This window comes from Girardinichthys multiradiatus, chromosome 24 (genome assembly GCF_021462225.1).
Source record: "Girardinichthys multiradiatus isolate DD_20200921_A chromosome 24, DD_fGirMul_XY1, whole genome shotgun sequence".
Taxonomy (NCBI): domain Eukaryota; kingdom Metazoa; phylum Chordata; class Actinopteri; order Cyprinodontiformes; family Goodeidae; genus Girardinichthys; species Girardinichthys multiradiatus.
The window spans coordinates 6,493,552-6,637,730 of NC_061816.1; the positions used below are offsets into that span (position 1 = coordinate 6,493,552).

A 144,179-nucleotide genomic window follows, 5' to 3' on the forward strand; every position below is an offset into this window, starting at 1 on the left:
CCAATTACCTCCGAGTCTACGGACTCTCTGCATCTTTTAAATTGATGCTTGGCAGCGAGTCTTCCTTCTTCCCAGAGCCAATCTTCAACTTCTTTCAGAAGGTTGTTTGGATCTCTGAGACGGGCGGTAATCAGGAATCAGCTTTTTGTAAGAGAAAAAGAAGAAAAACACCCACACGGGTTCACATGGCTCTACCCTTCCCCCTGCCTTCCTGTGCAAACTTGGACACGATTACGAGTGAGAAAAGCCGAGGGGGGTCTGGCTTGACGGCGGAGATGGGAGATGCTGAGAGTATCCGTGTGTGTTTCTTTGCATGCACAGAACAGACAGTCCCAGAAATGTGAAATTCCAACAAGATTTAATATGCAGAGTTGCACAAATGGCATGACTCGGAAAGCCTCCAAAAGTCTCTTTTTGAGGTAAAAAAAACTGCTCTAAGTAGTCTAACAATGGCATTCTGCTGGTTTAACATACCAATTCTGATTGAATAATACTTTCTGCTGAGGCTTTGATGTGAAGAAACGCAAGGCCAACCTCAACTCTGTGCAGATTAAGAACTGTTCAAAGCTGGTTGTCTGTTTTTTCCACCTTCTAAGTTGCCTGAGTGGAGAATCATCATGCTTCAAAAAGTGCTGGCCCTCGCTGTAAAAGCCAGTCATTAAATAAATTACAAAAAGGGCAGAAATGCACCTAATTACAGAGCTCATAATTCTCAGAAATGCTTCAAAAATCCCCGTCGTCACCCGTTCGGGGGATTAAAGCGTGGAGCTGAAGCAGTTTTCCACCTCAGAGAGGAAAAATAACTCCAGCCAGGAGGCGTTCAGGGAAGTGTTTCTGCAACCCAGACGGAGGGACTGATCCTCCTCATGAATACGTGAATGTAGCAGCAACACGTCACAGAAGGTCCAAACCTCTAAAACGGAAGTGGGAAAAGTTCCCCAAGAATTATCCGTGATGGTTCCATACATTAACTGCTTTTGCTGCAGCTCTCCGTCTGAATATCACATTCCCAATTTTATCCACCATTACCCACAGAACCCCTAAAAGTTCCCGTTCAGCCATTACTCCTGTCCCACATGTTCATTTTCTTAAGATATTAGGCAATTTAATTACAGTTAAGAGCATTAAGGAGCAATTTTAAGTATAATTTGCAGTTCATGAACTGTTTTTGAAAATTACTCTTAATATAATTAACTTCTGTCATTAGGGCCTAATCCCTGCAGGCTACAGAGGGAAATGCTTCCTTTAAGAAATTACATACATTCAGTTCCCGTTTCTACGGGAAGGTTGGACTGCAGAGGTTCGCCTCCTCAGTGGAGTAATTATCTATTTCCAGTGGAACACAAGTCCATTTATAGCTCTGCAGAAGACCACAGAGAAGTTCTGAAAGAATAACATCGCAAGATTTTATTGATTGGAAATGGACTGATTAGAATCGAGCTCAGGTTCTTTGCATCTGGACCCATCTTTCCGTGGGTGCTTCTGAGTAAAATAGCAGATCATCCCAAAAGATCCCATTTACAGAAGCTTTTAGGTCAGAGTACTCAATCTGAGCATAATAGTGGAAAGTTTAGTGGAAGGAAAAGCTGAAAGAAAAAGAGGAAGATCAGACACCAGACCCAAGGAAACAGATGAGCTGAGGGTAGCTATTAAAGACTGCAGCAGCTCCACAGGCTGATCTCCTCCATGCCATGCTGCATTGAGCAGGAATTAGTGCACAAGGAGCCCAGACCAACTCCTTGTGCAGATACTGTACAGTACATGGACATATACTGTTATACAGGCCTACATCTCTATTTAAAAAATAATTTTTATTGCTCTTATGCATTATTCTGTTTTTTTTCATTAACTATAAGGCATACTATCCTAATTCTGTGTGGCATGGAACTGCATATTATATGGGTTTCACTTTCTAAGCTAAATTACTAAAATAAATGAACTATTTCCTGATATTCTAATTAACAGAGAAGCACATGTAAATAAATAAACTGAATTGGATCAAATTCCCAATATCCCTGTATATTTTAGATGATTTCAAATGTAAAAAATTTTAAACATTTAGTGAGGAGATCAAGTTTCAAAACATCCCTCTGACAAGGTTCCCAGTGTCTTTGGAAGGGAAACGGTCCCATAGCATCACAGATCCTCCACTATACTCAAAAATAGTTATGAGATGCTCGTCTACATCTTCATCTCTTGTTTCAGACCAAACCCTGAGGTAGAAATATGACGTCACACAGAGGTCCATTTCTCTTGGCTACTCTTCAAAATGGGGAAAGCAAGAGAACACGGCAAGGGGTCCAATTATAGAGAATCTAACTCATACCAATACAATCCAGTTATATACTGTAGATGTGTTCAGACTTAACAATCCAATTTGATTGTAATACATCACGGTCAGAAAAAGTCACAGTTGCTCCATCGTACTGAACAGTAGAATTGAGGTGCTTTTCCACATATTCAAACTTTGTTTGGCATCGGCTCCACCTGGAGTGGGTCTTGGTCTCATCCGACCAAAGCAAACGGGTCCTGTTAAAGTCTCATAACAGGCTCCACAAGCTCCACTTTTTTACGTTTGTGATGTTAGGACGGGAAAGGCTCTAAAGCAGCGGGAAGTCATAAATCACTTAAAAAAATTATTAAACATTTTTCAGTTCCATTTATTTTAAAGGAATAATTTAGGATTTAGTGTTTTTTATTCCTAAAGTTGGATTGTTTTCCCATCTGAATAAATATATTCAAACTAAAGGCCGGATTTTCTAGACTTTTCAGTCTAACATACTGATGCAGTAAAAGCTGAATTTGTGTCATTTTACAAGGACTACCAGGTGTTACCTGAAGGTGTGGAGACAATCTAGCTGCCGCGTGTTTCTTCAAACTTTCTGTCTTTGAGGAAGAATAAAAACTCATTTTAGTTTCTGACTTCAGAGGGATAAGAAAACGCCCTCAGAAGAGGGGCAAAGGGCAAGAAATCATGGATATTTTATGAGCACATTAAACCCAGCTTGCTCTTCCTCTGGTGAAGTATACCGCTTAATTAGAGCAGATATTTCCTTGTCGAAAATAGTGGGGGCCAACGTCTAATTAAATCAAGAGGACATTGGCAATATTAGTGATGGAAACGCCCAGGCAGCCATCCACCATCGGCCACCTTCATGAAACATGCATGCTGCAAGGCGAGAAGAAAGCTCTCATTTAGCAGGAAGGTTGGGGATACATCAGGGGGTTTGAGGGTCTCTGTGGGGTGTGCCACGCACCTTGACGGGTAAGCGATGGTTTGCTTAACGTCGGCTCTGATGAGGTTAAGGACGTGTCACTTTGTCTTTGGCCGGGCTTTAATCAGACTCCAGCCGGCCCTCTGGCACAAGCGGAGGCTTTGCTGCCATGTAACTGACCGCTGATTCAGAATGATATGATTACACCTACCACCGGCATGCTGAGCAGCACTGAATTAGCCCCCCTCTCCACTCTCTAGAAAACATGTAATGAGCGATGTTCCCTGCACCCAGCTGGGGCCTCGCAGATTCAGCCATGATCCAGCATCCTAATCAGCCGTCAGCCAAAAAACGCTGCTGCTGCTGCTGCATTAGGATCTGTGTTTGTGCATATCAAAAGACTTCCACAAACGCGTTGGCAAAACACATAATCACTCATCCCTTGAAGGGGGAGATGAGCGCCGGACAGACAGACAGAGATCATTTCCTTTAGGTGTTCAGGGACACGTGACCCGCCTGCAGCCAGTCCAGGAAGAAGCTTTAATTGAAGGAAGCGAGGCTACGAGCTGAAATGATTAGGAGCCCATCCAAGTATGGTGGAGAAACGTCTGGGAATCCGATAAAAGACACAAGACGTTTTGATTTAGCTGTCTGGTAAAGACTTTCAGAGGTCAGGCTGCAGGTCAAATCAACCCGATAAATGTCATCCAAACACATCTTCTAGGACTGACTTGGTGAAACTTCATCCTGAAAGCAGCTGTGAACAAAAATCTGCATTATTGCAGTGAAACACATCAGGAAGGAGCAGCAGTCCAATCCTTGGACCTTAATCCAACAGAACAAAGTGGCTGCAGGGTAGAGCAGCTGATAGCACTGTTGCCTTGCAGCAAGGTCCTGGGTTTGAAACCTGGCTTGGGGTCTCTCTGCATGTTCACCATGTGTTTTAGTGAGTTCTCTCAGGTTGTCCAGGGTGGACCTCTTGCCCCCCAACATATAGACAATGGATGGATGGATAGACGGACGGGGGTCGAATTCATGCCGCGCTGATGTGAAGCATCTTCAACCAGTTTGCAGTTCCTACAGTAAATATTTGAATTTGTAAAGAAAATTTGAGCCTAAAACTAATTTTTCCTGCTTTCTGTTGAATATCTGATGCATTTTCCATGTGTGCATGTGTGTAAAAAATAAAAGCTTTTATAAGTTTTATAAGCTGTTGTTTTTCTTACCAAGCGCTTCAGCTAGAATCTTAAATCTAAATTTTTGGGGATACCTACTTTCACAACACACCTGTCTGGAAAAGCAAGTAACAAAAACGGTCACAAAATGGGCCGAGTGGAGTGGAGCCGGCCAGAGAAGAGTTTATGGAAAAAGGGAAGCGTAAGGTTCCTAGAACAGCTTGAAGAAGAGCAAAGCCTCCTGACCTAATCTGTGTTAATCACCAGAACCAGGAGAAACTGTGTTTTTCATGGAGAAACTCAGACAGAACTGCTAAAATTCAACACCAGAACCCCAATATCCTTCTGTCATTAATTATATGTTCCTTTTACTCACATTAATTAAAGTTCCCGCTTGGATTGGACCACATGGAGGTGCTTCCAAGCCACCAGGTTCACAGTTTGAACAGGAAACCTTTATTGAGATGATCAGTGATGACAAACAGGAGGCTTCTTCTTCTTCTTCTCCATACCAGCTGTTAGCATTACCACCAACAACTGGTATGGAGTGTGCTTCATGTTGATTTAATATCTTTTAATCAGTTTAGTTTTTTTTAAATCAAATAATAATTTATGTCAAGAGGCTCCTTCTTCTTCTCCTTCCTTTTTATTGGAAACCACCTCAGTTAAAGGAAACTCAGCCTCTCTTTGACCTTTTTTTAGCTTTCTGTTTCTCATTTTTCTAAGCAAACAGATAAGCTTCCCTATGGGAGGATATTTACAGCAGCAGAGTCCCAGATCTCTGCAGGAGTCCAGTTGGCTGTTGCCAAACGGGGTGTTTCAGTGACAGCAAGCTCATAAAACCATAAATGCAAATTAATAAAAATCCACGCGGGGGTGCTTACAGAGCTGTCCAACACCACCAAGGTGTAGCAAGCCCCCCCTTCGACAGCGAGAGCATTGTTGTCTTTGTGGTGCTGTGTAGCTGCTGCATTCCTGAGGGAGACAGAGATGTTTCTCACTCTGTCTCACAAATTAAATTGATCTCCAGAAATCCTGCTTACAGAAAAATATGAAGCAGGCTTAAGCCATGTTAGTGAAGCAGTAGATACCTTCTTTAGAAACACTGTATCACCAAACGTATCCGCTCACCCATCCAAATAACAGAAATCAGGTGTTCTGATCACTTCCATGGCCACAGGTTTATAAATTCAGGCAGAGTTCGGACCTCAACCCGATAGAATACCTTTAGGATCAATTAGAGCGGAGCCTGAGAGTCAGGCCTCCTCGTCCAACATTAGTGTAAGACCTCCCAAAGGTCTAATTCAAAGGAGCACACTCCTAAACCTTGTGGACAGCCTTCCTAGAAGAGTTGAAGCTGTTATAGCTGCAAATGGTGGAGCAACATCATATTGAACCCTATGGATTAAAAATGGGATGTCACTGAAGTTCATATGTGAGTCAGGTGAGGTAATACTTCTGGCAATAAAGTGTATTTTAGAGATGCTTCCTGACACGGTTGACTGCAAAACGTTACAACCACAAACTTACAAAGTTTTAATTAGAGTTTTATGTGAGAGACAAACGCAAAGTGGCATGTAACTGAGGTTCAAGTTTAGTCAAATATATGTAAAAAGAGCATCTATAAAAGTCTTGCCAAAGATTTTCAATTGGATTTAGTTTTGAACTTTGACTAGATCATTCTAAAACATAAATATGCTTTGGTCTAAACTATCATATTGTATCTCTGGCTGTGGTTGTCCTGCTGGAAGGTGAACCTCCACCCCAGACTCAAGTTTTCTGCACCCTCTAACAGGTTTTCCCAGGATTGTCCTGGATTTAGCTAATGATCAGACCAATAATAAGACCAATAATTGCGCTGAAGACAGATTCTCCCACCTGAGTCTTGGAGCTCCTCCAGAGTTACTGCAGACCTCTTGGCTGCTTCTCTTATTAATCCTCTCTCCATGTTTAGATGTAAAGAGCTCTGTTCAAAGATTAGGGTATTTTAAAACCTAACTCTGCTTTAAACATCTCCACCACTTTCTCCTTGATCTTTCTGCTGTGCCTCTTGGTCTTCATGATGCTGTTTGTTCTCTAATGTTCTCTAACAAACCTCAGCACCCTTTACAGAACCCTAAGAGTAAATGACACTGGTTCTTTTTGTTCTTCTTCATAATCATGCACCACATTATGTTGATCCATCACATAAAATATGCTGAAATTTCCAGGTGCAACATTAAAAAATGTTTACATTTCTGCATATTTGAATCATCTTTGGGAAACAATGCTTGTGTTGCAGTAAACCACCCACATTAAGTCAGTTTTATCATCTTCTCCTTGCCCTCTGTAGCACTGCTGGCACCAGTCTGCACCACCTGCTCAGAGCCTCTTTTCAGTCCAGCCAGAATCAACAGCTGGCTGCTCTTCTGATGCTCTGATTGGCTAATCCCTGCTGGTCAGTTGCACTTTCTTCCTCCTTGCGTGTCATTGAACTTTCTACCAGCCGGTGCCAGGTCAGAGGAGAGCAATCTCTACCTCCTCTGGTCTTCACCCAGCCTCGTCCTTCACGAGCCCCCGCCAGTGGTCCGGGCGGCATATGGGGATATGTAAATAAGTTAATGAGGTCGAACGTGTGAGAGTCCTTATCCAGACCCATCAGAAGGATTGCTCTTGTCTGCTAAACAAAGATCCCATTTAAACCTCATCTTACCGTGAGTTCTGCACATTGTCCTAAAGCTACTGGATTAATCGCAATCAGCTACAGTCAGAAATTTAAATATCTGGATTGTTTTCCTGGTGGAGAACCAGTTTAAAAACAGCAAAATGTATGTTTTATGTTTTTAACACTTCTTCATCCAGTTAACAGACCCACAGTGCTGTAAATACTTACCCCATCAAAGTAGGGGACACAGCAAACACGTGGAAGAAAATGCTCTGGTCAGAGGAAACCAAAACCGAACTATTTGGACATGCCAAGCCAAGTGTGGTAGAAAACTAACACTACACATGATCCTGAGTGCTCTATTTGTGAAACACGGTGTTGGCAGCATCATGCTGTGGAGATACTTTTCTTCAGCTGGTACAGGGAGGGTGGATGGAGCTAAATCCAGGATAATCCTGGAAGAAAACTTGTTAGAGGCAGCAGAAGACTTGAGTCTAGCTTCACCTTTCATTGGGACCCACAGAATGGCCTAGTCAAAGTCCAGACCTGAATCTAATGGAGAATCTGTGGTAGGACTTTTATGTTCAATTATGTTCACAGACACTCTCCATCCAATCTGACTGGGTTTGAGCTGTTTTACAGAGAATAATGTGCGACATCTAAATCTGTCCACAGCCTGCAGAGACGTACCTCACAGGATAAAGTGGATCCATGGAGAGTCAACTCAGGTAGGGCAGGATAAAGATGCACAGCAAACTTTTCTGATCTTTATTTGTAAAAGAAATGTTGAAAACCATGTTTGATTTTCCTTCCACTTCGCAGTTCTGCAGCTCTTTGTGTTGGTCGTTGTGTGGCTGAAATAATAAATGAGTAGATGTCAGAGAACCATCTCAAACCGTTGGAGGGTTGATCCGTACCACATTTACTGGGTCTCTGAACACCTTTTTCGAAAAATATTTTCAGTTTGCTGAGGAAAAATGAGCTTTATTATTTGAAATGGCACCTGTTTTACCCGCCGCATCTGTTCCTTTCTTTGTTTTTCATTGCAGCCTGGTCCTTTCTTCATCTGATGCAGACCTCTAGTTTTATTTTAGTCACTAATCTGTTCTCCAGCAGAGCCCAGGCTGACTTTAAGATGGAAAAAACTGCTTCTTTCAACAAAACCTCAAACCTATTTTCATTTGCTGGCCTCTACTGCATTCTGTCATGCTCTATCACTCTTACTTGTCCTACTTTTTCTTTTACAGTTTTATTTTGTAGATGATGTTCCTCCCATTTTCCATACTGTAACACTTCTCCTTTTTCCTAATAAATAAATAGAAAGCGTGTTTTTCTATTTATGAGGATGAAGGGTGTAGGTAAAACACCAAAGCTGGAGAAGATGAGTAAGAAAATGACATCTGAGTGTTTTTAAAACGAGTCGATTTCACTGCTTAGATAATCAGTGGAGGCAGCAGAGTAGCCTGAGGCAAAACGTACACTTAGCTTTGGTCTAAGCAAGGCCTAGCAGTGAATCATCAGAGCTCAGCTGTCCAAAACACACCACCAATCTGGACTGGGCATATGGCTGCATGACACTGGTATGAATTACTACTACACGCCTGGGTTGTTGTTTTTCCCTGCGTTTTAAATGTTCTACGAGCTCCCGGAGGCATCTTACATCAGAGTAGATCAGGATCACCGAGGTCCAGACGGGCCTGTGAAGGTAGAGTCAGACGGAGGCGAGGTGTGTGGGAACTCAGCATCAGATCTTTAATTTGACTCGAAATGTCTCTTAAAAATGAAACGGAGTGGACAAAGGGAGATGTCAGTGGATCAGAGCAGGCAGCAGCAGCCAGCAGGATGTCCTGTCGTCCCCTGGGGGTTCTGTTGATACTGAACCCGGCACTGAAGAAAACCAGTCAAATGTAACCCAAAAACTAGGAAGCTTTTGCTGTTCTCCAGATGTTCTCACATTCAAATCACTGCAAGGTGCCAAAGTCCTGTAGCTGCTAAACAAGCCCACATCAAGACTCACCCACTACCGTGCTTCACAGCTAGTTGGAGGTTCCCCAAAGGACATTGTTCCCAGAGTCTGGTCCTCAATTTAGATGCAACTTTACAAATCTAAGACATGCTGCCATAATCTTTTCAGATCCAGCAAACAAGCCATGCTTGTTCTGTGTTCGTCTCCTTGTCCTGAACTTTATCATCTAACATGATAACTTTGGTCTGGAGACTCTCAGATGGAGCTCATGGGTTTTTTGATATTTCTGTGTTAACACTTGAATCGCATCAATAGTGAGGATGGACTTTCTCATGTTTGTATTGAGTTTCCGGGAGTGATGTAACACTATCATTACGACAGTTCATGTTTCTACTTTCCCTCTGCTGTGCCAGAACACTAGGATACTTGACCCCTCTCATCCTCCCAACCCGGACCACAGTTCCACCTTTTTCCATCTGAGAACCTTCAGAAATGTTTTGCATGAAATAGTCTCTTTCCTCCACACCTTTTTTTTTCCAGTTTTCCCTCTACGGAGTGCGATCTAATGAATGTAAATTTCCTCTCTTCGTTCCTTGCCCTCTTTCCTAATTCAGCCTCTTCACCACTCTGGGGTTGCAGGAATGTTTCATCACATCCATCTCCCACCTTTGACCTCCCTATTAGTTGCCTGTGAAGTCAAAGAGTCGGAAGTTAACAGATGTAAAATGTAAAAGCAGAGGAAGGTTGAAATTTCTCCCCTAATGATGGCGATGCACTCCAGAGGATTCCCTCTTTGCCCATCTCTACACGAACTCTCACTCTCTTTTTTCTTCTTTGCATTTGTAATTGTTCACAGCACATTATCAAATTCATCAGCTAATCATTTAAGACACCCCCTTCCCTTCTTCTATCTAAAGAAATGCTTCACAAATGAGCCAATGCTAGGCCGATCGATAGGAAAATCAGAATATGCAGAGCGTGTTCTGGTCTTTGGCATCGCTCAACCTTTAGCGCTTTCATCTCTGCCTTTTGAAGTTCCTTTTACTCTGCTCAGCGCAGCTCCAGTGGCGGATGGACACGGGCGCCTCCTCCACTGGAGAGGACCTCTCAGCTAAAATCCTAGTGTCAGGGCCAGGGGAATGTTTCAGGAGGAGATTCAGAAAATGAGGGACTCATCAGCGGAGGTAAAAGGAATCAGCTCCGGAGATGATCACCTCTGACCGTTTGGAACGAATTTTCGACAAAACATATTAAAAATGTCCTGTAAACTATGTCTTGAACACCTAGAGAGAAGTTTAAATGTCTTGTTTGGTCTGATTCACAACCTTAAAAGCTTAAAAGGTGTTCTGATTAGATTCATGTAAGACACAACTGAACCTCACATTTGTTGACTGCATTCACTAACCTGGAAAACTCGTCTACTTTTGATTCCAAATCCTGTTATTCTAAAAATGTCCTTCCTATCAAATTTCAAAAGATTAAAACAATTGAACTAGTTCCAAAAAACAATCAAGGGATAATCTTTGCAAATATCTGAGGGCATTTAATGATTGCTTAATAAGAAGGTGTTGCATTTTTCACCAAATTTAAATTCTTCCATATTCGGCTCCAACTTCCATTGTGACATAAAAATTATTTTTACCTAAAAATACGTCAATATTTTGACAAATTCTAAAAGAATTATTTGGTTTCTTTTTCATTTTTACTGAGGATTTTTATCAGAACCGAAGAAAGTTTCTGCACATATTTGCACGAATTTGGTTTTTAGGTTTGTGTGGAAATAAATAAAAAAAGTATTTCTTTATCTCTTTAAAGAACGACTAAGACATGTTTTTTAACATGTGTGTGTTAGCACAATGTCAGAGTGGTAAGATATCAGCAATGTCCTTTGAGAATTAGCTGTTTCTGCCCACCTTTATATGTCCTAGTCAGTGATTCAGGGGATAAATCTGTCTTTTTTGATTTGTTCTATATGAACCTAAAGAGCAAATCTTAGCAAGTATGTGCATAAATATCCTTTGGTTCTCATAATATCGTCAGTAAACTCTTCAAATAACTCAGTGTTAAAAGTTTCACCAACTACAAAGATTCTTGATTCTTAGCTTTGGAAGGAGCATTTCTTGTGTTGTGCCCCATACCAGGATGGGAAGACAACAGCAATGACCCTAAAGAGGTAACTGTTGCTGCCCATCAATATGTGTTAATCAGTATTTGAAAGGTGTAAATATAAAATTCCTTCCAAATAAAAGATTCACCAAAGTAAAAAATGTACTACATGTTATGTATAGTATTTAGATTTTTTTTTTGTTTTAAATTTTTAAACTTTTTCTTTATTCAGGACAAATAATGACTTTCACCAAATAAAAATAAAATTGAAGATAGAAAATTATGATAATCCTCTAGGCCAAAAACGACATTTTCACTAAATAAAGGCATTTTTAAAAACAAGCAACATTTTCTTTTAAGGTACTGGTTATTTTTATTACATAGGGAAAATTACGAATTTCCTATTGAAAACAAATTCTTAGCAACATTCTCCAATATAAATCCTCCATTGTTCCCATAAACATATGGACTGTAAGGTATTCAGGTTAATGTTGAGAACGTAAGGACGCAGAAGCTTTTAGAGGCACTATTTTCTTTGGCGAATTATTACTTGTTATGTGTTCATTGTGCCGCGGCGTCTCTGTAGGATCCTATTGACAGATTGAATAACATGAATTATTAAAAACTTGTTGATGCTTATTGTTTAAAGCATAAACAGGTGGAAAAATGTGGAATCTATGTTTAGCTTTATCTAAATGAGACGTAAGCAGCAGCACCGAGGTCAATTCGCTTTGATCCGCCTGAAAATGAGCACCGAAACTGTATCTAATTAGCATAGTAATGAGGAGTAGCTACTCCATCTACTGCAGATCTGGAATAACATGGATATGAGAGGAGGAAGATGAGCAGGAGCAGCTGGATGGGAAGAAAAACAAAGCGCTGAAGGGTTCCGTACTCTGTAATTTGGCTACTTTTTATTCGAGCAGGGTCATCTTCAAGAGAAAATTACAAATTAAGAATCCATAATACTTTTACAAAGACATTTCAGGAAAGATTTCTTCTTCAGTCATCATATCATACATAGTATTTAACAGTCCCTCTTCATTGTTTTTTTCAGCTTAAAAAAAGAAAACAAAGATGAAGAAAGTGGAATTTTTTTTCAGTCGAAAATACAGTGTTTTCACAATTGTATAAAAGTTCCCAAATTTTGGATTTTTTTCCAGTAACTGGAAAGTAAAAGAAAAAAAAAATAAGATTAAAACTTCACAATGTTTCAAAACACAATAAATGCTCTTTTTTACGTAAAATTTGCCCCTATGATCGACAACATGTTCCTTTTTACTAAAATATATCTATATATTGAAGAACTATAGTACTGTACACAACAGTATGAAATAAATAAAATTAGGAAATATAAAATGGGCCACATAAATAATCAAAAAAAAAAAGGAAAAACGGTTTGGTTGTAATACTGAGAGAGTTAAAAAGAAAAGAGCTGAGAAAACATTGCACAACATAATGTAAACTAAAGGAAAATGGCTGCCTATACGTCTTTAATACTGACACAGGTGCTTCGGAGAACAACGGTGAACCATCTCATCATAATACTGAAGCTGGTGAAGAAGAACAAAATAAAAAATAAAAAACCGAACCGTCCTTTTACACAATACGAGGGTGGCACTTGCAGAAAAACACACAGGTTAAAAGGTTTGCATATAAGGCTTCTTTTTTGTTATCAAAAAACACCTTACAAAGGCTTCGTCCTTCATTTTTTTTCTTCTTTTTATTCCCCCCAATGCTCCGTCCATAAACTGTAATTTTCCCTTAAAACGAAGGTCTCTTTAAAACTTCTTTAAAAAAACAAAACGAACACAGTTTCAATTCCTTCATTAGATTCAATTCAAGAGGCCTAAAACAGTGCGGCTGGAGATGTTTCAAGAAATAAAAACGACACCGAAAAACGCAGGTAGGTGGTAATACTGAAGGACTGCAGTGCAGGTAATACTGCTCTTTTCCAACACTGTATAAATATATACATAGGCAATACTTTTTATTATTTTTGTTCATGATTATAGAAGCGGAGTGCAATTTGTACAAGTCACTAGTTGTGCTATAAATACTATGGAACACAGGAGGTTAGCACCACACGTTGTTTTAGGCCTTAGTACTGTACATTTTTTTATTCATTTATTTGTTGTTCGGTTTGCATAATGCAGCTTATTTCACAAACCCGCGCCTCCCGTCCTTCGGATTGATTTTTGAGTCCCGTCCCTTTCGGTAGACGTCGTCCCAAAGAGAGCTTCCCAGAAGCTTCAGGCACGTGCAGCTTAAAACACGGCGTTTTAAACCGAGCAGGTGAGAATACTGAACCGAAAGAGACAAACTGAAAACTTTAATATGGGAAGCTTCGTAAAAAGTGTCCCCTGTCCTTCCTCATTCATTACATGCCGTCCTCCATCGCGTCCTCATGATCCGATTTGGTTTCCGTTTTGCCGTCCAGCGAGCTGTCGTCCATCGAGTGCTCCCCGTTCTCCTCCTCGTCCCTCAACGTGTCTGGGTCCGTGTCCATGCTCTTGCTCTCCTCCTCTTCCTCCTCCTCGAACTCGTCCCTCCGTCCTATCTTTGCGTACGATCCATCTACCTCCTTCCGTCCCTCTACCCTAATCCCTCCGTTCACGGCGTCATGCCTTAGGATGGCCTCGCGCTCCGCCAGTTCTGCTGGGTAGCCCTGAGGAGTCATGCCCTGCAAGTACGCCCTGCTCATGAGCAGCTCGGTGGGCTCCAGGTGGCCCTTTTCACGGGCCTCTCTCTCGGCCGCCTCCCGCTCTTCAGCCTCTCGCTTGCAGTAAGAGTAACGGTGGTTCATGTGCTGTGAGTAGGAGCCCGAGTGGGAGAAGCGCTTCCCGCACTTGTCGCACTGGTAAGGCTTCTCGCCAGAGTGCAGCCGTGAGTGCTCGATGAGATGGTGTTTGTGTTTGAAGGCTTTCTTGCAGATCTGGCATTGGTGCGGCCTCTTGCCTGTGGAGACAGAAGAACAGAAAGCGGAGCATGAGGTGAGTGGGTCATATCACTTGTCCGGCAGCAAACAACAAATCACACAAGTCATGGCAAAGCATAGAGACTTATTTATTTAAATTCCTTGCACTATGAGCCAGTACACTCCTCCCTCTTGTGGTAGAAGCAAACTTCTATTAGATGAGCAAGGGGTTCCCCTTGTCATCTCTAAACACAATTCAAGTTCAGTGTGTGATGGCTGGACCCTCTTTAAGGCAGAATGTTTTTCATTAAAACTTAAAATTAGGCAAGGCAAGGTTATTTGTAAAGTATCATGCATACAAAGTGAATCATCTGTATACATATGGCAAGAGATGTTCTGGTACTCCATAAACTAAATTTAGGCAGGCATACAAATATTGAAATAAAGTGTCTCGAGAATGGAGCCTTGAGGAATGCCACATGTAAAGCCACTTGCTTCAAAGTTCGAGTACCACAGCCACTGCATTTCTGGCTGCTAGTTCAACAGGAACCTAAAAAGAGGCAGCATTCAGAGCAAGAATTCGCCCTCCCTGCCTTTTTATGTCCGAGCAGATAACTAGACAGCTGCATAAAGCTTTGAGCACTCTGAGCTACCGATAGCGGATAAAAAAATGATGCAACCTAGTGAAAGAGGATCTCTGTATAATAACTATAATGAAAGACATCTTATCAGAACTCTGAAGCTCCCTTGGCTTGGCTGATATGATCTGCTGCCAATAATGGGGCCAATAAAGGCATTAAGACGTTTTTATCCCTACTTGCTTTATTTTTCTAGGGGAATTCATGTGTGTCTTTTAAGATAGCAAAATGTTTTAACAGGATATGATTAGAGAATAAAGAAATACAGCTCCCTCTTATTTGGCTACCTGCATTAATTACTTTTACTGCACGAAGTGACACAAAGCTTTAACGACATCACATAGCATCTTATCCCTGTCAATAAAGAAGCAAGTTAGGTGTTGGTTTACATATACAACTTAAGGATTGAACAGGGAAGGAAAAAGGGAGGAAAAGGGGAGATAAAACAAAATATATAAATATATTCTGGTAGGATTTGGAAACACAAACATTTAAAACATAAAATAAAAAAGCATGGGGTTTAAAATAAGGGTCTAGAACAGTATATACCTGTGTGTTCATATTTGTGTCTTAGAAGGGAACTGCTCTTCTGGAATGTTTTGTCGCACAAGTCACACGCGTACATACCACTTTCGGTCTTCTTAATCTTCTTCCGCGACAGACAGGAGTCGGGGTCTGTCATGTCGTCCAGCCCTGACAAGTAATCTGGTGTACCGTCAAGCAGGTCCCCCTTAGAGAACAAGAACAAAGAGACAGAAGGCAGAAAATAATAAGCAATGTGGCGTATCACAAATCTTTAGATGGTTAAAAAGAGAAGGTTTTAAACAAAAGTGAGAAAAGTGGAGTTTTCAGTTTTCCATTTAGTTTAGGAGCTGTAGCTAAAACACGCAAAAGTCCAAGGAGAGTTTCCCTCAGTTTTCATGCTAAATGTTAATCTACTGTTAATTTGTTCTGTCAAAAAACACTCAAAACACCTAAAAGTCCCAGAAAAGGAAAACATTTTCATTGAAAATATATTCTATTTTAATGTGTAGCTGAAAGGTAAATGTGCTAAAATTCAAGTTATCCAATGTAGGAGCTAAAGCTAAGCTTAAAAAGAAAACATACATGCTAATGGGCTAAGTGCTAAACAAGTATCCAGGCTACTGCTAATTTGGCAAAATAGCAAACAGTCAAAAATCACTCTTCAACAGTGTTAATGAAGCAAGTAAATGTAATAAAATTCAATGTGATGCTGAATATTTCATTGAAAAAAGTTAACTACTATTCATGCAAATCTGATCAGGGGTCAACCAGCCAAAACCCACATTATATAATGGAGAGTCTTAAGCTTTGAACAAAAGGTTATATTTTTTAAGTAAATATATCATAACTTATTGTGCTGCTGAATGTTGAATTTAATCTAATTTTCCATTTATTTTATGAACTGTAGCTTTCATAGGTTAAAAAAATATTTATGCTGACTGCCAATTGAGTCAAAAGGTCACACAAAAAACAAAACAAATTACGCTTTTAACAGTTTAAGGTTGGAGAAAACAGGAATTCTTGTGATGCTGGAAGTTAAATGAAAAGTTAAATTTAGGTAGTTTTCCTTGGGTATTAGAACTTGTAGCTTTGGCTCAACAAAGTACTCTTTGTTAATGTCCTAACTGCTACCTATGATAAATTAACAAAAGATCAACAAGCTGAAACCCACTTTAAACAATGTAAATGTTTAAATAGCAAAGTGTGATAAAGGAGTAAAGACACTATAATACGATGTACTACTAAATGTTAAATAGGAAGAAGTTGAAATTTGGCTCATTTTACATCTATTCCATCTAATAGATCTTCACTAATGTTAGCTAAATGCTACCCATGCTAATTTAAGGATTTAAATAAATTTAATTGTGAAGCTAATAAAATGCTGGCTTTTAAATATCTTCCTATTGTTCATCTGATAAAGCACAAAAAGGGCATAAAATACCTAATTATTGCATAACTTTAAAACAGTTCTTATTTATTTTATGACTAAATTCAGTATAATGCAATGCACAGAGAAATACTACTTTATCAGGATATTTTGGTTAGCTGTTTTACGATAATCTGACAACTTGTAAAAACATAAAAAACACTCAAAAGACTATGAAATACGTATTTTGTAATGCATGGCCATGTTTTAGAGGTATTTATATTTTATTGCACAGATGAGCTAAATATTAATCTATTTTAGCAGTTCATCGTTAAGGTAAACAAGAACACATCGTTGTCAATGTACTAATTGTTAAACATCATGATATAACTAATTTGCTAAAATGCAATCCTGGTAAAAGCTGATGGTGCAATGTCTTAACACAGCAATTAGATTCCATTAGTAAATATAGTAACACTTGATGTTCTGATTAATACTTCATGTCAGGAAGTTTACTTTGACTTAAGTTTAACTTGAACCAGAAGACAAATTGCAAAATAGACAGAAAAACACTAAAAACCTGTCCAAGAAAACAAAGACATTTTTTACAAATGAATGTGCTGAATATTACAAGGAAAATATTAGAGTTTTCATTACATTTTGGGAGCAGTAGTCTTGACCAGTTGATAAAATTACATCTTTGTCAAAGTTCTGGCTGCTTAACATCTAGCTTTAATTAAACACAAAAAAAAAAACTTCAAAGCATGGAAATTCTGTTTTTTCCTATTTATGCATATATTTTAGGGGCTAGTTCATTTAAGTCGAACATAAAGTTTTTTGTGACAATACTCGACTCTTGTAACTCATAAAACAACCAAAACATTGTAAAGTGTTTTATTTAAAAACATTTTATTCTATAAAAGAATAGTTTTAATACAGTAAGCATATTCTAGTAGCAATATGTATAATATTTTGCAACATACTGCTCAATAGTTGCTTTGAGAAGTTAAACAAAAACACATCTTTGCTAACATGCTAACTGCTAAATTTCTTCTAGTTGCTAATTTCATAAATCTACTTAAAATAGTCTGTCGTCTTGATACAGCATACATATAGTCTATGAACAACATAGTATGATGCAATGTACAGTACAGACCAAAAGTTTGGATACACCTTCTCATTCAAAGAGTTGTCTTTATTTTCATGACTATGAATATTGTAGCTTCACACTGAAGGCATCATAACTATGAATTAACACATGTGGAATTATATACTGAACAAAAAAGTGTGAAACAACTGAAATATATCTTATATTCTAGGTTCTTCAAAGTAGCCACCTTTTGCTTTGATTACTGCTCTTCACACTCTTGGCATTCTGTTGATGAGCTTCAAGAGGTAGTCACCTGAAATGGTTTTCACTTCACAGGTGTGCCCTGTCATGTTTAATAAGTGGGATTTCAAGCCTTATAAATGGGGTTGGGACCATCAGTTGTGTTTTGCAGGAGGTGGATACAGTACACAGCTGATAGTCCTACTGAATAGACTGTTAGAATTTGTATTATGGCAAGAAAAAAGCAGCTAAGTAAAGAAAAACGAGTGGCCATCATGACTTTAAGAAATGAAGGTCAGTCAGTCCGAACAATTGGGAAAACTTTGAAAGTGTCCCCAAGTGCAGTTGCAAAAACAATCAAGCGCTACAAAGAAACTGGCTCACATGAGGACCGCCCCAGGAAAGGAAGACCAAGAGTCACCTCTGCTGCGGACGATAAGTTCATCCGAGTCACCAGCCTCAGAAATCGCAGGTTAACAGCAGCTCAGATTAGAGAACAGGTCAATGCCACACAGAGTTCTAGCAGCAGACACATCTCTAGAACAACTGTTAAGAGGAGACTGTGTGAATCAGGCCTTCATGGTAAAATAGCTGCTAGGAAACCACTGCTGAGGACAGGCAACAAGCAGAAGAGACTTGTTTGGGCTAAAGAACACAAGGAATGGACATTAGACCAGTGGAAATCTGTGCTTTGGTCTGATGAGTCCAAGTTTGAGATCTTTGGTTCCAGCCACTGTGTCTTTGTGCGGCTCAGAAGAGGTGAACGGATGGACTCTACATGCCTGGTTCCCACCGTGAAGCATGGAGGAGGAGGTGTGATGGTGTGGGGGTGCTTTGCTGGTGACACTGTTGGGGATTTATTCAAAATTGAAGGCATACTGAACCAGCATGGCTACCACAGCATCTTGCAGTGGCATGCTATTCCATCCGGTTTGCGTTTAGTTGGACCATCATTTATTTTTCAACAGGACAATGACCCCAAACACACCTCCAGGCTGTGTAAGGGCTATTTGACCAAGAAGGAGAGTGATGGGGTGCTGCGCCAGATGACCTGGCCTCCACAGTCACCGGACCTGAACCCAATCGAGATGGTTTGGGGTGAGCTGGACCACAGAGTGAAGGCAAAAGGGCCAACAAGTGCTAAACATCTCTGGGAACTCCTTCAAGACTGTTGGAAAACCATTTCAGGTGACTACCTCTTGAAGCTCATCAACAGAATGCCAAGAGTATGCGGAGCAGTAATCAAAGCAAAAGGTGGCTACTTTGAAGAACCTAGAATATAAGTCATACTTTCAGTTGTTTCTCACTTTTTTATTCAGTATATAATTCCACATGTGTTAATTCATAGTTTTGATGCTTTCAGTGTGAAACTACAATATTCATAGTCATGAAAATAAAGACAACTCTTTGAATGAGAAGGTGTGTCCAAACTTTTGGTCTGTAATGTATTGCTTAACACTAAAATAAAAATAAATAAATTATAAAAATAGGGCACCTGTTTGATTTAAACAAAAATAGATTTGTGCCAGCATGCTAATTGCTAAACATGTACCTAGTTGCAACAAAGCAACACCACTGGAAACAGGAAACATATTAAAAATAAAAAAACATTTTAGATATAAACCTATTTTATTGCATCAAAGTGCTAAATTTTAAATCTAAGGAAAGTTGAGGTCTCCTTTCAGCAGCTTTTGCTTTGTTAATTTGAACAAGAAGACATCTGTGCCAATATACACACTGGGCTAAACCTGATGCTAAATTTTGAGAGTGCCAAGGAAGCAAAAAAAAAAACAAACAACAGTCTTAAAAAGCTAAAGAAAGCAGAGATATTTTAGAGGTAAATACTTTATTGTGCGATCTCCTGCTGAATCGCAATAAAAAATCATCTGTGACACCATTTATAAAGCCCTAAACTCAACACAAAGCTGCAAGTTCTCATGCATTTTTGATTACCAGCACCCACCAGCGTTTATTTCTTATAAAACTTTCAGCTCTGGAATAATATCTGCCATTTATAACCGACGCCCTCCTCCTTATGAAACACAGCTAGCCCAGGCTAATTTTGAACTTGTGTTAATTCTGCACATTCCTTTAAAACCTTCCCCTTTTATGATGAAGATTACTCTTAAATTTAAATTGATGGAGAACAATATTACAACATTAGAGGAGACACAGTGAACCATTCTTGAAATTGCAAACTCATATAATGATTATAATCAGAAGGTGCACCTTAATGGCCAATATTGAGTCACCAAAGCCTGCTTTAATGAATATGTGTGTGATAATGTGAGGACATCACTGCGCCGGGTTTTAAGAACGGACCACTATCACTCTGCAATCAATTTGAACTAAACGCCTGTAGCTGTATTTTTAAAATCTAATTTAATAACTTAGAATAGGAAACATTATTAATACTTTTTTTCATCAAAATGGTTCCCTCTATGTTAAACAGCCTTCAGCATTCACTAGTAATGAACATGGAGACTGTGCATTATTAATCCACATGTAGTGAAGAAGCTCATTTTGGCTTTGGCTCTCTTTAAAATGCAGGCAAAACCTGCAATAGGAAATTTTAGAGAAGTGCACTGCTCCGGGCTTCACCTTTGTCATTTTTACAAAGGCCTTTCACCCATATTTAATGACAAATATCTGAGCTCTGGCCAGCTATGGACGGGGGATGGGAGCGGATAAAATTTGATGATGTTTTCACTAAGATCTAGTTATTTGGAGAAGAAGCTCAATGAACAAGCTCCTAGATAGTTGCCTGCTAGTATCATTATCATAAACCTTTTTACTGCTAATGACATCTCGGTTTTTCCCACCTCAGGGTGGTGTCCCAGCTGTTTATCTCTGTTGCCTTTGCCAGTTCATCCTACTTCAGGTGAGCGTTTCTCTCTCATGACTCTTTTAATTAGCACAAAAATTAGTTCAGCACATTTTAGAGAATCTAAGAGAGCCTGGGGCTTTTCATGAAAATCACAGGTGGCTCATTTACCTGGAAACCTGGTTTTCGTTGGTACTTTCTCCTCTGCTGCATCTCTGCAAAGGTAGCTGCCCCTGCTGCGTATGTGTAGGCCATGTGCGGTAGGAAGCCCATTTGATCCATGCCCGGGTAGGGCCTTAGACCTGGTATGCTGGCCTGCATGGGGGGCATAAATGTGGCAGGGGGGAAAGCGCTCTGGGGTGGAAGTGATGTATATAAGGGTTTGGCAGCAAACGGGTTAATGCCAAAGATGGGGCTAGTGCTTTTTTCAAGGTTCCCATTGTTGATTGAGCCTGAGAAATCCCTCTTGAGATAGGCCAAGTTCAGAGGCTCTTCGAAGTGCTCTCGGGGAGAAGGGATGCTGTTGTGGTCGATTGTAATGCTATTGACTTTTGGCCTGCTTTTGACAGTCAGTGCATGTTTGGGTTCCTTCATGAGTCTCGGCAGAGAGAGGTCGAGCGGCTCAGCCTGCAGGTCTTCCGAAGTCAAGCTGTTTGGAGTGTAGGAGCTGCTGTGGGAGTTTTTGGAAGATGTGGAGGACAGGTTTAGAGGTGACGGGGTGTTGCTGCGGGAGTGGTCCAATTTTTCACCTGCCGACTTGGCGTTACCACCGAACTGGTGGTTCTTCAAATGTCTGAGTGAGTTATCACAGTTGTTGACGTTGTGATGGAGCTCCGCGATGGAGGGGGACGTGATGCGGTCGGCAGGTTTGATAAGAGACACAGGCGACCTAGCTGCCAAAGAGTCTTTTGGTGGAGTTTGGTGGTTATTTGTTCCGACAACCATATCTATGTTGTTCCTGTGCTCAAGTGGTGGGGTCCTGGAAGTGCTATACTCATACATCTTTCGCTGCTCAAACCATTCCTTGACAAATTCCTGAGGAAGGCCGACTGCTATGGAAATTTTGAGCAGCTCCTCCGAGTTGGGCTCCATGTTCATGGCAAAATAAGCTTTCAGCACAGACATGTGGTCCCTGTAAGGGTTAAGAGGGGCAGTGAGTCCCTTCTCAGCCAAAATGGAGGAGTGGGAGTTCTTCTCCATGAATATCCCTGGTTTGTTAGCCATCAGATTCTCACTGGGCTGCAGCACAGCTTTGATCTCCTCGTTCATTTTGCACAGGTAGCGTTCATGTTGATGCAAAGGTATTGGCCCTGGGAAGGTTTCTTTGCAATACTGACAAGTGTAGGGTGTAAACATGCTTTCCGGCACCTTGTCGTCCATACCTCCATCGAGCATGTGGTTGGATTTCTCTCGTTTGATATTGCTAATCTGTCTCTTTGAGTCTGTTGTCAAGCTCTGGAGGCAGGCTTTGGCTTCATTCACTTTTTCTAACGTGTAGTCGATGATGCTTTTGGTGGCGCCATTGTGATTGACCAATGGAAGACCAACCTGAGGTCCCCCTGAAGATGTTAAGCCCTGTTTCTGCTCCTCCATCTGGTTTCCCAGCTCCTTCATGTAGGCCTTGAGTTTGGAGAGCTCCTCCGGCTTGCAGTCCATTTTCTGCCTGCAAACAGTGTTATCCACAATCTGGAGAACCTTCTGCACCTCACTAAGGTTGTTCCCCAATGGACCTGGGTAGCCCGCAAACTGCGATTCAAGTCCGGCCATGCTCAGATGCTGCAAAGGGCTCTGAGCCGTCGAGTTGTGGTTGACCCCTAGTGGACTGTTCCCTCCCAACCCTCCATTCATAAACGGAACAGGAGCACCAAATCCATGGGAGGCCATCATCAACTTATAATCGTTGAAATCAAGCGGCTCCGTTTTGATGCTCATGTGGTTCCCATGATCAGCAAGGCCAAGCGACTTGCCGTTCTCGATCTTCTGACGCAGCTGGGTGATGGCAGTGTTGGTGGGTGAGGCAGAGGCAGAGGTGGGGGAGGAGCCCGGCTTCAAGTTGGTGCGCATGCGGCCGTTGACGGCGATCAGACCGATGCACTTCTTGCTGCTTATGTGGGAGCTGTAGGAGCCTGAGTGGGAGAAGCGCTTCTTGCAGTTAGGACACTCATAGGGTTTCTCACCTGAAATGACAAACGGGTCAATTTAAAGGCAACTGTTTTCAAAATGTGTTTCTTAAAGTCTTCACTAAGCCATTTCAGAACATCAGACTGCTCTTGCTCAATAGTTTTCTGGATTACTTAAGGTCTTTCCAAAATCTGCTTTGTACCTGACCAAAAAATCATCTAGGTCTAATCTGCATTCTTTGTGTTTTCCTTATTTATGTTATGACCAGCAGAATATTCCTGCACACTTTTGGAGCTCTGTATGGGGGCAGCATTCCAGGTGTAACTCACCGCTGTGAATCCGGAGGTGCTCCTTCAGGTGGTGCTTGTACTTGAAGGCCTTGCCACACTCAGTGCATTTGAACTTGCGGTTGCTGGCCGCTTGGTTGAGCAGTTGGTGCTGCGGAGGAAACACAGATAAAGGAATGAGATTAAACACAATATTTAAAAAAAGAACATCCACAAACATGGCGAGGGTGAGAGTTCAGTAAATATTCACAATTGGTCGGCATGACAACACGCGCCGAGCGGCCACCAAGGCGTCTTGGCTTCCTGTTCACCTCGGTGATAACAGAGAATCACATACCTTTTAATTTCCTGGATGCTCGGCCAAAAGGAGGGCTGCCTTTACAACCAGGCAGCCCAGAAAACAGAATAGATGAAAATAGGCTGTTTTAGAGCCTTCATTAGGAGCTCAGATCTGATCTACTTTTTCATTAATTTTTCCCTAATCAGCTCAGAAAGTATCACCACGCATACCTGTATGCACCCTCATCTTCAGCGCTGGCATACAATAATTGGGTCGCCTTCTAAAAACCCCTAATAGTCTTGATTTGCAGTTCAAAAGTAAACATCAGTGGAAATCCAATCAAACACAGCTTTTTCTTGTAAAAATAAATGAAATAAAGCACAAAAACGTGGCTTAGCAGAAGAATTAATCCTGAGTGGGAGGTGTGGGATGAAGTGCACCTCGGCCCCGACAAATGCCGGGGTGTGTTGCTGACTCTGCCCACATTCCTGGGGAGACAGATGGCAGCGTGCAGGACACTGGGAGGACTTGGAGGAATTGTTCAAACAGCCCCAACCTTCAGAGATCAAACTGAGGGAAGAATGGAGGGGGTGAGGGAGGGAGGGTTGAGGGGGCCCCGTCGCTTGCATGTTGCTGAGTTGCATAAACAAACAGCAACAGCTGCTTCGTTGCCCCCCCTTCAACCCGCCTCCCCCATGAGGACCCCTGCCCGGTAAAGTTTCGTCTGCTGCTAATAGGACCCAATTGTACTGTCAGGCTGCTCTCCTCCATGGCTTGTGGGCGGAGACTGCGCCGGATGGGATGTTTGCATATGTATAAGCTCTAATTAGTCATATTCTAGCTAATTGGTTAAGAGAAGGAGGAGTATTAACGCTTGTAAACACACAAAAAAGAGCGTTGCAGCACATGTTTACCTATCAGGATGTAATTCTTTATGTTAATCTGACTCACTCCTCCTCAGTTTTGCTGTTGATTACCAAATGTACATTTAATACACATGCGTGTTGCTTCTGTCTTCACTAATCAGCCGGTAATTAAAACGAGCAGCAGAAGGAAAGAAAGGACCTAAAGAAGACATCATTTTGATCTCATCTGGTGGATTAATGGTTAAACTGTCTAGGTCTAAACGGCTTTGTGGGGCCTCTGACCGGAACCTGATGCGGCACAGCAGCATTGTAACACGAAGCTCGCTCGGCCCGGCCCCATCTGCTCATGTTCACACCCAGCTGGTAGATCAGGTGAAAGCGCTGGCTGCTGACATCTGATCAAATCAGCCGCAGCCTGAACCTGTCATCCTCGCTTCAGAGAGCACAACACGACAAAACACTCACAACATGGAACTGCACACTGCAACGGACCAGGATACACGATATGATCTGGTACTGGCACCGCAGCTCCAGTGTTCCATTGCTGGCAAAATGAAGCCTGCCTGGCAGACCATGTACAGGGGGAAATTAGCCCTCAAAACTGTTGTTTATGCACAGGGTTCTGGATGGATGTTTAGATGAATGAATGGATGGATGGTTGGTTGAATAAATGGATGGATGGACAGATGTATATAAGGATTAACTGATGGATGGATGGATGGATGGATGGATGGGTAAACTTGTAACTCATTTAAATAAAAATCCAGACTGTTCCAGACTGTGAATAAACTGGTCAACACTGTATCCAAAACAGATAATTTCCAGACTTCATCTGCTCTGAAATTTACGGCTCCAATTTCAAAACTTATAATTAGTCTGAAGGTGCAGAAAGTTGAGTTAAACAGCCGTAGCTGCTGGATGCGGGACTTTAAGGTGATTCATGCTAACTTCCAGCCGATCCGTGTCACATCCCGGGCATGCACGAGATAAATCGCGAGAGAAAGTCTGAGCGTACACAGATGTTTATGCAGTGCATGAAATTAGAAGTGGAGGGAGGGGGCAGGGTGATGGAGTGCTACCACTGCAGGCCCGCAGCAGATCAACATTAAAGGCCGGGAGTGAAGCAAAGTTAAGGAGCTGATAAAAATTTCCAAATTGGAAATTAACACAATCATTCGATCGTGAACACGAGGCTGGAAAATCATATCAGAGAGGGCCATCAAAAAACCATTTAGGGCCTCAATTAAAGTTATTACCATTAAAGGATCTGCATCTTCAAAATGCCATGAAAAATTAATAATGATTGCCAATCAGAAAAAATGATCTCCCTTCTCCAAGGGATCGGAGCGCATTAGGGATGAAATGAAACAAGCGAGGGGAAAAGAAGGCGAAGAGATGAGGAAAACCAAAGAAAATCCCCCTCACCTGATCCCTGGCAGGCTTGTGTGTGGCCATGTGCCGCTCAAGTTGAGTGCGGTAGGCGAACGTGTAGTTGCACAGGGGGCAGGCGAAGTTCTCCTCGTTCTTCTCATGGCGGTACTTGATGTGCTCCTTGAGCGATGTCAAACGCTTGTAGCCCCGGTCGCAGTAGGGGCAGGTCAACAGTTGGGCGAAAGCATCTGGCGTTCCAGGTGGCAGGTCTGTACGGGAGACAGCAGGAGGAATGGGGGAGGGGAGGGGGGGGGAGGAGAAGGAAAAGCAGGCCAAAAGGTCAGAGAATCAATGGCAGCTAGCGGGCAGGTTGCCCAGAGTGGTATGGGAGTTATCCATGCAATCTGCTCCAAGGCTGGCATCCGCTGGACTACAACCTCCTTCCAGCTCCTCACCGTCACTTTCCTTTATGATTTCCCCACACCAACCCGTCCATAAACCTACATACTCAATCTACCCCTCCTCCTTCAGGCTCTTCATGTCTACTGCATGAATCACCAAGGCGTTCAAATTGAGCCTCGGAGGTGCAGCTATCTGATTTCAAGAGGCTGCCCAGCTGTTGCTGTGAGGCTGTAGGTAAACACCCAGGCATCCGGCAAATCTGTGGGACCAACAGCTGCCCGCTTGTGTCAGCGGGAAGAGCCGCTGCTCGCTTTTCCAAAGATTCCAGCCGGACGATCCGTTACTGGAGGATTCACGCTCCAACATGAGCCCACAAGTGCTTTCTCACGGATTTCCGAATCCCTTCGTTTTGGGAAGTTTTGAACAATATGATGCAAGTTTTTGGGTTGTGCAGCTGCAGCCTTTCAAAGCAAAGTCAAGTCAAAATAGAAATGCTGACACTTAAAAGACTTTTATGTACTTTTTGATGCATTCTCCAACTTACAATTGTCATATCAACCCAAATTAAAACTAATTAACTATAAGTAAACAGACTAAAACATCATGATTCACAAGTGAAGCCAATTTTCTAGCAAATAGAACCAAAAGTTTGAATTTTCTCAAAGCCAACGAGTTCACATTTTACATTTCACAAAAAAACAATCGAATCTTTTTTTATTTTTCTTGCCATTAACATTTAAACCGAATCAGTAGAAATACTCCAAATTGATCTGAGACAAATTTTCTGACACATTCAGATATCAATCATAAAAAATGATGCAGAAGAGCCACCAGTAAATGACCATTCTCCTTGGTTCTGGTGGCCTCCACTGGGCCGATGCAGCTCAGCTGTTTCGGTATTCGAATAAAACCTCTGAAATAATCTCAGGAATCTACAGAGTGGATTGCGATTTTAACTGTTTACAGAAAATTTTAAAAAATATTTAAAGAAAATAATAAATATGGTCGTAAATAGCTCAGATATTTCTTTTTCCACAATATATTCAGAATTTAAATGTACAAAGTGAGGCAATGAAAACTATTTAGGATATTTTAGTCCTTATTCCACTGACTAAATGACCAGAGTCTTACCGTTTTCCTCGGGTCCTGTGGCTTCCGGCGTTCCAAGCCGGCTCAGCTCCTCCGGGGCTTCTGGGTAAATGATGGCCGTGTCGCCGCGCTGCAGGTATTCGGCGATGCTCACCACGTGGCTGTCACTGTCGTCCAGCTTTCGCTTGGCGAAGAAGTCCTCCAGCTCTGAAGTGCAATCCACGCTCTTGACTGCAGAGAGAAAGGAGGAAGAAGAAGAGGCGATGGGATAAATTGGATTCACTTTTTTTTCCCCCCAGAGAAATGTCTTACAGGAGAATATTGGGAACATTGTGGTGGAAATACGATGAGGATAGCCACCCTGAAACACTGCAGCAGTGCTTTGGGGGAGAATGTATCTACATTACTGGGCTTGCTTGTCAGGCCTTGTCTGCTAAAACAAGAACTGTAACTTAATCTGGCCAAAACTCTGAGATAAATGTGCCACTATGAGCTGCAGAGGAGCAAACTTCACTGACCTAATTTACCTCTGACAGAAAATCTGATTTTCATGTCAGGAAAATAAAAAAACAGCACCCTCGTTCGCATATTAACCCATATATATACACAATCATGGCTTAATCAGCAGCAGCGCCACGTTTCTTTCTATCAGCTTTCACATAAAAGGTCAATCAAGAGGCCGTGGCTTTTGTTGGTTCTGTGTCGAACAGATTACCGAGGCCAAACCACAAGCCGGAGCACGAAAGGAGAAGAAAAGAGGCACGCTCTGCCATGGCTGAGCCCAACGTGTCTTAAGCCAGCCAAAGTGCTGAGGCCACACAATGTGAAATTATTTCCCAGTCCCTTCTCTTCAGGGAAACTCTTAAGCTGCAGCCTGGAGATAGCTGCAAACAAACAAAAAAAAACCAAAACCTGAGCAAAAAGGGAAACGGCAGCCTTCATTAGTCAAGCTGACTTTCAGAAACACACAAACATTCGATGCGTGTAACCTGCAGACTTTCTTTTAGGCTGTTTTGGCGTCTCATCAGGCGTCCTCCCTTGTTAATGAGGCTTTTAAACCGCGAGCCAAGGTGAGGTTTGAAGAGCGGTTTGTTCGGCAGCCAATTTGCAAAAGGTCAAGGTAGTAGATATTTGGATGTCAAAAATGGCAATGAAATGTCACCGGTGCCAATGGATCACTTTTGAGAACAGTGACGGCAGAATTTACAGCATTCTGTTGAGCTAATTGAGATTGTTGTGCCGATGGGCTGATGATTGATCATTCAGCCCATCCAACCTACAAAGTACACGCCACGTATCATATTTGGACGGAAAATATAAGGGGAGAAATCCTTATTCCAGCAGCGCAGGAAATCACCTGGATCAGAGTGTGCTTTGGCACCGCGACGTGATCGAACTGCTCATGCCTTTAAACAGAATCACATGTGATCCAGTGGCAGGGAGCTTCGACTGCATCGTTCCCAGAAAAAAAAAAAACCCTCCTTTAAAGCGGCTGAAATGGAAAACATTCACAGCATTTGGAGCAGGAGAGAATAGAGAAAACACCACGACGAGCGGAGAGTAATCAAAGCTGAAGTGAAGGCTTTGGAGGCAGGGCTGAGCGGCGTTCTGTGGGGCGAACTCGGTTCACCAGAGCAGCGTCCGAGGCCAACTGTTGAGGTGGCCCGGATGAAATCATGGAACGGAGGGGCGTGTAGCGGCAAATCAGCCTCACACCTCGTAATGCAACATGGCAGGTGGGGTTCAGCTGCACCAGAACAAACACTGTTTAATTAGTGGTTTGTTTTTTTCTGTTATTCAGGTGCCAACTTTAAGGCAGGACCGCATATGGGTGGCATGAGGCTCATGGGCCTAAATATGTCTTGGTTTTGTATCACAGGAAAGGGAAGTTTGCCTACGTCCCTCTCTGCTGTGCTACAGCTCAGCAACATTTACAAAATTATTTTCTAGTTCTGATTGGTTAACGCAATCACATTGTTTCTATTATACCGTAAAAATATGTTGAAAACTTGACTTTTTTAGTCCTCTCTAGCTGTGACTGGTTGATGAAAAGAGCTACCCTTTACACACCTGTTGTCCATGGACATGTCTTTCAGATATTTACTTAATTAACCCCTAAACAATTCCATTAAAAATAGAAATCTTTCAGCTCATGCCTTGTATAAATAAGTCAGACTCAGTTTGATCAACCGTAACAACTTCAGTCAGTTCTCATACATCTTCTATTAGATTTTGCTTCCAGGTATGTACAAATTGCATTCCTTTTGTTCTAAAATTACTTAGGATTTTACAGTTTTCATATAACCCTTACAATTAACAAGTACAGATTCCAGAAAATGTATCAAAAAGTTTTAGAAATTCAATCCGCAAACATTTATGGTGCTTTAATTTAATACAAATAATCTCTGACTGCACTGCAGTGGTTTTATAATTCAGGCTACAAAGAGTTTGGCGCTTTAACAGGGAACAAAACACAAAAAACGTGTTTTGTGCTGACAGACCCAACACAGCAATCAGGTTTAAACAATCTGTTGTAATACTGGAGGACTTGAAGGCCAAAGGAGGAAGATCTTAACTCACCTGTACCGTTTCTAACTGCCTGCAAGGTGGCTTCAGGCCCCATGGCATCAAAATCATCTTTAATTTCATCTGCAAACACAGAAGAGGAAGAAGAGGCAGAGAGGGTGAGTAATGCTGACAACGAGGCCTTTAAGAAGAAGAAGGAGGTATGGGGAAAGCAATAAAGGCACTGCTGTGCATCGCGGCGTGCCGCTACTTTGTTCAGCATGCCTAATGAATGCTATCATCGGGGCCAGACAGTGACTTATTTACCTTTAACATGACAACAAGCAGCAGGGGAGGCGAAGGAAGCTTCAGTAGCCAAACACGGCGATTAAATACAACACGGAGCACATCCACCTGAGCAATCACAGAGCTCCAGCCAACACGCTGGCTGAGCTTATTACTCCCCGGCTGTGACGCCGCTGCAGTCCTCTGCATGCACGATCACGCCTGTTTTATCACACGTCACGTGATGGATGCTTCTGTATCCGAGCCATTGTAAAAGCACTCGCATTTTTGTGATTCGCCACAAAGCCCCGGCAGAGAGTCAGCGCCTCGCTCCTGGAACTAAAAAGAATCAAAACCCTGGACCACAAATGAGCAGTTGTAGCTGCAGGAACATTTCTCAGTGGCAGAAATAACCTCATCGGTCCAGGGTAGACCTCAAGTGGGCGGGGCAAAAGAGTCTGTTTTCAAGCAACAAAATGGGCAAGTGAGGCCTTTAATTCTAACTTTTACATGCATGATACTGAAGGAGGACGTGAGTTTTTGACCATATAGAGACAGAAAGACATCCAGACAACCTTTTTGATCCATCGCTAGGTCATAATTAAAGTGCAAACCTCTAGAAATCTGTTTTTTTGCCTGTGAGGCCACACTGAGCAGGCCTAATCAGGGTAATGGCACCGGGCCTGTGCAGACAGACTGATATTGTCCTGGCACAGGTGAGGCAGCTGTAAATAAACAGTGGATTGAGAGAGGCTCATAAACAAACCCACTCCTGACAAATTTTTCCTCCACACGAGGACACCGAGCGGACAATCAGCCTAAGAAGTCACCGGTCCCTCCTTCCCGCCCCGTTGGTGCAAATCAAATCAAGGTGCTTCCGAGAACATGTGCTGCTCATGCACAAGGGCGAGTTTCATATCCATACTAATGCATCCCTTTCTGGAGATCGCAGGAACCTGACTGGGATAATACAGGAAAAGGTTGTGGGTGTGCATGTTGATAATAATGTCGTCCTGCTTACATTACTGCACACAAAGGCCAGAAGCAGCAGGAATTTTTATTTTCAGCTGAAAACAATGGGACTTGATAGTTTGCGGGATGCGTTCCGGGGCCCGCAATTCCACGGTTTGCTAAGAATTAGAGACATGAGATGATAAATGTCCCGGTCAAAGGGTTTGCAGGATAATGACAGACTTTTCAGATGTCTTTTTTCCCTTCCTGTACAACTATGGGAAACTAAATACATAAATAAAGGCAGTCAAAACAGATTAAAATATCCCCACAGGTATCAGATGTCCGTGTGCATGAAAACCTCCCAACAGGGGCAAAAACTCCCTCACATTTCCGCCTCCTTGTAGGCACCGTGTTTGCTTTGAGTAATCAAATTAGCCTGCATGTTTTCAGCCTGACGTGGAAGGATGACCAGTGGGATTAACTGGCCCTTCACTCTCCCTCTGTTTACCTTGGAAAGTTTTTGGTTGTCTGAGTGCGGCTGCTTCCAGTAGGAGGTAGGCTTACACCGCGCACACCTCTCATGCTGTGGCCTCTGGCATACACAGATACACATGCACTGATCTGTGGGCTAGATTCAGTGTCACTGTGGTGGAATCACCAGAAATTGCTAAAAGAACCAACCTTTCCACATCTATGCCAAATATGCGTGCATGTTTGTGTTCTTGGGAAGCATTTTTGGAGGTAAGTTAGGCGTGTTTTGTCAGCAGTAAATCACAGGCGACTTCAGGCACCTCCTTGAAGACTGATGTTGGGGTCTGAAGGGGCTCAGGAGGAACCCAGACTACCTCAGAGGGGCCCGACTGTAATTTCACCTATTTTCATAGCCGCTCTGATGGTGTTTATTTTCAAAACATTCCTATTTTTACGGCCGCTCGCTGCAGTCGCAAGATCTACCCCCTGACTTTTGTGCGTTTTAGCCTTCGATGTTCTGCATCTGTCAGGTTTGAGTAAACAGTCTTTGAACTAGAGGTTAGATTCTGTTTTACCAAGCAAATAAAAGGGAATCTAACCCTTGGCGGGCTGGACCGACGTCTAAAACAATAAGCCTATTGTACAGTGGTTTACAGAGGTATCCCCATAACACTTCAACTTTTCAGGTCAAATTTAACTGCATTTCTGTACAATTTTATGTGACAGACCACTGCAAAGTATAATTGTTGTATGGTAAAAAGAAAAGAACACATCGTTTTCAATTTTTATTGTTTTTTTAACAAATAATCTGATAAACATGCATTTGCAGCTGCAAGTCTTTTGGAGTATGTGTCTACCAGCTCTGCACATGTAGACACTAGGCTTGAACTGAGTCATTCAAACACATCATCTTCCAGGATTGTCCTGGATTTAGCTCCCCCATCTCTCCATCAACTCTGACTAGGTTCCCTGTCCCTGCTGAAGAAAACCATTCCCACAGCATGATGCTGCCACAACCCTGTTTCACTGTGGATATGGTGCTTACAGCATGAGGCGTGTAGTTAGTTTGCATCCACACAGTGGGGTGTTAATGCTTTCTGTTGATCGGTTACATAAAAGTTCAACAAAATACACTGAAGTTTGAAGGTGTGGTAGGAGAAAATGTGAAAAAGTTTAAGGGGTAGGAATATTTTTAGGTTTAACCCAATTCTTGAAACTAAAACTGAATCAACTTTTGGGGAACAGAACATGTCATATTCCAGAAAACCAACAGTCAAATAAGCAGAAATCTTCCCGACCTTCTGGAGAACAGCTAGAAAGGAGCAGGTGATTTATTTGAGGCGGTCTGTCAGTGATAATGATGTCATGCTTTCCAGCACATTGCGTCCAGCCTCGCTGTGGGATTGAGGAATGTCAAGGACAACGCCAGGCGCGAGATTGTACCCTGGAATCAGAGAAAGATCCCTGATAGACTTTACTTTGTTTTCTTTATCACCTTGATTTACAAGAGGCTAGAAGAACATGTCCCATGAAAGCTACACCTGAAAGTAGACCCTCAGAGATCCAACAAACATCTCAATCCTCTACACTCTGTCTCTTCTTCCGAGACCTCCTGATAGGGGAGTGACAGCAGAATTGTGAAGGAAGGAGGGAGGGTGCTGACTTATCTCAGGCCCAAGGTATGTGCTGAGGTATCACTGTAGACACTAAGGCACCGTGGAGGAAGAAAAAAAAAAAAAAGCCCGGCTGGGAAACACAGCAGCCGCAAGATTGGGTAAGAGACTCCCAAACGCTCTAATGAACTTGACTTGCTCTCCGAAATATGTCGGCCAGTTTATCACACAAGAAGCAGATTATCTGGAAATTGCAACATAGTTGAATTACAGACATTATGGCACCGCAGGTCTTTATCAAATAAACAATTACCGTATGCAATGACAGCTTGTTTATCCTTTATCTTGATTTATTTACCTACCCGTCTCCTCTTTCTTCCACCCCTTAAGGAGCCAACATGAACCGTTATTTAGAATAAGTTTTTTTCCTTCTTTCATTCTTAATAAATGCACAACTCCACCCCCCTCCACCCTCCGTATTAAAATTTAAGACTGCTGAATGTTCCCCCGTTTTCTCGGCACTGTGCACAGCCAGTTCATTAGCAGAAATGAATAGCGAGGCCCGGCTCATTTAGATGGGCTGTCTTACATGACTTCTCGCTATACTCTGTTCCTGTCACATGCTTCCAAGAATCATTGACTCTTATTATACATGTAAATGGCTATCATAAAAATAAAAATTTCATTTAAGATTGTTAATGACCTTTTTTTGCAGCAGTCTGCCTTCCTTTAATGATTATACCCTGCCCCCTAATTAAAAGTATTTATCTTTCAAGCATCCGTGACTGGCACCCCCTGAAATGGGAGCTGCTCAACAAAAGACCATCAGTCAGTCAGGTTTGGGGAGGTATCACCTGCCAACCTTTAATGTCTTGCATCTCCTGCAGAATCTGCAGATTTAATTCCTTCCTGCATTGTTTTTCCCTCTCCTACATTACTGTAAATAGTTTCCGCTGTTTGGCTCAGAGCAGGGTCTTTTCTCTAAGCGCGAACCAAATGGTCCACCGCCGCTTGTGGAGAAACTGTTTATCACGTCTGTCTGCAGAGATTGGAGGGGGGGCGGGGGCATCGGCGTCAGACCTGGCTTTGATCGCTGTTTGCAAAACGCTCCGTGCCGTTTGCTTGAGTCTACACCAGCACCAGATGGGTGGGGTTTACGGCATAAGATAGGCTCCACAAGTGGCAGGATGTGCACACAAAAGCATCCGAGACTCAGCTTAAGGGGGTAGTTTTTGGGGATTGGGAGCTCACCTGAACCTCAAACATCTGGTGAAACGAAGGAAAGTAAAAGTAGGAATCAGTTTTGTGGAACATCTTAGACTCTCCACCTGTTTTGAGGCCAACACACTGGGCATTGGGCTGGGGGAAATTTGGCTGGGGTGTTTTATTGAAGCTCCTTTATGATCGTCTACCTATCTAAGAAGGATCATAAAAATGCTTTTTATAGTAACAAATGTGGTAAATACTACCTCATGGAGTGGCAACTTAAATCAAATCCTTTTCCAAGCCAAAACAGGATTCAAGGTAACTCAGGATGAAGTATCTAGATGATTTTCCACCTGTCTTGTCCCATCAATTTGACGGGATTTCAAGGGTGCCACATAGGCCATTAACCAGGCTCTCAAAATTGCTTTAAATACAAACAAATGTGGTATAAATCAATTCAATTCAATTCAGTTTTATTTATATAGTGCCAATTCACAACACATGTTGTCTCAAAGCACTTCACAAAAGTCAGGTTCATACATTCCAATTAGTCCTAACCATTGAACAGTGCAGTCAGAGTTAGTTATTTATTCAAATTGGATAAAAAGTTTTTCTATCTAAGGAAACCCAGCAGATTGCATCCAGTCAGTGACTTGCAGCATTCACTCCTCCTGGATGAGCTTGTAGAGACAGTGGACAGTCACTGGCGTTGACTTTGCAGCAATCCCTCATACTGAGCATGCATGTAGCGACAGTGGAGAGGAAAAACTCCCTTTTAACAGGAAGAAACCTCCAGCAGAACCAGGCTCAGTGTGAGCGGCTATCTGCCACAACCGACTGGGGGTCTGCTAAAATCACATTATGAATGGTGCAACCTGAGTCAAAACCTTCACCTTGGTCTAATTCATTGCAAAACCATGGTTTAATGTCCATTAAGGGTATAATTTGGGGTTGGGGTTGCGAGTTTGGACACTCACCAGTACCATCAACCGAGGCACTCAGGATGTCATTGTCAGGCCAGATGTGCTCCACACCGCTGTCCCTCATCTCGTCGTCCTCTTCGTCCTTGGTCAGCAGGCTGTGGCTCTCAGCACGCGGTGACGCCTCCAGGTTGGTGATGCTGGCCGGGCTGCCTGTGCCATTGATCAGGGGGTCCTCCTCGGACACGGGCAGCTTGTCCTCCTCCTCGGTCTCTGAGCCCGTCTCCACCACATTCTCGTAGTTCAGAGCTGTAAACAAGGAAGAGAGGGTGTACAGAGAAAAGCCGGTCAGTGCTGGAAACTTATTTGGATTTCAGCTGGTGGGTTTACAACCCAATTACAGCATCTGCGACTGGAATTTGTGGCCGAACCGCAGCGGTGGGCAGACAGCTGTCCAGGAGATGCGGGCCAAAATAGCAGCTAATTTTCAGTCCTGCTCACATGCCTCAGATGCCGTTGAGCTGCACCTTTCAAAACAGCTTGGCTCTGAAACATACCACCCGGGCTTTAGATGCTCCACATAGCAGATACAGTACCACAACAGGAAAAACTTATAGTCATTTAGATTATTTCATATAGCCTTCAAATGTCCTCACTGTTACTGTAAATTTAAATGTTTTTTGATCATAAACCTAACACACACACAGGGCTACGTCCAGAACACATCCCTGGCTTTCCTAAAATAGACAGCCTGTAAATAAGGGCTGTGAACTCAATCAAAGGTGGCTCTCATGCAAATTTGTCACCGCCAAGGGCTGTTCCTCAGCAAATACGCGCTTCGGTGTAAATCACTGCAGAAAACGGACGTCGGAGGGCTCACTGGAGCGGTGCAGATGGAGCACAAGGCGAGCCAGAACCACATGGCATCGCATGGGGACACACTTCATTGACAACTAAGGGTGAGGAACCCTGGGCTTCAAGCTTTGTGCTTCTAAATTCTGCTAAAATCAGTTTATATTTTAGAATAAATAAGCAGGACGGTTAACCTTGTGACCTTTTAGGATTTAACAACAAGTCTAATTAAAGTGTCTTTAAGTGAAAGTCGGAGCTACTGAAACCTCTTGAACCGCCTCTGAAATAAAAGTGCTAACCAGACGAAGTCCACGCATGACATTTCTGAAAACATCATACATATGAAAAGATAAGCCTCCCCACATCTCCTCCTAACACGTCTCCCTGCGACTGACCGGTCTGCACTTGCCTCTAGCGAACAACTGCACAACAGGTGCAAATTAAAATGAAAACGGGGCTTTCAGACGGGGGAGCGAGGAGGGAGGAGGAGGAGCAGGAGGGTGGGAGAGCGGTGACCTGCCTCGAATACCAATCGGCGGAGGAAACAAAACCTTTTCAAGAGGTGTGATCACAAGGGTTTAGGCAAGTTCAGACTCAGTAATGCTCCTTAAGGATGACAAAAAAGGCAACCCAGGCTGGAGATGCTGGGAGCTCTTGGGTGGTCCACATACACCAAGAAACTCTGTACCTGTTTGAATGTTTCATCAAAACTTTTCTCCAGTCATTTTAAAGTTTATCTCCCTGTGCTGCATGCCTACAAATATCTCAAACTGTTCTCACCCATGTCCCATCAGCTCTGTGTCCCCCCTCCCAGCTTCCAGAGGAAAGAGGGGGGTCGCCACTAGAACAAAGGGCCGAGAGGCTTGGGAAGCTATCAACCCATCCCTGTGAACCTGATCCCTGGATGCGGATTCAATGACGGCAGAGCAGGGGCCAGCTGAATGAAATTATCTAAGGCTGGACAGGTTTTAAAGGGCCCATTCTTCCCCAATAAAAGGAGTGAGGGAGCTTCTTTTTGTTTCCGCACACATCCAGCCACAGCAAAGTGCACCGTTCCTGACTTCCCACATAGGGAATGAGGGGAACGCTGCCCTCGCCGATCCAACTAACTTCTCAGGACTTTCGATTATTTTCGTCCCAAGTTTCAAGCAGTTTATGCTGCTTCCGAGCGAACGGGGGTGGCGCTGAACTGTCTGAACGCAATCATCTCCGAACGTCAGCTGTCAGCGCGCACCTCCAAGAAGGCAAAATGACAGAGGGGCGCTCGTCAAGTCAAATGCGTAGTGTTAACACGGAGAAAGCTGCCCATTGTTGAGGTGCCACCGCTGACAGGAGCCGCTCCCTCTGTGAGCGCCAAGCATCTTTTGGTATTGTGTCACGCAACAAAGTAATTCTAACCTACTAATATTTCTCAGGCAGCTTTTACATCTCCCCCGAACATCGGTCTTAATCAGCCTTTTGTGTCTTTTGGGAGAGAAGAAGACAAAAAGGAGATAATGTTTACTCCTCAAAATGCCTCTTCTGTCCTTTTCTTACCTTAAGTGTCATCCTTGACAAAGGAAAATTATGGATGACGCTCTTTTTTTCTTTTGCTACCTGTTTCAGACCGCTTTCTTCTCTTCGACTTGAGCTTTGCAGATAATTAAAATGACACGTTTTTAGAGTATCTGACATAACCTGCCATTATTGTGTCATTTAGCAGAGAAAAGGGGCTAATATTGTGTATCGATTAGAGTAGCTGGAAGGGAATTTGACTGCAGCAACTTACTACGACGGCAAAGGCGACAGTTCAGATGTGACAAAGCTACTGGAGGGATTAATCTAACAAACTCGGGTCTAAAATAACTGTGTTTATGAAGGGTTTGACAGGAAAAAAACATGCTTTCCTTGGCGGAGTTACAATCAACTCCTGCAAAACACTTGGAAGCATTAAAAGAAAAACTCACTTTAAGCAATAAACGGTGACTGATTCTTGCATTTCTTGCAATTTTAGGAAGCAAAACAAATGCAAACTTATGTACATGCTATCTAGAGGTATAGAAAAAACGACGTTTTTATAACTTTCAATCCAGTCATCGAAAAACTAAGTACATCCCATGATCCAACAGCATTTACAACCACTAGTAACTCACTGATGCAAAGACTTCTTAAGGATCCACCCCAGCATTTCAATCAGGTTCAGGTCTGGACTTTGACTGGACCATTGCAACACCTTGATGTTTCCTTTTTCAGCCATTTTTTTTTGTAGATTACAGCTGTGTTTTGCCTCATCATCCCGCTGATGACCCAGTTGGGACCAAGATTCAGCTGTTGGACAGATGGCCTCATGTTTGCCTCAATAATACCTTGACACACAGATGAATTCAACTCAACTACAATCGAGGTGGCTGCAAAACAAGCCCAAATCATCAGCCCTCCACAACCGTGCTAGACAGGAGGGATGAGGCATATTTTTGCTAAAACATGGCCAAGCATCTCTACTGTGGTCTCATCTTGACAAAAGACATCATCCATTCAGACAGAAAGAGGAAACCCTTCCAAACAAGCCTGATTGTCCTGTATTTTAACAGTTAACATGCTAACTGAGGCCAGTGGATTCCAAGGTGGAGCATCACACATTCATAGGTGTTTTTGCTCCACCTTTTTAAAATGGATTTCAAATAACTTTGAAACGTCTTTATAACCCTTCCCAAACGGATCATCTGCTTTTCATCATTGCTGATGTCTTTTCACGTTTGCATTAAGGTCCAGAGCTGCCAAAACTCCTGGTTTTCATACATTTGGCCACACTTGTTCATGATTAGTCAATAAAACACATGTGATTTGCCGCATCTTGCTGCTGCTTTCCTCCTAAATCACAGATCTGCAACAAATTCCGGCCTGAAAAACCTCAGTTCAACTGTGTTCTACCTGCAAGCTGCTGGAGAAAATTATTTCACCAAACTAACAGGTATAATCACATTTATTTAACAATCCCCAAGTAGCTAAATCCGAGCCCACAGGAGGCTGCGTTAAAAGGCCTTCTGCTCGAGTGTCAGAGCCAGAGAGAGAAACAGAGCTCTGTGGAGGTGATCGCTGCAGGGAGAATGACTAACACCCACGTTGGAGCTCTCACGCTCACCCCGGCTGACTTTTTTTTCCTCTTTTTTAAAGTCAAGTGTCGAGGCTTAGCTCCAGGTGACACGCTCGGCCTCCTACGCCGATAATGAGCCGGGACATTCTCCCTATTGGACGATAACTGCTCGCGCTCGCTCCCTGTCTCATGAATGTGAGCCAAGCGAATCACCTGGATGGCTGCGAGGGAGAGACGGGGATGCAGGAGCGCCCCGTTAGAGCAGGAGCCGAGTGTGTGTGTGGGAGGGCATTAAGGTGGAAGCAGGGTCGCTGCCTCATGGCTACAGCCAGCGGTAGCGGATTCTAGTGATGACCTTTTGTCTGCCATTGTTCATGTCTGCAACAGTTTAAGCACTTCCTCGGGTAAGTCTGAGGAAACCTCACACCAACCAAGGGCAGCTTTTCTCCACAGTTTCCTCATTTTTACGCTTTCAGACAACCTTCATCCTTTTTTTTTTTTAAACAACCATTTCTAAACTGGTAAGAATAATGTATTTCCTCTGTAAAAAAAAAAAAAAAAAAGAAGCTGCCTGGTGACGTGATCCCAGACAAAAGAAAAGCAGACATGTTTGGATATTTTGTGCTATCTTGTCTCAGTATAATGGCGTGATCGAGCACAAGGGGCAAATCGGGGCCAAGTCGGTGAAAGGACGGTGGCAGAGGGCAAACAAAAGCTCTGAAAAGAGACAGCGAGAGTGAGGGGTGAGGGACGGGAGGCGGCGACATGAGGGAGACGATGAATGGTGAAAACTCAGTGAAGTGTAAACGCAACCTGGGTGTATGAGTGTCTGTAGAGACGGGGGAGTGAAGTGAGTAAGTGTTTGTTTGACAGATAGAAGTTTCTTACAGTTTAGGTGTTTAAGAGATGTGTTTAACCTTTATTACACCCAGAAGTTAAAGATTTCACTTTCCTTCAGGATACCTACGTGACATGGCCACCGTGTCAAAGTCCAATGAGTTTTCGTTCATGCAGTTCCTTTAATGTGGAAAACTGATGCATTTTTAAGGTCGTTAGGAGCAAAACGAGCACAAACTATGAAGTTTTAGTAAATTCCTAAACTGTTCTTGAAGGAAAATAATCAAGACAGTGAAATGTAGAACCTCATAATTTCTTGCTTAAAAACCTAGGGATCAAAAAGAATTACTTATGGAACAAACTTTGGACTATTTGATTCAGAAATATAATAGCTCAGGGAAAAAATGTGTTTTTCTTACTTTCATAACAAAAATCACAAAAAGGGCAGAGTTTAAAGGAACTATTTTCCATGTTTAGGATTTTTACAAACATTCTTTCTCAAGTGTTTTCTGTCTATTTATTTATTTATTTTCAATATTTGTGCTATTTGTTATTATCGTTATTATTATTATATAGTTTTTTTGTTTAATTACCAAGATTTATTTATTCATTTGGAGTTATTTAACTTTTATTTTTATTCAATTTATATTTTTTCTATTTACAATTTTCCTTTCTTATTTATTCATTTTATCTTAATTTATTTTTCCCCTTTCTTTGTCTTTTATATGCATTCTTTTTTATTCATTTATTCTTATATCACTTCACATTGTAGTTTATTTATCTGTTTTTTAATTGTTTACGGTTTATTTTTATGTTATAGGGGACTTTGCATATTAATCAACATAATTACTTTAGTCATGTAAATATGCCAGAGTTGCTATTTTTATTTTATTGGAACATATATTTTACATTATTTTGTGTAATTGGGTCTTTCATATTTCTGACCATATGACACTAAAAAGTCAGTAGAGAGAATATTTTTAACCTGTAATTTTTCTTTCTTTTGTGAGAAACGGTCTTATTAAAGCTTTATGGTTGGAAACTTGCAGGTAACTCTTAGAGTTTAGGACATTTGAACCACATGAAAGGAAAGATGTGTCTCAACAGGACCTTTCTGGTTAAATGACTCTAAACAACCAGACCAGATTCCTCAGAACAGAGGATAAAAATCCCATATATTCCATGTTTTGGATCATTTAGGAAAATGGAGGAACCTTCTGTCCAGTTTCTGCTGGGTCTTGTCCATAAGGAGACCTTCGCAGCAGCTCTGACTCTAATTCAATTAATGTGCCATTTATTTGCAGAGGAGGCCCAGGCAACAGGCTGGGGAGGGGAGGGGGAAACTCAGAGGTCCCACCTTTGCTGGGTCCTGCACGGATTCACCATCTGTGCCCCCTCCCCACCACCTCCTCTTCCTCCTCCTCCCAGTTCACACATGTTCCTCCCTCCAACAAATGTTCCAAGTAGACCCTCCTCCCACCTCCCCCTGTCACACAAGCCAAAGAAGAAGAATAAAAAAGACACACAAAAGCTTCCCCTGGCTGCCCTCAGGACTCCCAGGCCAGGAGAGGAGAGTGGGAGGAAGGAAAACAGAGCAGGGAAAGCTTTGAGAAGGGAAAGCGCTTTTAGAGCTTATATCTCTTATTCCAACTCAGGTGAGTTTCCGGATGTTACACACGTCAAGCAACGAGAAGAAGGGGGGAGAAAAAAACGGTTAAAATTAGAAAATTTAATTTATTTGATAATTTCCCAGAATAATTAGAGTTAATATGGGTTAATTAATATGCAAATCTCTCAGCAGATGTTCAGCAGCGAGGCTGAGGAAAATGCAGCCCCCTTCGACTTTCTCCTGCCTGGTTTTGGCTGTCAGTTATTGGGCCGTAATTACTGTAACTAACCAAACACACACACACACACACACACACAAACACACATATCGAAAGGGGGGGAAAAAATTAAAAAAGAAACCCTTGCTGGATGAACCGCTTCCAGTTTTGGAGTCGTCGCCAGGCGAAGTGGGGGCTTCTTCTCGTGCACATAAAAGGGAGACCATCACTAATTTCCCCTCCTTTATAAAAAACCCTTTTTTCTGCTGTGAATGAAGCAGAATGAAAGCAGCAAGTGCTCTAAAGTAAGCGAAATCTACGGGACTTTGTTTCTGAATGTGCATGTAAACGGAGATTGTAGGAGAAGAAGAGGCACCTGCAGGTTAATGGTGTAGAAACACAGCTAATAAAACAGATGTGTGCAATCCATTTGAAGTCAACACAAGATGAATATGAAAGCATTAAAAGGCAAGATTTTCAAACTAAAACATTGCATGACTGCTTTTAGTGTCATAATTAAAGTCTTAAGTAACCATTTTAGCACGCAGAAAATGACTATTTGCACACTACAATGTAAAATTATCATCCTAAAAACAGCATTAGCATGTTCTCTCAGCTAGGGCTGTAGGGTATTATGGTCTATTTTAGCCGCTATAAGGTATAGCGGCTTTACTGTATCGCATGATACATTTCTGTTGTTTTCCTTTATGACATTTACAATATTTAGCGTTACACTTTACAGTTACTGTGTTAAAATCAGTGTTAGCTACAGTAGACATATTGTTAGCATGCTAATATTACTGCGCACATGTAAAATTACAGTTAAAATGCTAATGTAACTGTTAGGGCTCTTAAACTTTCATTTGTGTGCTAAAATCCCTGTTCATATGATAAAATTACTGTTAGAACACTAAGAATTATGATAAGCTTGTTAAAACTATGGTCAAAATGTTAAAATTGCTGTTAAAGCTCTAAAATTACGATTACCCTGCTAAAAATACCGCTAATATATTACAATTAACATGCTAAAATTTCTGTTAGTGCTCTGAATGCACAATCTGCACAATAAAATGACTGCACGTTACAGTTAATGTTAACATAAAGTTACTGCCTAAATGCAAAAAATTTCAGTCAGCATGTTTAAATAACACTTAAAACAATAAAATTACTGTTGGGATGTCTAAAGTCACAATTAAATGTTAAAATTTACTGTTTAACAACCTAAAATTCCTGTTACAACTAAAATTACTGTTGGCATGTTAAAATTATTACTAAAATGCAACAATACAAATTTAAAAAATAGTGTCGTGGCTCTAAAATTAGAATTAGCTTGCTAAAATGTAGATTGTAATGGAAGCAAAGGCACCTGTAGGTTAATAGTGTAGAAACAGCTTATAAAACAGATCTATTTCATGTCAAAACACATGCTTATGGGTTTTGACTGAATGCGAAATTAATTGAAATGCAAGGATTTCAAAATAAAACATTACATGATTCGTTTTAGAGACAGATTAAAGCCTTAAGTAACTGTTTGGTGGCAAATTTAACCTGCTTTATGGATATATCATTGAATATTTTCATCTAGATGTCTGATGTTGTTCATGAATTCCTCTCTGGAGGAGAGGTAAAAATATCCAAACGTATCTACAGACAATCCAGCATTCTCTTGTGGTCGGCTCTTTCCAATAATAAGGAACAGTGTGTGTTTGTGTGTTATCTAAATCGTTTCTCTTCATCTCCTCCTCCTCTGTCTCAGAGGGACACGGTGGCTCAATGCCATGGCGTCCACGCCCCGCACCAACGGCAGCAACATGATAACATGGCATGTGGAGGATATTTATTAATAGGAGCACACACTCAGGTGGTGGAATCTGCTGACTTGGAGTCAGGTTTGGAGGTGGGGTATTATCAGCTCGGACTATTATAGAAACCCCACTTTGCATGTGTGAGTGTGGCCGCCCTGTGAGAGTACGGTGTGGCCTTGTGAGCCCTCTGAGCCACCGCGATAACACATCTGCTTCGGGTTCATCTGTTTATGAATCACTCCTATCTGCCTTGGAAGTGCTACACCGATCCTGTGTGAGTGGGAGTGGACGTCTGTCTCTGTTCTGTGATGCGTTGTACCTCACTGTGTGTTTCTGTGTGTTTACAAGGGAGGAGAGTACATAGATAAAAAGGAAGGTGGTGTAGGGGAAGGTCTGCTTTGATCACAGTTAAAGATGGGAACTAATAACAACAAGCCTGCAATAAAGTCAGCATGTAGCTCTGATTTTTAAAAAATGCAAACAACATGAGGGTAGGCTGGTACATCAGCAAAGGTAAAGAACGGATGTTCTTTTCTTATTCTTTTCAACATATAGTATCAGACAGGCTCAGTTCTTTCTATATTTAAAATAGTAATTAACTAAAGCAGTACCACATATTTTAATTAGGCAACAGGAATTGTTTTTCTTTTGGATAAAACATATTTTTCTTTTCAGCACTTACAATAAAATTGTACTAATTAAATTTATTGTACTCTCTAAACCTGTAACTATATGTTGATCGTCAGTTTAAAAGGTATCTGAACGACTTTTTGTTTGTAATTCATGTTTGACAAACTTACTGTCTTTGAAATCAGTATAAATTCTCAATTTTTCAAATCTTCCAGCTTAGGCTGATGAGGACATTTTCTGCTACACTGTTAATAATGTCTGGTGAAATAATTGTTTTTTTTTTTTTTTAAAGAGTCAGAAATTCACATTACAATTAGTGGTAGCATGCTAACATATCATTTTGCATGCAAGAGTTACAATTAGCATGCTAAAATTACTTTCAAAACACTAAATATTACTGTCAGAATGTCAAATTACTCTCAAAAACAAAATGCACAGGTAAAACAAACATTTATTGTGAGAATAGCAATAAATAAATTCAATTATACTAAAATAACTGTCATAGTGCTAACATCTTAGCATGCTAAAATAACATTTGGCATGTTAAATCTATGGTAGCATGCTAGCATTAGCTTTAATGTCCTCCATTAGCTAAGGCTGTGCTATATAATGGTGTGTTTTGACTGGTAAACAGTAAATTGCAGTAAATTACTTTTACACAATTTCTAGTGTTCTATATAAATAACAGAATATATACAATTAATTATTAAACTCATTTATAAACTCAATATTAGAGTTCAAAACATGTTTGTGACCTTTTTTGATTATTTTCTCTTCACAAAGTATAGGTGCTAAATAAAAATGTTGATGCACAACAGGCTTACTGAAGAACATTGTAGTTCAGTAGCAGGACTAATTAAATGACTCAGAGCTTGATAATGAACATGAACAATCTAAGCTGGTAAAAATGTTCCTCTCTTATGTAGAGACCTTCAGAAAGAAAAGAAACTGAGGTTAAATCATGAAAATCAGCCCAGAGTTGTCATCATTTGTCAAGAAGTTACTTGACATTAAAAACAGCCACAAAGCTAACCTAGAATTTGTAAAACTAAGGATTACAGAACCAGAAACAAACTTTTAAAACAGGGGGTGAAACACCTTAGCTTGCATCGATAAGAAAAATTCTCTCCCTTCTAGCAAAGAGAAGCAAAATCCAGCAATTTTTCATCTCTGACGGCCCCCGTGTGCCTCGATTTAATAAAAAAGGAATCTATAAAAATAAATTACTCGCACTAAGTATATGCAAATTCAAATGTAAGCAATCATTGCAAAATTAATTTTGCCAGAACTGATTAAAAGCTTTAATAAATCTATATACAGTATTCCCCCAATCTGATATTGTAAATTTATTACGCTGCCTGTAAGATTAATTAAAAAAGCGACGGTAACATATTGCACTGCCAGGCCAGATTACTGTACTTTTTTTTGCTAATAACGGCTAAGCAGAACTTGAGCTGTAATTACCGACTAACAGAAGCTTTTGATGCTGATTTCCTTCACAGGGAGGGGAGAGAATAAGATGTAATGCATCTATTTAGGAAACAAAAAAAAAGCTCATTGGTGATTTCAGACAAAGATCCAGCAAAATAAACTTTGAACAACATATGTAGCTGGTAAAAACCCATCACAGAGGCTACAGGCAGTCATCCCAGGCTCTTTCACCATTTTTTTATGTTCCAGGAGGCACAAACTGTTGAGTGGGACGCCAGATAGCTGAGAAAACAATTGGTTTGATCTGGCCAAGGTTGTTTTGCATTCTTGTCCGCAGTGACGGGGCCATGGCCACGCTTATCTCAGCAAAACAGCACCTGAGAGCTAAAACAACTACTTCACGCCACCAGATTGCCCTCAGAACTCCTTAACAGCAGCTCCAGAAAGTTCATGAGTGATTCCTGACATTATTTCTGGTTACTTTGTGATTAAAAACGTCTTGAACTAAAACACAAATTGACAACAAAAACAGGCAAAGAGAGGGGGACTTTGTGCTGTTATAAAACTCTCCCGGTCACCAGCTGTTTAAAGGTCGATTGGTGTGTTTTGAGGAGGGGGAATCAACCCAGGACCTCAGATGGACTAAAGAGATCAGACAGGATGAACAGGGAGGGTGGGGGTCCAGGTGAGGGGCCACAGGAGGGTGATGAGAAGAGCTGAATCCTTCTTCTGTGGTCTCGGCCAATCTGGGGGCCCAGGGCCTCATTCACATGTTAATGAGATTGTAAAATCACATCTGTTACCCCTGCAGACACACACACACAGCAGATCTTTGTCACCTGAATGGCATCCCCACCAGGTATCAAACAGGCACCAGGAAATGGGGAATTGTGTGTGTGTGTGTCTGTGTATAGCTCATCACCAGCAGGAAACCAACTACCCAGCCTTCCTGGTCTGCAAACCACACACACACACACACACACACACACACACACACACACACACACACACGCACACTCAAGAGATGAAGAGGGAGAGCCCTCTGGAGAGAGGCAACTCTCCCTGACACTGTTACCAAATTCCCAATTAGCCACCAGCCAACCAGAGGAGGGGGTGTTTGGAGGTTGTAAGACAGAGAGGGCAAAGCTTATTGTCACAGCAACGCCCCAAGTGCCTAAAACTATCTCCTGGAAGCTCCTTTAGTTCCCGCTCAAAGAGGATGAGCTTTTAAAAATCCACCTTGGTTGCTTTTGCAGCTGGCGTAGTGCCAAGAATCGCCTTGAACTCTTACTACATCTGCCAATAGAACCAAGTGATCCCTTGGCTGTTAATACTAAACAATCAGAGGTTGAGAAATCAGGTATTCAATTCTTTTGTGTGACCCTTTGGGATACAGTGTTAAGTGCAAACCACACAGTGGTATCTGGTCTGCAGCCAGTGCTCCAGAGCAAAGGGGGCTGATCTTTTCGAACCTGGGAAAAAAAACAACCTTCAGCTGTAGTCCAGAAATCCTTTTTGTCTTGGCACACTTCAGAAACACGGATCAAATATGGGTCAAAGGTACCAATTATTATGCGTTAACTGATGTTGGGCACTGCACCGGTCGTTTCTCTTTAGGGTGTTTATTGTATTGGCAAATACGGTAACTCTCGTGTGACCTGTCAGCCCTTAATACTTAGTCATACCAATACATAAAAATACTTTTTGTGCAAACTCTCTTAGCCTAAAAGTCACAAGTGGTAGATTGTTAGGTTGTTTGGTCAACAGTATGTTACAAGTGGCAAAAATGACAAATGTAAGTAGAACAACATTTGTGAATGCTGGTTAATTGCATCGAATCATAAAAGCCAATCCACATTTTCCTATTTAACAATTCAAGATGCTACAGCATGAGTTAGATGCCTGTAATACAAGTGTTTTATGAGCTCCTAATTTGAGGCCTAACAGTAAGAAAATGTGTTTCTTATCTCAAACTGGGAACTGAATGAGCTTGTGTACAACTTCTGATTTGCAACAATATCAGTGTGTGTGTGCCTGTTAGACCAAACCAGAGGCAAGGTACGCCAGGTGTGAGACAGCAGCTAGATGACACAAGTTAACCTCTTCCTGGATCTCTGTAAACGGCAGGAACAGACAGCGCTGCAGTCGGAGGCCCTAGAGCCCATGACTTATACATGACGTGGGAGGGAGTAAACAGGAGCAGTCCGAGGCGTTCTGATTCTCTTTTTTTGTTCCTGTTGCTTTTCTGTTTCTGTTTTTATTTTAAATTTTATTGTTATACCTGTCTTTCTTGTCTAGCCGCAGGTGGGTAAGGACTACACTTTTAATTACATGGAGGGAGTTGAGAGTCGGAGCAGAAGTGGAGGCGGGGGATGAGGATACCTGGGGCTTTTTTGCATCCCATGCACCTTAATAAGCATGCTAAGACCTTCACTTTAAAGTCCAGCAGGGCAACCTCAGTGGTTCAAATTGTAGTTTAGCCTTTAACATCATAATTGACACCATTTCTCTACTCAAAAGTACCTCGTGATGCTATACTTTCCATAAAAATTTAAACGTGTTAAAAACAAATCGAAGCAGAATTATGTGATCATCTTTATGAATCTGGCCTTCATGGAAGCAGACACATCAAAGATGAGAAAGAAGGTACTCTGGTCCGATGAGATCAAAATGCAAAACACTCTGATGGAAAATGAGGCCCTCAATGCACCATACTGAAACATGTCATGGCAGCATGATGGCGTGAGGATGTTTTTCTTCAGGATGGAGTTAATGGAAAGATGGACGGAGCTAAATTACAGAGAAATCCTGGAAGAAATACCTCTTCACCGTCCAGGAGGACAAAGACCTTAAAAATATAACCAGAGCTACAATGGAGGGGTTTAGATGAAAGCATTTTGATGTCTTAGAGTGGCCTAGTCAAAGTCCATAGCTAAATATAATTCAGAAACTGTGGCGATGCTTGACAACTGAGCTATTTTGTAAGGAAGAATGGCGAAAAATGTCTGTCTGGTGGAGACAAACCCCAATAGACATGCAGCTGTTGCTGCGTAAGTTGGTTGTACAAAGTGTTGACTTGGGTTGGGTGAGTGAAAATAAAGGCACCCCTTTCAGTTGTTCTGTGAACACAAGTGCTGATGTGTCGTGTAAAATCTACATAAATCACATTAAAGTTTGTGGCTTTAATTTGACAAAACGTACAGAAGGTCAACAAGTAAGCACTGCATATATAGATGGCTTACATAATTGAGCAACGGCTGCAAAAAGCACAAACACACACACACAGATCCACACACTCTGCCTCGTACTGTAAGTAAAAAGGAAATTTTGATCTAAGGCTTTCCCCCTACCTACCCTTGGGTTCTGCCTCCTTGTGTTTCTGTCAATCCTCTCCCCTTCGTTTTTTTGATCAGTGGCTTGAAAGAGTCAAGCATGTGTGAGTGCTCAGGTACCTGGGGTATGCAGAGGTGCTAATTAGCTCAGCAGGATAATTGATGTGTAGATTACACCGTTGAACAAATGCTCTGACTTGTTTGTTCTTCACACTTCTTCTAGGAAGGAGGGAAAAAAAACAACTCCCACCGCCCGTTTACCTCAGCCCTAATGAACAATTTACCTGGTTTGTAAAGGAGGTGGTTAAGCCTGCCAAGGCAGAGGGAAAACAAAGAGGGGGTTGTGCTAGAGTTCACTTCCCACAGGTGGAACCATGGCTCCTGCCTCTGCACCCTGGTGTTAGTATGACTGGTTGGGAAAATTGAGTATGTGTATGTATATCCACTCTGCCAAACCCTTAAGGAGAGGATGCCGAGCAATTCCAAAAGGGAAACAATTTTCAAAATGAAAGAGCATGCCATTAAGAGTGCCAGTAGGCTTTCATTGTTCTGACCCCCCCCCCCCCCCCCCCCCCTTCCTATAATGCTATTTCCTCCATCTTTTGTCTTTGGGATGCTATTATTAGCCGAGTACGCACGCGAATAACCTCCCCCCTCCCACAGGCGTCCGTTCAATAGGGTTTGAATTTGCTCATTAACGGCTAAGAATCCACAAACACGTTCGCCGGAGCTTTTGCTACTGCTAATAAACTAATCATGCCCTCTCGTCTAATTGGGAAATAGAATGAGAGCTTCGCCTGAGGATTTTTTTTTTTTGTTTCGGCGCAGGGTTTCCATTGCGCTGGCAGAGAAGTGGAGCCCATTAGCAGGACAGATGTAGAGGCAAAAGGTGAACGGCTGAGATGTCGGCGCTTCGCCACACTGCTGGACCGCCCGTAATCTGTCACCCGCGCTAGTTTACAAGTTAAACACATTATTGTGTTTATTGAGTCTCATTTCTAGGATGCATAGCTGCGCCTGCTTCTTGGTTTTTTTCTTCTCTCTTCCTGGCGGAGCGCTTACAAACCTGCCAGGGCACTGTCACTGCATGAAAGCCATTAGCATTTTTCTTGCAGTCCTGATTAGTCAGGCTGGCAGGGCAGGGACAGAGCAGGAAAACAGAGAGATAGACCAGGGAAAGCCAAGACATTTTATAGGGTTGTTTCCTGAAAACAATGCCTTGCAAAAATGTGGATACTCACTTAACTTTTCACTTTTTCATTTTACAACTACAAACTTTAATGTATTTCAAAAGAAATGTTTGACACACCAACTAAAAGCAGTGGATTAGTGTACACACACCAAAAGGTTTCACCTAATTTTGTGTCTGTGTTTTACATGTAGGCCAAAAGTCTCATCTTTTAAGTTCACCTTCTTCCATATGTCTGCTGTGTCTCCTACATAGCTCGTGGCAAACCTCAAATCAAACTTCCTATGGATTTCTTTATAGCAGTAAAGGCCAGATTTGTGCAATACATGTGTCAACAGAGTCTCCCACATGAGCAGTGGATGGCTGTAGCTCCCCCAATGTTATCACAGGGCTCCTGGCTGTTTCTCTGATTAATGTTCACGTTGACCGGCCTTTCAGTTTAGGTGGACGGCCATGTCTAGATGAGATTAAATCCTACATAGGTGGTTTCAATTGTTGAGTGCACTGGATTTTTTTGAGGGGTGTCAGGGGAAAGGGGACTAAACTCATAGAAACACAGATACAGAATATGTGGGACAACTATTAGTCATGTAGTCTGCAACTATTGCCTTTATGGAGGAGGGGCAAGCAGAAAGTCCTGTTCAAAGCTAGCCACTGGCCATGCAGGGGGCACATCAAACATCTGGAAGACACCTTCTCCACGGTGAAGAAGTGGCAGCATCATGGTGGGGCAATGCTTTTATTGCAAATGCACGACATACCTTTTAGATTTTAGTTTAGGAGCATTTTTCAAAACCATGTACTTTGTGTTGGTCTAACAACACTATCTACATACCAATAAAATACATTAAAGTTTGTGATTATAATGTGAGAAAAAGGCCTCGTATTTCCTTTGCATTCATCAGAAACCGTGCGTCTGTGGATCAACACGACCCCAAAGGACATTCTTGGGTCTGCAATTTTCACAGTCCCCAGAAGTCCTATCATTTGTATTTTTCTTGTAAAGGGTAACGAAAAGACAGCCATGAGAAATGCACTCAATACAACACAGATAAGGAGGAAAAGAGATGAGTTTTCTGTTTTAGATCAACCCTGAGACAGATTGACATGTCATCAAAAAACCTGCGGCGGCATGTTTGGGAGTCTTGCTGACTAACTGGCAGTTTCCGTGGCCAACCTGATAGCTCTGCTCCAACATCCCTCATCCCAGACCGGTGAGCCAGCCAGCGAGTCGGTCCGCCAGCCCACTAGGCGAGCAGGCACTTTCTTTTTCTTTTTTTTGTTTTTCCTCCCTGCCTTTTTCCTGTCGCCATCTCGGTATTTAATCTAACACCGACAGGCGGCAAGAAGGGTTTACTTTTCCCCCTCAAAGACAGCTTTGCGAGTCAGAGAAGGCAAAAGTGGGAGGAAGAGAGCTGAGTGTTCAGGCAGGGAGGGACAGGGGAGTCTAGGCAAAGGCACAGGAAACCTGGGCCAAGCATCACTTTTAACAAAAGCCTTTCATCTTTCTCTCCGCTTTCCCCCCCAAGACAGTGCGTTTCCAGCAGTGGGATTCTTTTAAGTACATACCTGATAAGGAAACTTTTTTTCCTTCTCTTTTGAGAATGCATGAAGGAAAAGTACCCCCCCTCCCACACACATATGTACCCACCCTGGTGCGGTTTAAACCCTCTGATCGCTTTGAAGGCCAGATACTGTCCCTTTTATCCCCGGCAAACGGGTTTCCTATGGCTATTAACTTATTCAAAACAGGTAATTACGGCTGGCAAACAGAGACGCCGAGGATCAGAGTGAGGCACTTAGGCCCACTCCACCTTTTGCAATCAGACCTTTGCTGGGGCAGAGGTGGTGAAGGATCCATTTGCGGATAGCTGCACCTAATCCATTTTAGTCAGGAGTTGCTGTGGCAGAGCCGGAGAGGGACCCATGGGATGCATCTGATGGAGAGGTCATAAATCATGAGGAAGAAGTTGAAAAAGTGGAGCTCCCACAGACTGAGAGGTAGCAGAAGACAGGCTGGGGGGTGGGAAAGGAGAACGGCCCCTTCAGAGGAAAACAACCAAGCCTATCATCACCTTAGTTAAAATATCAGCAGCTCAGGCAGGCCAGGGCGGGGCCGACGAACAATGCCCTCTTCCGTGTGGTTAGAGGAAAGAGGGACTCATGCAGAACCTCGGGTGGGTGGATGTTATTGCAGGACAATTCCCTCAAGTGTAGTTAACATAGCATGAGCCAGTTGGTGGGCATTTTTATCCAAAGACCTCTCCCTGCATACATTTCTAGCTTGGCTGAACTTGGCAGGAGTTGGACCAGCCTGACAGGAGCCCTGGAGGGGGAATGCACCTCTAACCTTGGTGGAGCTGATCTCCAGTGCAAGCACTTCAAAGCAACCATTAACGCTGAGATAAAGGGATTAGGGATGCAGACTTGCATTGCCAAAATGTCACAACATAGATGACTAGGTGAGAAAAAGGGACAGAGAGGACAGAAAACCCAATCTCAGGATCTTCTCATCTGCACAGGACGTAAATGGCACCCCAGGGGAGCACTCGCTCTCTCCTTCCTCGCCTCTTCTCTTTCCCCGCACTGTTTGTTGTTTCAGGTAATGAAAACAGAGTGGCTGACAGAGACGTTTTCATGTTGTTTTCCTGACCCTGGACGACTTGCCCAGGCCTCCTGCGAGCTGACGCTTGTTGGGCCAGAGGTGAAGTTTGACAAGATCCTTAAACATTCTCCCCCTCCTGTAGTCTTTGTCCTCCTTTTGCTCGGATTTCGAAGCAAAGCTGTTGCATAGGAAACTCTCTGTATCTATGGTAATGGGCAGCTAATTGATCCCGTGGGGATCCGTTGGCATGGGGAGAACTTATTTACTCTTGCGACACAGACATTTTTCTCCCTCCTCTAATGCAACTCTAACTCTCAAATTCTCTTATCTGTTCAGGGCATGACGGGGTCCAAAGGGAGGGCCAGTGTCTACACATTTTCCCATTTGGGAAACATGTGTTCACGGTTTGACAATCAACGGCCCCTCGCACCGCAGACACCAACCAATCAGACTTCAACACCTTTACTATTCTCTCCCTGAGATGCCTCGCTCACCTTGGTGTCAGTACCACAAATTGACCTCCAACAGGAACCCTGGATGCCAAGGAGCCATTAGACGGACAAGGGCTTGAAGTCAGCCCAACGGTTAATGTGTCAAAATCCTCCTGAGTCCGTGCAACACATGGCAATCGGCTCTCCTTATTAGAAAGTACTTTTCCACTCTGTCAATCTATTTCAAACTCCTTGATACTTTTGCACAGCTACTTCAAAAGTGCAAAATCTTGAGCCAGTGTGCTGGTTTGGATGCACAGAGATGATGAAAAGCAGTAAGGAAACATCTGCACCTGTGCAACAACATCTCCACTTAAACAAAGCCGTAATCAGCCCCTTACAGACTGGATTAGGTATTGTACTGATGGTGGGAAGAACCATCCTGCGACTTTACTCCCTGCAAACACACCCTACCTGAGTCAGCTCAAGCTGAACACGACCGGCTGACTTCCTCGCAGGAATTAAATCCCGTCCCAGATAACAGCTAATCATTTGTCACCCGGAGAAGCAATTCCCTCCAATCACCCGGGAGGAGAGCGCCACTTTATCCTGAGCTGCTGTCAGAATGGCCGAGAAATTACACTCTGCCGAGATTCCTGTTTGGAATGACGGAACAACAGCTGACAAAGATGAGAGGGTGAGGAGGTGGGGGAAGATTGTCCTTCTAACACTAGACACATGTTCCCATTGCAGGTTTCCTACCCAATCCTTAGACGACTGGAGAAGTATGGAATTTAGGTGTGGATCAGTAAGGAAAAAATAAATAAGAGTTTGGAAAAATATTTGTATTTCTTTGTCCCTTGCCACATCATCAAGACATTCCAGTCATCCATCCATCCATCCATCCATCCATCCATCCATCCATCCATCGGTTTTCAGAGTTCCATATTTATGTTCAACTTTCATATTTGTATTTTAAAAACAGGCTAAAAGGAACTGAGAATGCTGGGAATTTGAGTCTGGTAAAGAATGGAATTTCAACATGAAATATTATAGGAACCCTGCCACCAGTACACCTGCCCGCATTTCCTGCGCTCCGATCCTAAACGAGCCCAAACACCTGGGTCTTAAACAGTTAGATGGCAGGGATATTTTTTTTCCAAGCTCATGTGGCCCAGAAACATAAGAACACATAATCACACAGAAGCTTTGGGAAAACACATGCAGGAAATATGTACACACACACACACACACACATGCTGTCCATGCAGCTGTTTCCTTTTGGGATTCTTTGAGTTGCTACCCGGTGACTCTCATGGTTCTCCCAGTTAGGAAACCATTTGGAGAAAGGACCAAACCCTGAAGATTGAAATTCTCCAGGAGCTTGAACATGTAATTAAACTTGCAAGCATGACATCCAACCTATTACCACACCACACAGACAGTATCGAGATTATCTGCACATCACCTCCTTGCAACAGGAAGCAGTTGTCTGGACTTCACTTTTCCCCCAGACAGACAGAAACACACTCTCATACTTTTGGGATGAACTTTAGCTTTGTTCCCTTTTTTGTCTTGAGCAAGAGGAGACATTTCTCCTGTAATCTTTGAACTTTATGTTCGTTTCTAGCTGAACCAAAACAGAACAAACTGGAGTTAAATGAGCAATCTATTTGTCAGAAATTCAAGCTACAGCGCTACCTTTTCAGTTGAATTTTGCAAGCTTGTTAGGTCATTTTTTCTTCAGGTTTTATGTGTTGGGTTGGTTAACTGACTGGTTCTGGGACTGCTGCCCACATAGCATTGGTCATGCTTAATTACATTATGCACAGCGCAGGGATATTCATAGTATACATGAGCATCAAATTAAAAGGCAAAAAACCCAGACAATATTGCCAGTGTGGAAAAGGACCTTTGACACCGAGCGAATATGGCGATTTATTTAGAAAATGACACTATCCTATTTGATTAGCGATGCTATATTAACGTCAATTTAGGGAACCTGAGAGGAGCTCGGCGGCGAGGTGACAGTGGTGCAGCGGTGGTGTCTGGGAGACACCAGCTTGTTGATGGCATAATGCAAAGTCTGCAAGTTGCAGATAAGAGCGCTCATACAGTAGGCCCAAGGCCCAGAGCTGTTTGTGTTGCAGGAAAACGAAGAGGAGGAGGTGGGTTCATGTGTGTTAGCATGCAAGACAAACGAGGAAGGTGCTTGACGGTCTGAAGCGACTTATCTCTCATTATGTGGAACAGTAGATGAATAAAGCAGTCAATGGAAGAGGGAAACAATTAGAGTTGAGGATTCAATAAAAACCTAAAGATTTTGCAGGTAAAGACATTAGATTTCGCTTAGAGTCTCACAGAAACAGTCTCACAGGATAAATGGCTTTCTAAATTTTTGCAAAACAAAACATCTAAAAAGGTGGCACATATTTATCACCCTGAGTTTCAGGATTGTCTATAAACATCAGTTTTCACATGGTGCCACAAATTAATCATTAGATTCAGGTTTGGGTTTTGACTGGGCCATGTTAAAATGCCCAGGGGGCGCAAACTTCAGTCCCTGGAGGTTGGTGTTCTGCCACTTTTGAATGATTCAACTCTCCGGATTCAAACAATAAGGTTGATTTAACCAAATAAGAAAAAGTTCACAGGGTGTTAATACTTTTCAGTGCTCTGTAGGGTGGAAGAGGTAGAGTCCAATAAAGAATTGGACATTTTGTAGGTAAAGACGTTGGAAAAAACAGATTCCTTTCAGGTGGGAGTAAATAATGGATGCATACTTTGGCTCGAGCATGATGAAGCAGTCCTGTCCTGTGAAACCTGCGATTGGCTTCCTGTCTGCCTGAATAATTCACTGCCAGGTGGAGAGTCTTAGACTACTCCCTGCTTGTCTCAGTTTCCTGGCGAAATAATCTGAACAGCCTCATGAAAGATTAAAACAGGTGTGAAGACAGGAGGTGACTTGTACTTCCTGACACCTTTATGAAATTCAAAATGCAGGCAAATATCCTCACATTTCTTCACCTACATCCTCAGGTTCAGCCCGCCGCTCTGCTCTTTGCAAGTCACCCCTGATAGGAGCGTCAGCTAAATGGCAAAAATGTAAATGGAAAATGACAGGCCCTGGAGATTCCCCTCGGTCCTGGATGAGTGTGTGTGTGCGTGTTCAGGTTTGTCCTTGATAAAAGACGGTGGAAAATGTATTTGTGCCGAAGAGGAGAAAAACTGAATAGAGGGATTTGGCGTCACAAAAGTGTGTCTGACAGGTTGAAGGGCTGGAACCGTGAGCGATCGGACACCTTGGTGGCTTCTCCTGAAGCGGCGGCTCCTGAGCAGATATGACACTGGGAGCAGAAATCCCTACCTCCTCCCCCTCCTCCGCCTCTACCTGACAAACCGTGTTTTTAAAAAGTTCATACCAGAGCAAATGAGCCTTTACGGGAAAACTTACAGCTCGGATCTTCTCCATTTCAAAGACATAACATGTATTTATTGCGTCCCTCCTTCTTGCTGACACTTAAATTTCCCTCTGGGATAAATAGACCCTGAAAGTAGCAGAAGCCCTGCTGTTTTAACACACAGACACAGACTGAGCTGTCTGAGAAAGAAACAGGTACAAGCCCCTGTAGAACCTTTAAATCACCTCAGATTGATGCAGTAAAATAAAGTAAAATGCATAATAATGTATTAGCTTTCCAGCATGAACGGAGAGACACAGAGGAGGAGCAGGAGGCAAAGGTTTTCCAGACCAGGCAACGTTTCTCCCTTTCAAACTCCACACACCCCACGCTGCTCGGTGGCCAAACAGAGACGAGAATGTTTGTCAGAAAAGTAACGAAAATCAATAAAAGGCAAGACCCCACCACCAACAACCTGGCTAAAGGCTCACTGCACTGCTTTCCTTCCTACGCTCGATCTAGCTTGGAGGAGCAAGGAGGAGGAAGCCGGAGGAGCAGCTGGGCCTCTCCCACGATGATGCCTGTAGGCTCTCTCCCTTAATGTGGAGTCCGGAAAATAGTTGGACGTCATTGAAACAACCTGCAGCGAGAAGCATTTAGAGCTGAGGCTGTGGCATTAAAGTTTGATCTTGTCACATTTTACTAAGATTTTTCCATTCTGGAATGCAGAGACACTTTTGAACATCGTTTTTAGATTGTTTTAAAAAGCTCTGATTGACAATCTGTCACATTTGCGTAATTTTTTCTCATGTTTTTTATAAAAAAGGTTGTAAAGACACGTTTTTGCTTCGTCAAGACAACTTTGAGTCCTGTTGCTGATTTTATTTAAACCGCTTTTGTAGTTTTTTGAGCATTTTGAAGAGGTTTTATTTGTATGTCTTTCGTGGAAAAGGTTCTGAAAATCACTTATTGCCTCAATCGAACAAGTTCTCAGTTTGCATAAAAGTTTAAAAGTTTGAATCACATTTCTGATTTCCTTTTTCCCTGTGGATGCCCCAAGCTGACGTTTTTACACGTTTTCATTAAATATTTTTCAGATTAGTGGCAAACTTGTTGCCTATACTGCCCCCTGGTGATGAAACTACTTATCACAGGTTATTAAAACCAGTCCAGTTGATGGAAAAATCTGTCTATGTACACTTTTATGGTTCAGTGGAGTTTTCAAAAGGTTTCGAACATTTAAAAATATGAATATTTCTTATTACGAACACTCTTAGTGCTTTAAATGCTGTTTCTTCTTTTACAAGTTTTTCTAGCCTGACATCATTCTCAAGGTCCTCTGGATCCCAACATCAGCTGAAATCAAAGCATGACTCAACAGTCGCCTCCCTTCCTCCATCGTTCTCACTCTGACACATTATTCTGGCAACATATGGCAAAACAACTTAAAACTCCCCCTCCTAATGCTCTCCGACTGCGACTTGTCCTAAAACAGCGCCGTAGCCCACACAACCCGTCCCAAACTCAGCTACACACAGAGGCAAGAACATTTGATCCTCGATTTCACAGAAACAACAGCTAAGAGCATTGGAGTAGCAGAAAGGAGTAGTGGAATCTTGTGGTTCCTTTCCCTCGTCTGCTGTCTTTAATGAATAAATCAGCTGGTTGCATCTTAAAGCACCTAGGAGTCCAAACTACAAACTATAGATTGTGGTGGTCAGGATGTTGCCATGCCACAATGTAGACTTTCCATCAAAAGTAAAAAGTTGAATTATGGCCAGCGTCAGTGTGCAGACCTTTTCTACTTTAAATTCTATAATGAAAAGTCATGGTAAGTTACATTTGCACCATGGCTGGTGAAATAATAGGTACATTTCAGAAATGTAGACAACATTTGGTACAAACGTCTGTCTCACAGAGACCTCACAACCAACTCCAGCAGTCACACCTTGTAGCAACCAGGAAGTGGAACACTTTGGATTAAAGCTGCCCTTTTGGTTCAGTTTCTAGCTACAGATACTACAAATTTGTACCTATCAGTTTCAAACTTGGCCAATATACTCCTAAGGCACTGGAGATTTCAAGTAATCAGAAGGTTGCGTTTTTTGGTATTTCCAACCATTACATTTTAAGAGATTTTGATGTATCAACGGTCAGTTTTGGTCTTTGGACTTTAGTTTTCATCAGAGGGTGTGGGGGCCATTCAGGGCAGCTTCAGGCTTTAATGCACGTCGTGTTTTTAGGCAGATTTACCTTTATTTGCTAAAAACGGTTTCTTTTACTGCCCCTAATTTTTTAAACAAAAGCTTGTAAGCTATTATTTGTTACATTTAAGGACATCCTGCATTTCTGAGATTGTTGATGATTAATTAAGAAAAAAAAACATTTCTGTGAAATCTTAGCTCATTAAACCATCTTCACCCCCCACCAGCAGCCACTGAAGAGAGGAAACAAGTCGAGCATAGACCCTCTAATTGCAATCCGCTCTTACCTGCCTCCCCCTCCTCCCTCCATGAGGGGTGAGAGGACAAGGACAGGCGTGTGTTTTTTGTGTTTGAAATAAACATGACCCTTGTGGTTTCTCCCAAGGCGAGAGTTAAGAAAAGAGAAGAGATGCCTGAGTGAGAGTAAAAAGGGAAGGGCTCTTGACGACAGCGACGATACCTTTGCCTGAACAAAAAGAGATGAGGGGAGTTATCATGAGGAGGTTGGGTGGAGAAGTGCCATTCACTGCCACTTAGATCTACACTCTCTGCTCAGACTAAAAATAGTAAGAGCATTAACCTCCTGGCTTACAGGAGAGGAGAAATTAAGAAAATAAAAGCCTCAAACAACGTTTTACTGAACCAGAGAGTCTGCACTCGTCTTTTTTTGTGTTTTTACAGCAAAAGATAAATCTCAACAGGTAAAAGTTCAGCAGTGGTGTTAGTTCAATAATTTTTTTATTTACTGCATCTTCAGACGTCTGTCTCCTTCACACAGGTTTCTCTGTAAATGCATTCAGTTTGGCGTCTGCAGAGTGTTAATTGTATGAAAGAGGACGGGGTCTGTGACGAGAAATGGGTCTGCTTTGTAAAAATCTTCCAATAAGGGATTATGACACAGATCATAAATATACTCAACCTTATAAATATTTGAGCTTGGCTACTCCCCTTGCTTAATGTGCTGTACAGGCCCTAATTAAGCCTGTATCTGATAGATGCCACTGCATAATGATGTGCGGGGGGAGTGGTGGTGGGGGTTGGGGTGGCGGCAGCAGCGGCGGCGGTGGCTGGGGACAAAAGTATCATCCGAAGCACTCACTCTGTAATAATGATAGCGATGTTAATGACGGCAATGCTACTTCAATTAAAAGTACTCAGCTACGACGGCGGCTGTCAATGCGCTGACCCCGACTCAGCCCGTGAGAGTGGAGAGGTAAGCCGTCTCCCTCTTTGGCTGCGAAAATCCGCCTTTTATCAGGTCAGTTTGGACTATTGCTGGGGCTAATTTTGTTAAACCAAGTGAGAATATTAACGTCCTGCAAGAAGAGCCGGATAAAGGGGCCAATTTAGCCTGATTCTAATGCTATTATACCTGCTAAAAAGCTCATTTCAGTTGTAGCTAAAGCATAAGCAACAGTTTTTTTCCCACCAAAATAATAAGAAACTATTTTACACTATCGTTACATGTTTTATAAAATGCTGACAGTTTAAATATTGAGCTTAGGCTGAAAATTAAAGAAGATTTGCAGATTCTTAAGGATGTTCAGAAACAGCTTAATTCTAGTTGATTTTGGGAGACTTCTTGAGTTAAAATTGTGGATAAAGGGTCACCTCTTTATAAAAAACCTCCACTAACTTGAAAAACAGAAGGTTAGGGGTGTGTTTTTGTTAAATGACACAAGCAGTCATGAGTAGGGGGTCAAGTTCAGGGTACAGGCCAACGCAGGTCACCAAAGATCCCACCTCCTTGTTTAACAAGCTGACTTTTAGAGCTTTGGAGCTCATTAAAATGCAAAAACAACCTTGTTAGATCGTTGTTGTGGGACTGATTTCCCTCTTCCTGTTTCACACACCTATCAGCGAGAAGTATTATCGCATTTTACTCGATTTCACCCGCTAAAGCACTGCCTTCTGTCATTGTTGCTTGTAAAAAGCTACTGTCAGGGTTCTGTTTCTAAACTTTCTGCTAACATTTGCAGCGAGGAGTTGGATCCAGAGCTAATTTAGTTTGATTCTAATGCTTTCATACCCACTAAAAAGCTCTTTTAAGTGGTTTTCCAAAAATAAAGCATTTTAACACAAATCTGCACCACATTATTGATTTGCACTAATAAAAATACAATTTTGGAGATAATCATCCCTAGATTTTGCTTATTTTATTTTACTTTAAGCTAAAAACTGCCACAGTTTATTGATTAGATAGATCACTTTCTATTTACTTTAATTATTCACCATTAAAATTTCAAATTGACTCACATTAGGGGTAAGAAGTGTCACATTTAGGCAGGTTTTTAATCTCTTTTTGAACAATGACATTTTAAATCTGAGGTTGGCCTCTACGTGGTTTTAAAGGGAACTGGTGCAAAGACTTTCCTTGAAATGTGCAGCTTTTTAAAGAATAGTCAATTCTACCTTCTATGAAGCTAATGAGCTAAAATTGTGCCTAATTGGTTTTGAAAAACATTCATAAACTTAAAAAAGAAGAAGGTTATGGTTGTTTGGAACAAGGAGCCAAATTTGAGGCAAATGCTCACACAGTTCACCTAAGATCCCAACTCCTTGTTTAATTAGCTAAGTTTTGAGTTGTTGAGCTCATTAAGATGCAAAACTAACCTGCTTTAATTTGTGTTTTTGCAGATTTTATTGCTTCACTTACAAAGCATTAAATATACCGAACAGTGTCTCCCTTAACTCAAGAAAAAGCTGTTATCTCCTCTCAAAGATCCTCCACCTCTGCTCTGTTCCTAAATTTGCTGCCAAACTTTTGTGGCGAAAGCAGCTCAGACTTTTTTTCTGCTGATGAGGTCCCCTCGCCTTGTGCAGGACTTGCTATGCCAAGCAGTATTTGAGCTGTTATTCACTGAGTAACACGGCATCCAGGTTGACACCGAGAGGAAACGTCTCACTCCCGAACCAGTAAATTATTCTAATAAAAGAGCGATAAAAGGTTACGACACAATGTAGGTTGCCATTTTTAAGCTTTTACTACACGTGGTGAAAGTTGAAAATAAAGAGAGGAAACCTGGCCTAGTTTTAGGTCTTGAGACAATTTATAAAAAGAAAATCGACGCAGAAAAGCTGCATTTTTCTTTTTACAATTCCCTAAAGACGGGTCCAGGAGGGACCGAACCGATTCTTCTGAGCTTCCCCTGATTTAGGCGTTCAACTTGTAACCCGAAACAGACTCGTCGCCTGGAGTTCGAAAAGCCACCTCATTGTCTGGTGAACTCATGCGTCCCCCAGCTCCACGTTCGGTCAGCGAGCTCCATTCTGCCGTTAGACTCAGATGATCAATGCAGATTAATTATGTAATAGCGTTTTGGCGCCACGCCACTTGCAGCATACGCTGGAAAAAGAAAAAAGTACCACACAGAGATCCTGACTTGCTCAGGTACCGAGGACTTATTCAATTACTGCACCGGAGAGAAATATACCGGGAAGCAGAAATATCTGGGTTTTAACCTGACACACATGCTCCTCCTCTCTCTCTACACTGACAAGCTCTCATTACTGAGCAAACATGCTTGCCAAGTAGCCATGAAGCAGAGCCTAATAAGCACATTATTGTATTTACCTTAGATAAGGTGAGACGCAGAGGTGATAAGAGACAGATAACAGCATGCTTGCATAGCAGAGAGATACAAGGAGAGCCTCTTTGCAGACTGAATTAAAGGGAGACACTATGAGCTACAAATCAGGCTCCTGGTTAGCAGAACGTAGCAGGAAGTGACCGGGTGAAAGGTCATAAGCAAGTCCCTTCTTGCCAGCCCCTTCAATTTATCACCTATTGAGCATAGTTCATGGCCAGGTCATAAATCTGAGCAGATGGCCACCTCGACCCTCTGGATGCAAACAGAAACCAAGAACAAAGCACAAAATCATGTGATTTTTGGAGTTTTTTCCTGTGCCAGATGCGTGTCCCCCCGATCCGAGACACCCATCATCCTCCTCCTGCATGACCCAAGACGGGCCCGCGGCTCATTTCTAGGTAATTTCTCGCTCGCATCCCACACCGTCGATCGCGGCGCCATTGTGAGGTGAGAGAAAGTGACAGCGCCGGCTCTCCGGGGCAGAAGCTTCCCAGTCGAGTGGATCGGCGGACTGAAAATCGCTTATGAATAGTCATTAGGCCTTCATTACAAAGCCCCTCGCTACCCACTTCTTCCTGTGCAACCAAATGCTTCTTGTCATCCACACAAGGTGTATCATTTAATTGCCAATTGATTTTTCTCAACCCCACCCCCTCCTTTCTATATGACAACATGTCACAGAGCAAAATGCAGCTTCGACCAGCCCTGGGCAGCCACATATTCTTGGCATCCCTGAATATTCTTCAAAAAAAGAGCTTATGTGCCTCACACAATAATTAAAGACAGAAAAAGGAGAGCAAGGAAGAGAGGGAGAAAATATTCTTTGTGTGACGACTGGGAATTGTTTCTTTGTGACCCATTTTCCGATTCGGAGGCCTCAAAGCTTGAAAAGCTTATGCTTCTGGGTAAACAGTTATGGTGGGTGTCTATTCTACCTTCTAACAGAGGCATTGGCTGTGCCTGGTAAAACTATTCACATTACAACATCAAACTTTAACGCATTTTATTGGGATGTTAGGAGGTAGAACAAGGTTGTGTAATCTGTGGCTCTTTAGGCCCTCCATGGAGGCTTCCCATATCTGTGGCCAAATGTGCTCAAAAGCATTTACATGTAATGATAATAAAAACAACCAATATGCAGGATTTTGTTTCTGGAAATAAGTAACATTTCATTAAATTATCTATGGTAAAGTATGATAATAGACCAGCAAAATGTGGTGAAAAATCTGAACACTGTGGCCTTCGTTTCTATTTATCCCCTTAAAGCTGATACCTCTAAATAAAATTCAGTCTTTACCATCTGAAGTCACCTGATTGGTAAACGGTTCCCCCAGATTAGGTTAGCTGTCCCTCATGAAGAAAAACATGCCAACATCATGATGCTGTCACCATTTCCCACAGTGGGGATGGATATTTTCAGGCTGAAGTTCAGTTAGTTTTCCTCACATGATGTTTTACGTCTGACCAGAGGACAGATGTTGGCTGGTCCCCACATGGCTGGTAGTAGGGCATCTTATGGGCAATAGCTGCTCTGTCTGCAGCTTCTCCTGCCTGAGCTGTAGATCTCTGCAGCTCCTCCAGAGTTACCACAGGCCTTGTCAGATTGGGTGGATTGGCATGTCTTGGTAGAGTACTCCTTTCTGCTTCCAAATGATGGACTGAATGGTGAAATTGGTTGTTCTGTGTCTTATTTAGAAGAATCAGAGTAAAAGGGGGCTGAGTCCAAATAAAAGTCCTATTTTAAATTTTTATTTATAAAAAAAGTCGAAATCAATGTTTTTGTGTTCACAGTTCAAAGTAAAAGTAACATCCTTTGATCACCAGAGCTTTGTGCTGAGAAACTTTCTGTATGTTTTTAAGTCATAAATGACAAAAAGGTACAGATCAGACCCCCTTCCCCCCACCACCACCACCACCACCAGGTGTTTGTCCTATCAGGTGCGCCTCGCCTTGGGTTTTTTCACTCCGTTTTCACGTCGCCTGTATTTACAATTTCATCCCCACACGCATGGCGGATTGAGCTCGCAGCCTCGTCTTTGCCTTACAAAATGCGGCAAATACGCACCCCCAGCCCCGCCAACCCCCTTTGACACGTAACCTAGCGCGATTATCGAGTTGGTGCAGCCTTAATAAGCTGAATAATGAGGGAATTTCAGAAATGCCCGAGCGCCATTATACCCCAACAATAAGAGCTAGGAGTGAGTAAACCAGTGTGGGGCAGAAGGTAGGCGTCGGGGATATAATGAGGCTACTGTGTCAGTAATGTAGTCTCTATTGTACACCCATGTAAAAGCCCATTTCTTCACATGCACATGAAGCCAGTCAGATTTCTGGAAGAATGGCACACACAGTTCTTCTTTTACTTCACCTCTCTTTCTGTTTTCCTTTTTTCTCTTGTCTGCCGTCTCAGTGGCAGCCGGTGACAGTGGCTGGCAGCCGCCTGGCTTCTTGAAGGCAAACATTACAGCAAAAGATGAGCTGCAGGTGTGCCAGGCTTGTAAACATGCACTAATTACACATTTGGTTTTCCAGTGGATGACAATGAGGTCACTGAAATAATTGTTGTTTTTTTATGAGCTGCTCTGCTGCTTGTAATCCTAAATAATGCACACCAAAACAAACTCACTGCATGCTAAAAAGCCTTACCCTTTAACCTGTTCTGCAACCAGGTCCTTTAAATTGACAAACTGAGCAATCAGGATTGCCATTAATTATATCTGCAGCTCACTCAATACTATTAGTCCTGATTTTTTGAAATATGAATCACTCGGACATTAAATCATGTCAGGTGCCTCACCAATCATCCCTCAGCTGGAAGATGTGGGGAAAACAATCTCTCCCATGTATTGTCAGATAGGAGGGAGGATACACAATGAATAGGCACATACATCAAAAGACCTGCCAAACAATTGTCTGGTTTTTATTAAGAAGCTCCGAACGTTGCTGCTGGACAAGGCCAGGAGAAGTGCCGGGCTTGCACTTTTTCTTTCCTGCAGTGCAATACAGGTGCACGATTTAACAGCCCCTCACTTGGTGGGAGCGTGTGTGTTTTCCTGCAGCATAAAGAGGCTTCTAAAGCAGCCTAATCTGTCAGGGCTGCGCCATGGCTTGGCTCTACAGAGACAGGAGATACGCTTTCGCCAGGACGCCTGCTCCTTTTCAAGCCGAGGTCACTAAAATCCAGGTGGATCGGCAGCACGAGCCAAGTCCCCCTCCTTCCCCCAACTGCTTTTATTCCCCCAACGCAGTTAAACCCTTGAATACAGATCTCCCCAGGCCCTGCAAGGCCTGGCAAACTTCCAGAGTGAAGCTCAAGTGAGCATTCAACATCTCAGCAACTCAGTTCTCCCTAACATTTACTCCCAGGATACACCTCTGTCTGTGAAAAGGTGAACAAATGTGCAAGCGCAGGAAGAGGAGCTCCACTTGTTTACGAAGTCCTCTGTGAGGGGAATCTAAGCCTGCTTAGCAGAACTTTCAGGTGAGATAAAAGTAAAAGATCCTGCAGGGACAGAGGTCAATTTAGAAAATGAGTATCTCCTAAGAAAGCAACCCGTTTGGGAAACCATTTAGATGTGTCCTTGGACCTAATTATTTGACTCAAGTGTGTTGAAGAAGAGAGACATCTAAAAGGACACTGACCCTCGTGGACTGGACCTTGACACTCCTGATCTAGATCTATTGACCTTCAGTCCCTGTTTAGTTTAGTTGGTTGCTGCAGTAAATACCGACAACACCGCAGCTCGACTCATGATTTCCATGTGTTGCCAACTATAGATGTAGCAGCTCCTTGCAAATCAAAGCATTTATTTAACCACCACTGGTCAGAGCATGGACCAAACTACGTCCAGCAGACCATTTTCTTCTAGGCTCTCCACTAAATTTGAAAATTTCAAAAATATTACAGCAGATTAGGCAAATGCTGTTTTATGAACTCTCATCATGTTAGCGGCTGATAATTATTTTTTTAGGAATAAAAGTAGGAGGTGGTGCGCCACCAATGATATTCCTGGAAATGCTTCGGTTCCAAGTATGTGTTTCACACGGGAAGATCATTAGTGACGCACCGCTCTTAGCTTGACTGTTTTAAGATGGTAGAAATCTGCTTTAATCATCATCTCTCTTGGACTAGCCGTTAGCTTTAGCCTTCAGGACCTACTAATCTGGACTGATGCTACAAGAAGATGCCTTATGGGTTTTCTGCTGCTGATATTTTAACAGAACCACACTTCAAAAATCCTGAACTTTCACTTCAAGTAAAGGCAACACACGACTGTCCATAACGCTTTCCTCTATAAAAGATTGAACAACTCATTAAAAAAAAGGGCACTACCTGAAATATTCACCTGGAGCCTGTAGTTCTACCGACTGCACTTTGTTTGGGCATCTCTTTCCATTTATTGAGGGGAGGGGGGGGTAATCTTTTGCCGTACTTTTTACAAGCTGTTAATATTGATTGCCGGCCCGGATAAGGGAGGAGGGCGGCTCAATCTCAATAATAGCATTCCATTATATGGCAGACGACAGCCGTGCCGAGTGTGCATCTTCCATGCAGCCACGCATTTAGAGTATTATCAAATTGATAGTGACTCAAATTGATTTAGATAATGAAGGTCGCTGCACCTTGAAATATAATGGCCACTTATTGTAATTACCGTCACAATTATCAAGGTCACCGCATCAAAAACAAAAGGGGGTTGACATTGTGACCACTGCAATGGAGTCTGACGAGCATTTATTACCGATTCTGATCACAGGAGGGGTAATACTGCTACATTTTATGGTGGATAAAGGGTTTGATGGAGGTCAAGAGTTTTTACGTCAGATACAACAAATAAACAGAGCTCAAAACCTTGACAAGTATTCCTGCCTGATTTCTGACAACCGCTGCCCTTCACCCTCCTTTTTTCCTCCTCGCTGCCTCCAATGCCCATCAACATGTCGGGAAAAACAGGGAATGACACCCCTGTATGAGCAAACTGTCACACTCGACACCTCAGCTAAGGCACTCGCGGGCATTGTGCCAAAAATAAAAAAATTATTCATGAAAAAAAAAGTGACAGGGTCCCTTATCATTTTTTATGTCAGAAATTCCCAGTTTTCAGTCTTTTGGAGCAATTTGTATGGTTGTATGGATGGATGGATGGATGGATGGATGGATGGAAGGATGGAAGGACGGACGGGTGGACGGATGGGTGGGTGGATGGGTGGGTGGATGGATGGATGGATGGATGGATGGATGGATGGATGGAAGGATGGAAGGACGGACGGACGGACAGACGGACGGACGGGTGGATGGATGGATGGATGGGTGGATGGATGGATGGATGGGTGGATGGGCGGACGGACGGACGGACGGACGGACGGACGGGTGGATGGATGGATGGATGGGTGGATGGATGGGTGGGTGGATGGATGGATGGATGGATGGATGGATGGATGGATGGATGGATGGATGGATGGAAGGATGGAAGGACGGACGGACGGACGGACGGACGGGTGGATGGATGGATGGATGGGTGGATGGATGGGTGGGTGGATGGATGGATGGATGGATGGATGGATGGATGGGTGGATGGACGGATGGATGGGTGGGTGGATGGATGGATGGATGGATGGATGGATGGATGGGTGGATGGATGGATGGATGGGTGGATGGGCGGACGGATGGACGGATGGGCGGACGGATGGATGGATGGGTGGATGGGCGGACGGATGGACGGATGGGCGGACGGATGGACGGATGAATGGATGGAACGTAAAGAAAACAGGATTGGCAATAAAGGACTCAAATACTAATATTATTTTTATTTTATTTTTATCCGGACCTGGAAAAGCCTTGAATCACATTCTATGCTTTCCATTATTTTCCAGACTGTGTTGGACCCCTGAAATAAAAACAAAACCACCACATTTTGTGGCAAACGGTCCTGTAGACTATACCACTATCTCCGTATAATCAAACAATGTTGAAGTGTGTTTCCTTTCACACAGTTGAGCCTGCAATAAACCCTTGGCCTTTGTTTCGACTACACCGAGCAGAAGGATGACCTCAGCTTTGAAACAATAAAGTGCCTGTAATGGTCTCTCCAGAGGCCTGCTGCCTCAACTTTGTTTCTCCTTAAAGTGTGAGAAGAGGGCAGGAATGAAGGAAAAAGGAAAAACTTTCTCTGCATTTTAGCAGGCTTGAAGGGACTGAAGGTGAAAGTTGAAGGGATTCTCTTGGTTAAGACAGGATAAAAGCCCAAAGGTGGACAACACTAAGTGAAAGTGGGCTAATAGTAGTAAGAGTGGTGGTGGAGGGTACTAAAGGGGCGGAGGCATGGCAAACTGCTAAGAGGATCAAATATCGAAGCACAACAAAAGCCGTGTCACAGGGGCGTTTGAGTCACAAGTCTCCCTTCGACAACCCCTCCTTCGCCACCCCGTACCTCTAACCTCCTGTTACCGCGACAGCGCTCTGCCACAAAGACAACCCCCCGATATGACAAAGAACAAAACGGCAGACAGATGTAGGTATTGTCATGCAGAATGTTCCCTCCCTCCTCCTCCTCCTCCTGCACCCGCAGAGGAGAAAAAAAGACCCAACAACCTGCATTTGTGCCTCCAACACCTCTAAAAAAGAGCAACCGAGTCGCTGCCCTGTGGTTGAGATCGCTGACGGCCAAAAGAGCAAGCCAACCTTCTGGTCACCAGAGGTGAAGCCAGCTTCGAATCAACCCTAGATGCAGAATTTGGACTTTCAAAGCCAAGTCTGCAAAGGTGGTAGTTTGGGTCTATATTTTTGTGCATAAAATGCGGCCGCTTCCAGAGCCAAAATAAATCCGAACATTCTGGTTTGTTTTATTCTAAGAAAAAGAGCCACGGCCTCACTATGATGGCTCAGGACTGGGAGCCAGATTGAGGAGGAGATTACAGTTTCTCGTGGCCAGCTGATGCATTGATCTAGTTTCAACATCAAACAGGTTTTATTTTTAGCTTCCTGGCAATCCGAGTGAGACCAAACTGTCAGAGTTTGCTTGTTCAAATGGTTAAGAGGGGACTGGATTGGATCTTTAACTCAAGTTTTCGCCAGGGTCTCCTTTCCCCCCAGGTGTCGGGTCAGCTATGTCGAGACTGACCCCAAGTCCGAGGTGAGCTCTTGATGAAGCCGGGACATATTATTACAGCTGGAGGACCTGTGGAGACCTCTGGCATGGGGACGAGGTCTGATTGATTCAGACCAGATGGGCGTCCGGACGCGTTTGCAGCGCAGTGACTGAAATAGCTGCACGCCGTCTCGCTGCATTCTTCGGGAACACATCGTACATGCTCTTTAACTTCTGACTTAAAGCAATCAAAACGCAACATGATGCCATAAAACATGCTAACTTCAGCTATCGCACATTAAACTCTAAGTTAATTTAAAACCACAAAGAAACTCACTTATAAAACAGCAGAACTTTTGTTGTGGGTTTGTATATTGTTTCATTTAGGTCTTCTTTTTTTATCTGCAATATTTGGAGCACATTTAGCTTATTGCTTACCCAAAACAGACTTGCCTTGAGATTCCTTATCAAGATGCTGGTTTATTTGAAGTTTTATATTGTTTTGGGTAACGCACGAGCTAAATAAATAGACACCAGACTACATTTATGATGTTTGAAGTTTAAAGTTACCTCTTTAAACAGGTATATAGAAAGAAATGCAACCTTTAAGGTCAGTTAACTCCAGCTTAATTTTTACAAAAGGATTGTTGATGACCAGACCATTTGATTGTAGTATACAGAGACCTATCTCTAACTCTTGTTTTGTCTAAACTTAGGGATAAATTCACACATTTTAAGCAATCAACCCCATCAGGCCAAAAGTTTCCTGCTTCTAAATCCACAAATCCAACAACTAATAGATATTTCCACTCAATATTTGCAAAAGAATTGATTAAGATCAGGTGCAAATCAACCCAATAGGTCTTGGGTTTATCATACCAAATGCAGTCATACATTTGTCAGAATCTAGGGCTAAATTCACAAATTCTAAGCCAAAAATATCCCATTGACTAAAGTAGCCAACATGTTTTGGTGTTAAAGGGCCCAAATCCAGCAGCATAGAAAATTAATTTCCAATTTTTTACAAAAGATTTAGGTCTGGATGAAAATCTGGGAAGATTTCTGGTCATTAGTAATATACGAGGCTCAAAGGTGAAGATGTAAGTCCCAAAAACAAACAACCTGAAAGAGGAGCATGAAAAACATGCATGAAATACATGACAAGACAATCAATGCACATGTGTTTTGGGCTTCTACTGAGTGTGTGCACCAAAATAACAAATTACTTAGCACCGTAGGACTTGATATGACCAGAGAGGTACCTTAAATTAGCCAGGGATTTACTCTAATTGGTGAAAGTCATCTGCTTCAACCTTCAACATGCTAAATCCTTTGACCCCAGTCTAGACTGAATTCTTGACAGTCCTGCACTAATGTCCTGGGACGACGGCAAAACAGAGACAAATCCAGAGCGGCAGGCCAATCCAACAAGAGGCCTGTCTCCTGGGTTTTAATGCTGGATGGCAGCACAGGCCACTGTTTGGGGAAATTAAGGTTTATAAAGGTGATTCCTGGCTGCTGTTATTCCTGCGAGAGAGGGGAAGGAGGGAAGACTAGCAGTGGAGAGAGAGGAAGGAGGCAGGGGTGGTCTCATGGGATTTATATAGAAAACACCCACACTCGTATAATCCCACACCTCAATGGCACTATTGTCCAGAGAAAACCACATTAAGGGAAATTACCTGATTTGAAAGTTTACACGGTTGTTTTACAATTGATTTACTCTTAGAACCTGTTGAAAGCATAATTCCTCGCCCTTTTCTTCCCCTCATCTCATCACTCCATCTTTCAGAATTATTTGCAGCAGTCTGTCTGGAGCAGATTGGGGTGCAGGAGGTTCTTTGAGGAGAAAGTGGCTCCAGGAGACAACATGAACTCATTCTGAAACCAGAGATAATTCAAATCTTCTATTCATTTCTACTCTAATTCCTGATGAACTTTGTTTCACTTTGCTTTTAGCTGTTCTCACCCTCTGTTTCAGTCCGCTTGTTCATTAAAACTCACATCTGATATCACTCTATCATCCGCCACCAAAACCCTCAAACCTGTGAGAAAGAGTGGAAGGGCTTTATCCTCATTCTGCACCGTTTAGCGGTGAGCTTGTTGGATTTCACTCAGTTACACCATGTATCAAAGGAAAGGAGTCTTAACACACACAAAGGTGCCTCTACACCTTAGCGTCGACTTTAATCTCTGCCCCGAGGCACCAGACAAACTATTCTTTCCCCAGCGAGGCACCTTGCATAAGATGTCGAAATCAGCTTACGACATGATCTTTTAAGAAAGCCCGCTCTTGTGTGTAGGTTTACAAGGTGTGCACACTGTGCAGGACCGTACTGAGTGCCATTGTGATCTGTTCAGAGATGAGCATCCACCTCACCAGTGCTCAGATACACAAAACAAAACCAGGCAGCGAGGCCTAATGCATAACTCTTATTTATGTCATTCAATTTACCCCGACTCACTTGGAAATTCATTTTCATGATCAATTACAAAACCTTTAGGCATCTGTAATGCATTTGCTTTGACAGGGTGAATTCACAGACGCTTGCTGAGTAAACACACACACTGTAAACTAACCCGAGTGCCTGTAAGAACAGGTTGGCTAATTTTCCTGCTTTTCATAGCGTATTTGTGTGGATTTTTCTCTTGGGAGCAAGCAGTTACCTACACCTTTGAGGGTAATAGCAAGCTTTTGTTGTTTCCTTGCACGTCTGCAGATGAAAAACATGATGCAAAATGTTATGTGAGCAGAGGAGAAAGGGTTTGTAGTTTAATCATAAAAACATTTATTTATAATTCTTATTAGCTTGATTCAGCATATAAGGCCCAACTACCTGAACCAATAAGCATGCGAAGAAACTAGCATCAGATAGCTCAGCTGAAATCCAAATTGGTCAAAATATGTTACAAATACAAGACCATTAAAAACCAATTTTATCATAAACTAGATTTTAAATGAACTGTTAAATGAAGCTTATCGGCTAAATGAGACTATTTTATTTTTACACTTTCTTTGAACAGCGTTTGTTTGATCTGGCATTTATTCTAAAAAAATCTTCTCAGATGAAACAGAACTGTAATTGATAAGATTTCATCATGCAAATCTTTGTTTTTAATCAAGTTTAGTCAATAGGCTTAAAAGCTTGGTTTTCAAGATGGGGCACTGAAAGAATACAAAGTTGATACATTGAGAACAAAATATTATGACATCTGTTTTCAAATGGTGGATGCATTAAATAAAGGATTTTATAAAGCAACAAAGTTGTTTTTTATTGTTAGTGAGATTTATTTTGACTATTTGAATCAAGCCAATCTAGCTAATCCAATTAAAATGCCTTAACTAGCCAAACTAAACTAGTGTGAGCCAAACAGCTAAGATAAAAATGATAAAAATGTTGAAAGGATATTCTATTTTGTAGACAACTAAAAGTATAATTTAAAGATAGAAGTAAAAATTTCATTTGGAGTATTTAACTAAAACACGGCTATCAAAAGCAGCTAAACATGCTATGTGTCTGTGCCAAAAATATGCTAAGCTAACTAGCACACAAATATCTTTGGTCAAACTGGTAAAAAGGAGATAAAAGCATTTTATGAGTGTGCAAAATGTACCACAGAAAATAGAAAAGGCATTAAATTTAATAGAATTGAGTCAAACCAGCCTTTTTTTCATCTGTTATACTGGTTACACTCAAAAGCTTGGTGGTGCTACATGTCTAACTGCCATGTTGCTACAGTTAAGGCGACAAATATTTAAATGTGTAACATAACAAGCTGGTAGACTATAATACAACAATGCTGTGTGTTTTATTCTTTTGAGTTTGATTTTGAGAACTAGACTGAAGCTAATCTAGATAAACCAACTAAACTAGCAAAACAAGCTAAGCTAACTACCTCAAAAAGCTAAGCTAAAACTGCTTAGAAGTAGATCAAATATTTTATAGGTGTTTGATTATTTATCAAACAGAGAAAACAAAATGTAAAATTCAAGAGAATAAGTACAAAAAAACGTTACTTTCATTACTAATTTAGTCCTGGATGAAAAAAATCAACTATTTTCTGCTTTTGTAAAATGTTTTAGTCCTTTACCTCTACACAATACTGAGATTTATTTGTCATTATCTAGCAAAAGTTAATACTAAAATAAAATTATCAAAATATGTGGCTACCCCAGGCAATGATTAGAACATCTCATCATTCAAATCAGTCCCATCAATATTGATACCCAAAGGTGTGTCAGGGGAAAGAAAATAAATCAGAGCAGTTGTTCTACATATTAAATTACTGTGTAGTGACAGAGTAAAACAAATTTATAGAATGAAAATGGGAAAAGGTTACAGTGTCTCAATGGCAGTGGCGCCAAAATAAACAAAGCATCTGTAAAAAACTCAAGTTTGTCCTCTGCTGCCTCCCTATCCTCCCCTCACACCTCCTTCAAACAGGTTCGATTTTATGAATCACTGCTTGCTCCTCGAGGGAACACATTGTGCATTCCTACAGCCGTGGCCTCTGCTCATATGCAGGGATAATTCATTTCAATATTTATCTCTATGAATATTTTGTTCTTGTTTTTTTCTTTTCTTTTTCCTTTCTTATGGGGTGAAAAATAAGGCAGAAATCACAAAACGGGTTTGGGGGGAGGCACGGCGCCTGGCTGCAGCGTGGAGGTGGGAGGCTTGGAGGAGATCATCAGAAAGGGAAATTGTGCACAGCAGGAAGAAAAATCATTGTGTTACCCCAGGTGAAAAATATTGTTGCTTTGCTTAAAAGTGCATGCAAGGCGAGCTACATTATTAGAATGTTTAAATATTAATTCTTCTGCTGGGTAGTAAAGATGATGGAGTCGCCGAGTCAACTACTTTGTTTTTCCTCCCCCTGCTTGTAGGCCACAGCTGCATTATTTCTGTCTCATCTGAACCTCGCTTTGTTCCCCGTTCCTGCAGAACAACACTCTCCCCTCCTTGCACTCAGGGTCGTTCTCCAGATAATTTTTGATGTTTAAACAAAACATGTGATATAACTGGAAGGACGTGGAGGGTATAATGTGGCAGCTTTGATCAGAGAGTCAATACTCCTCGTCTTTGTCCTGACTGAAGGTGAGGTTGCATTTCAAGCGCTCTGAGGTTTTAGGCACTTAGAGGTACAACTATATGCAAAATGATGCAAAAACAAGCTAAAATGTGCATTTTCATAAAGGTGGCAGAATGGACAGGAGGAAGTTTCACTGCTAAAATGCTATGAATAAATTTCAGAAACTAATTATCACCTGATGCTCATTTCCCTGCTTCATGCAGATATCATTTAGCGAAATGCAACTGAATAAGACTGCTCCTTACTCCTGAGGACGTGCTCACTAAATAGATGGGGCGGGGAGAGGGGTGTTTGCCCAACAAAGCCAGGTGCGATTTACAAGGATTTTCAAGGATGAAAAGAGAAAGATTTCAAAGCTGCCAGCTTAAAGGTGAGCAATAAGCTGCTCAAATTTGAAACACTTTAGAAAAGTGAAGAGGATTCAAAGAGTCAGTGGTAGAGCAGGAGACACAGGAAAGCGAGATTCAGGTACTTTGGCTAATGTTCACCTGATTGGTGTAGCTTGAGCATGATTATTTTGACCTTATTAAAAGGAATTAAAAGGTAATATGATTAATTGACAATTGCATTGGTAACAGCAGTTAACATATACTAAATTGTACATTTTTTTTAAAACTTAAAAAGTATAGCAAAATGTTGATATGTTTAAAGAAACTTTCTTACCTACTTTAATTAGATCAGCCTAATACAGCTAATGATGAATTTATTTGAATATTAATAGTTTGATAAGAAGCATTTTGGGTTTCTGTCCATTTGGAGGTTCTCAGAGATGACAAAACAAAACAGATTTGTTGTTTTTTTAATTTAAACATAAGATTTGAGAAAAATATCACAAAAAAACTAACTGTGGGGTGGCTTTCAAAAACATTCTAATTCTAATAACAGACCACATTTTTTAACCAATAACATATTTTTACTCAATTTCTGCAAAACAATCAGTCCAATGGGTCAAAACATTCTAAGCCTGAGGTCAATCTGTAGTTTTGCCCAAATTCAGGATTAAATTCACACATTTTCCATCAGCATTCACACCCATAACCAGTTAGCCAAAAAAGTCTTGCAACTAAACATTACTCTGTAGATCGGTCATATAATTTCTGACAGACTTCAGCCTAAAACTAAATCTAAACGTCTTAAAAGGTAATCATGTATTCACTTATTCTCATCCTAAAACAAGCACATTTCTGGCTCCCAAGATTCTTCCCCAGAACTATACTGTTGGAGCCATGAGGGCAGTTGACTGAGCAGACAACGCATGGAGACCTGGAGGCCTTCAGTCCATGAAAGTGAGAGTGCTGTCACTCCCACACTCCTCCATCTCACTCCCCCTCACCCCACCTGAGAGCGATTGCGGTCCATGTTCTAGTCACTCATGCGTAAGAAGCAATACACAAGTCCGGTGTACAGCCACTTTAAAAGCTCATCAGGCGCGTACTCTTGCTTGTAGGAAATACCTTATTCATGACAGTGCTGGCTGTAGCCTAGGTAATTACTCGAATCAAGGTGGCCTCGGAAATGTTTAAATCTACAAGGACTGGGAGGAGGCATGAATAATGCAAAATAATTTGCATCTGAATTTTTTAAGTGTGCTTTATTTGAAAAACCTAAAACATGGGCTTCGATTAAACTTTGATGAGTGAAAGCTGAGCGTGAAGCCGAAGCAAACCACCTCATTTGAAGAAATTATTTAGAAACGTGGCGGTAAAGAGGACAGAAGAGGTGAGCAAGGCAAGAGGTGATGCCAATACATAATAATTAAGAAAGAGGTATTGCAGCGGTGGGCCTCCACTGTGGCGCCACAGAAATGGGTTGCAACATTTACACCGCATCTCAACATCTCGATCGGAGAGTTTCTTCCCCTCTAACACACATTTTTACAGCTCCAGCTCCTTGAATATTTATGAGAATGTGTTTTTCACAAAGCAATGTTTGTAGCTTTCATCAGGTTTGAATGTACGCCACCATCCTGCATGCATCACATGAAATGATGAGTTGTGCATGTAAGGAGGTAATACAGGTGATGTTTACACACCACAGCATGCATAAAGAGCCGGAGGTTAAGTGCTTACCTGCTTTGGAGTGAAGAGGCACAGGCAGAGGGTGGAGGGGGACCGGAAAAAAGAAAGAGAGAAACAGATTAGGGCATGAAGAGCTTGATCTACAATCTTTAGATTCTAGGACTTTTTGGGAATATTTAAAGACGAGTGTTTGGACAACTGACCACCTGATTATCAACATGAGTGAGTTTTAGGAACACATTCTGAAATAAGACCGTCAATTTAAAATATGATATAAACAGATCATCAACATATTGGATAACCAACATATTTCTGTGACCATGCTGGGCAAACAACATGGCCAAAGTGAATGTAGTTGCATAAAAACACAATTCCTGGAAAGAAGAAGAGATCTTTCTGCCTATTTTTGGCAAAACGTATTTTCAAGACCTTTGCTTTACAGTGAAAGGGTACAGCTGAAAGACAGAGGAGGACTGGTAAAGAGAAAGACAGAACCAAATCATTATGGAACCACTTGTTTCAGAATATTTAGATTTCAGAACCTCTTGGAGATCCTCAAGGTCTTGTGTTTGGACTACAAACACTTGTTTTCACAAGACTGCACATTCTACATATAATCCGAGGATATTATTGACATATAGTCATATTTATTTGACTATGCTGGACAAAAACATTTCTTCCGTTTTACAAAGTTCCAGAAAATCCTGGAACCGAGAAGAGACATTTCTGACTATTTTTGACAGCATCCTTTGGGTGAACTTATTTCTACACGAATGGCTTGATATATAAGACTTTGAATTTGTGACCAGAAGGAGGTCCTCAAAGATGAGTGTTTGGACCCCTGAAATAACATTGAAGACATGTTTTTGTGAAAAATATTCTCTGTAAAGTTTGAGGACAACTTTAGGATACAAGGCCAAATCATTCAACTAAGAACAAATATTTCCACCCAATTTAGGCAAAACGGTTGATCCAGATTAGTCCAGTAGTTCCCAGTGTTTAGAGATTGAACTCGATCTGTCATTTATCAAAATTTATAATTTTCTTACTTTTAGGCCAACATTTGATACCTGCTTACATTTAGACTGTCTGAGTTGTTCAAGTGGGGAAGAAATTCTTAAAACAGATTTGTCTGATTTGTCTCTTCAGATGGTAAAAAAAAAACAAAGCAAACACACACCAACACACACACCTCTCTCTTTGTTAAACAAACCATATATCTCTGCTTTTCTCTGTGGCTTGGCCTGGGCTGGGAGGGCAGGGGAGGTGAAAGAGGAGAGGGGGATGAAGGAGGAGGAGGTGCACGCTGGGTATTTTTAAACGGAGGCTGGAAACAAAGGCCCCTCCTGAGGCCAGCCCCCTGCCCGCAGGATCACCTAGTCCCAGGCTACCCTGCACCATTTTTCCCACGCTAACCTCCGGCCTCATTTGCATCCCCTGCTGCCCCTCGCAGCGATTATTTTCAGGTGAGCTGCTCTCTATGGAGGCTTAAGTGTGGACGTCCCTGTTTATGTCTATGTGAATGCGTGTGTTTACGTGATTTTATATCCCAAGGCCTATTATTGAGTCCTGGTGTGTGTGTGTGTGTGCGTGTGCATGTCCACCCCCTGATCCTGCTCTTAATTACGACTGACTGGCACCAGACACAATCGCCCCCTTGATTTCGCCACCCTCCCCTCCGAGCGGCCCGCGGTGACCCGAATCATCTCCCAGCAGCAGCTGGAGGAGGACGGCTTCGTCTGCACACGATGACGACTACAGAGTTGCGCTGTCTTCCTCCTCCTGGAACACAGCTCAGACTGTCGCTGCTATTATACGGCCTTTTCTATAGGCTACAACAGCCCTCTGTGCGATACTGTATGAGTCCCGGCGCGGCAAGAGGCAGCAGCGTGTCCTATTCATTCATTAACACAGCTGTCGCACACGTTAACCAGACTCAACAGTCAACAGCGTGAGCACTACAGGCTACAACACAGCCATAAAGTGCACTAATGGCCTCTACAGTATGTGCACTGCAGGAAGCAAGCACTATTCTACGGCACATTTATCACACAATACCAAGGAAAACTTCCATGATACAAAATTGCACCATAAAACCTTAATGTTCTGTCTTTTACCTTCACTAAGACACCATTAAATCAGCTTTTTTTGTTGTCTCATATTCTAATTTTCTGCTAAAGATTTGTCTGATTTTTTCGGAAGCCCTAAACTGGATGTGGACGTTTTGTTAGACACCTTTTAGGACCACAGCAGAGGTTTGATGTTAGTTTTTAAAGACTTACAGTGCTGTGCAAAAGTTTTAAATTAACTGTAATGTCTTTTAGCTTCGCTTCCAAGTAGCCCTTGTAAGAAGTTCAGATTAGTTTGATCCAGTTGTGCCTCTAAACATGATGGGATATTAGCTGAACATCAGTAGGTTTGGTTGCAAAAAGCAGAGATGTGATGGATTTTTACCACAGTCCTAAAGTTTAAGCCTATAACATCTTAAAACCTAATTTCCAAAGAACTTAACTTTCAACTTTCAGGATGTTCTTTTAATGCAAAATATTGCTTTGCAGAGTTTCTGAAGGCCTCTCTGAGTTTCTCTTTAAATCTTAGCTTCTTGAACAAAAAAACCTTAAAGAAATAAGTACTTTATACTTCATCTTCCTACATGAATGCACAAACTTGTCTGTTGATATAGTTCTTGGATTTATTTTAAATTTGGCTGAAATAGACCGGTCATGATGCTTTGCAATTCTAATTTTCTGCAGAAATGTAAAACATTTAAAAATAATGTAATTGTTTTAGCAGAATTGGTCCATTACTTCCTTTTTACAGATAATTTGGTCCATTTAAGCTTCAAATCTGATTGTTTACCAGAGGATGAACTGTAGCAGGTAATGATAAAGAAAGCAGAAATTTGTTGATTATTTTCAGTGGCTTACAGAGCTGTGCAAAAGTTTCCGACCAGCTGCAGTTTCATTAAGCCAGGGTATCTTTTAGGGTGTCTTTTAATCCTATTTTTAAAAAGTTCAGCACTTAGATGAAAATCATAGAGAAATAGGGACATTTTATACAAAGCTGAATTGTTTTCCTACATTAATAGATTTATTGCAAATTATTACTTGAAAGGTGTTGAAATTCAATCAAATTCAGGCAATTTTTCTTGGTTTACAACCCCCCTGATATTTCACTGTATCAAGTCAACTTGCACTTTATGTTAGATCCATTGAGACCAGACTATGTGATGATCAAGGCTCATTTATGACCTTGTTCATGACTGTTTGACATAACAATTTACAGTCAGGGTCGGAGCATTTATGTAAAAATGTTCACATTGTTCTCCCTAACAAACCTGAACTCCATCACCCCAGCTGTGTCGGATCCTTGTTCTTCCCACTGAGCGGCACACGCAGAAAAAATAGCCCACTGATGTCGGGCCTCTGCACTTCTGCACAGCATCGGCAAACAGACAGAACCAATGTTTGTCCTGTTGCAGCCGGGAGCCGCGCTCATAACCGCACCTTATTATTTCACATCATCATGAGCTCCAAAAGTCGACGGAGAAGAGGGGGGAAAGGTAGCTACGAGGCAGGAGGAAGCAAACACACACATGCCTAATATAATTGTCAGCGTTCATCCCTCCCCCAGCTCAAAGTGAAGTCCCGGCGTTCACGGAGAAGGGTAATTATCGTGTATCCCGAATGGGAGGATGCAACCAACTCTGGCTCTGATTAAAGGGGACAGGAGAGGAGTGTTGCCTCCCTTCTGCAAGCCAGCGTTTAGGGGGGAGGCGCACCTTTCACTGGCCAAACAATGTCTGTCAGCCGCTATCAATAGCTGCTGTGGGAGGAAATGCTCGCCAAGGTGCTTGGACTGGGTATAAATTGGGTGAAAAGTGGCTTAACTCTGAAAATGTTACCCTTAGAGCAGGTTTCTGTCTCTGGATCACTCAATCAGGCTGTGTGGATCCAGATTATGTTGTACCTGGCTGCTCTAATCCCTCACATGAGGAAGAAAAAAGGAGAAGGTCCTGTCAAAATCACTCTTGTCAGAGCTTTTTTAGTTAGCCTTGTGTCACGCTACGCTCCTCTTCCTGCTTCACTCCCTTCACCTCATTTCTGCTCCCCAGAGGTTTCCATCTGCACACACATTCCCCTCCAACCCCGCTGCACATTCCCCTCCACAGCATTAACACGTTTCCTCAAAGAAACACAACGGCGAACACCTTCTTCCGCTTCGGATTCACCTCCGAAGATAAAATAAAAACCAAAACCGGTGGAGGAGCTCCATACACCCCAGCGCCTTTCAAGTTCAAAGGAAGGAAGTTTGCTGCCACTTGAGAGCTAATTGTCCATTGCAAATGCGAGTGTGATCGTACAGCAGTGAAATCAGATAATGACTAAAAACAGGGAACATATGCAGAGGTTTCATTTAGGAAATAAATTAGCTAAAAACGCCACAGATTTGTCTCCCCACACATCGAGTTGAGTCACCGAATCGTGGAAGATGATCGTCTAGGCTCGATTTCTGAAAATTACCTCTGCCGCACCCTAACCCCCGCCCCCGGGGGGGAAAAAAAAAAAAACTTATCAGCAGCTACTCCTCCTTCATTTTATTTCATTTATGAATTACAAGGGAAGATGCCATTATATATTATTAATTCTCTGCTGTTGCTTTGGCTCTGGCTGCTGCAGCGGTGAGCTGCGGATGTCGGCGGCGGTGTAATTACGTTCTAGCCGGGCAGCCATCCGTTTCCTTTCAAAAATTTACAGGATTCTTAATCACGTTGCTCATTTGGGTGCACGGTGGCGGGGACGGCGAAACACAAACAGGGGCACGTCTGTTTGCACGGGAACACCTGCTTAGCATTGATAGCAGATGTCAGTCAGTGAACTGAACAAGGAAAAAAATAGAGAAAGTGCAGGGATGAGGGAGGGGGTGGAATTAAAAATGCAAGCATCACCAACTTCTTATTATTTACTTACTCTGAAAATGAACTAGTGGAATGGGAGAAGGAAAATCCTGGCAAACGGCAGGGAAGCTGGGCCTCGTAATTGTGCCTCCCTCCTTTTTGCTTCCTCCTCTGCTTTAAATCCAGCTAACTAGTGAGCATCAAGAGGCGTTTTTTAACCTTTTCCCTCATTCTTTTTCCTCCACGTACCGAGCGCAGGAGTTTTTTTTATATTTCTATCCGTTTGCATCAGTCTTTGCTGCATTATTCATTTGCATTATAGTGCGGGGTGGTAATTAAATCTTGCCTGGGATGCTGCTGTATTTAAATGGAATGTGAATATTTTAGCGGAGGGGATGCAGAATGCCTAATCTGCCCCCCCACATTCACACAAACACACCCACTCTCCCTTTCTCCTCTGTTTTTGCCTTTTTCACTACTGGCTGTGGGCTTTTCAGATTGTTTATGGTGCCCGCCGCTCGCTCTAAACGGCTTCTTTCTTAAAGAATAATACTGTTGAGTCAACAACTGCATTGACAAACGTATTTCAGCTGATGCATTTGCCCGAGCAGGGATATTTGATACCTCAAAGACACACACACACACACACACAGCTTCCTTCTCTGCACACACCCACGTGGAGACACAAACAGATAAAAAATCTTGCCAACAAAATGGCCACCAAGGACCTCTGCCCGACAGAGGAGACCTTGATGACAAACCCTCAGCTGTGAGAGATTGTAAGACAGAGACAAGAAGGAACAGCAGGGGTGGAAAACTGATAAAACGTCTCGTTAATCCAAACATGTTCCTAAATACATCTACTACTATACATTTTGCAAAGACAATAAAAAGTACTCAAGAAATGTGACTATTTTCTTTCTAAAGCTATAAAATACTAGTACAAAAGTATGAAACGCCATCATCTTCATATAATAATAATGTAAAGTTTTACTGCTGCAGTCAACTAATTTTGCTCAGAAGAACCAGGAAGTATGCAGAAGCTACAGTCTAAAAAGGTTCAGATTAAAAAGTGCTGATTGGGAATAGTTTGCTTTGACATTTGGTTGCCATATATTGCATGTTTATGAAATTTGCAGAGAAAATGTAGCCATGGACTAAAAAATCCCAGCCTTCAAACTTTATAAGTATGAAGCAACATTTAAGTTAAACAAGTTATGTAAAGTTGGACTTTACCTGACTGAATTGTTCTTGTAATACCTGTTTTTATAGAATCTAATCTTGGTAATTATGCATCAGACTGTGCTTTTAAATTTAGAAAGAAAGGTTAAATCTTTCCCCATTGACCATAAATGGGGTTTCTGGCCTTGTGTTTAAAAGTATAAACACATCAAGTGAAGTTTGACTTTACCTGAATGAAATGGCATTTTAACAACTTGTACCATTTTCACACAATCACAGTTCAAGTTTTATGATTTTTTTTTAGGAGATTTAACTCCCGAATGTTCAGCTTGGAGTGTGATGATGTCATACATTCTAGATCCTCCAAAATAGTCTGAAACTTTTGGATTTAAACTACTTTCAGGGGTATTGTTTTATCTCAACGTGTACCATCTACACATCAAAACGTAGGTGTTTTTGGCGTCTTTCATCCACTGGTTCTTCTAGAGTTGTAGTTGTTATGGTTTTGTACCAAATCCCTCCAGAGCGCAGAAGGCGCACACACCCAAACTAATTTACCCCAATTATAATTCAGCTCTGACTTTTTCTTTGATAACTGGAATTGACGGCTCATTTCTCCAAAATAAAACATGACTCATAGTTTGTACACAAGGCCTGTTCAAGACTTATTTTTTGATTAAACTACTGGATGTTTTGGACTCTATAGGAATCTGGACTTGTTTTGCTGATTTGTGTCCTAAGGTTTCTGTTTCTGTTTCAATAAAATTAAGCAGCTGGCTAGCTTCAAGCACAATAACTCATACCTGACGTCCCTCTCTGCTGTGCTTGAGCTCCTTAACTTATGTTTTTTTTTTAGAAACCTCTCTTTTAAGCACAAATACAGACATAAAACTTACATTTAGAAGCAGTTTGGATAATGTACAAAAACTTGACCACAACCCAAACATTTTTTCTATATTTGTAGAAAAAAAAGGCATAAAATATTAAGATTAAACATGCATTTAGTAGCATCTAGATACAGTTGAAGTATTCAAGGGAGCAGAGGGAGTCAGGTCAATAAATTCAATTGAGAGTCCAGTTGAAAAGACTTTGAATGTATGGTTCTGCAAATAAAGACAAGAAGAAGTTGTGTTTGACGCAGAGAGGACTTGTTTGTGCTGCTCGTCTACAAACGAGATAATAAAAGGCAGAAGAAGAGAAAGGGGCAATAAACCTTTTCTTCCTTTTTAGAGATCGAGGAAGAGAAATAGCGGCAGAAAGAGAAAAAGAGGAAGGACAGTGACGGAGAGAGATGACAGAGTAGAGAGAGCGAGGTTGGGAAGGCAGAGGGATGAGCTGTGCCTTTAATGCCCATCTGGCCCCGGAGATGTAATAAAATTGACATATTGATTCCTTTGAATTTACGAATGCCTGTTTCATAAACTCTCATTTCAAAAGCCGGGGCCTCTTTAGAGCCCTGTCATTTTTCCCCCAAATGGATCAATTATGTGCCCACGTAATCCTGTTACCTGAGGAACCCACGCATACTTCTCCCATTTGCGCCGCTTCACCGGGGCGCACAGACTCGCATTATGAGCACATAAACAAACTCAAGGTTTTTTGTTTGTTTGTGTGTGCCAAAGTGTGTGTGTTCTCTACCCCCCTCTTTTTTCCTAATATTAGCAATTGTTTCTCCCCCCCTCCACCCTCCCTCAGGGTTGTCGTATGAGTCTCTCCCGAAGGGCTTTAGGGAGGCTTTTTTCCCTTCTTGTTTCTTGTTTTTGAAGTCGTAGAAATCCCCTCTACCCCTGCCACCTTGACATCAACATAAACAACCCTTCCTGAAAGCTGGATAAACACAGATTTCATTTCCATCAGGAAAAAAAATCTTCATCTCTGTCTTTAAAACACACAAAAAGAAAGACAAGCAAAGATTTTCTGCTTTTGGCGAATACACCTTCTGAGCCTCAAGACAGAAATATTAAGGAGTTTGAATTAATGCAAATAATTCCTCATCTGTAGCATAAAAATATGCAATGAAAATGAACTTTTACTGCTGGTGACCATATACAGTTAATAGGTGGAAGTCCATAAAACAGCTGGAAGCAGCTAGAGCTGGAACTAAATGAGCAGCTGACTTGTTCTTCCCTACATTTAAAACTTGAAGAATCAGTATAGATAGGGTCAATAAAAAAGGCAGCTACAAGTGGTTACGGGTCAAACCGCCGCGGCAGTAGCGATCCGTCAGGTGGAACGGAAATGTGGGAGGGTAGGCGGCACACGGGAGCCGGCTGGAAATCGCGATGTTGTAATGCCAACGAGGAGACATGGAAAGAGGAGGGGTGGAGGTAAAGAATCAATCCGGGATCTTATTTTCTACACTTGGGTGAGCTACAAGCAGCTCAGTTACACTACGCTTCCACCGAACAATCAGGTTCACAAAACGACGACATACCGTGTCACTTACCGCCTGACCTGTTCAGCAGACTGACTTAGAGGAGAAAACAGAGAAACTAAGAAAATAACCATGAATCTCTGAAAGAGTTTTCTTCTGTTTTTCACCAGAAGGTGTCTGAAGTATGCCTGACGAGAATCTAGGGTCCACAGTATGGATCAAACCAAGAAAATTAGAAGGCTCAAAATCTGCTCGTTTCCCAAGCAGATCTGATTGTTGCAGCAATGTATTCGTGGGGGGTTGAGGGGAGCTCTGAAGACCAACATGTGTCATACAGCAGCTGCAGAAAGTTCCTGGAGCTTTGAGACGATTGTTAAAAAGTGAAGAGGAGGTTGGGGCTCAACGGGCTGACAGGCAGCTGAGTTTGTGCTCACTGGACTTAATCTAAAAGAAAAAGGCCCCAGTTATGATGAAAGGTCGACAGAGTATATCTCAGCAAATTGGCTTTTCCTTTTTGCCTTTTTCATGCCGGCTGATGCTTTAGCTCCACTGCTGTGGAAAGCTAATGATCTATGGCCTGGCAGCTCACACTCTCTCCCTCCCACCTGTCCAGACCTACTGCACCTCCTCTTAGTTCCACTTTCTGGGAAACCTTTGGTCTCCCAAGCATCAACACTATCTTTCATGTTTTATTTAAGCACACCTGAAATGAAAGAATCATAACTTGGTGTCTGCAGAACATGATGACATGCTGAGGAGGTATTCACCCTTTTTGAATCAGCTGACATGAAGGGCGCTGGCCCCCCAGGACTGGAGATGGACACCACTGGAGAAAGTAGTATGGTGAAAGATAGTGGCCGAGATCAGGAGATGACGGAACTGTGTGGTTCTGCAACCATAATGATGGACAATGGTAACTACCTAAAGGAAGGGGGAGCTGACCCCAGAGCACTGAGAGTTCCTGGAAACTCTCACTTGCCAACTTTTTGCAACCATGTTTTTACCCACTCAACCCAGTCCCCCATGTATTCGCTTCTTGCTTAAATTGACGCCTCTGAGTAAATTTGTGCACTTATGTGTCATTATTTAGCATCTAAAAATCAACGTTAACTCCAGCAGAATACAAAACAGCTTCAGTGTTTTGCAAACATGTTCACCTGCATGCTGGGAAACTAAAGATGCAGAGCTGGAAGGTGTGGGGGGGTACACTCTGTTGCAATCTCTCGTGTTGCACAGACTCCCACCCCCATCACCCCAACCCCTCCTTTTATAAATTACCTCATCAGTGAGTGAAATTAACACCGATTCTTGCAGGCAATTTCTCAATTTCCAATGCTAATTAGCTTTCTCTCTTTACTTTTAAATTCTGTAGCACCTGTTTGGGGGGAAGACATCTTAGGCAGTGCAGGCGCATTTAATCACAATTTTAATTAACCGTCCCCGTAGATGTGAAAGAGAAGCAATTATAATGCAGATGAATGATGATTTTTCCACATTAAATTGTTTTGTTTCTTCGTTATGTTGATTGCATAAATACTGGCGCTGTTCAGTTTTTATCTACTGTAATTTTTTGTAATTGTTTTGCACGAAAAAGAACGAGAGAGAGAGGAAAAAGCAGCAGAAAGGGTTTTTAACAGAGTTTGCTTTCTGAAGAATTGTTTCAATTAGTTAACCAGTTAATCGTCAAAGAAACAGGCGCAGGTTTTGGCACAAAGTGATTTTGTTTTACCCCTAAAACCGTTGGTTTGTCAGCTTGGAAGCTTGGTTTTATTTCTTTGGGGGGGAACAACCTCCTCAGACATCTTGTTCGACCTTAACAAACTATTAAATCAAATGAAAGTCATCTACTATCTTCACTCAGCCTCCATTTTAACTACTGAGCATATAGTTGTGAATGAAAGCACAGATGGGTGATACTGGAATGGACTCATAATCTTTATGCGCTCGTGAAAATATCATTGCGTTCAATGAAGGCGCTTTCGACTGCGTTTATTGCTCCTCCTTCTTGGAAACTTTTACTTAAATGTCAGTTGTAGCATCAACAGAGGTGGGATTTCCCCTCATACTCTTTGCAAGTTTTGCTGCAAAAAGTTGACGATTTTTGCCCTGAAATCTTTGGTTGCAAGGTTGTAAAAAGTGGTACTCTGTGCTGCAAAAAGCTTGCTGCAAGGCACAAAAACAGCTCCCAGAATCCCCTTGTGTTCATGTCCCTCCGCCCTTCACCACCCCAGCAGCACTCAGTCCCTAATCCCACTGAGCACGGCTTTCAGTTTGCCCAGAGACCATGCAGGACAACTCCAACGGTCCAAACTCAGACACACAGGCACACAATCCCTTATTTTCCCTGTTTCATATCACCGCTCCAGTCACACGGATACTCACTTTTGCAGCTATACCTGTCTGCAACTCAATCAACAACAGCTTTGACTCAAGCTGTATATTTTTCAACCTCACCCGGAGGTGCATCTAAAAGGAAGAAGCTCCTCTTTTGAATATTAGCTGGAGGTAAACAGAGCATTAAATCCTGCAGAAAAAATGGCTGTGGGGGCCAATATGGGCGGGGGACAATGCCTTTGGCCCCGGCGTCTCTGAGCCTTTGTTCTCGGCTTAACGAAAACGCCGCCATCACACCGTTTTTACCTCAGTATCGCCCCGTCAAAAACGGCCATCAGCCCATACAAAGCTGGGGAACAGGGGAACGAGGAGAGACTAGAAAAGATTAAAACACAAAAGCGTGAGGTAAGAGATGTAAAACTGACAAGAAATGAATAAAAACATAATAAGAACATATATTGGCTGTGGGGAAAGGGGTTTGTGGGGTTTTTGAGCTTTATGACGTGGTGACAACAGAACTGGAGCAGGTCCACTAAAGGTTTCATCATAAAAAGTGCCTATCTGTGTCCCTCAGAGGACCATGGTGCATAGAGGAGGAAGAAAGAAAGAGAACATCTGCAGATGTCTTAAAAAAACACTAATCTGGACTGATGAGATCATGATGGCAATCGTGGTCCTTTTTTTCAAGAACAGTTATTCATGCAGTTTTTTCCTTTCTGGGTAAAATAAACCTTGATGCAACATCAAAATATGCAGTGGTCTTCACCCTGCATCAACAACCATAATCTATAAATCCACTCATGTTTGGCAGGTTGTAAAATCTATATTATCCTTAATAATATGAATCAAATAAACTGGAATAAAACTGAGTTGATATCCAATTACTAAGCAGCTCTTAACCCAAGAGGATCTTTAACTGCTTTTACTGCTTTGAGTTGATTCGCCTCCACCCTCTCCTCCACAATCCAGAGCATCAAGATTCAAAAATAACTTTTTCTAGATCATAAATATTATTCAGGGTGAAAAAATGTTTCTTGTCCTCAAGGCAGGGTTGCTAGGAGGGAGATAAAATCTAAACTATCCCCACTAATATGGTTCAATTAACTTGGAAAAACCATTTTGGGTGTATATAAGAAGGATTTATTACTACTTAACCTCCAAAATTGACATTTGATGGTCCTGGACAAAGACGAAGCTTCTTATGCCAGAGGTTCAAGATTAAAACCCATTTGTTCTAGATCAGGGTTAATATCCAGAGGAAGCCTAACAACGCTCCATTTCTTTTGCACAAGAGACATTTGCAAAGAACATGCAATGCTCTTTGATATGAGCATGATGTGAAGATCCATTCATGTCAGCAGTTGATACGGTCTAAACTGTCCCCACTAATGTCAGCTAATTAAGTCAAAAAAATAAATGCTGAATTGATTTAGAATGAGTGAGCAGCACTTAAACCCAAAACGCTGAACTTCGAACTCCATGGATCTGATGCCATGATTCATCCACTCTGGTTTGCCTCTTTTCTACAATCTAGAGTTTCAAGATTCAAAAATAACTTGTTTTTTTAAGATTATGGCTAATATAACTAGGAATTTTCTTTTTCAGGAAAAAAACTCAACAATGCCACATTTCTTTCACTCAAGAGACGGTTAGGCGAAAGGAAAACCTCCAACCACCTTTGCTTTGTCTTCAGGTAACTCTGCTCATGTGTTTTAGGTGATAACATCTAAACAACCCCTTTTAATATGAGTGATTAAAGTTGGAATAAAAATCCTGAGTTGATATAGAAAGAACAAGTCTTGGACGAAGCTGGAGCTTCTGATGCCATCATTTGCCTGCTGTGGTTCACTTCCCCCCCCCCTCTCCCTCTTTCTCCCTCTCCACTTTCAGGTTCTGGCTTGCCAATTTCCACTTGAAGCTTGACTGGGTCCTGATTTGATGCATACTACCAGAAGGGTAGGGATGAACAGCGATGTCGAGTTGATTTTGCACCACTGGGGAAAGGTAACCTCTCCGTTGGGAAGGAGACAGTTGGGAAGGAGGAGATAAAGGTAACAATAAAAGAGGCAAAGAGGAGAGGAAAGCAAGGTGGAGGGTGGGTTTTCGGAAAATGCTTGTTGCCTGACTGTCAGCATGAGTACTAATTGCATATGTGCCAGTCTGCCATCATAATAAAATCAGAGGCAGGGCGGACATTAAGCACAACTGGCTCATTTGTGAGACTGCTGAAAAGGTAGCACAAATGAATATTTCATTACCTTAATTACTAAGGAATACTCCTTTCCGCCAGTCGCCGAATGAGTGTTGCTGTAACTAATTATGAAACGTAATAACATTAGGGATACCGTGATTGCCAGTTTATAAGGCGGCGCTCTGCTCGCCACTGAGGTATGAACTGTGTTGGTTAACATACAGCAAGCAGCAGCAGCAGAAGGAAGTGAAGTTTGCAGGGATGAATGCGGCTCTGATTATTCACCACTCGAGAAGCGGAGGCTTTAACAGGTATGAAGGGTTCAATGAATGGAAACACGGTGCTGCTATCTCCTCTACCTGAATGCCACGGGTTGACGAATCCTTTACCACGCAGCCTTGAAAGTACCTGCACGGGTTCCTGCACATTTGCGCCGCTTCATCATCCTACAGCCTTTTGATGTCAAAGACTTTGTCGGTTATTCACCTCTGCGGCCCACGGGTGCGTCCCCATGCCCGGCTGTAATGTATGACCGCTGATAAGGCCGTGAGAAAAAAAAGGCAGAGTACAAGGTCTGCTTTGATGGCCATGCTAATTCCAATACCCCTAAGTAGTAAGAATAACAAAGTGGTGGGGAATTTATCTCAGGAATGCTGGAGCAAGACAGCAGCGCGATAAGGAAGTAGCTTCCCCTGGGTGGGGGAGAAGTAATTAGACTGGGCTGACTTGTTAGATGACTGGCCTGGCTGGTAGGATGGGAGCAGAAAAGACCAAGAAGCACAAATAACCTCATTTTAGTGGCTGTGGTTCTAACAAGGAGGAAATTTCCCAAAGAGAAAACTGATACAAAGTCATGAAGCCATGACCTAACCGGAGACAAAGCTGCGTGTCAGGGCTGAGTCACAAGTTTGAACTCATGTGTTCTGTTTCCTGAAACATTTCTAGGTCAGGAAATACCCTTGCATCTGACGATCTGGCAAAGAACAAGCAAGGCCTCATCATCGTCAGTTATCTCTTGGCCACACAAACCTCACTTCTACCACCTCATCTTCCCCTTCAGAGCCTTTTGCAAACCAAAACCAAACCGAAACTACGACCCTGTCAGACTCCAACGTTGTGCGTGTCGGAAAGGCAGAGGACAGGGCTGTCGGTGTGATTATCCCCCCGCTACCTGAAGAGGTGTTTGTTTGACATTCCCGTCTGACAAGCGACGGGACATGAAGCGTTCAGGAGAGGAGAGGCAGAGGAGGACGTGAAGAGGGGGTGGGGGGGTCCCCTCTCCAGTCAGAACCCATTAATGGGGGGTCGACTTTGGCTACACATGTCCACCGACTGCACTGCGGATGACATTTAAAGGGGAAGATGTCTCAGCTCTCCTTGACTCACTCTTGCCAAAAGGTTAAACAGTACATCGGAATAACAAGCAGTCCGCTGACCGCTTCCCTCGTTTGGCTGCAGCCTCCGGTTAGGAAGGTGCTTGATCAGCGGCGAGATGAAAGCGTGGAAGTGAGTGAAATTTGTGCAACCGCAAAACGACCTAATTTTGGGGCCTAATCTCGCTTGGCAATCGGCTGCAATTAAATTGAGATAACACATCTGAATTTACTTCTACGCAGGACGGGAGGTGGTGGTGGTGCTGGGTGCTGGGGGGGACGGGGGGGGAAGTGGAGCACCAGGGAAAGCCAGACAAGTCCTCGTTAAAGACAAAAAACGGGAGGAAAAGGACTCACTTAGGTGGTAAAAGAAGCAGGAAACCTCCTGAATAATGAACTACAGTTAGAAAGTGAGCACTGATCAAATAGCATGTTCTATTATGTGGAATTAAAGGTGGGAGCGGTGGGCAAGTCGGCCCAGATTTCCACATGTCACCAAGCCTTAATCTGCCGATCTGCTATTGATTCTTCCACACGGCCCTGACCTTGCCAGGAGAGCTCTTCTGACAATCCGGCATACATCAAGGAGTGTGTGAATTTCCCTAAATCTGTGTGCATGTGTGTGTGTGTGTGTGTGTGTGTGAGGGAGAGAGTGAGAGTGAGAGGAAGAGCGAGAGAAACCAACATCAGAGGGAGGAAAAACTGGAGGCTGCTTTCAACACTTGTTTGCACAAAGGTGTCATCTCCGAAAGCAGCTGCCGCGCAGAGACGGAGAAAAATGGGAAAATTATTTTAATGGCCAGCACGATGCACACAAAAAGATTTCACACAAGCACGGACCAGCTGTGATGTGTTTGTTCTTTTCATTTAATCTACATTTAAGCTTTTGTTACTCCATAATCCAGCGTGTTAAAAAGCTGGACCTGACAGGTTGGGATCGATGCTACGGAATCAGAGAGAGGGATGCAGTTATCCAAATGAAACATGGCTAAATCATGGAGAAAATGAAGCAAATACAACCGTTTCATTTTGCAGAACAGCTGCTATCCGAGCACGTACACATGTACCATTGTTGGGAACAAGAAGGTGTTTGTAAAGTTGTTTTTCCTGCCCCCCCCCCCCCCTTGTTCCTTTTTTCAGCGTCATCAACATTTAATTATGAAATCTGAACGTTAGTTTACACCTGCTCAGCAACCTGTCGCCTGTCGCGCCCAGACTCGAGGAAAGTCGAGGAAAATGTCGGGAAAAAAACATCACAGGCGAGACGCGGCGGAATAAGTGCAAACAGCAGGACGAGGCCAAATAAAGACTTTGCATTTTCACTCGAGAAGGACTCAAATGAGGCATGATTTTATTTTTTTTTTTAGATATTTTAAAAGATGCATCCTCCTACGCGATGCATAAAACATGCTGGCTTGGAGGTAAGGAGTGAAAATGAAAAAAAGGTTTGAATGGATGCACAGTTATTTGCCAGACCAGTGAAGTTTCAATTCCTGTGTTAGCTTGTTTTGTTTTTTTCTTTTTTTGGTTTGTCAAAATCAGAAAAAAAAGAGAGGCAAGAAGGCAAGAAGAAAGATGAGATTTAGGCCTTTTCTTCAACTCATCCCTGTTTTTTTTGTGCATAATTTGGAGGCTATTCCACACAGGGATCACGTACAAGTTGACCAACAGCTCCAACGTTGCACAATGCATAAACAAGCCATGCACGGATCTTTGGAACGAAGTGGGAAGCTCACTAGAGGCTGATTCATGCCTCTGTGTTAGTCAGGCGACGGATCCTCAGCCACTGCTCCGGCGCCTGCAGTGCGTGTACGTGCAGTCGCCCAAATAAAGTGGTTTACTCGAGCCATTGCATCCCTTCAAAATAAATAAAATCTAACTCTCTGCAGCACTCTCCTCTCTCCTCACAACCAAAGCAGGGGTTAATATCACAACTGCCTGGTAAGGCATTATCCTGAACCCCTCGGAACACAAGGCCCCTTTTGCAAACAGATTCCTACTTTTTTTTCCCCCCACAGTGTCCAAAGGTGTTTGCTGAAGTAAATCTGCCTAAATCCTGTGCAGCCTGGCCAGGAGGGAGGAATGGAGAGAAGGTGTACCAATAATCCCTGTTCTTAACCAAAAGGAGGGAAAAAAAAAAAGTTCTGGGTGGGAAACCGTATCACATGATGGGAATGTCTCAATATTCATTCATTCAAAGACGTTTTGCAGACAAGACAAGGAAAAGGGCAAAAATAAGGGGAGAAGACACCTGCTCCTTATCTGCCCAATCCAGGATTTCTTTGGATTTTTTTTTCTGAGCGTCCGTGAATAGTGTGGGCATGCCATCTCGTAACACTATCTGTCTATCAGGAGGGGCCGGGGGTCCCTGCTGGAGTAAGGAGGCTATAAAAGGCTTGTAACCAGGGGACGAGCAACAAACAACCACAAACACCCTGGTTATTCCTCTCCAGCACCCACACACCACTTTCTGCCTCCATTTTTCTCTTCCTCCTCTTCTTCTTCTGTCGTCCCCCCCCCCTCCTCTTTTCATCTCGGGCCCTTTTCTGATGCCGAATGCAAATGTGTAGCCCTGCTGCTGGCGGCGAGAGGGGCTGAATTGTGATTAAGGAGAAGAAGAAGAAGGAGAGGGAGAAGAAGAAGAAGAAGAGGAGGCTCCTTTTTTTTTCTTTGTTCTCCCCCCGGGGGGATGTTTACCAGGAGAGACATGGCGGATCAGATATGAAAGGCATTCAGGTCAGCATTGATGTGAGCGAAAGTGAAATCGTACCTAAGGCATTCCAAAGAGAGCCGCGGTGTCAGGGGGTCCGGGGGCCGGCGGTGGCTCCTGTGAGTGTGTGTTCTGAGGCCGGCAGGCACAAAAATATCTCCACACAAGCAGGAGGTACAGACAACAATCAGAGTGCACTAATAATAATAATAAAAACGTGTCAAGAAATGGGTGATTCTTTGGAGAGAAACGAGGGATTAATGGAAGTTTCAGTCTGGTGTCCGGCTCATCATTAGTTCCTGTCTTTCTGTGGAACAAGCTATGCTTCTTCCAGCTTTTATCTCCCTTATCAAAGCCAGTTCTGTGTGTGCAAACCCGGCTGCATCCATTTCGATTTAATTCCTGCTGGAAGGCCCACATCAGACAACACATCGAAGGAAATATATCCCGTGCAAATAAAACAACATCTCAGCTTCCCACAGTTGACAGCAAAATTCCCAGATTTTTTGGTCAATTCTAAAATGCAGAAATACAAAAAGTTCTATTTAAATTAGCACAGGATGCCATTAGAGCGTCCGGACATTGAAGATGCACAACTAAACACTGTAAATTGGGAAAAAATGCATTCCCCCTTATCTTTATCTGTGCCATCACCCTGGAAACATCCACCCAGATGCATGCATGAACAAACAGCTGACATTATGGTAGCAATGTCCAATTAGAAAGCAAGCAGAGGTCTAATCTGTTCGGACCAGCTCATTTTGGGAATTTTAGATATTTAATTATCAGAGAATAAAGTCATGAAGTCTCCTATTTGCATTTTCTATACGGCACAGTTTTCCAGACTTGTCAAGACTCTCTCGTCAGGAACCCTGACATTGAGGCCTTGTTTGCCTAAATTTGACTTTTCTAGCACAGGTTTCATATCTTCTTTAAAGTAAATAATCCCAAATTTCCTTCCCCAGGAATGCCCGCTTTTCCTCAGCTTCCTGCTGCTGCAGGAGCGTGGGGTGCAGCCCCGTGTGGGAATGGCAGCACTGAATGCCGGCCTGGACAACCCCCCGCCACTATTGACGGTATAAACATGTAAATGAAACACATTACCGCTGACAATCAATTGTCCGCAAGCGCCCGACGAAAAACAGCCCTCCTACTCCTCCTCCCTGTTTTTCCCTGTTTTTCTCCCCCCTTCATCAACATGCTCGGTGATGGTGGCAAGAATTTAAAAGGGGAAAAGCTGGGAAAACAGAGAAAATGAGCACCTTGCCTACACCCAGTCTCTGCAAAGTTGAAAATGGGAATCGGAATAACAGAGGCGTGCAAATTGTCTGGATTTCTAAAACGTATATAAGCCTCGGACTCCAGCAGATTCCCGCTCCTCTTTCTGCTGCTTCAGGTTATGTAATCGGTGTGTGTTCCCAACGCTCCGGAGTTGTGTAGGGAAAGATGGGAGAAATACACCAACATGGTTTGATGCAGCAGATATTTTGTCATTTTCTTCTTTAAATGTTGTTGTTTGATGCTCGTGCTGGTTGAGTGACAAAAAAATAATCCCAGGTGTGTGTGTGTGTGTGTTCCCGTTGGCCGCTCACAGCTGGATGTGACAGGCAACACCTGGCGGGGGCCAAACTCTCAAACAACTTCACGCTGCTCGGATCAAGTTTCGCACCAGGAAAAGGCGAAGAGGCTGCTCCTCTTCTTTTTGTGGAGCAAGACAGAGTTCGGACTTGAAAAATGTCATGCATGGGGGTTTGGATAAACCATGAAGCGCATCATTTCTGCAAACTGGAACAAATGCAGACAAATATTCTGGGAATTTCTCCATGTGGAGGATTAACTTGGATGTTTTATTTGTCTCAAATTGTCTGGGTGGAATATTCTAAACAAAAAATAAGAGACAGTTGGTGTTTGGTAAATTAGACGATTAGATTTGTGGATTTCTATCCGGCAGATAAGAAATTAAGCAAGATGAGGGGCTCTTGCCGTCCCTCCACTGACCTAGGCAGAGAAAGGGAAAAGTGTGTGTGGGGTGGGGGGTTAAAAGAGAGTGGCCAAGCCTCAGTGAGCTTCTGCATTCCCAAAAGGGGGGAAGGAGGAGGAAAAAGCTGGATTTTTTTTTATTTAAAGAGAAGGTTGGATAAAAATACTCCTGACACAACGAGCCGCATCTCATCAACTTCTTCAGGGTGTGAATTTTAAATTTGCATTGCAACAAATAATAATTAGAAACTAAAAAGGTGTTTTTTTTTTTTTTAAGAAAACAGGTGATGAAGTCCTTAAATGTCTCTTATTATTCTGCTTTTCCATTTAAATCCAACACACATAAATAAATAAAAAATATCCAGATAGAATAAATCTGCCCTGCTGCTTTTCAGTGTGGAGCAAAATGCTTGGCTGCTATTGATTGTGTGAAATCAATAGAAGAAATCTGATCTAGATAAATAACTTGTGCGGGCAGGGATTACATTATATTAAATAATAATAATAAAGTGTGGGATGATGAGGAATAACGGCACTGGGAATGTCAGAGCGTTTATCAGACGTGTCCTCCTGTTTATTCCTGTATATTTCAGATGGCAAAACGCTGGGATTTTTGAATAAAAATTATAACAAAAATAATGCAGCCTTTTGGGGAATTATTTCAATGGATGATTTAGGGATGTAGAGCGAATAAAAAGTAATTAAATTGCACTTTTCTTTGCTCCAGAAAGCGACGGAATACATGAACCCACTATGATTCCCAACAAACCTCCACTCAGGACAAACATCTGACCCCAGCAGCTCGGATAACGGTCCCCTTCATCCCTGCGTAAAAAAGCTCCAGCAACCCGCAGCGGACTCTCACGCACCCACGGAGCCGCCGCAGACGCCTCCAACCCCGGCCACAACATCCACAGATCCAACTCTCCCACTCCCACAGACAAGACACGCTCTCCCCGAGGTTTCCTTACCGTTCTTCCGCCTCGGATTGGCTTGTTTTCGCCTCTTACACCTGGGGCCATCCGCCATGATCTCCTGCTTCATTGATAGGTGTGTGTGTGTGTGTGTGTGTGCGTGTAAGTGTGAGTGTGTGTGTGGAAAGTGGTGGAGGAGGTAGGGGGGATCAGATGGCAGCTCGCATGGACTCGATCCCTTGATTTTCAGCGTGATATCTGCCGGGAAACAACAGAGACACAGAGCGTCAGAGGAGAAAACTGGGAATGTTTTGGGGAAAATGAAAAGCAGGGATCCTCACTTTCTCTGCGCGCATTTTCATCTAACTTTACTCTGAGGCATAACAAGAATTTCCATTGAGGAAACAATTTTTTAAAGTATATTCCTCCTTTTTCTGTGATTTATATTTTAAATAGCGGCAGAAACCTGGGAAATTACACTTTAATGTTTAATTAACTGAATCTAAACTCCTGCTGATGAATAACAGATGAGGAATAATTATTCAAACAAGCTAAAATAAAGAAAGAAAGAAAAGCTCATCCCGGACGCGATTTACCCGTTAAAACCCGGATTTGAGCCGAGCATGGCTCTGCCTCTGCACCGCGCTCACAATTAACGGGAAAACAGCTGAAATGCGACCAAACTGCCTTAATTTGGGTCCAAACGTCCCGAGCTCGAACCCTGATCTGTACACATTCAAGCTTTTAAAAACGCATTTTAGACCGGATCCAAACTTTCTTTTTAACACCAAATATGACCCGAGTTTTGCTGCTGGGGTTTAGATTTCGCGCTGGGCGTCTGTAGACATTTTGCTACGTTGGTCCAATCAAACAAATAATAAAGAAATAAATGCTCGGTGGGATGTTCTGCGGCTCGGCTCGCTTGGATCTTACAGAACCGAATATTCACAGATGAGGTTGGTTCCGTTGAAGCCAAAAGGCTGAAAGAAACGGGCTACAGATCGGGAGCGGGGTCCGTGTCCGGAGAGAATGCTCGCTTCCCCGGACTGTCAGATCCAAGCCGGGACGCCTCCACTGTTATCCGCTCCATTTTCCTTCCTTTGTTGGAATAAATAAGGAAAGGTAAAAAAAAAAAAAAAAAGGAGCACACCTTCCTTCCTTCTTTCCTTCCTTCCTTCCTTCCTTCCACCTGCGCAGGTAAGCCGAAGTTGAGCTCCAAGTTTTACGCGGACGCGCGCAAAGTTCAAATCCATGAAAATCTCCTGAAAAAAAGCTGAAATAAGATAAAAAATAAGAACCATAGAAGCACCTACCTGCTTGTTTTTAATGAAATGATGGCGTAAAAGAAGCGTCTTTCTGATGGGAGCTGCTGAGGAGGGATGATGGCGAGCGGATCCTTTTCCACCGGTGATAATAATAAAGCCTTAGAAATAAAAGCCTCAGAAATAGTTGGGAGGAGGGAGGGACCGCTATTCCTGCTAGGGCAGGTTTACAACTGATGTCTTACACCCACTCCAGGAAACAAACCTGGGCAGGGACTGACGTGTTACGCCTCTTCTAATGACATTTTTTTCTCTCTCCTCTCCTTCCACCTCCTTTTCTCTGCCGTGCGGAACACAGAGGAGGAAGAAGGAGAAGCCCCCTGAAACGCACGCCACCTATCTTCACGGGAGGGGATAATTGAGGAGAGTCAAACGTGAGCATCTTCTGGGTTGAAGTTGTTTTTTTTCTGCTCTCCTTTCTCTCTCTCTCTCTCTCTGTGTGTCTGTCTGTCTTTCTCTCCCTCCTCTCCTTTCTTTTTTATTTTGCAGGGAACTGTATCGGGCTTCGACGCGGCGCAACAGAAAACATGCGGCTGTTTTCCATCTATTTTGCAGCGACTGCGCGCAGAATCAGAGGAGAGGAGACTGGACTCTTGTAAGGATCATTTTAGTCCAATTTTTATTCATACTGCGTTTAATCTAATTATTTTAAATATGCATTTTTTTTTAGAATCTAACAAAAATAAAATAAAATAAATGCATTCTGCACATTTTATTAATTACAAATATTTATTTAATTATATATCTAAAATGAGTGTGACTCAGAACCGGGGGGTGCGCGCACCTGATTTCTCTGCACCGCATCATCCTCCTCCAACCTGGGACGCACCTGCGCTGCGTCACCTGCGCACCGCAGCCAGGTACAACCAGGTGCCTTCCAGGTAATTTAATGCGTGCAAAATTTCCCTCGGAACCTGTGCAAACTTTTGCATTTTTTTTAGCGCAATTATTCTGGAATAATTTGAGAAACTGAGGAAAACTTTGTAAAAATGTGGAAGTCGACCATCTGAGCCTCGCCTGACTGGAATAAGGCGCACTCAGAGACCAGAGAGGAGGCTCCACCTTTGCAGCGTCCTGATTGGTTATGTAAATAAAGCTTTATTGTGTGTCCTGTCCTCCTGCAGCTCGCCACTGTATGGCTAATTAAATCATCAATCAAAAGGAGGACCCGAGCAGATTGACGCTTGCAACCCTGAAAACCAAAAAAAAATAATAATAATAATAAAAATAAAAAACGATTAGAAGCAGAGAGGATGTGCAGCAAAAGTATTAATTCATTGATTTTTAAAATATTAACTTTTTTCATTTAATTTTATATAATCGTGAGGAAGAGGAGGTGCGCCACCAAAAGATGGGGTTGGGGGGTCACTGGCCATCTTTATAAATTAGGTGCACAACAATTTCATGAAAATCAAGTTAAGAGGAAAACACCAACTTGAACATTTATTTTATTTATTTTTATGTATTTTTATTTATTCATGAAATTAGTTAATTTATTTGTTCAAATGTGTTTATGCAATTTATTTTTCTTTGTCTTTAAGAGCCAGTGGCACCAACAGGGTAACAGGGACAGGGTTGCTGCCCCCCCATCCAACATTTCTGTGCTTTTTATTAATTTAACTAATGTGTACATATGCTCAGGCCATCTTTTTTGTCTTTTAGAGCATGCCAACAGTGGGGTCACCAAAGCTGACTGTTTTTTTGGGTGGGGGTGGGGGGGTTTAAAAAACAAGCAGAGTTCTGACACTTATTTATATATTTATGATTATTTAAATAAGGTTTTGTGTTTTTCTGTCTTTCAGAGTGTGCCACCAGTGGCACCACTGAGGGGGGAGCAGGAGAGCAGTAGCCTTTTTTTTCTTAAAATGACAACAATTGTAAGAGAGGAATAGAAAAGTTTCAGCTGCAACACTGATTTATTTATCTAGGTATTTACTCAGATACGCTTGTTTCATTGGGGATTTGTTTTGGCGGGGAGTTTTAGAGCGTGGTTTGGAGGATGTAAAGACCCCCCTTAGAAATTTGCTGCACCCCCAAACACTTCTCCCCCTTACCAACTGCCCCCCTGCCCACATAGTCTTATATGCATTATATTTTAAGATTATTTCAGAGAGATAAAAACAAGCATCAGTGATATGCAGCATTTATTTGAACATAATTTTTTCACTTCAGGGTACACCAGAAGACTCAGAGGGACTCGCTTTCTTAACGTGTTTCAGGTAAGTTTTAATTTTATTTTAAATATTTGCTTAAATTCTGTCATTAAGGCTTTTTTTTTTATCTTCTTACCCAAAACAAGAGGAAGAAGAAGAGGAGAGTCTTTACTGGTCGTGGATCCAGTCCTGGCTGAATTATCGTCATGCTTAATTTACTGCCACGGTGTGCGCATATAAACTAAGCACACACACACACACACACACACATACACACACTCACGGCGAGCCTGGAGTGGCCTCCTCCGTGGGGCCACATATTCACCGTGAAAACGGATTACAGTCGCTATGTGACCTATAGGGGGACCTTGTGCTTAATGAATATATGGCTCTAAATCAAGGGACGGGGATTTGTTGATTTTGGTTGGTAATTCTAAATAAACCACCTATATTTTGCTTTATGTTTTGCAAAAATGATTGTCTTCTTGTCTTTTTCCTCTGAATAAAATCTCAAACTGTACAAAATGGCTTTTTACTTTAACCCCAATCTGAATCTTAGTGTGCAACTCTGCAGATTTCCTCTGCATGTTGTGCTGCGTGTGTCTTTGTGCCTGTTTTTTTCTGCAGCGTTGAATCTTACAGGCGGCACTGCAGAGAAGCTGCAGGGATGTTTCGCTGTCTTTTCGGTGGAATTACAGCTTCTGTTTGTGAGCTCATGTTACCCACTGCATCGTCAGCTTCTGCTCTACGACAGGACCACTTGGCTGGAGAAATTCAGAACAAGATGCTCCTTAAAGATTTAAATCATTAAAGGGAGGTCAGAGGTCAGAAGAGTCATAGGACCTGACTGAAACAGCTTGGATTTGTCAAATGTAAGAAGTTTCTTGCATCATTTTACCTAAGAAACTGATGTTGGGGTTGCAGAAGGAGCAGGATGCCAGTGGATGCAACGCCTAAGCACGGTTGTATGTACATGTTGTGCATTCAGCAGCTCAGCCACCAGGCGTCTCTGATTATTGGCCTAATTTAGACCTGTGAGAGTCACGTGACAACGCAGAGCATCCAGTGATGAATTCATGCTCTGTCCCTCCATCCTCTCAGGAAAAAAACCTGACGGTTTACCCGAACTTGCTGCGAGACGAGGAATACTCATGAGAAGAGCTGTTTGCATAAAACTCTGCACCTGTGAGGCGGCCCATGCAGAATAACACAGAAAATAAAGCAAAAATCTAGAAAATGCTTCAGAAATGTAAAATACATTCACTCAGTTGAGGCTGAACAGTGAAATAAAATCACTAAATCTTTATAACCATTATGCTGAACGTTGTCATGTCCAGATATATTAAGGTTTAATAACAGAACGAACTATGAGGACGTCAACGGAAGCTGGACTGATGTTGGCCTCCAGCTGCCAAAATCAAACAAATATATTTGTGCCAACGGTTTATTCTCTAACCAGTGGCACAAATAAATCTGATGCATTTCTAAACAAAACAATGATTGAGCTTCTCCTCCTCCAGAGTCCTGAGATGATTCTGTGCACCTTGGGGACTTCCAGGTAAAGGTGCAGTTTTTTAACCATTGTTTGATTGAAACAGCTGGTAAAACGGCGTGAAAGCTGCTAAACTCCCAGTCACAAATTATTTCATCTGCTCAGCTGACCAAGAAGAGTATACTTCACCTTAGATACCTCAGACACAAACACATGGGAAGACAAGGAGGGTCAGAACATGATCACTTTTCTTCCTGTAACTTGAGATTTGAGCTGCATAGCTCTGGTTTAAAAACACTATCAAGCAGCAGCAGGAACATCAAACCTTTTGGGTCGAGACTTCAACGAAATCCGTCAAACATTTTACTATAAACATGTTACAATTAAAAACAAATACTACACAGCAGGTAATTTACAACAGTAAATCACTGCTGTTGTTTACTATATGAAGCCAGAATTAAAACATAATGACTGATAAAACATTTACAGTAACATTACAGGTAAATTTACAACACAACCCTGCAACATACTCTCTGATATAACTTTGGGTTGATTTATAACATGAAGCCAGATTTAAAACACAGTGATTGAGAATAAAATTACAGCAAATTTACGAAGTTTGTTAGGAAATTCTGACTAGTCTTTATGATGCCATGATTCAAATCTTTGAATTGATAATCAGCAACACCGCAGATACATTTACTGAACATTTCTTTCTCTATTTAGTAATGCAGCGTTACAGGAAGTATATTTTGGTTGTAGTCTACAATTCCATATTTTACATATTTCCAGCAACTTTATAGGTACATTTACAGGGAAATCTACTGGAAATACCTGTTGTTTACCACACAATGTGTTAAAACACAACTTTACAGCAAATAACAGTAAATTTGACTTCAAACGACAAAATGAAGCTACAACTAAAATGTTACAACTGGAAAACACATTTTCAGCAACTTTATCTGAAAAATTATTTATAATTTTACAGGAAATTCCTTTGTACTGAATTTACTTACTATGCAGGAAGTATATTCTAGACTGAGCAACAAATAGTGAACAATAAAGCCAACATAAAAACATAATGATTGATAAAGTTTCAGCAATATTGCAGGAAATTACAGTGTATTTCCAACACAATGGATTCTACAATATGAAGCCAGAACTGTGCATTTACAACAAAATACTGCAAATCATTTCCTCAAAGTCTTAACTCAGCTTTACATCAAGTAAATCATGGCTGTCACCCTCAAGTAAAACATAATACTTGACGACACACAATAAGGAAAGATATATATATATATATATGCTGTTAGTATATATATATCACAGGAAAATATACTAACACTTTACAGTAAGTACATTTAAGCTTAATCTACAATACTAAACCAGAAGAGAAACATTCAAATTAGATATTCAACTTCTCGTAGCTTCACGACACATTACTCCAAACCACTTCCTGATATTCTCAACACAACTTTACAGGTAGTGGATATTTAGTTTAAGCTAGAATAAGAAGCCAGAAATAAAACATGATGATTGATAACAACTTTTTCCGCAACATTACAGGAAAATTATTAAAAAACACAGGAAATTAAGGTATATTTACAACACAATGCTGACAACCACTTTGTCACATTCTTAACTTTACAGTCTGTAAATTCTGACCCAGTCTACAATACAAGCCTGGATGATTGATTATATATTTTACACAAACACTTAAGTAATAATCTACAGGAAATGTATATTAATGTATATTAACACAACTTTACAAGAAGTACCTTGTTGTGTTATCTACAACCTGAAGCCACAATAATTTAAAAAAAATCATCGCTCATAGATTTTCAGAAACATTTGTTACGTGTGAACTAGTTCCTTAATTCCACTTGAAGAAGTTTAATTTAACATAAACAAGAAAAACAAGAAAATAAGTCAATGTGCTTTCCTTCAGTAGTGATGCTAAAGATTTTAAATAATAAGTCAATTTCGTCATCTAATGGGTTTTTGCTTTTTTCACATACTCCAACCCTTCAACAACTGATTCTTACTTAGAAAAAGAAACTGAAATATCTTGTTGGGTTTGTGGTTTTACCTTTTCTTTTGGCACTTCAATTCGGCTGAACACTGCCCAGATTTCTTTACAGGTTGACATGGACAGTAAAAAAACACACTGATTGCTGTTTTCTTGACCTATACGATTCAACAATTTTTGTAAATCTAGAATAATTTGCCAAAAATGGATTTCATTGTAAGACTTGTATCTGAAACCCTCACTTTCTCAAAGTTTTGACTAAATTCAAGGCTGGAGTATGTTATGCAAAACCTTTTTCCAAAATGACCACTGCAGTCCAATGTACTTTTAAGGGCATAGGATGCATAAATCAGTCATAAAATAAACAGCAAACCAATAAAACATTACCTACTTAAACAATAAATGTATTAATTAAAAATATTACACATCCATCTATCCATTTTCTATACCCGTCTCTTCCGTACAGGGTCACGGGGGAGCTGGGGCCTATAAATCATTTAAAACAAAAAGCTAAGCAAACCTAAGCTAGGACCGGGTAAAGTGCTTCAGGGCAATGGTGAGAGTCATCTTTAAACTAAAATAGTTACCGTATATCTACTTTATAAACCAGACTATCATTTAATCTACCGATTGCTGAACAATCACCGGTCAAGCAGATCAAACTGAAAAATCGGCTTACTCAGTCACCCGCGGAGCAATCGGTGCATTTCTAAGTAATAGGTGATTTTCATTTACCTTTAGGTGATCTCAAAATATCAGACTTTTGGCCTTCAGCATTACACTTTATTGTTTGGTGTTGGGAATGTGAAAAGAAAACGTTATAAGGACTGAAAGTTGAAGGAGTAAATTCCAATTACCATGACTATATGTGATCTAGAAGCCAAACAAAGCTGATCCGACCACAACGCCTGGTGTAGATAAAAAAGGCAGGGAGGGACAGTTTGAAAATGTACTCTGACAATTCAAAGCAGCTGTCAAGAGGCTGCAGCCCAGCCTATCGAGTGTTAAATCCTCAGCAAACAGTTTGTGTGATTCAGCCCTGAACGCAAGTTTTCTCCTCTTTTTTAATTAAAGTAACGGTTGTTGTTCAGACAGAAGTATCTCAGATCGCATCTCATTCCACGTTTTTGTTTGCAACTCCTCCAGCTCCGCAACATCAAAATTGACATCTCTCGACGGGGCTTGGCTCTGTGATGGCCACGCCACAAAAACACCAGAGAATGACCGTCAATTAAAGACCGAGAGGCGAAGGTTGGATTCAGTGAAAACATGCAAAATGAATCTGGTTTACATTCGCCCCAAGCAAAAGAGAGGGAGTGGAAAGAACTGCTCTTCTCTGAGCATTTTTGATCTTGCTCAGTTAGAGAAGAAAGCTCGCCAGGAGAACAAGAACGTTGCGCAGAGAGATACAAAAACAAATGATCACTGCAAAAAAAGTATTGATTTTCATGTTGTTCTTGTTAGCTGAAAACTGAGCTGAGGCTTCTACAAATGACCACTTATCCAACCAAGGCCCTTTTGAAACAGACAAACATATGATGTTTTTTTCTGTCCTGTAAAAAGAGGTCAGATGGTTTGTGGTTTCTAAAAGCATCAGGGTGGGAAACACAACTGAACAAAAACTTGAACTTTTCTCTTTTATTGTCGGTCGACAAATACCTTTCTTTCTACGCAGTCCTAGATGTTTTTGGGTAATTTTTGTATTGGAAATATTTGAATTTGTATGTATTGTTTCTGTTTCATCATCATCAGTGTCTCTTGCAGCATGATCAATCAATATTGAAAAAATAAATATCAAGTTCAAATGGATCTTTTGTTATTTTTAATTTACTTTTATCATGCTACATTATCATATCAAAACTAATAGAAATAACTTTTATTTTTGAGTTACAGTGTGATTTGTGTGGCTGTTGCTTGTTTTTAGGACCTTCTTGCTGCAAGGCAACAGTGCTACCAACTGCGCCACCGCAGCCCATTCCCACTTATGTTTTGAAGAAAACTTTATTTGACACAAAAATACTCATTGATGCACAGGGAGACACTTAATCTGGTTAGCTTGACAAAAAGACATGCTTACAAATATGTGTAGAGGTAAAAACAATGATTACCCAATATACAACATGAATTGAAATTGCTTGTTGATTAAATCTGCCATTTTCTGAAAGAGTACGGCTAAAAGACTTCCTGTATTTGAGTTTTGTACTAAAATACATTCAGCTTACCTATTGTAAGCTAAATGACAGAAAGCTAAGATAGGCTAAGCTAAACTAAACTAAACTAAACTAAACTAAACTAAAGGCTTAAGTTAACTAAGATAGATAAAGTAAGGTTAAGCTAGGATAACATAGATGCAACTAAAATAGGCTATGCCGAGATAAAATAAATTTACATAAGCTGAAGTAAGTTAAATCAATATAGAATTGACTGAACTAAACTAAGGTATATAAAAAAAGCAAGCTAAGTAAGTATACTAAGATAAGGTTGGCTACATTAAACTAAGCTAACAGGCTAAACTAAACTAAACAAAGCTAAGGTAAAACATTAAAAAAATTAACTTAAAGAAATAAAACTTAGATAAATTAAGATACAACAAGGTAAACCAAAACAATCCAACCAGGACAGGCTAAACCAGTAAGTAAGCTAAGTTAAATAAAATAAGTTGAGTAACTAAACCAAGGTCCGTAAGTTCAAAGTTAACCTAAATGAAACTAGACCTAGCTAAAACAGGGTAAAGAAACTAAACTAAGACAGACTGAACTAGTAAGTCAGCTAAGTTAAAACAAGATAAAGTAACTAAATTAAGGTGAGACAAGCTATAAGCTAAAGCAAGCGAAAGGAAGCCAACCTAAGCTGAAGTAAGCTAAGATGACTAAACGAAGCTAATGTAAGCTAAAATAAAATAGGCTAATATAGGCTAAACTAAGTAGTGATGGAATAACTCAAAATTTAACTTAAAAACTTAAAGAAAGAAGCTAAGATAGGATAAGTAAAATGAGGACAAAATCTGCGAAGCTAACATAATTTAAACTAAATTGGTTAAACTACGGTAAGATAATGTAAACAAAGGTAAGTTAAAGTAAGATAAAATAAGCTGTTGAATAAACTAAACTAAGGTAGGATAAATTAAATTAAAAGTCAACAATGTTTTTAGTTAATATTTTTTTCTGAAATATTGCTTTTGTTAATGTTATCCTGTGTCAAAATCTCTTATGTGCAAAGGTTTTCTGCAAGTGGTGATTTGGGAATCTCCTTGGGTAAAATATATTTCTATCTGTCAAACTGTGTTATCTTTGAGGTTTTCCATGGATTCCGATAAATAAATTGTCTTTTGCGACAAGCTGCAGGTAACAAAATGCCTCAATATTCAATGTGAAATAAAATTTATTGCGTAGACACAGTCCTTATCTCATGAGTTTGTGAGCTTTTTATGTTTCAATAATTGATAGATCAAAGATATGGACTAAATAAAAATACACTTTCTTCTGAAATGGATCGGGTACTGAAATGAAAGTGGAAAAGCAGTGAAAACAACTTAATGATTTCAGAAAAGCCTAAAAGAAGGATGAGGAATCATGAAAAGAAACATTTCCACATTATTCTAAATGTGTTTATGGTATGGTTAGTCATAACTGTAACATCTAAATATTTACAGACAAAGCGAAAAGATATGAAACCACAAAACTAAGCTTTAACCACCTGTTGAAGATGATGAAATGTTCTTCACATGGGACATACAGAGCTTCACCTCACCATCAAAGGCACATTTAAAAGGACTTTTCAAGCAACACATTTTGTTTACAGACATGTTTTAAAGGAACTGTTTCCCTCCTATTTCCCAATTTCTATCACAGATTAGAAAAAACAAGGAGATTTCTGTATATAAGATTAATGTAGGATGAACACTACAAAGTAATTCTTCAAATGACATGAAAAGATAACAAAAGCTCCAGGGAGCTAATGGTTAAAGTAATTAAGAATTATTTTAGTTTCAATCATAGCACGATCTGTTTACTAATTTATTAATTAAAAAGAAACACACAAACAATCACTAACTTCTCTGAAACTCCATATCGCAGCTAAAATCATTCGGTGTTTAAGTACCAAGAGAAATGAGCTTCCTCCATAGGGTGGTCGGACTCAGCCTTAGAGCTAGTATGAGAAGCTCCATCATCCAAGAGGAGCTTGCACTAGTGCTGCTGCTCTGCTGCATCAACATGAGAATGGAAGTGGTTCTAGCATTTGATCAGGATACCTCCTGGACATCTCATTTTGAGGTTTTCTGGGCACATCCTGCTGTGAGGGGCTCTGGGGCATACCCAGAACCCAATGGAGGAACTATAAAGTTTTTCTGGCTGGGGAACTCCTTGAGATTTGAAAAAATGAGCAGGAGAGTTTGTTGGAGAGAGCAAAACTCTCATACAAACTTGAATTTAAAGTTTTTTTTTTTTTTTTTTGCTGTCATGATACAGAGCATAAAAATATTGCCAGGAGTGACATGTTACACAGACCAGAGACAAACACTGGAGGCTGCAGTGGATTCTGTGATTTAAAAGCAATAAGCTGCGATGAGAAATAACTGATAGGAGTCCTGGAAAGATTTAACATCATCTGCCTCAACTGAGCTTAAATCAAAGTAAGTGGCCAGTTGTTCTACTAAACAATCACAGGAAAGATCCAATCATCTTGGAACCAGACACAAAGAGGCATTGCACATACAGAATACATAATGCGATCCGTCTGTCTGCCGCCTGATTCCGTCACAGTCTTTGTATAACTGCCACCAAAACAAATCCAGCATATTTACTGTACTCCACAAATAAAATGGTTCTGATTGGGATGCTGATAGATCCCTCAAGAAAACTTTTTACTCCAAGATGAAAAAAAAGCGCCTTATTGCTCACTGAAATGAATAATTGACAGCGTCTCCGATGAATAATTAATCAAACATCTGAATAATTGTTGTAGCTCTAATCTCGACAGACATTTGCATATCTGCGTGCTCTTAATATCTGCCTGTGTATATGAGGTTACATCCTCCCAGGACACAAAGATAGAATTAAAAGATCTGCACAAACCTTGACCCACTCAGTCAGAGCTGTCCACATGCACATTGCTTCAGCTTAAATAATATGCTGCTAAGAGAGGGAAAGAAATTTGTTTACCAAACATGTATTGATAAGTTTGGAAAAACAAGATTTGCAATCATACTGCAAAACCTGGAAACCAAACACTCAGAGAAATACAAGAACTTACAGGATAAATGCTGATATTCATGAAAACACAACTTTGTTCTACCTATATTCTCTGTTACAACCATAGTTTGAGATAAAATGGATAGAATATAAAGCTAAAGTATGTACTTTGAGAGAAAAAGTCCCTAATGAAATACTAAGACTTTTATAACTTAAACGTCTACATATATGGTAGACCAATGGATCAAATTTAAATCCAACAACAGTTGGATCAGCTGGATAGTACCTATAGCCATTTCTCATTACTCTGTTTATATTTCAAAGTAAGCATATACAGGGGTTGGACAATGAAACTGAAACATCTGTCATTTTAGTGTGGGAGGTTTCAAGGCTAAATTGGACCAGCCTGGTAGCCAGTCTTCATTGATTGCACATTGCACCAGTAAGAGCAGAGTGTGAAGGTTCAATTAGCAGGGTAAGAGCACAGTTTTGCTCAAAATATTGAAATGGACACAACATTATGGGTGACATACCAGAGTTCAAAAGAGGACAAATTGTTGGTGCACGTCTTGCTGGCGCATCTGTGACCAAGACAGCAAGTCTTTGTGATGTATCAAGAGCCACGGTATCCAGGGTAATGTCAGCATACCACCAAGAAGGACGAACCACATCCAACAGGATTAACTGTGGACGCAAGAGGAAGCTGTCTGAAAGGGATGTTCGGGTGCTAACCCGGATTGTATCCAAAAAACATAAAACCACGGCTGCCCAAATCATGGCAGAATTAAATGTGCACCTCAACTCTCCTGTTTCCACCAGAACTGTCCGTCGGAGCTCCACAGGGTCAATATACACGGCCGGGCTGCTATAGCCAAACCTTTGGTCACTCATGCCAATGCCAAACGTTGGTTTCAATGGTGCAAGGAGCGCAAATCTTGGGCTGTGGACAATGTGAAACATGTATTGTTCTCTGATGAGTAAGTAAGTAAGTAAAATTTTATTTATATAGCACCTCTCAAGACACAGATCACAAAGTGCTTCACAACACTAATACAAAGTACAATTGGAATAATATATTTATAAATATAAAATAGAAGAAGATAAGATAAAATCAAAAATAAACTAACCAAACGCAAGCCTAAAAAGATTAGTTTTTAGCTGTTTTTTAAAAGACACCACCGAATCCGCAGTCCTTATACACAAGGGGATAGAGTTCCAGAGTCGGGGAGCTTCTGTTGCAAAAGCTCTATCACCCTTAGTTTTCAGCCTTGTGTGATGTACAGCCAGTAGGACTTTATCGCATGACCGCAGAGACCTGGGGGGATTGTACGGATACAAGAGCTCACTGATATAAGTTGGGCCTTGACCATGAAGACCTCTATAAGTCAGGACCAGAATCTTAAACTGAGCTCTGAATTTAATGGGGAGCCAGTGCAGCTGGATGAGTAACGGTGTGGAGTGGGAATACTTAGAAGATTTTGTTAGAAGTCTAGCAGCAGCATTCTGAACAACCTGGAGACGTTCCAGGGAGTTTTTGCTAAGACAGGTAAATAAAGCATTACAGTGATCCAAACGTGAGGAAATGAAAGCATGGATAGCAATCTCAAGTTCAGAACGTGACACAATGGGACTTAACTTAGCAAGGTTACGTAAATAATAAAAACAAGAGTGAACCAGAGATTTGATGTGGGTATCTAAGGAGAAAGCAGAGTCAAAGGTTACACCAAGGTTCCTGATGGAAGATTTAGCAACTTTGCCAAGAGGACCAAGAGCTTCCATTATCCTAGGTATAAATCTATCAGGGGCACAAACAAGGACTTCAGTTTTTTCATCATTAAGTTGGAGAAAGTTATCAGCCATCCAACTTTTGATAGATTCAAAACATACAATCAGCAACTGTAACTTAAAAACATGTTCAGGCTTAAAGGAAATATACAGCTGAATATCGTCAGCATAACAGTGATAAGAAATGCCCTCAAAAGTGCTCAGGATATGCTGTAAAGGAAGCAAATACAATAAAAATAACAAGGGCCCTAGGACAGAACCTTGGGGACACCACAAGAAAGGGAGGCTGGAGAGGACCTGTACCTACAGGCAGCCCCACAGAAGCATCGTTCAGATAGATATGAAGTGAACCACTCTAAAGCAGAACCAGATACACCCACCCAATGTCTCAGCCTATCGAGCAAGATTTGATGGTCAACAGTATCGAAGGCAGAAGTAAGGTCCAACATCAGCACAGCAGAACACTCTCCTGCATCACTACGCAACAAGATATCGCTAGAAACTCTAACAAGAGCTGTTTCTGTGGAATGAAACTTACGAAAACCAGACTGATATTTGTCAAGGATATTGTGTTTGTCCATGAAGGCTATCAGCTGCATAGATACAACCTTTTCCAGAATCTTAGATAAAAAGGGTAATTTTGAAATTGGTCTATAACTGTTGAAAATAGAAGGGTCAAGCTTGGGTTTCTTTAAAAGTGGGTGAATGACAGCGTTCTTTAGGTAAATGGGTACTTGACCAGAGGCCAGTGAAGTGTTAATTATCGAAAGCACACAGGGACTGATATGGCGGAAAACATTTTTGAACAGAGAGGCAGGTAGAATATCAAGAGAGCAAGAAGATGCTTTCGTTGAGTCCACTAATTTTTCCAGCTCAATTAAAGAAATAGGAGAAAAACTTTCTATAACATCAGGCCGAGCTGGAGCAGGTACGGTCAGTGAAGAACCAGACGGGGAGATGTTAGATCTTATATTACTGATTTCATCTACCAGAAAAGAAAGAAAATTATTACAATCCTCACTTGAAGAAATTGGAACAACAGGTAGAGCAGGAGTAAGGATATCAGTAATTGTGTCAAATAACACCTTTGGATTCCCTCTACTCTTTATGACCAGGTTTGAGAAGTAAGCTGCCCTTGCATCTTTGACTGCATTATTAAAAGAGACTAAAAGATCCTTTAAGTGAAGCAAATGAACGTGTAAACGAGTTTTCTTCCACAGAAGCTCAACTTTACGACAGCCACGCTTTAAACAGCGAATGATGTCATTTACCCAGGGTGAAGGTTTTGAAGCAGGAGCTAATCTGGATTTAACAGGACAAACTTAATCTAGAATAGACAAACAATGATCATTAAAATGATTTGTTAAGTGATCAACATCATTACAGGGAGATAAAAATAAATTAAACCTGTCAGAGAATTTCTCTGCAGTAGAGGAGTTTAACATCGGAGAAATAACTACCTGGCGGGCAGGGGACCGAGTGACATGATAAGACAAGTTAAACAGAATACAATGGTGATCAGAAACAAAAATGTCTTTAGAATACATAGAATCAATATTTACACCCAAAGTAAAAACAAGGTCCAGAGTGTGTCCTTTAGCATGTGTGGGGCAGGACACCTGCTGAGTAAAATTAAAAGAATCCATGATGCTGATAAAACCTCTGGCGAACAGGTCAGAGTCATCATCAATGTGAATATTAAAATCCCCAACTATGACCAGCCTGGACAACTTTATAGTGGATGATAAGAAATCACTAAGTTCCTTTAAAAACATGTTACTCTGGGCAGGAGGACGGTACACCACAGCACAGTACAGAGGATTCTTGTTTCCAACTTTAATCAGCTGTAGTTCAAACGAAGAAAAGTGACCGACCTTTATTGAGCGACAAGAGAACCTGTCCTGAAACACCGCAGCGAGACCTCCTCCACGGCCAGACGTCGGAGGATGGCTGATGAAGGAATAGCCATCAGGGCAAAGCTCGATGAGGGAAGAAAAGTCAGAGTCACGCTGCCAGGTTTCAGTAAGGAATACAAAATCCAATTCTTGGGAGAGCATAAAATCGTTCAACACGAACGATTTATTAGTCACTGATCGGGCATTAAATAGCGCCATGCTTAGCGGGAGGGAAGTCCGATTTTTAGATGATGTTCGAGTTAGAGGACGTAGATACTGAGGGTTTGGGCCACGACCATCGTAATTTCCACTAACCGAGGGGACAAAAGGCCAAACAGCAGGGGAGTCTGGAAAAACCCTCTCACACAGCCAGGCCGTGAACATCCAAGCCGGTACTTTGAAGAATAACCCTCTTCCATGGAAACCGACAGAGTACAGGAAACCAGATACGCTCGGCGTCGCATTCCCACCAGACCCCGCTTCCAGAACAGTCTGAGCTTCATCTGGACACCTGCTCGTCTTCCTCTCCTCCTCCGAGGTTAGCAAGTTCCCATAAAGGCAACATTAGGGACACCGGACGTAGCTTTAATCCCTGGGAATATAGGATGAAAACTGCCGTCACCGGGAGATAAAGTATATTTAACCATCATTGAGGATCGGATAGACATGGGTGTCCAGCGATCATAAACCAAGGCAGACAGAACATCGGTGATACAGAGTGAAAACAGCAAAGCAGAGAAAAATAGCATTATCACAGAGCGGAACAAACTGCGACCGGCAGCGGCAAAGCCAAAAACAGGCGCCTTTACTGTTTTCCCCACATCCAAGAGAGTTACGGTTTGGAGAAGCACCAAAGAATCGTACCACCCAGACTGTTGCATGCCCAGAGTGAAGCATGGGGGTGGATCAGTGATGGTTTGGGCTGCCATATCATGGCATTCCCTTGGCCCAATACTTGTGCTAGATGGGCGCATCACTGCCAAGGACTACCGAACCATTCTTGAGGACCATGTGCATCCAATGGTTCAAACATTGTATCCTGAAGGCGGTGCCGTGTATCAGGATGACAATGCACCAATACACACAGCAAGACTGGTGAAAGATTGGTTTGATGAACATGAAAGTGAAGTTGAACATCTCCCATGGCCTGTACAGTCACCAGATCTAAATATTATTGAGCCACTTTGGGGTGTTTTGGAGGAGCGAGTCAGGAAACGTTTTCCTCCACCAGTATCACGTAGTGACCTAGCCACTATCCTGCAAGAAGAATGGCTTAAAATCCCTCTGACCACTGTGCAGGACTTGTATATGTCATTCCCAAGACGAATTGACGCTGTATTGGCCGCAAAAGGAGGCCCTACACCATACTAATAAATTATTGTGGTCTAAAACGAGGTGTTTCAGTTTCATTGTCCAACCCCTGTAGAACTGTGCAAAAGTCTGGAACTATTTATATGGTCTTTAGTTTTCAACAAAGCAGCCAGATGCTCTCATATTCTTCTAAAGTGGTCTTAATCAATAGTTAATCAGAGTTTCTGAAGGTACTTCAAGGTTCAGTCCAGTAGTTGCCCATTTTTTATATGTAGATTTACCAATGAATCATTTAGAGATAAAAAGGTCTGGGAATAATTAGTGAAGAAGTCATTGTAACCATGTTGTTCTCATTTCTTTAGTCAAATCTAGGAATTTACCACTGATAACATAGTTTGGCAGACAGAACACAGGATTTTATCAACAAGGTGATTCCCAAAGAGTTGATAGCTAAAACCCAGGCTTAGTTAGCTTTACGTAGCCTTCCATCCCTTCATTTTTTTTCACAACCATCCAGGAAGACCATAGTCAGAATTTAAACTAAGGACTTGGAGCAGGAACCATAACAGTACTGTACCACCTCCGCAACCTTGGCTGAGGCTACCTCATCTTTACTCAGCTTAGCCTGTCCTAGTTTACATTAACTTAGTTTAGCCTATCTTGGCTTAGCTTGGTTTACCTTACCTTACCCTAGTGCAACTTAGCTTAGGCTACTTTAGCTTAATATCCTAGCTCAGCTCAGTGTAGTTTAGTTTTGCATTATTTTCCCTTACCTTAGCCTACTTTCGTTTAGCCTATCTTAGTTTAACGTAGTTTATATAGCATCTTAAGCCTGAAGAGGACTGAAATACATTGAAAAACTGAACAGCAATTTCAGAAAAAATATTTATTAATAACTAACATAATTAGCTTTTAAAAGATAACCTTAGTTTTACAGACAGCACCGGCACCGCCCAGACCGGGGTGACCCTGGCCCGGCTACCGCCCCCCCCGCCCCGAACCCAGTCCCCAACAACCCCCATCCACCTCCGGAGAGGGGGCTATGTACAAAAGAGGGATCCACATGGCTCAAACCAGCCCGCCAACCAGAGCCACCCATGGACGGAGCAGTACCTACCCCCCAATGAGCTCCGATCCCAACCTCTTGAGTCCCCCACCTCCAGTGAACCCCAACAAGAACCTCCCCACAGGGTCACCCCCAACAAGGACACCGATATCGAACACATCCCCCCAAACCCAAATTCCCACGAATCCCCTCCCCCACAGGGGCACACCCCCACAGGTGAACTCCATGGCCGAGAAGCCACACCCACACAACGCAAGCTCCACACACAGCCCCGCTCTAACAACTCCCGCTGCACCCTGCTCCCCCACCACACAGCGCGCCACAACGGCAAGTCAAGGGCCCCACACAACGTCACCCCTGCCCACTGGCGCAATAGGGCAGACCCCACCGAGCACCGCACCCACAACAGGACCCCCGACCCCGTACCATGACGGGACAAACTCATCCACCAAGAGGTCCCCGGCCAGCGGCAGGCACCCAGGGCTAGTGTCCCCCACCACGCCCCCCTCAGCCACAAAAAACACTACATCACTACCACTGCAACAACCACCCAGGGAGAAACACTATCCAGCTTAGCTCCACCATCGGTGACCCCACGCCCTAGAAGTGGACACAACCCCTCCACGCCACACTGAGATGGATGAAGACAGGACAGACTGAATGATGGCAGTGTAGAAGATGACCAACAGCTCCTGTGGAAGGTTGAACTTCTTGAGGAAGTACAGTCTCTGCTGGGCCTTCTTTCAAACAGTGTCTATGTGTGAAGACCATCTCAGGTCCTCAGAGATGGTGGTTCCTAAGAACCTGAAGTGGTCCACGGCCGATACAGTGTTGTTGAGGATGGTGAGGGGGTTGTAAGGGGGTGTAAGGGGTGGGGTTCTCCGAAAGTCCACCACCATTTCCACAGTCTTAAGTGGGTTCAGTTCAAGGTAGTTCTGACCGCACCAGTGTACCAGCCGATCCACCTGCTGTCTGTATGCAGACTCATCACCGTCCTGGATCAGTGCAATGACAGTGGTGTCGTCTGCAAACTTAAGGAGTTTCACGGACGAGTCCGACGAGGTGCAGTCATTTGTGTACAGAGAGAAGAGCAGTGGGGATAGAACACATCCCTGGGGGGCACCAGTACTTATTGATCTGGATCGGGAGAAGATGCTCCCCAGTCTCACCTGCTGCTGTCGGTCTGTCAGGAAGCTGTTGATCCACTGACAGGTGGAGGCTGGGACGTTGAGCTGTGTGAGCTTCTGGTGGAGGATGTCTGGTATGATAGTGTTGAAGGCCGAGCTGAAGTCTACAAACAGAATCCTGGCGTACGTCCCTGGGTGGTCGAGGTGTTGCAGGATGAAGTGTAGACCTAAGTTAACAGCATCATCTGCCGACCTGTTTGCTCGGTAAGCAAATTGCAGGGGTTCCAGCAGGGGGCCTGTGATGTCTTTCAGGTGCTTCAACACCAGCCGCTCAAAGGACTTCATGATCACAGACGTCAGGGCTACAGGCCTGTAGTCATTTAATCCTAGGATGGTGGCTTTCTTGGGAACCGGGATGATGGTGGATCGTTTGAAGCAGGAGGGGACCTCACATTTCTCCAGTGATTTGTTGAAGATCCTCGTGAAGATCGGAGCGAGTTGATGTGCGCAGGCTTTCAGGCATGATGGGGAGACGTTATCAGGTCCCCCAGCTTTCTTTGTTTTCATGCACTGAAAGAGCCTGTTTACCTCTTCCTCGGAGATCTTTAGTGCAGGCAGAGGATCTGATGGTGGGGGGTTGGTTGCTTTATGGGAGGAATTTGTTCCTGAATGGGATGTAGAGGGGATGATTTGAGGTTTGAATGGCTTCTTGTCATGTCTGCAGTAGAAGCCATTCAGACGGTTGTCCAGGAGACGACTCTGTTCAGGATGGGTGGAGGGGCTCTTGTAGGCAGTCAAGTTTCTCAGACCGGTCCATACAGCTGAAGTGTCACCAGTAGAAACTCTGTTCTTAAGATTCTCACTGTAGCTTCTCTTAGCTGCTTTGTTCTCCTTTGTTAGTCTGTTCCTGGCCTGCTTGTACCGCGCCCAATCTCAACTGATGTGAGCTTCTTCCTTTTCCCTGCGCAGATTCCTGAGGTGTGGAGTAAACCATGGCTTATTGTTCCCAAAGGTGCAGAAGGTCTTGGTCTGCACACACATGTCCTCACAGAAACTGATGTATGATGTCACCACATCAGTTAGTTGGTTTAAGTCAGTGGCTGAGGTTTCAAAAACAGTCCAGTCTGTGCATTCAAAGCAGGCCTGTAGCATCTGCTTTGATTCCTCAGTCCACTTCTTAACAGTGTGAACCTTGGGTTTGGAAGCTCTTAGTCTCTGTCTGTAGGTTGGGATGAGGTGGATTAGATAATGATCCGAAAAACCCAGAGCAGCCCTGGTAACAGCATGATATGAGTCCTTTAAAGCTGTGTAACAATGGTCCAGTGTGTTTTTGTCTCTGGTGGGACACTTCATATGCTGTCTGTATTTGGGGAGTTCATTTGAGAGGTTTGCGCTGTTAAAATCTCCCACTATTATGATGAAAGAGTCCGTGTATTTTTTCTCCAGGTCTGTAATCAGCTCAGCAAATGTTTTTCCGCGGCAGAAGTGCAGCCATGCGGTGGAAAATACGAGCCAATTATTATAAACGAGGAAAACTCTCTCGGTGAATAAAACGGCTTACAGATTATGGAAAATGACTCCAGATCCGGGCTACATGTTTTTCCCAGCACTTTTACGTCTCTGCACCAACCTTCGTTTATATAAAAGCGGATTCCGCCTCCTCGTCTCTTCCCCGATAGCTCCGCACTGCAATCCGCTCTGATCAGCTGGAAGTCCGGCAACAGCACTGCGCGGTCCGGGATGTTTTCACTCAGCCATGTCTCGGTGAAGCAGAGAACCGCTGATCTGCGGAGGTCCGTGTTTTTACCGGTGAGAAGAAGCAGCTCGTCCATCTTATTGTTGAGAGAGCGGACATTTGCCAGGTGGATTGAAGGCAGTGGTGTGCGAAGTCCTCTTTTGCGGAGCTTTACCAGCGCGCCAGCACGCTTTCCCCTCCGCCGTTTTCGGCGCAGGATCCCATATAGAGCCGCAGCTCCGCTCGCCAGGAGCTCAGTGAACCTCGGATCGATGAAAGATGGTGAAAAAAACCCAAGAGAGGACTCTCTGATGTTGAGAGGTTCCTCTAATAAAGGTTATTCCTAACACTACTCTTAATTTAGCCAACGTTAGATTAACTTAGTCTACCTTAGTTTCGTTTAGCTTACCTTAGAAGGTGCTGAATTCAGGGTGATGTGTGTTTCAGGTATCTTGCCAAGACTCTACTGAATTTGTTACTGGTTCCTAAAGACATGATTTTCAGATAACCTTTCGTTTGCTGGGACTTCACTGAAATGTTAGAAAAAACGAGACAAATCCCACAGACAAGCATTAAAAGACTTTCATAAAGTCTGGAGAGCTTCAGATCAAGACAATTTGGAAACCAAGTCTAGATACTTGGAAGTAAAATACACTGTCTGGCTTTTCCACAGTACTGTAAATAAAGTACTACAGCTACAATTTAGAGGAGATTTATCACATGATAATATTTAGTTGTTTAACATAAAACTCAAGCCTGAAATGTGTTACTTTCATGGTAAAAGGCATAAATTCACACTGTTTTTAGCTAATGGTAAGCATTCATGTTATGTACCATTCCTTAAGGAGAGAGAAAACTTCCAAGAGTGTGTGGCAGGGCGTTGTGGTGGCATTTCAACATCTATCAAGGAGGCTAAACAGAGGCTCATCCAAAACCATTATGGGTTTATTTCTAACTGAGGTTTGTTAGTTTAAGTTATTTTGGACCTGGTATTGTTTTCAGACATTGTTTACCAGAAGTTCTGAAAATATCAGCATGGTATCTCAGAGCTTTAAAATGTGAGCCAAACCAAAGATATGTTGATAGTGGTACAACACAGATGTGCTCTGTATTGACCCAACTAACTTATAGATTTCTTATATTTTTGTTGGGCACTTAAATGTTTCAGTTCATCAAGCATATTGTAACCTCAGATAAATGTAACCTGAGTGAATACAAAGTAGCAATTTTGAAAAAATACTTTTGGTTAATACCAACGTCAGGATCAAAACCAACCTAACCTGACCTGAAAAAGTAGTTACCCATCCTAATAAATCATGATTATTTAAAATGCTGTCCAATTTCACAAGCCACACCTAGGTCTGATTACTGCAAGACTTGCAGACCCAAGAAATCACACAAGCAGAACCTTACTGCATGTAGTAAGCTAAAAGATCTCAGAAAGCATCATGCTTCAATCTAAAAAATTTTTTAATTATAATTGAGAAAGTTATTGGTATGTTTCAGTCTGAAAAGGGTTATAAAGTCAAAGCCATAATCCAAAAATGGAAAAAACCAAGGAAAATCACTTCAAGAGCACACTGACGACTCATCCAGGAGATCACAGAAGAACCCAAAACAACATCTAAAGCACTGCCGGCGTCAATGCCTTAGTTAAGGACAGAGTTTATGATTCAACAATAGGAAACAATAACTGGGCAAAAATGGCCTCCATGGGAGAGTTCTAAGACCAGAACCACTGTTGAGCCAAGGTCCGTCTTACATTTCGAAGACTTTTGGAAAAATATTTTCTGGACTGGCAAGACAAAGATTGAATTTTTTGGAAGGTGTGCGTCCTGTTACCTCTGAGGGAAAATTAACATCATGTCTACAGTAGTGTGACGATCTGGGGCTGCTTTGCTGCTTCAGGACCTGGACAGATTGCTGTCTTTGATGGAACCATGAATTTTCCTATCTCTGAATAGCTCCAAAAACAAAATGAAAACAAAACAACTTTTGGAGTGGCCTAGTCAAAGTCAGGATTTCACTCCAATATAGATGCATGACCTTATACAGGAGGTTAATTCTTCAGTGTCACTGAATGAAAAATTAATCTACAATGACATAAAAGACGCACTGCCAACTATTATGAACACTTGACTGCAGTTGTTGCTGCCAAGGGTGGTACAACAAGTTTGTAGTAGGTTTAGGGGGTAATAAAATTTTTACACAGGGCCAGGTTGGTTTCAAAAGGTATTTTACATAATCAGTGAAAAAAGTATTTCATATTTTCCCAGGTTATACATATTTGATACAGATCATCTAGCTAATTTTAGTAACATTTAAGTGTGACCAAAAAGCAAAAGCTGAAAATGTCCGTAAAGGAGGAAAGTACTTTATTCGACCAGTGTACAAGGTTCTCTGCTTAAAATCACTTTGCTCCTTCATTGTCACCAAGTCCAAGAAGTGTCTTGTTTTTGTTCAATCCACTGAGAGACAGTGAGTGGGAGCTTGTGACTGTGACCAGGGAGCTTTGTGGATCGTGTTGCATGATGAGTCAGGGAAAGATGGATGAAACAAAGTCTGGTTCAGGAAAAGGTCATAGTTTGGTCAAGGCATCTATTGAGAGTATGGCAATACTTAACCAAAAAGAATAAAGTGTTCTCCCTGTTATCACTGAGAAATTATGAGACATTTTTAATTTGGTGTTAATGTTGGGCATGAAAAAGACAACATTTCCGGGACCAACTAGATGTATTGCCTTGTAACAGCTAAAACAAATGAATAATTGGCTTTGCTAGTCTCACCAAAGGTTCAACAACTACAAACACGACAGCAGAAAATAGTTGTTCCACCAACAGCCTCAATAGGTTTCCTCATTTGTGGCTTTATTTGTCAACATCTTCTCTAAAAAAACACCTCAGACTTTGCCTCCACTGAAGTTTACGACTTTGTCAGACTCGCATGCAGCCTGTTCACGGTCCACTTGACACACTGATTATCTCCACTGCTCATGCATTGGGTTTGTTTTCCTGACACTCAAAACATTTTGAGGATATAAACTGGTACAGGAAGTAAACTCTGACATCCTAGCTGAGTAAAGCTATCACTCTCACATCCTTGCTTCTGACCGTTTTCTTCCACAGCCACCTGAATTGCAGATAAATGTACATGAGTGTGTGTTGGCTTACATGTTAGGAGGCGAGTCAATGATTCATCTTTTGATCCTGGCGTGCTTGTTGTCAAAAGCCGCCTGGCTTGAAGAGACTGTTGGCCACAATTGACTGTGACAATTAGGGCACGATCACAGTCCCTGAGTGGAGCACTTAAAGGCTAATTTACATGTCACTTTGCCGAATTAAAAAAAATAATAATAGCAAGAAAAGATATTCTGCTTTGCTTGCCCTCCCTCCCTCCCTCCTTCTCTTCTATATCTACTCCCCTTTTTTATTCCTCCATGCCTTGTAAACTGTAATTTGTACACTGCTTAAGGCAACGGGCAGAAGAGAAGCACCCAGCATTTCCATTTGAAAAGAGGCAATCACCAGGCCACTGCTGAGCCTTTTGTCCAGCGGTGATGATGGGGGGTGGCGGCAATTTGCAGCCAGAGAAGTTAACCTTCTGCTGAGGTACATTACACACAGGGTTTAAGTCTACATAAATGCAGATTGACTTGGTTTTTTGATATTCAGGTCTGATATTGTTCTTATATCAAGATTGGGGTTGCCTTCACTGACCTTAAACTCCACCATATTCTTCTGTTGCAATGTGTGCAAGGAGAGGATCCCAGTGAACCATAGACTGATAGGGTCACAATTATATGAACACACCTAGTCTTTGTGCAAGCTGGAGTACAGACTTGTTAAATGTCTACAAAGCAAATTAAGAAGTCTCATGCATTGACTTTAACAGTGGGTTTAATGCCTACTTACTCACCATGAAGTCAAGTTCTACAAAGATCCTGCTAATGACCTAACTGATCGATTCAGGTGCATTAAAGCAGAGACAGGGGTAAAAGTTGGAGGACATCGGGCCACGTGGACTAGAGTTTGAAACGTGCTTGAGAGTGTTGGACAGGAGGTACAGACTGATTAAGAAGGAGACTTTCAATGTTGCCTGGCTGTGGAACAGTGGACCAGATCTATACACAGTATTACTGAGGGGGTCATGGTTGTCTGGCTACCCGGTCCATGTGCTTTGTGGACCTGCAGAAGCCTTATGACTTTGTCCCCTGAGGCATTTTGTTGGGGGTGCTGCAGAGGTAGAGTGTGCCAGTAATGGTTTTAAGAACTATCCAGTCCCAAGGATCACAAGTTGTAGTTGTAGAGAGGAGGTTGTCTGGTTGGGGAACCTTAATGTTTCATCTTGGCGTTTTTGAGGATGAAGGGGTTCTTTGGCATCTTTGGACCATGCACTGGACCAGTCCTCTGCTGTGGGAGAAGTGGTTGGGATAAGAACCAGCTAGTCTCAGTCTGCTTATTGCTTTCTTTGGGTTGGGTAGCCAACATAAGTGAGTGGGAGAGGAAGTAGGTCCTAGACTACAGTAATGGAGACGTTACGCTAGACTGTTGTTGTGGAGGAAGACCTGAACCAAATATCAAAACTCTTGATTAACTGATGTCTACATTCCAACCCTCACCTGTGGTCATGAGATATGAATTATAACCGAAAGAACAAGAACCCAGATACAAGTGGCTAAAATGGTCAGGCTCGGCCTTGGAGACAGGGTGGGCAGCTCCGTCATCCAAGGAGAGCTCGAAGTATAACGGGGGCTTCTCCTTCTCAAAATGAGTCAAGGCAGTTCAGCATCTTATGAGGATTTCTCTGTGCACCTCCTTTTAGAGGTTTTCTAGGCATGTACATCAGGAGAAAATGCCAGGGAAGATCCAGAAAGCAATAGATGGACTATGTATCTTTTTTGGTCTAAGGATGCATTCAAATAAACAATCTGGACAACAACCTCCTTCCAAGGATGTGTATTCATTATGATTTAAGCTGCTTGGCTGCCACAGGCGTAGATCAGAGTTTGCTTTGGGTAATCCTACAGTCAGTCCAGTGAAACCATTGGAAGTGACATGCAAAACGGCAATTTGGATCAGTTCAAACCAGAAAACTTTAAATAACAATAAAACTGAAAATGCAAAATGTTTAAGAGAAAACAACAAAACCAAAACCATGAAAAAAAATCTGAAAACATTTCAGAAAATATATTTCAGACCAAACCAACAACAGAACAAAATAAAAATATTTCAGAAAACAGGTGTCACATTTTTATGCTGTTTTACATTATCAATGAGCTCTGAACTCCATTGAACTAATGAAATATCACATCTAAGATCCAAATACTATAAACTGGCCTCTAAACCAACGTATTTAATTAGAAAACAACCACTTTAATTAAGTTATTACAAGCTGAGTCTCTATAACTCTAACAAACACTATGTCCCTCAGTTTTTCCTCATGGCTGAACTTTCTTTTCTTTTGCTCTGACAGGCTGTTTGTGACAGGTGCAGAGTGTGTGTGTGTGAAAGGACTACCTCCCTCTGTCCACCCCTCTCATGCTCGCACATGCACACACACACACACACACACACACACACACACACACACACACACACTCCTGCTGTCCTTTCAGACAGAACATGGAGGGTACAGAGTGTGTGCAGAAACAGCAGGTTGATGGGATAATGCCCATCATCTGTTGCACCGTGTCATTTCTGTGCTGCCATAACCTGCTTTGGTAACAGTCCTGCACACACAGATGCACACAATGAACACATAAACAGCTTTTTTATGGAGCTCCTGGTCGCTGCGTTTCTGGGAGTTTTAACAGGACACCTAGCTCCTTGGTAAAGTCAGATTTTAGAGGGAAAAATAAACCGATCTTCTTGTCTACACGCATACATGTGCAAAGGTGTGTTTGCAGGGATTTTAGTGCAGCATAATAATCGCCAGGATAAATTCCTTCCTTTCCTGTGAATGACCTAATCCAGATTTGATGGTCATTATATCAGGCCTGTTTCATTATGCTATAAACATACAGCACAGATAATCCTAATCTCTGTAATGCTACTGTAAACGAGACCAACGCTGCTGTTCCACTAAGCTCACCTCTGGTGGTTGGGGTGCGTTTCCTGGCAAGATCTCAACATTTCACTGCATTTGAATCATGACAATTTGCCTCTAAACGCCGAGAAATGTGAAAAAAATCTATGTTTAGGAAATCTCTGAGAATCAGGTTGGACGTTAGTTACTAATCCCAGCGATTGAGTCCTTAATTAATTGCACAGTTTTGTAATAAAGCTGGGAGGATTATCGTGTGGACAGGTGGGCAGATATAAACCTCTCTGGACCAGACACATGTTGGGATAGAAGCAAAGCCATCATCCCTAACAAAGCGGGTTTTGTTTTTTTTCCATGAATGCACTCCAAATGTCTCTGTGCAGGACACAAAAACAGCTTGGAACAGTGAGTTTAAGCCTAAACAGAATATTTGTGGTTTCAGGTTACTGTATCTGGCTAAATCAACCCCAAAAATTTAGATATTGGCATATTGGATATCAAGTTTTGAAGCTCATAAAGATCAATTATTGATCGGTTGTGCTTTTACATGTGATCGAAGCTTTTTGATGCTATTTTCTTACAAGCAAATTAAACTAAACTACACTCAACTTTTGATTCCTTATGTCAAAAACAGCAGAGACACTTTTTTTTCGAAGGTAAAAGCTGTGTGTTTATCCTTATCGACCCACTCCGGGCTCATGTGGATCCATATTTACGTTTGTCGGGACCTATTATTGGCAATTCAAAGTGAATTTTGTCACATCCCAATTTAAAAACTTCAATGCACTGACAGATCAACACAAAGTAGAGGATGATTGTAAAGTGTAATGAGATTCATACATGCTTTTCATAATTTTTAACTATAAAAATCTAGAAATTGTGGCATGTATTTGTGTTTACTCCCTGAGTTTATAGTTTGTAGATCCATTGTTTCCTTCTGTGTATTTTCTCAAATATCAGGCTGACAATTATGCCCATTCTTCTGCAAAACATCTTAAACTCAGTCAGATTGAAGGGAGAATATCTGTAAACTTTAATTTGTCGTGCCACAGATTCTCAATTGGATTTAGGTATAGACTTTGACTTGGCCATTCTAAAACATGAATATGCTTTGATCTATACCATTTTACTAAAGATAAACCTCGGCCCCAGCAGCATAAAGGAAACCTGAGTTTGTCTAATGTCCAACAGAGAAGATTTTCTACAGTATTTTCTTTGCCACTGTTTAGCTACAGGTTTACTTACTATTTAATTCAGAGTAATAATGCTGATGGTGCCCAATTCAGGATTTTTGAAGCGATTCAGCCTCTTTTCCCGCCTGGACTTATGATCCAGACCAGTTTCACGTTGGGTTTCTGTTGTTGTTCCTCTACATTTGTCTATTTAGTAGATATGCAGTGAAACGATGTGGAAGATGATATGAAATTATCTGTTTGAGAGTAAGCCTTGATGTTTTCCTGACCCTAACCTATTAGTTGTAATTGTGCTTGTCTAAACAGGTGTCCGGTCCTAGTCTCTAGGGGGCTGGTGTCATGCATTTTCTCTACCAAGATATTAGTGAGTTAAATGAATGAATTACCATCTCAGTAAATACACAGATTATGATCAGGCATTCTATTTACCATTTAAAGAGATAGCTCTCAATTTCCGAATAGAGGCCAATACCAAAGCAGACATGTAATCTAAAAACAACTTAAAATCTCAAAATCACAGTTTATGCAAACTTTATTTTATCAACCATATCAACCATTGTCACATTTGCACAGGGAAGGCATTTACATAGAAACTGACGGTGCACCATCTGCTTATTACACCGCGCAACTTCATACCACGTTAGGGTTAGGGAAGACTCAGCCAAATATGGTACATCCACAAATATAGAGCAGCAACTACAACAGAAACCCAGGATAAAACTAATCTGAACCATGAGCTTTGGCCAAAAACTGGTCTAGCTTGCATTAGTAAACCCTCCATATGGAGGCGATTCAACAATAAACAGCTTATAATCACCCTTGTTTTACACAGCAATATCTAGTTCCATGTCTAATGTTCACACATTTTATTGTCAAAGTTTATTTAAGCACTAAGCCATATTAAAAACACATGTAAGCCTAACGAGAATCTTTCATGGGATTTTCTTTACTTTGACTTAAGACATCCACTTCTAAGACGATGTGTTAATTTTGTTAAACAGTGGTTGTGTCATTTTGGAATGAAAGTCGTCAGTTTCCTCCAAATGTCAATTAGATTCAAATATAATCAAATATATTTCAATGAATAAAACATTGTGGGTAACACATTGGATGTGCCTTTGCTGCTCAGAGTGTTTGATGGTTTGTACTCCTGTTTCTCTCTGGTTGAAAGCCTCCTATACCGTTTTACAGTTAAAACTGTTCCTTGCGTATTTACACACGGCATTGGTCATCTAAAGGACCATTTAACCATGTCTAGAACAACAATCTGCAGATGACGATTGTCTTTCATGAAGCGAAAAATGTATGTTCTCCCGCTTGAGAGCACCGTTTGTGATTTGCAGCTTTTCTAGAGGTAGCATGCATCTGTTAAAACCAATAAAATCTTCATATTCATATCTTGTAGTTCTGTCAAACTGCTTTCTATTGTAGTTTTAAACTGAGGAATCAATTTACAGTATAACGTGATGGTGGACGAGGATACAAATGCTGGAAAAAGCAAGGCTGATCAGGGAAAGAACCAAGAACATGAAGCTGTTCCATCAAAACCCCACATAGAACTATAGAAACTATGAATAATGGGCCAAGGCCTTTAAACCATAGCCGGAAGTCATAGATCATGAAAATCTAGAAGAATTCAGTCCCATGCAGTGCTACTGTACTTTTATAATGTAAAGCTTGGAAAAGCTTAAAAGACTGCACCAACGTAAACAGGGGAAACCAGTTCAACATAACTGTGATGATGGGAAAATGGATAAAAACCCAGTAAGGTACAGTTTACAAACATCTTAAAGTATGATATCAGCTTAATCACTCAATGTGGAAATATAAAATTAACTAGAAAAGTGGAACAAGACGGTAAGGGAAAACACCACCACTACTATTACGTTCATTCTTGCACAACTGCAAAGTCTAAACCCCCAGGGGTATAAACAAATACCCAATATGGATATTTATAGACCAATTTCAAATACAATCACAATTAAAGCTAGTAAAAAAAGTCTTCACTGGGGTATGAAGGGATTCATTTGTAAACCCGTCCAAATTGTAAATATTTTAGCTTTAGAATATTCTACTCAGTGGTTCTGATTGTCATACTAAACACAAATCTATTGATGTCCATTTAGGAGATTTACTGGTTAGTGTTTGGGTTACAGTTAGCAGATTTTGCATGTGTTTTGTGCCAGTCAGCCAACAAGAACAGATTTGTGCAGTGTATTGAGAAAAAATATGTGTACCCTTAAATATTTCTTCTGCTATAATTTTTCCCATCTTTACTATGTTATATCTTACAAAAATAATTAATGCAAAATGTAATTTCAAATATTATTTTATTTATTAAGGGAAAAATCTATCCAACTTGGTCCTATGTAAAGAAGTAATTGCTCCCAAGACCTCATCTATCTATCTCTTTAACAAAACCTTTCAAACTGGTTTAGTTTATGAAGATGCTTTCTAACCGTACTGCTTCCTGGCAAACATGGAGCCAGTCGAGTTTTGTCACCTATTTTTGGGGCAAACTGAAGTGCAATAGGAGGAGCGTTTGTAGATTGTTGAGGTTGTTTGTGGATTGTCGTTACAGAATTGTCTATCAATAGGTGCAGTCAGTGTCAGTAGTCCTTCTCATCAAACCGGGGCCTGACAAAGAGGCGGCGGCGCATGGGAAAGGGGCAGCAAGGTGAAACTAATGCCATGGATGTTTGATTCATCAGGGCCTCATTGTTGGCAGCCATGGCTGATTGTGAAGGTGCAGTCAAGCAAAAGGGGTGCGGAGTAATCAGTCGGATTTATGGTGCCGAGGGCCTCAGGAGAGGAAAAAAAAGGAAAAACACACTGAGACAGAAGCTGTTCACAGTGGAACAGGTCTGAAACACACCTCATGAAAAGAAAAACTGTTTTTACCCTGATGTCATATATGGTGACTGCGTTAGTTGCTCTGTACTCCACTCACCTGTACATGAGTGCATATATAACCAATAGACTAAAAAGTTTAACATTTTGATGTTAGATGGTATTTAGAGGATATTCCTTTTAAGTTCAGGTGGGATTGAATTTCTCTACAGGGGGACAAAACAGAATTACTTTATGCTATTCTATTACTTTAGAAGGGTAGTATTATTAGCATAATAATATTATTAATATTAGTATTATGACCTGGGTGTTCTGAGTATAAGATGTGTTTCTTCACATCTATACAGAAAAAATAAAATGTCCTTTGCTGCAATTTCTTTTTTTTTTTTTTTTACTTCCTATGGTGGAAAGATTGTGCTACAAGCTAATAGCTTGGACACAAAAGGGAAATTAAATAAAGATTTGCCTTCAGTTGTTATTTTTATTTATGTTTTCTAAACCAGTGCCATAGCTAACAATATGTCTAACATCAGCGCTACTTAAAATACAGTGTTGTTTGCTGCTATTTTCTGCCATCTAGGAGTGGCTAGCTGTGCTACATTTGATTTTGTACATAAACAAATACAAGAAAATGAAGCTTTGTGTCAGGGGTTTTATCTTTAGTAATGTCCTCTGTAACAGTGCTATGGCTAACAGTGAGTTTGCTATTAGCTGCATGCTACTTTTCTAATTTCCTGTTGCAGCTAGAAGTGCAAAAAGCTAAGAGCAATGCGACATGCTACTGTAAATTAACAGGAAAAAGTGGAGATTTTAATTTATGTCTGCCATGAAAAAATACAATGTTCTTTGATGTTACTTTTCTGACGTCCTCCATCAGCTAGTTGTGCTATCAGCTAATGCTAACTAAACAAGTAAATTAAATAGAGATTTCCCATCAGCTGTGGTTTTTATTTAAGTTTTCTTCACTAGTGCTCCTGTAAATAAAATGTTTCATAGCATCTAAACATTAAAACAACTCAATTTTCTTTTCTGATGTTTTTCTAATTTCCTGTAGTGGCTAGCTTACTACTTTTTGTATCCCTTTTTTATTATGTTTAACAGTGCTACAGCTAACATTTTCATTAGCATCCACACATTGAAAAAGTGCAAACAATGGTCTACTACATTTCTGACTTCCTGAAGCAGCTAGCTACAGAACAATCACATTTTAGCTTAAATATAAACAGGAAAAAATAAGTGGATATAATTTTCCTAGCAGCCACCACTTCCTGCACTAATGCAAGAAGTGGTGCACTAGTGGTGCACTAATGTTTATATTTATTTGTGCACACTTTTTGGGGATGAAGTCAATATTTTGTTCTGACTCCATATCTGATGCTTCTTATACAATGGATTAGACCAGTATTAACATGTAAACAACAGGACTAAAGCAACCTCTACAAAGCATTTCTACCTTGATCGAAAGAAGAAAACTCTCAAAAAATGTCTTGAGATGTTTTCATATTTTTGTCAGTACCTTCATAGTTAGGTAGTTTATCACCACCGTTTTGAAATTTTGTTTGTATAAAAGATTAAATAATTTATATGAGCTCATCTGAATCATATTTTGTGTGCATTCTTTACTTTATTGTTCTTTCAAAATCTGTCTTTCACATTGTCGTCTTCTTCCCCATCCATACCTTCTTCTATTTCGCTTCCTCTCTTCTCCCCCCCTTCATCCCTCCATCCACCTTTCTGATTGGTCGTTGTGGGGGAAGACAGATGTAGGGCAAGCAGCAGCTAAGCCGTTGTACTCTTAAGCCTAATGTGAAAGTTTTATATGCAACGAGGTGAGGAAGGGAGGAGGGGAGGGAGGAGGATGGAGTTTGAACTGATTAGGATTATTCCTGCTTTTAATACAGCTGTCCCTCCAGCTTAAGGTAAACCAAATGTTGCCAACAGAGATTAGTGTACCTTGGGTGGTTATTAGCGATACTCCCCTTATACGCACACATACACGTCAGAAACGCCTCTAAAGCTGCTCTCGTTGGCATTAATTTGAGAGAGGCGGGAAGGACAAGATGAGGAGGAGGGAGGAAGAAGAAAAGTGCTGCAACTTGATCTTCTGCACCTGTTGGGAAAAATCGTGTATGTCTGGTTGAAAGCTGTGTATGTTCTTGCTTTTGTGGTTATGATATTCCAGCTCATTTCAACTTGAAGATACAACTTTAGCTCATAGTTGGAGGATTATCATTGGAACCACACAGTTTCTGTCTTATTGTGCCGACTCACACCCGGTAAAGAAAGCAGCAGTGAAAGAAAGTGGAGGAGAAAATGAATAATAAACACGGAAAAACAATGAATAAATTAAAAGAAACTTATGAAAAGTAATCCACATTCCCACATTTCCAATGTGTGAACAATAGAACTGGTGTGGAATTTCATGTGCGTATACCTGTGCATCTGTTCTGGCCCGTCTGTCGACAGCCTCTCAACCAGTAAAGCCAGCTGGCACGATACCTCCACATCCCAAGGAGAACAAAACACACAGGCTGTCTCACACTTGGCATCTCATGTCAAATATTATGTCACCCGCAGTGAGCCGCGCCTGTTAATGCAAACATCAGTAAGTGAATACAACAGGCTTGGCTCTGGAGTTTTATTCAAAACCCCCCTTTCAATGTTTCTATGGGTAAGCAGCCCGGCAGAGAGAATTATTCAGATTTAGTCCAAAACCACAGTGGAGATGGAACTTCAGCTTTGGGAGTCGTAGATGCTGAATGTTCCCAGGAACAAATAAATGCAACAATCAATCTGCAAATGCTTTGCTTTTATACTAACACTTAGAGGGTTTGTGTAAACCAAACAGTCTAAACAGCAAAAGCAAGTTTTGAGTTACAAGCAGGACTCCTGATTTGCATCTGAGTTTGAGGCTGAAAGGAGAGAGTCTGTCGCTAGGTAGATTACTCATTCTGGTTTGCTGAAAGAAATATACTGGTGGAGGCGAGGCAAGAAACAAAGCAATGGAAAACCAAACCTTCCCTTTTGAATTCTCTGCTCTTGAAGGATGTTTAGTAAATTCTCGAGGCTTTTTAACACATACCTAAAAAAATGAATGATAATGCTGCATTTAATGGCGCATCGTTGTTTAGATAGAAGAAAAACCAAAAAACATCCCGGTCTGTCGTCCCACCTCCTCTGGCCTTTCTGGCAGTTTGAATTTTTTGAGGCTTTGACTTCATAATGAGAAACAACATTTTTCAGGTGGATCACCTTTGCAGGATGGAGATCCAGACTCTTTGCTGGCCTTCTTATTGAGTTTATCTGCCTTTCCTAATGAAAAGTAGGAACGTCCTTTGCTCGGGGGACAGATGCATTCTGAGTTGATTTAACTTCTTGTATGAGTTTATCCTACCATCACTCATGAGCAAGATACTTGAAGTCAATTGCTGGAGTCAGAGAATGACTCCCCGACCTGAAGGGAGTATTCCACCTTCTGGGTTGAGAATCATGTTCTCAGCCTTAGTTACTCCCCCGATTGTGGCAGCTGACCACACATCAAGAAGTTTTCAAGTATGTTCTATATACAGGACCTTCTCAAAATATTAGCATATTGTGATAAAGTTCATTATTTTCCATAATGTCATGATGAAAATGTAACATTCATATATTTTAGATTCATTGCACACTAACTGAAATATTTCAGGTCTTTTATTGTCTTAATACGGATGATTTTGGCATACAGCTCATGAAAACCCAAAATTCCTATCTCACAAAATTAGCATATCATTAAAAGGGTCTCTAAACGAGCTATGAACCTAATCATCTGAATCAACGAGTTAACTGTAAACACCTGCAAAAGATTCCTGAGGCCTTTAAAACTCCCAGCCTGGTTCATCACTCAAAACCCCAATCATGGGTAAGACTGCCGACCTGACTGCTGTCCAGAAGGCCACTATTGACACCCTCAAGCAAGAGGGTAAGACACAGAAAGAAATTTCTGAACGAATAGGCTGTTCCCAGAGTGCTGTATCAAGGCACCTCAGTGGGAAGTCTGTGGGAAGGAAAAAGTGTGGCAGAAAACGCTGCACAACGAGAAGAGGTGACCGGACCCTGAGGAAGATTGTGGAGAAGGGCCGATTCCAGACCTCGGGGGACCTGCGGAAGCAGTGGACTGAGTCTGGAGTAGAAACATCCAGAGCCACCGTGCACAGGCGTGTGCAGGAAATGGTCTACAGGTGCCGCATTCCCCAGGTCAAGCCACTTTTGAACCAGAAACAGCGGCAGAAGCGCCTGACCTGGGCTACAGAGAAGCAGCACTGGACTGTTGCTCAGTGGTCCAAAGTACTTTTTTCGGATGAAAGCAAATTCTGCATGTCATTCGGAAATCAAGGTGCCAGAGTCTGGAGGAAGACTGGGGAGAAGGAAATGCCAAAATGCCAGAAGTCCAGTGTCAAGTACCCACAGTCAGTGATGGTCTGGGGTGCCGTGTCAGCTGCTGGTGTTGGTCCACTGTGTTTTATCAAGGGCAGGGTCAATGCAGCTAGCTATCAGGAGATTTTGGAGCACTTCATGCTTCCATCTGCTGAAAAGCTTTATGGAGATGAAGATTTCATTTTTCAGCACGACCTGGCACCTGCTCACAGTGCCAAAACCACTGGTAAATGGTTTACTGACCATGGTATCACTGTGCTCAATTGGCCTGCCAACTGTCCTGACCTGAACCCCATAGAGAATCTGTGGGATATTGTGAAGAAAACGTTGAGAGACTCAAGACCCAACACTCTGGATGAGCTAAAGGCCGCTATCGAAGCATCCTGGGCCTCCATAAGACCTCAGCAGTGCCACAGGCTGATTGCCTCCATGCCACGCCGCATGGAAGCAGTCATTTCTGCCAAAGGATTCCCGACCAAGTATTGAGTGCATAACTGTACATGATTATTTGAAGGTTGACGTTTTTTGTATTAAAAACACTTTTCTTTTATTGGTCGGATGAAATATGCTAATTTTGTGAGATAGGAATTTTGGGTTTTCATGAGCTGTATGCCAAAATCATCCGTATTAAGACAATAAAAGACCTGAAATATTTCAGTTAGTGTGCAATGAATCTAAAATATATGAATGTTACATTTTCATCATGACATTATGGAAAATAATGAACTTTATCACAATATGCTAATATTTTGAGAAGGACCTGTAATTATACAAAACAGAGGATGTAAAACAAGAGAGTGACCAAAGACAGACAAAGACTACCCAAACTAAAGCCTGAGAAAAGCTGCTGCATCTCCTGAAAAAAGTTGAGGATCAAAGCGGAGGCAGAACTCATGTGTGTTTTCCGAACCAAAGCCTAGCTTAGTGGTGACGCTCTTTTTGAAAGTAACCAGCTGTTGTACTATTTTAGGACAAATAGGAATTCTTTGTGATGTTTCCCATTAAGGAAAGGACAAGACTTCTTGTCCAGAAATATCAATAAATGAACAAATAGGTTAGTATAGAACTCCATAGGCTGAACTGTGAATATGAAATACCAAAACAATTGAACGTTAAGTTGCTCAGGTAAACAGAAAAATGTGCAAGAGTGCTGTGAATAACGGGGATGAAACCTGGGTTTGGTGGGCAAGCTAAGCCTTGTAGATAGGAAGGACCTGACGTTCTTTCAATCATCTGATTAAGAACCCTCTTGAACACTTCACTTTGGCAGTTTTTCGGACATGCCAAGCGCCCCCCCCCCCAGGGTAAACAATGAACTCACCAGAGGGATTATATGTCTCATTTGTCTTGGGACCACCTCAGAATCCTCCGAGGGGATCTGGAAAGAGTGCTTTGGTGGTGGTGGTGGGGGGTGGGGGACACCTCTCAAAAACCCCATTTAGATATTTGCCATATCAAGTTGACCTCAAGCTGAAGACAGTGAATTAATTGGTGGTACGTCTATTCTTTACTTTTTTGCTCCACCTGTTTTGTGAAATTTTGTTATTTCCAGCCATTTTGTAGGTTCTTGTTCTTGCATTAAATATGCAACAATGTGAGGAGTTTCAGTATGAATTTAGAGATATTATTTGATGACTTGGTTTTAGCTGCAGGACTATTTCTATGCTAAAACGCAAAAACTAAAGAATGAATCTTTTCTTGTGCAAACTAGGTAAAATTATTTCCTTGTACTTGCTTGATTCAAAAGCTTGTGGAGTAACTTAAACTCTGATCTTTACGCTCTTAAAGCATGCTAGGTGGGAATGAGTAACCTCTTTAAGCCCTGATAAGTGTGTTTTTTTAAATACCAAGTGACCTAGTTCTCACACGTGTGCTGTAGCTGTCACAGAATCAACCCTCATTTCTGAGAGCAAGCTACTTTTAACAAAAAGGGAGAAGGAGAAGGAGAAATCCTTTGCCTGGAGCGTTTGAAGTGAACATGTGAAGATTTCCTCCCAAACGAGATATCTTCTGACAACTGAAGCGACATCAAAAAGTGCTCAATTAAAACAAATGATGGCAATTTTCCATGGACAGTAGGTGTGTCTTTACACGCTGGCTGACAAAACGCTTTATAGGCTTTGAGCTTCAAAGATATTACCTTATATATCTTAAAGTCCTGCGGGAATGGATGCAGACCAGGTTGATATTAGTTAATTAGAATTCAAAGCCAGCTCATAGGAACTTCAGTAATAATGCAAACTTTATCATTATACCTCTTGGTATCATGTTCTCATTTAGCAAAATATGTACTTTAAATTACTTACATTTATGTAGCCAAAGGTAGCTGCTATATCTTTAAGAAATTAGCCTCAGAGTAACAGTTAAACTCCAAAAAAGGAAGGGTTCAAGTTAGACATCATTTGGTACAGATGTAAAGCAGAAATGGGAATGCAAGTATTAAAAGAAAGAAGGAGCTTGGGGCTTTAGACCAGGTACCAGAAGACATCATGCCAGTTGACTTCGGAGCAATTCTTCATCCTTAGCAAGCAGTGGAAACGGAACCAGACACTACAATAAACCTCCACCATAATCAGGTGCAGTATTAAGGTCCGTCTGGTCGGTCTGGTTGGCAGATGGGAGGAAGAGGATAATGAAAAACATAACTATACAGGGTCAGGGATACTTTCCAAGGGAAAGAAAAACAGGGACAGTATGCAGGTGGATCACTGACTTCCTGTCTGACAGGAAGCAGCGCGTGAGGCTGGGGAAGCACGTCTCTGACTCCCTGACCATCAGCACCGGTTCCCCCCAAGGCTGTGTTCTCTCTCCTCTGCTCTTCTCCCTGTACACCAACAGCTGCACCTCCAGTCACCAGTCTGTCAAGCTTCTGAAGTTTGCGGACGACACCACCCTGATCGGACTCATCTCTGATGGTGACGAGTCCGCGTATAGATGGGAGGTGGACCATCTGTTGGACTGGTGCAGCCAGAACAACCTTGAGCTCAACGCTCTAAAGACAGTGGAGATGGTTGTGGACTTCAGGCAGAACCCAGCCCCACCTGCCCCCATCACCCTCTGTGACTCCACAATTGACACTGTGGAATCTTTCCGCTTCCTGGAAACCATCATCTCCCAGGATCTCAAGTGGGAGCCAAACATCAGCTCCCTCATCAAGAAAGCCCAGCAGAGGATGTTCTTCCTGCGGCAGCTGAAGAAATTCAACCTGCCAAAGACTATGATGGTGCACTTCTACACAGCCATCATTGAGTCCATCCTCACCTCCTCCATCACCATCTGGTACGCCGCTGCTACAGCCAAGGATAAGGGCAGGCTGCAGCGTGTCATTCGGTCTGCTGATAAGGTGATTGGCTGCAGTCTACTGTCGCTCCAGGAACTGTACACCTCCAGGACCCTGAAGCGGGCAGGGAAGATTCTGGCTGATCCTTCCCACCCCGGTCACAGACTCTTTGAGACTCTCCCTTCTGGCAGGAGGCTGCGGTCCATCCGGACCAAAACCTCACGCCACAAGAACAGTTTTTTCCCATCTGCCACCAGCCTGGTTAACAAAGCCCGGAAACCACCCTGACGCTCTCCCTTTCCCCCACACCCCCCCCCCTTTTTTGCTGACAGGACACCTGTAACCTGTAACTCTATGCGTTACATTAACGCTCAGCTTGGACTCTTGCTTTACTTGCACTGCCATAATTGCATAATGATCACCTGCACTGTTGTATTGCTCTGACATCCAATAATGCTCTATATTTACTCTCACTCACTTAAAACTGTGCACATATATTTTTATATTATATTGTAGATATATTGTAGATATGTTTATACTGTTTAATTTGTACTGTATTGCACTGACTACGCCAAAACAAATTCCTTGTATGTCCAAAAACGTACTTGGCAATAAAGCTTTTCTGATTCTGATTCTGAAACATTGTGAGTAACACCTCAACAGCTTCAATCAAGAAAAAGAGAGCTAAACACAAAAGCACTAGGCCAGGAGTACTTTCTATCAGACCGAAAAATCAAAACATTGTGCAAAGTTATTGTGAGCAAGAGCTCTGCCAGTGGCTCCATGCAGCTAAATACAGATGGACTGAGCCAGAAGTACTTTCCATCAAAAATAAAAATAAAATTATGAAAATAAAATGGCAGCAAAAGGTCAGTCTTTGTTACTGACCAGGAACGACACAGAAAAACCCCCAAAAAAACAAATAGAGTGGGCCAGGGATCCTTTCTTTGGGTAATAAAAATTCGGAAAGTATGACAAGTTATTGTGAGTAATAGCTTAAATGTTTCATCCAGGAGTCAGACCCAACTAAACCGTGAGACACTACCAAACACAAAAGCCATTATTCAGGAGAACTTTCAATTGGAAGGAAAATTAAGGATAACTCAGCTGATGGCTTCATCCAGGAAAGACAAACATCTAAACACAGACGAACTGTAGTACTTTTCCTAGCAGGAAAATTTGAGACCTGAGTAGGGTAAAGTAACCTACATATGTACATACATATTGCTTTTGGTGCAATTGTCACCAGTTTCAGCAGTCAAAACTTAAAGAACTTGTGCAAAAAACTAGTTTTAAAAATGGCACAGCACTGGGGCCACGTCGGTGGGGAAGAATGCCACAAAGACCTTCAGTGGTTCTTCTTTATCTGGACAAAATATAATTTACTAGAGGATTTATTCACATTTTAGTGGAGGATGATCTTATGCAAATAAAAACTAAGAACCACAGACAGATTTGCCACAGAGTCACTGCAGACACCCCACTCCTCAGCACAAAACCATGTTTGACATAAGTTAATTAAATATGTATATAATATATAAAACACTAGGATCAAAGCCATTTATTCTGGAATTACTGTACAAGAAAAATCAGAGAGGGATATGACTCCAAATGGCACAGGTAGAGCTGAAATGTCAAAGAAATTTGTCAAGCTTGTTACATGCCCTCTCTCAGAGGCTCATCTTGGCAGCCAGCTTGTAGCACCTCTGTCACACTGAGTGAGTCATCACTAAATAAATAAAGGTAAAATACCGCAGGAGCAGCTACGCTTCACTGACGGGGCTGAATCAGGAAGAAGTGAGCACTCATTCAGAGGGAGCCATCAGAGGTGATAATACTGTTCCTTCCTGCCTGCCTAACACGCCAGAAGATGGTTCATTGGCTAATGCTCAGAGATAATACACTGCGCACAGACATGGAGATTTATGTGCTACGCGGAGGTCAGAGGGCAACAGAGGCTAGAAATCATTACAGACGCTGACCCACACAAAAGGATGATTACCATTGCAGTGACACCACGTGGATCCAAGCGGAACAATCAGCTCCATTACTAACACTGGGTTGTTAAGTAGCATAATTGTTGCTGGTTTTATGTATAAAAACATACAGCAATGGTGGAGTCAGAAAAGTGCACAAAAGTGCAAAAAACTGGTTATTTTTACAGAAACGATGCTGCTTGTTCAGATTTCATATTTGCTTGGTAAATGTTGCAGTGAGTCTCTAAATCTGAGGGGATCACTGGTAAAAATGTGCAAAAAAAACGTTTAAAACATCTGCTTTTATTGCAGCAGTCACCTTTTAATTGTATGGTAATCACCGGTGTCACAGTAATTGTCATCTTTACCAATTTCTATTAAAATGCACCAGAAGCCTTTTGTACTTTTAATTAGTAATCCATGGTTTCCTGTTTCCCAGGAGTCATAGTATGACGGGACACTGAACAAGACACATCTAGCCACTGGTAAATCTGGCATTCTCACTGGAACCTTTGCCAGATAAAACAGTCCTTGTTCCAGCTTCTTTGAATCCCCCCTGCCCTTCCCCTTAGTAGGGTAGAGGATCTGTAATGCTGTGGGCCTGTTGCTTTCCGTCCTGCCATCACAAACAAAGATTTAACTTTACCTTGAACTTGATTGACTCTAAATAGAGAATGTGGAAAAAAGAGCCTGGGAACTTTTTGAGAGTGGCAATCATCATGAAAAGATTGCAACATCAGCAAATTAGAAATTATCTTTTGGACTCTAAATATGAAAATAGGTCTTTGTTTGCTCTTTCAAACCGATAATGATCCACAATATTTTTGCCAATATAACACACAAGCAAAATCAGCCTTCTTCCAAGGCCACCTCATTCCCCAGACCTAAATCCTGTGGAAAACCTGGGTTGAGCTGAACAGAACAGACCATAAGAGAGGACCTGGAACTCTGTACAATCCAAAGCAGTACTTTTCAATGCTAGTCCACGTTTTAGATGCATGATTGCATTGCCTCCTCAGCATGCTGCAAAGTGCTGCAGAAGCCTGTTAATCACCCATTTAAGTCAGGTGTGTAGAGTCAGGGAAACACCAAAAACATGCAGGACAGTGGGTCCTGAGGACCAGAATTGAAAACTCCTGATCTAAAACGATTGTATAATGAGGAAGCTTTGGCCGATTGGTAAAATATCCTGCAATAATGACCAGGTTTAAGTCCATGAACTACACATTCCAGCTGCTTTAAATTTTCCCAACGTGTTCCGAGTTGTTGCTTCCATTGCTTCTTGCTTCTCTGCACCCTTGGTTACATCCTGATAAGTAAATGTGACTCAACTTGAGCACTGTTCCAGTTCAGCTGAGAGGGAGCAGAGGCACGGTGGCTACGGGCGGGTCAACGGGTTAATCACACTTGACTCAGAGCTCACTGCGATTGTCTGGACCACTTTAGACGTCGAGTGCGGACCCTTTCAGCGGAAATCCCATTAACCTGGCAAAAAGACCATTTAAATACGGTGACTGGAGAACTGTTTAGGTTCAATCTTAGATTCCTGCTAAGCAGTGCATGATGCTTTGCCGGACCGAGGAAGTCAGTGTTGCAGGGCCTCTAAAGCAATTCCTTTGGGGAACATTGAAAACATTGTCTAAACAACATCTTTACTGCTTAATAAGTAATTGCTAGAAGATGTTTGAATACAGTTGTGTAAACAAAGGTAGGTTCACGCACAACCAGAGCATTTTGTCTATTGTTCCTGAGCAAAACCAGCTCTGCTGTGACTCATTGTCTTGGTGCATGACATAAACCTGAGTCATTCCCATGGCTGCAGAGTCTGGGGGAATTTGGGTGACAAAAGGGTTGACTGGAGCTTAAGGACGACCAGAGTTGTTTTAATTAGTAGAAATAATCTCATCTGGTTAATAAGGGTGTACAGCGATGGAGACGAGAAGCAAGAAGCCAAAACCTGCAGTCAGAGTTCCTACCAAGACTGAAAGTGCTGACAAAATGTTTCACATCACATCTTTACAAGTTGGTTGATGCCTCAGAGTGTGCGGAGTCCAAAGTTCAGTTAGCAAAGATGGTGAAATGTCTCATTTAAATTCCTGCTTTGGCCCACTTCATCAAAAGACTACAGGGTAAAGGAAGGCTTATAAAAGATGAAATGTTCAGATGTTAACAGTGTGAAAAGAAGTGACATGGGCTCTGCTTTCAGGAAACCATCACTAATAAAGACGTTTTTTGTAAAACATGAAAATTCTTCAATATTACATGCAGGTTTTTTTTTAAGCATGAAAATACTTTCTAAAGTTTCTAGGGATTCAAATGCGGGCCTCACAAAATATATTTGTATCTTAGTGGATCAATTTTTTGGTTAAGGATGTCAATTCTGAAATAAAAGACTTTATGACTATGTATCCGTTTGCATTTGAAAACCTGCTAACTTTAAAAGATCAGCACTACAAAGAAGTATTTTATAGGTAAGACGCTAGGCTAGGAATATCTGAAATATAAGTTTTCATAACTGTGTATGAACGCTGTTTACTTTGGATTACTGTTAACTTGTTAGCACATTTGTCACTAAGGGTGTTAACACCGCTAACCCAATGTTAGCTTCTGTTCTTGTTGTGCCTACTTCATTTTAATGAGGTCCCCAAAGACCGTAATTTGATGCTTTCCACGTCTTCTGTCAAACAAGTACAGCAAAACTCAATTCTTTGCACTCAGGAATAAAATGTTAGCAACATAACTATCTGCTCTGCTTTGTTAAAGTGTTGGAATTTAAATTTGTAAATGGTGTTAGTCCCAGTTTAACTATGTTGCCATTTTATTGAAAACTAGTGGAATTGACTGAATGTTGCTCTTAGTGACCAGGCTAAGAGCCATTAGCAGTACAAGCTGCTAACATTGTATTTCTTGAATCATTTATTAATTTAAACACTATTAAGATTTGTTTAATAGTACAGGCTGGACAATACTGTCAGTAGGTCTGATTTCATATGTTAAATGCTTGGCAGCCATACTGGAACTTGATTTTAGGGCTGAAAACTTCAGTTTAATCATATCTCAGACTTCGAGGGTATTGCAGTTGAATTTCCAAAATGCGACATTAGGATCTCTTAGTATTAATGGAATTGCATTATTTTGTTTTATTTGCACAATTGTGGTTAATGTGTTGCTAATATGTTGCTAATCCAACATTAGCTTTCTTTCTGAGTCCACTTAACACTGATTTTGAAGATTTAAACAAACTTATGTTCATCCGTTTCTGTTTCTGTTGTCATATAATAAGATGACATAAAGACAAAAATTCATTAAAACTAAATAGCACTCAATCGTAAGATTAGCATCGTTAGGAACTGCTATGCTATATGCTGAAATCAAGGTTTTCTCTGACACCATCATCAGAAGCTGGCTGTTCAGAGAGTGCTGTATCCAAGTATATTAACAGAAAGTTTAGTGGAAGGAAAAAGTGTGATGGAAAAGGCTTCAGAAGAAACACGGATGACTGCAACTATGAGAAGATTGTGGCGCAAAGTCCATTCTATAGTTTGGTGAAGATGTAGAAGGCCAAGACCACTCGCGTTTGAGTATGGCTGTCTTCAGTCTTGGTCCTTGAGGGTCCTCAGGTGGTTGGCAAGACCACTCCTGGAACAGCTGGAGCCTCTCTATTTTTGACGTCTACATTTTGGCAGCATGGTGGAGGTTCTCATTAGTGCAGCAACCTCTGGAACAAGGGTTCTTCAGGTTGCCCTACTGGTTGCAGCCTCTGAGGTCTATGTGGCACTTTTTGATGATTGTTTTTATGTTTTCTTAATACCAAGGGTCTCAAACTTGTTTTTGAGTCTAATTTGAGCTCAACATAAAGCCAGGACCTACAGGTGAGAAAAGAGTGTATACATGAGTGCGTAATTAACATCTCCATTCCTATGGTTTGTTGGTTCAGTCCAATTAGCACACACTGTATGCCGCTCTATCTGTACATAGACAAAGCAATGAGGGGGAGGAGGAATGCCTCCACTCTGACAGCCCCGACTATTGGGATGGGCGCCTGCCAAGCTGCTGCTAAATATACACTGGGGTCAGTCCCTGGCAGTTCTTCGCCTTTGTCAGAGCCGAGCCTCAGGTTTTCTGATAAAACGGCTTTGTGCTTACTGAAGTCAAGTGACAGTTGTGACAGGGGAGAGGTCGCGGGTTGGGGGACCTCGGAGTATGCGTGCGAGGAGGATCTGACCTGTCGGAAGTTGATAGGCACCCAGCGATGGAGGGGGCGGGAGTTGTCATGGATGCCCCTAGACGTCCAGCTTCAAAGGACCAAGGTTGACCTGTTCTTTCCTGCCTGGGATTATGGCATCCTTTGTGTGAAACTAAAAAAATCAACTTGCCTCAGTCATTTTCCTCATCAACAAACCGATGCTTGTGTGTAATAACTGATAAAATATTTCTCTGCTAATGGACTGTTTGATTGACAGAAAAATAATCACCCCTTGTTTTTGATAATTCATTTTGAGAGTTATCAAAACTGAAGAAGTCAACAATCCGGTCCAATTTATTTGACTGACAAGCAGTGCAACACAAGTCATACAGATTAGATTTTATAGCAGGCCGTTTTTGCAGAGCGTACACATTTCCCTCTGTGTGTGTGTGTCAGTAGAGCATTGATGAACTCAGCACAATGCTGAATGGGACTGTTTTGGCAGCTTAGACAGCGAGGCCGAACCTGCGGGTCAGAGATAAACGCCCCTCGCTGCTCTGAGCCGGCAAGAGGACGTCCCATCAGAGACAGAGGGAAAGCAGAGGAAGACTGCTTGCTGAGGACACGAGCTTTCAGAACTGAACCTGGAAGTGTCTGAGCTGAAAGAGACTGTTAAAGTAAATTATGGTTCGGTTATAAGTGAGTTTTGTTTATCCAATTTTACTTCATATTAGTTCACGTTTCAGGGTAAACCTTCTATAAATTAATATTACTTAACCTTTAAAAACCTTTTGCAACTAAACAAAGTTCTTACTTTCAATAGAAACCCCAAATATCTGCATTCTGCATTATCTGTAACAGTCGGAATGGCAGAAAGTGGTTTGCAAAATGTGGAGGGTTTAAGAAATGGAAATTCAAATCAGAAATTATTAGAACAAAAGTTTTGACTCAGTACCCAAGATCTGCAGTGAATTGATTCTATTTTCTGATATGTCTAATCTGATGAGATTAGAAATGAATGCAATAATTATTTTTGTGCTTTGCAATTGTTTGCACCTTTCCACCAAGCTTCTACAAAAAGTTTCTGGAGTTTCTGTGCAACAAATTGTCCGGGATGTTAAAAATTAAGTTCTGCATTTTAATTAGGTGAAGTAATATGAGCAAGTTTAATCAAAGATAATTCTCATTTTGCCCCTTTAACACCTGATAAGACAAACTGACATAATTTCTTCTCAAAACTAATCTCAAAAAACTTTTGTGACAGCTCCTGCAAAAAACTTAAAAGGCTTTAATAATTTTAAATGCATTAAATTAAGTGAAATACAATTATATTAGCTTGGATTGCTAATAGCAGTCAGCATGAAAATGAGGAATTTGCACTGACTTTCAGACTCATAACACATGTGTAATAAAATGGTTGTAATGTAAAACTAATAGCTGAAATCTTATTTCAATGGAGTTGAAGCGAAGGCATGCAAGTAATTATGGTTAAAAAATTAAAGCAATAAATAAAAGCATGACAGAAGCTAACATAGTGTTAGCAGTTTTAGCAACACTAGCTGCATCAATCTATCTTTGCTCAAAGTTGAGACATCTTTGGTTTGCAATAAACGTCTTGACCCAACATTTTATTTCAGTTGAGTTTGTCTTCATTTGGGACTTATTTCATTGTCTGACAGCAGAAACCAAAAAGCATACAAGTACGTTTGCTTCATAAAACAAACCAGAAGCCAAAAGAATGAGAGAAGCTAACACTGTGTTAGCAAAGATAGCCATGCTAGCTGCAACTGTGTTATCTAACAGCTGGGATATTTTAGGTTTGTATCAAATACATATACTTTATTAAACAAAGTGGACATCAAAAGCAGTGTTAGCTACAACTGTGCTATAAATTTAAAAGAATTGTAAAAATATTTAATAGTCTCTTAGATTTCTGGGGTCCTTGGACAGAGGTGTGGATATTTTGCTGAAGACTGGCAAATTGTAGCACACTAATTTTGTTTACTTCAACATAGTTTAGCTGGATGTGAATACAACTTTCAGTGCCAGTGTTTCTACAGTAGCACATAAAGGGAAAACCAATAGGACATTTTAATTATTGCTATATTTGTAACCATAGGTTGGTGACATTCCTTTGATCACAGTCTTCCATTGACTTTTGTTGGACCGCCTATATTTGGCTAATCCAAACCGGACGGAGGACATCACCTTTGCCACTGAGTAAAAACTATGCAAAAAAATTGAAGTTTTATGATAACACTTTAATGCAAAACCTCTTGAATCTCCAACATGGATTGCTCCAGCTGGTATGTCAAAGTGTAGATTACAAAAACACTTTTTGACTTGTTACAGAACAAGACCTTTGTTGGCAAAAGATCTTTTTGGTGCCATAGAAAGGAGGTTAGTTGGTTGACTCCTTATTTCGTGTGTAAAATATAAATGTGCTGTCATAGGAAAATCCAGGGGAAATGATTACCCCAGTACCTCCTAATTGTCCGTCCAGAAGCTTTGCACACCTGGAATGGCTACAGATTGTTCTCACGCACTAGTTTTTTGTCATTTTTGTTGTTGTTTGTCTTTAAATTAAAGATACCCTAGGCTCCCTGTATATGAGTTAAAATCTCCAGACTGCAGGTTCAGATACTTCTTAAGAAATGTTAGAGATCTGAATCTGTTAGAAGGAAAGAGGCAATTA

The 144,179-nt window shown here is 41.7% G+C and overlaps 1 protein-coding gene and 2 long non-coding RNA genes across 15 annotated transcripts; 2 read left to right on the forward strand and 1 right to left on the reverse strand.

The window, feature by feature from the left end:
• Positions 1–11,993: 11,993 nt before the first annotated feature.
• zeb2b (zinc finger E-box binding homeobox 2b) lies at positions 11,994–97,886 on the reverse strand. Of its 6 annotated transcripts, none has more exons than XM_047354695.1 (10): positions 97,751–97,886; positions 96,495–96,695; positions 35,134–35,388; positions 29,703–29,771; positions 27,165–27,353; positions 25,686–25,900; positions 23,157–23,265; positions 20,878–22,883; positions 15,211–15,391; positions 11,994–14,064 (listed from the first exon to the last, which is right to left on the reverse strand). In XM_047354695.1, exons 2-10 carry the CDS (start codon positions 96,565–96,567, stop codon positions 13,487–13,489), a joined length of 3,675 nt encoding a protein of 1,224 aa, XP_047210651.1. In that variant the 5' UTR covers positions 96,568–96,695; positions 97,751–97,886; the 3' UTR covers positions 11,994–13,486. The 6 variants fall into 6 exon arrangements, with proteins under 6 accessions (XP_047210651.1, XP_047210649.1, XP_047210647.1 ...); XM_047354693.1 differs by lacking the exon at positions 97,751–97,886 and adding an exon at positions 97,588–97,738 and having other exon boundaries at positions 15,289–15,391; positions 35,134–35,385; XM_047354691.1 differs by lacking the exon at positions 97,751–97,886 and adding an exon at positions 97,588–97,738 and having other exon boundaries at positions 35,134–35,385.
• On the forward strand, positions 94,628–96,486 carry LOC124861169. The gene is made up of 3 exons (XR_007036559.1): positions 94,628–94,951; positions 95,138–95,729; positions 96,251–96,486. It is a non-coding gene; the product is annotated as an uncharacterized LOC124861169 (long non-coding RNA).
• LOC124861168 lies at positions 96,527–100,432 on the forward strand. 8 transcript variants are annotated; one of them, XR_007036557.1, is made up of 5 exons: positions 96,559–96,573; positions 98,058–98,133; positions 98,249–98,354; positions 99,932–99,978; positions 100,059–100,432. It is a non-coding gene; the product is annotated as an uncharacterized LOC124861168 (long non-coding RNA). The 8 variants fall into 8 exon arrangements; XR_007036556.1 differs by lacking the exon at positions 96,559–96,573 and adding an exon at positions 96,709–97,559; XR_007036558.1 differs by lacking the exon at positions 96,559–96,573 and adding an exon at positions 96,717–96,854.
• The last annotated feature ends 43,747 nt before the right edge of the window (positions 100,433–144,179 follow it).

What these genes read in the sequence shown, in the direction of transcription:
- zeb2b (XM_047354689.1), bottom strand. Translation starts at nt 97,738, where the DNA reads ATGGTTCTTATTTTTTATCTTATTTCAGCTTTTTTTCAGGAGATTTTC. An exon ending in GCACCTCCGGATTCACAGCG is followed by an intron (nt 22,884 to 23,156) that starts GTGAGTTACACC and finishes TTGTCATTTCAG; the next exon opens with GTGAGAAACCCTATGAGTGT. An exon ending in AACGAAAACCAGGTTTCCAG is followed by an intron (nt 15,392 to 20,877) that starts GTAAATGAGCCA and finishes TTGTTCTCTAAG; the next exon opens with GGGGACCTGCTTGACGGTAC.